The sequence below is a fragment of the Natrix helvetica genome, assembly GCF_964273705.1.
Source record: "Natrix helvetica genome assembly, chromosome: Z".
Lineage (NCBI taxonomy): Eukaryota > Metazoa > Chordata > Lepidosauria > Squamata > Natricidae > Natrix > Natrix helvetica.
In genome coordinates this window covers 40,958,408-41,102,586 of record NC_138554.1, presented here as the reverse complement: position 1 = coordinate 41,102,586, position 144,179 = coordinate 40,958,408, and the positions used below count along the sequence as shown (strand labels likewise).

General features: G+C 40.7%; 1 protein-coding gene across 3 annotated transcripts; it reads left to right on the top strand.

Moving 5' to 3' along the window:
- Positions 1–42,498: 42,498 nt before the first annotated feature.
- On the top strand, positions 42,499–123,605 carry NGFR (nerve growth factor receptor). Of its 3 annotated transcripts, none has more exons than XM_081971387.1 (9): positions 42,499–42,644; positions 66,204–66,342; positions 94,365–94,721; positions 102,738–102,830; positions 103,862–103,954; positions 105,103–105,322; positions 108,267–108,427; positions 114,313–114,745; positions 122,617–123,605. In XM_081971387.1, the coding sequence occupies exons 1-8, from the start codon at positions 42,597–42,599 to the stop codon at positions 114,612–114,614; spliced, it is 1,413 nt and encodes a 470-aa protein (XP_081827513.1). In that variant the 5' UTR covers positions 42,499–42,596; the 3' UTR covers positions 114,615–114,745; positions 122,617–123,605. The 3 variants fall into 3 exon arrangements, with proteins under 3 accessions (XP_081827513.1, XP_081827512.1, XP_081827514.1); XM_081971386.1 differs by having other exon boundaries at positions 114,313–115,708; XM_081971388.1 differs by lacking the exon at positions 103,862–103,954 and having other exon boundaries at positions 114,313–115,708.
- Positions 123,606–144,179: the final 20,574 nt, after the last annotated feature.

Sequence of the window (144,179 nt, the reverse complement as noted above, 5' to 3'; positions counted from 1 at the left end):
GAGAGGAATCTTTCTCTCTACCAAATTCCACTGGGACAAAATCATTTACACTTCTGTAACACCTAGATCAGGGGTGTCAAACCCTCATTGTCATGTCATTATCAAATGACGTATCACAACTTTTTCCCCCTTCGCAAAACCGGGAGTGGCCAGTGCATGACGAATCTGGTCCATGGGCCATGTGTTTGACAACCCTGACTTAGACTGCATGGTACAAAATATATTTGAAAAGTATCCAGAGGATACAGTAGAGCAACATTTCAGAGGACTAAATCTTTGGTCACCCTCTTTCATCTCAAAGAGTAGCATTAGCTTTTTACCCATGGGCCCATTTGTGGTTGCCACCCTATTTGACAAGCAGGTGCAACCCATCTTACTTCAGCCATCAAGTATTGTAGGAAAGAATGGTTAAAAACACAGACTATATCTCAGCAGTGAAGTTTTGCTAGAAAAGCTGTATACCTGAGAGTCAGTCAGAGACCATCCTGAGTTCTTCTTAATACTAGTTTATCTACTCTCAGCACTTAAGAAATACTTGTCCTTTTTAACTTACGCAATAAATAATGGGTCTTTACAAAACAAAGGTAAGGAATTATTTGTGGCCAGCAACCGTACTTCAAAGCCCTTCCGATAATATACAACAGTGATGGCTGTGATGCCAACCGGAAGTTCGGAAACTTTCCGAACTTCTGGTTGACTTGTTGGGCCTGTTTTTCGCCCTCTCTAGGCTCTGGAGGCTTTCTTAAAGCCTGGGAAAGGCAAAAATGGCCTTCCCTGCCCCCCCCCCAGCACATGCACGTGCACTGGAGCTGAGGGCTGCTATGCTGGCAAATATGGCTCCGTGTGCCACCTGTGCATGTGCCATAGGTTCACCATCACGTACATAGAACATCTTGGTCAGTGGTGGGTTCCTGCCGGATCGCACCGGATCGCGCACGCTCCCTTTCAGCGCTCCACCTGGCTCGCGCGCTCCCTTTGTGAAAGACTTTTCAGGCGCTCCGCTCCGCTGAGGAAACATCTCCGTTCCCAGCCGAGCTGGTGGAGCGCAGGCAGGCGTCGTCGCTTCGCCAGGGGCGGGCAAGACCGTACTTCCGGTTTTAGCGCCGGAAGGGAGCGCACGAGCCAGGTGTAGCGCTGAAAGGGAGCGCGCGAGCCAGGTGGAGCGCTGAAAGGGAGCGCGCGCGAGCCAGGTGGATCCGGCAGGAACCCACCACTGATCTTGGTTCACATTACAGCTTTCTGACACAACATACTAAATAATTCTGCTTACTTTTGGAGGTAGGATTTTAGGATATTTTATATAAGAGAGCCTTTCTGAAGATTTAACCCTACTTTCATTCTCTAGAAATCAGCATATCCATTAGCATAACCCATTTACCCATTTACAATAGTTATTAGAAAAAAGGGAAAATGGGTGATCTTGGAGGCTATAAAAAAGGTCTTAGTTAAACCAATTCAAAGACAAGACACTGAAACTCTGACTCTCCAAAGTGCAATACCATCATCCCTAATTTGATTATGCTATGTGGAATTGATGAAAGTAGCAATCAAGAAACATCTGGCAGGTCAGGACTGAATTCCACATCTGTATGTCTATGTCATGCTGTAGGAAGTTAAAACCCATCCCTCTCCCAGAAAAATGAAATATCCTAGGAAATATTGAAAAGGCAGAATATTTCTCTGGATGTAAAAAGGAAGAAACATGTTTTAAATTGGGAGTAGCTCCCTGTAGCTTCCTGCGTCCACCCACTTTGTCAATGGGCCATTAAGAAACCTAAGCCAGTCCCTTTACATAATAAAGAGTTCTCCCCTTCAGTTCCAGGGGGGTGGGATTAAGGCATGATAATATTGGCCCTTTACCCAACTCACCACATGACATCTGAGAACTCAACCAAACCTGGATTCAAAACGCAGCCTAGAGAGTTGCCCCTGCATGGCCCCTTGGGAGTCTGACAACCAATCAGAATACAAGATCAAGATCAAAGGCCAGAGATGGCATAAAACCAGGGACTCAGCATCTCTTCTCTCCTTCTTTTTTTCTCCACCAACATTGAAGCATGTGATCAACTTTTCTGTTCAGGACTCAAGCCATGTGGTCTTGTCCACCATTAAAGCCATCTTTCCAAGCAGCCTCCATGTCTCCAGTGTCTTTTCCCCCACTTGGAGCTGAACCCAGAAGGACATTTCTTTCAACAATGCTATGCCCTGAAGAAATAAAAATGGATTTTACTGATGAGTCTAATATAAAAAGAGGATGCAATAGCATGAAACACTGCAGCTGTAGTGACTCAAGAGTTCCCCTTCCTAGTCCTTCAAAGCATATTCCCCTGTCAGAACAGAAGGAAGTGCTTGCTTTATGACTTCAACCTGAATAGTCCTTACTGAACTCCAAACTTAGAGAGCACCTGGAATCAGGATGATCAACAGACATCATAGGACTCAACTACATGTTTGCCTTGACCTTTTAACATTTCCCCAAATTTTCACAGTTCCTGCCCATGTCAGAAATGCCATTTTATGTTTTTCATAAAGGAAATTAAACTTGATTTAAGGACCAAGGACCAAAGGCCACTGACCCCAAATTCAAGATGATGGATGAACAACACTGTGTCTATCTCAATGAATCTTGTGGACTAGACACACTAGTAGTTGCTGGAGGTATTCCAGCAACAGACGGTAAGCACGTGGATTGACACAGCTGCCCTAAGAAGGGAAGGTCACCTATGATTTAACAAAGCTTAGAATTAAGGTTCCAGGAACAGGATTCCCATTCACAATAGGAACCTGAGCAATTTCCTATGTGCTGAAGAACTCAGAATAAGCCTGATCTTAGCTATTTTGCAGTGGTTTTATAGTAACACCTGGAAAATCAATTGACTCCAACAAAATCTCTTGTTTGTTCAGAAAACAGGAAAAGTAAGCAGGACACAGTTGATATAAAATCACTGGTTTTAGAACAGGTTTGTGGGTGGGCTAGGCTCGAACTCTGCATTAATGGAAGAGGAAAAAATTGGAAGGAGTTTTTCTAAGTAGGCCTGCATCTTGTATTTTTGTTAGCTCTTTTCCTTCATGTTTGCTCAGAATACATCTTTGATGGCTCCTTTGTTTCCTCCATTGAGACACAAAACAGATTTGCGTTGTGCCATTTAATCCTTAAGCAGATCATTGATTCTGTATTTGGCAGGAGGGCAGATGACTGGATAAGATTTACATATTTCCCAATTCTAGGATTTCCATTGGCCTGGACTATACTACTTCAAAGTAGATTGTATGAGAACAGTTTTTTTTTTATTTAGTTTAGCAAACAATAAATAACATGGAACTGAAGTAAATGAACTGGCAGAATGGCAATAAGACATAGAATAACTACAGGCATTGGAGATTGAAGCTGAGTGTATCTGGTCAATCTTGATTGATCTCAGCAAAGCTAAGCAGGATCAGATTTGGCTACAATTTAGATGGGAGACTACTGAGGGCTGACTGAGAGAAAATGAGCTGGAAGAAAGCAATAGCAAACTATTTCATCATTACAGCCAAGAAAAGAGCACAGGCATATTCCTGTAGGTAATTACCGGCTGTTGAATGACATTTGAACAAGGCTTTATTTGCATTACTTTGTGAAAAAGCTGCTGAATTAAAATATGAAAGATTGCCAAATATATGTTTGGTTTGGAGTTGAATCTTAATTTTAATACTCCACTCCAACAATATTCACCTTTTCAATTTTAAAGATCTTTTTATTATCTTAGTAAGTGGATGAGTTGTTTTATTCTTTTCCAAAGTTCAGCAAAGTCAGGGTCAAACCCTTCTGGCATTCCTTTAAAAGGGGGGGGGGGATAATCATAGAAAGCTACAGTAAGCATCTCCTTTTTCCTTCATTCTTGTCTTATAAACCCTAAAGCAAGGTTGTCTGCATACCCCTCCATTTCTCTTTTCCCTTCCCTTCATAGTGTTTGAAGTTCATTTGCTTTGAACAATAGAAATCCTATTCTCTCAACAGCATAAGCAGATCAATCAGCTCCTAAAATCCTGGCTTGTGAGAAGAAATGCAGCCAGGCCTTTGCATGTGGAATTCATCAATATTTTAAAGACAAAAATATTGATAACGCAATCCACAAGCAGTTTGAGACCTATTTATACGCTTTCTTATTTTGAACCCAAGAAGCTTCATTTGTTCAAAACATCTTCCTCAATGTATTAGATGCATCACTAAGCCTAGTTTGAATTTTTCCACAATATATCCTACATGCAAAGATGCTTGCGTAGTACATTTTTCTCTAATTCAGTATACTTTTGCTGTCTTTCTATCCTTTTGATGGATCACGTTTTATAAGTGTTGTTGCTTTGGATTGTGTTGGCTCCTTGTAGAAAATCAAAATTATGGCACGTTTATTGCTCCTTTGGTCTGTCATTCTTCAGACTGAGTTATCCCATTGAAAGGACACTGTGTATAAAAAAATTTTTTTTAAAAGCAAGGGAGGAAACCTTTAACCAAAAAAGGATTAACAAGTGAAATGGGAGGTGGTTAGGGGGACATTAGCAGAAATTATAGGGTTGAGAATCAAGGGCTGTAATAGAAACCAGAGTGGATTCTTTGACATTAATAGAAGTCAGACATTCTGCAAGGTTTGGGGGAGGGGAGAGAAATGTTCTGCCCCATTTACCTCATTCAGAATTAAGAGGATCAGGATGACAATTGCTAATGCATTTTTTAAAATATCTGCTTGTGTTGGAATGAAAGACTATATAGTTTCTGAACACGGGTGCAAGATAGAATTACTCACATCTTGCAAAATTTCACTAAAAGCATAAAATTATGTCTCCCCCCCCTCCCCCAAAGCAATGGCTAGAGGAAATAGTGTTAAGCTGTTAAGGGAAAATCAATTTTAAAAAAGAGAAATATTGATGTATTCCAACTTGCAAACCTGATTCCAAAATGTATTGTTTGTCATCATAACATCAATAGTTGAAGCCCTTCCTTCCTTCCTTCCTTCCTTCCTTCCTTCCTTCCTTCCTTCCTTCCTTCCTTCCTTCCTTCCTTCTTTCCTTCGAGCCTTGTAACTCTTCTCATAAGGTCAGTTCATGAAATAGCAAAAACAGATAACCTAGCAATGTCAAGCTGAATTATGGAGTAAAATGCACGTGGGTTTGTTACAGAATCTCCATGCTTTTGCTATTAATGTTTTAAATTGGTTTATGGCTGCACATATTGTCAGAATTCAGGGCAGGAAGGGTAATAAATCTCTTTCCTTCCAGAAACTCAATCCCATGGTTAGATAACAGCAGAAACCTCAAGGCCTTGATATTACTCAATAAATTGTTTTATTGCAGAGTAGAAGGCAGATCTTCCAGATATAGCATCCAGAAATCAAATTGTGTGATTTTGTCTGTGTGTGTGTGTGTGTGTGAATTCTGGGAGTTGAAGTCCATAAGTCTTAAAGTTGCCAAGTTTGGACACCCCTGAGCTAGGGTAATTGTGAAGTTGAGTCCCTACATCAGGAAATCCTCTTTCACAAGACTTGTTGAAAGGAGATTGATTAACAAGCAATTTATTTAAGTCAAATTCAGGATTTGTTTGTGAGAATTTATATATATGCAATAGGGCAAGATTACAAAAAAATAGATTGTAAATTCACAAACAATTTAAAATGGATTTCCAGAAATCAATAGGAATCTTATCTAAATATACTAAAGTCAAATTATTTTGGAAAGAAATTGTAAGTAATGTTTAAATTTGAATTACTGAACAGTTCAAATTTTATGGATTAAATTGTCTCCGTTTTTAACATATCAATCAGAAATTGATCAATGAAATGTAAAACTGTTGGAGATAAATTCTTAGATTTCTTTTTCTATAACCCTTGTGTCTAATTCCTACCTATTGATTTATTTCATGTTTACATTTTAGCCATTTTAGCAGCAAATAAATGGTATAGCTCCAATCTGTTACAGATTTCTGAAGAAGTGAGCACCTCCAAAAACATTGCATTTTACATTCCAAAAACATGCACAAACTTGTTCAATTACTACCAATATACTGAGAAGCAAGTCCTATGTTTTGGGAGTGGGAAGTGAAGGGGTGGGGTACTAGCAACACAATTGCAATCCCAGTGGAATATGCATTAGCCAAAACAACTGATTGTCATTCCATCTTCATTTCAAATACAAATAAATGTTAAATATTGTTCAGTATACATATGGTGGGGGAAAAGCTTTTTGACCTAGGCAAGCATGTAAGTCTGATTGTTTCCTGAAAAACAGAGGCCTTGCCTGGCCTTTCAATGTGGGACAGGACTCAAGGGTACATTTTTCCTCCCCAGTACAAATAAAAGTCATAGCCCTTTACTACAGTTTTCTCTTGCTGGTTCTAAAAACTTCCTCCCAGGAGAAGCACATCTGGCCTGCTCTATTGCAAGCTTTACAAGATTTGCCAAGTCTTTCCTTTTCAAAAAGCCTTTGATTTGCTGGAATGAAATAAGGTCATTATTTGAAAGCTTTCGTGGACAAACTCTTCCTGATTGTCAATTTCTTGGTTAAATAGATTGCATCCTTTTAATTTTGCAAGCTATCTTAATTGGTTTTCTTTTATGAGAGGTGGAGCATAGGAGAGCTAGCTATACTTTAAAAAAATAATCATATTAGTCTATAAGGAAAAAAAGTCCAGACACAACTGGATAATGCTTTATAATAAAGGTAAATTTATTTAATAAAGTTCAATTTACAGGGTTATAACCATGTGTTTTTCTTTCTTACAATATTGTAGAAGCAAAGCAGAAACATTTTAAATAAAATTTCCTAATCAGAAAAGGGGCAACCAGACTTGTCAGTTACAGTATTAAAGTTTTTTTCATTGTCTTCTACCAGATAGTTTTTTTCAACATCTCAGTTTTGCATATAATTTTAGGACTGTAAGAATTTTTTAAAAAAATCAGGATAGAGTTGTGATACATCAGCATTGTTATTGTTGTTATTTAAATGTGTATTATATGTATATGCTCTGTATATGTTATTTATATGTATATGCTCTCCAAGTTGTCTGGTATTAACTTTCCTGACTTTCAATTTTATCACTGGAGGTATTCAAGTTCAAGTGCTCTGTTGAATACGTGATCATGTGTGTGTGGGGGTGTCTGTGGGCAGAATTAGAAACCTATAATATGAGCCTTTCAACATTATTATATTATTACAGGAGCTTGAATACCATTTTTAAACAATGCTCCATCATACTTCCTATAATAATGTGGAAAGACATATTGTAATGTTGAGTGAAAACTAAAATTCTGATACCTATTGACACAACAAAACTTGGATTATTCTGGTTTGAACATTGAAGTGTCCTCTCCCTCTCCTTTTTCCTTCCCCCTCTGTGGTGTGTGTGTGCGTGTGTGTGTGTGTATAAGGACATGAACAACTAAGTGTATTACTGTATTTTTTGGACTGTAAGACACACCGGAGTATAAGATGCACCATGATTTTGAAGAGGTAAATTTAAAAAAAAAAAAGTTTTTGCACTCTGCAGGCCTCCCAAACCTTCCTCTGTATGCCTCGTTTTCCCCCCCCAAAAAAGTGGGGGAGCATGCAGAGCTTTGGGAGGCTTGTAGAGTGCTCCTGGATAACAAATTAAGTTCTTATCTTCAAGCAAGAGAAAAAGGACCTCGGAAATTACATGCAGTCCATACTGAGCAAGCTGCTTGTGCAGATTATTAAACAGCATGTTTATCAGCCTTTGAATAGGAATAAAAATCAACAAAAGCCAGCATGAATTTGTCACAAATAAGCCATGCTAGGCTACCTTTATTCCAGTGGTGGGTTTCCATTTTTTTTACTATCGGTTTGCTCGTGCATGCACACTCGCTTCAGCAGAAGCGTCCAGGCGGGTGGATGGAGCCTCCCGCCGCCACCACTACGTACACTCGATTCGGGCTGAACCGGGAGCAACCGACCTGTGCTTTATTCACTCCAAATATTTTTTGGGGTTTGAACAAATATATTAGTTTAATAGGTTGGGGAAGTGCTTTGGACATAATGTCTGCTTAGACAGTAATATGATGCAATAGGGGTCTATTTTGGGCCCTATTCTTTTCAATATTTTCTTAATTATCTTGATGAAGGGGGTTGAGAGGATGATTAATAAATATGCAGAAGGTACAAAACTAAGATGCATGGCTAACACTAAACAGTCTTGAATAATGTGCTGAAACAAACAGTGAACTTTGACAGGTATTGCAAAGTCTGAGAGAGAGAGAAAATGAAAGGCAATAATATAGGATTGGGGAGACAAGTAATAGAGTAATACATTACTGTATTAGTAATTTCAGTAGTATCTGTGAAAGGATTTAAATGTTCAAGCAGATCACAAGTTGAAAATAAACTAGCAAAATGATGCTGAAAAGACAAATGCTCTTTAAGAATGTGTTAACAGGAGCACGGAATCCAGAGATTGGAAAATAATTATCCCATCCTATCTTGTTCAGGCCCCACTTAGGACAGTATGGACACTACAATTCCAAAAGAACATCAATAAATTAGAGCAAATCCAAAGGAAGGCTACCAAGATGTGAAGGACCTGAAAAATAAGTCCGATGAGGAAACAATTAAAACAACTGGTATGTTTAATCCACACCACAGTAGACTGAGAAAACATAACAACTCCTTTCAAGTTATCTAAAATGGCTCTTACACAAAAGAAAGAGTGGATTTCTCATTTATCAAGGTTATGGTTGTACCAAAGGTGCTTTTCCAAAAGGCAACTTGACTTTGTTTTTCCAAGTTCAATTTCCTTTTGAAAAAGCACCTTTGGGACAAAGAGTGGACTTGTTCTCTATTGCCCCAGAGGAGAAACCAGAACCAATGGGATGATACTATAAGAAAGTAGATTCGGGTAGCTATTATGAGGAATGACCAGATACTAAGAGCTTTCAACCACAGAAATAGGTTGTTTCATGAAGTCATATATTCCTCCTCACTGGAGGTCTTCTGAGAGAGACTGAATCTGTTCAAAATTCTGCAATGAGCATGTAGTTTTTCTCCCTCCCCTCCTACTAGGGCATAAGAAAGCAAAGGTACATGGGAAGGACTCAGATGGACAAAGATGCTAAATCTAGACTAAACATCTGATTGATTGTGTGACCAACCATGATGGCATAACCTGCTACAATTGAAGCACACAGCTTGTACTTTATAAATACTAAATATTATAATTGTGAGGATTGTACAGTATCATGAGCATACTCTCCAACATCTGTATAATTCATTAATTTGAAGTAAGAGCTTGATTACAAAAATGGTTTAGCAACATTCATCTTTAAGATAGCTAAAATACCAATAGGAGTTTAAGTTTCAATGGCAATTCTTCACCTTCAATTCCTTGTTGACTCCTGATGACAGGTTGGACCAGTTCCTGTAGTTTTCATGGAAAAACTTTCAAAAGTGGTTTGCCATTGCTTTCTTCCTAGGGCTGAGAGAGAGTGACTGGTTCAAAGCCACCAAGCTGATTTAATGGTTAAGGCAAGAGTAGATTTTACAGTCTCCCAGTTTCTTAACCATTACCTCAAACTGGTTCTTTATCTTTTCATTCTGAAAAACTGTTAGTGTTGATCTTCTTGGATGTGCAAAAAGCCTTTGACAATATGAACTGGGAATTTATGACACTACAATTAAAATGTATGGACTTTGGCAAAAACTTCATAAATATGATCTAAGCAATATATTCCAAAAAATGGTGAAAGTATTAATAAATGGTGATATATGTCAGGGGAAATTTCACCCTGAGCTAATGAGGTGTAGACCGTCGGCTTTCCTAAAAAGTATATCTTCAAGAAGCGAAAGTAAGATCCAATAACAAGTTCTAATTAAAACAAACTTTTAATATGAAAATAAGAAAATAAACAAATCTATCTAATTGCTACATTTTGGTAAGAGCAAATTATTGTCCACCTTCTTGGCAGATGAACAAAGATCAAAAGTAAAGAAGTCTCTGGAATGTGTGATGTATTAGAAACGTGTTAAGCATGCTCAGTAAATCATTGCTGATAAGGGCCTATGACCTGCGCAGTAATTATTCAGTTCAGCTAGCAAACAATTAACGCAGTGGCAATATAATAGAAAATTTTAATATAATCAAGGGCACAAGACAAAGATGTCCACTAACCCCTTTATTAATTATATTAACTTTGGAAGTCTTGCTCAGAAAAATCAGTCAAGATCCAGAAATAAAAGATTTGGAAATAAAAAAAGAAAAGTACGAAGTGCATTTGCAGAGGACCTAGTATTTATTTTGGAGGATCCCCTAGAAATGGGACCCAAACTAATAAAAAGAATAGAAGAGTTTGGTGAGGTGGCAGGACTAAAAATAAACAAGGAAAAGACTAAGATGTTGACAAAGAATCTCACAAATAAGCAGAAAAATGAACTGACAAAAATATAGACATGCAGATAACTAAAAATGTTAAATATTTGGGAATCTGGTTAACAGTAAGATATACAACCATAAAAGAAGACAACTACATTAAATTAATACAACAAATAAAGACAACTTGGAAAATGGAGAAATCTACAGTTGTCCTAAAGATATCCTAAACGAACAACGAGACTTAAAATCAAGACAGGAACTAAGGAATCGATTTGGACTGGTGGTTATATATCCAAATACAAATGAGATAAAAGAAAGATGTAGAAATATATGGATTCTACAAAGTACCCCTAGAATTAGGTCCAATATTTCTGGGGACAGATGATAAATTAATAAAGTAAATATATAGTTATCTACTGAATTTTAAAATGGAAGACAAATATGTAAAAGAAACTATGATTGTATGGGCTAAACCTTTTGGCTAACCTTTTTACCATCGCATTCCAAAAGTGGGGGGAGCGCAGGGGAGTTGTGCGCCCGTGTGCCCACACTCATAATTCTGTGCAACCCCCGCTTTCCCCCTTCCTTTTTGCACATGATGGACCAGTTTTTCACTCTCCCCAGGATCCAGAGGTTTTCTAGGAGCTTGGGGAGGGTGAAAACCGCCTCCCTCCCCAAGGCCCTCCGGAGGCTTCAGGTGGCTTCCTTGAAGCCTCTGGAGGGTGAAAAAGAGTCCTATGGGCAACCCGGGAAGCCTCTTGAAGGTGAAAAACAGCCCAACAGGTAAACTGGAAGTTTGGGAAAGGACTTCCATGTTGCCCATAGAGCCGTTTTTCACCCTCCGGAGGCTTCAGGAGGCGTCCCTGAAGCCTCTGAAGGGCAAAAATTGGCCAAAAATAAAGTCTGAAGTCAGTTGGCCAACCCGCGCATGTAAGCTGGAGCTGAGAGGGTAACACCTCGCGTTCCCTAACAAATGGCTATGCGTGCCACCTGTGGCACGTGTGCCAAAGGTTTGCCATCATGTTACTATAGAATTAGATAATTGGCAACAACTATCGGAAAGAAACTACAAACTAATGATGTCAACAACATATAAAGAAAATCTCCACAAAATATTCTACAAATGGCATTTGTCACCAGCAAGAATGGCAAAGATGTTGTAAAACATATTGCAAGAGTGCTGGAAATGTAAACAGATACTAGGTTCCTATTACCATATGTGGTGGACCTGTCCGATGGTGAAAAAATATTGGTTACAGATAAAAAAGTGGTTAGAAGAAATGACAACATAGCAAATAGATCTAAAACCAGAATTGTTTTTACTTGGTATATTATGGGGAAAATACAATAAAAGAATTACATATTTAATATTACATGTGATGGCAGCGAGAATTATGTATGCAAAAAATTAGGAAAATGGAAATATACCAATAGATGAAAATGTAATAAAGAAAATATTATACTGTGCCAAAATGGACAGGTTAATGATGAAAATTAAGGATAAAGAGGAAACAGAATACTATTTAACTTGGGACCAATTTTATAAATGGTTAGAAGATAGAAACAAAAGTTAGCAATTTATAATTAAGGATAATAATATCTTAAGTAATATTACCACTGGATTATATTTGATTATATATTAAATTGTATAGGGTGATTAGAAGGGAAGATTACATTGTAAGTATTATGAGAATAATGGTTATAATTATGGTGTGTATAAAATTATATGTATTTAAAAGAGAGTTGCAAAAATTGAAATATTATGTATAACAAAGAAAAATGTATAATAAAAATATTTTTTAAAAAACTGGCTCTTTAAAGCTCTCATAAATAATACAAATACATTGAAATATAATACCTATCCTTAAAGTGCTGGAATTGTGTGTAATTCACAGGTTACATATTCCTGAAATAAACCAAAAGCAGGAAGATATAGATGCAAACATCTGAACTTTGCTTACACTAGCATGGTTCCTTGGATGATACTATAGCTGATCATCTAAGTGATGGCAGGCTACATATAGGACAATGTGAAGTATAAAATACATTTGTGTTTTTAGCTGAAATGATTTCCTATATTGAACAATGATCAAAACACCAGCCTGGAAGTCTCTGGGATAAGGTACCAATTCTACAGAATTGCCAGATTTAGTGTTAGATACTCCCTCCCCCCCTGGTGTTGCTGCAAGACAATAGTAGTTTCCACTTAGGTCCCCTCTTTTGTATGGGAACAGAGAGGCCCCTGATTGGCTGGAGCGCTGGACAGCTCCCCTTTAAAAAGGGAGCTGCCCGACCATGCATTCAGTGGATGCCTGTCCTTATACCAATAAAGAGCTGTTGTTATTGTTAGCCTTTTGTGCCTTTCATTACCCGATCTAACACTGGCGACGAAGGTGGGTTTGGAAGGCAATTAGCAGACAAAAGAGCGAAACTCACTGACAAAAGAGCTTGATCACAAGGCAGCATTCCACCCGGAGTGCAGGAAGGCAACAGGAGGGCCATTACGAACCCAGAGAGAATCACAATGGCCACCTACACCCATCCTCCTCCATTCAACCCAGCACGGACAATTGGGACACGTATCTACTGCGTTTTGAGGTCTTCCTGGAGGCAAACGATCTCGGCAGCGTCCCGGAGGCCCGGAAAAAGAACCTATTCCTGGGTTACTGCGGCCCCAAAGTTTTGGAGACCGCCAAAAACCTCTCCGAGCCGCTGCTGCTGCATGCCATCTGCTGGTCCGCATTGCAACAGACATTGAAGACCCACTACACCCCGAAGCTGTCCAAGTACGTTCGGCGATACCACTTCAACATGCGGAACCAGATGGAAGGCAAGTTGATAAATGAGTACATAGCAGCACTCTGGAAAGCCGCAGCCTATTGCAAATTCCGTGAGCTGGATGATGTTCCCTTAGATCAAATCATAATGGGAGTCTGAGACCGGGCTCTACCGGCGAGGCTGCTGGCAAGGTCCAACCTTTCCCTCCAGATCGCTCTTGACGAGGCGAGGGTAGCCAAGTCAGCGAACAAGTCTGTGGAGACCCTCCAACGCCTCCACGCACCCACAGAGGCACCCAAGAGCGCCTGTGTCCACCGTGAGGCCATTGAGTCCGAGAGCTCCAAGAGCTCCGAGGAAAGCAGTTACCGCATGCGCAGTAGCCGTGAAACACTGGCGCAGAAATTCAAGTCACCGGGCCTGCCCTGTGCCAGCTGCGGAGGCGATCATGCTAGAGCAACCTGCCATTTCTGAGACGCGACGTGCCGGCGGTGCGAGCGAAGGGAACACATCACCAGAGTGTGCCACAGTGAGCTCCCTGCAGCCACTAGTAGCCCCGAAAGAGCAGAGAAGGGACCGAACCGGAGATAGCAACCCAACCAGAGGCCCCCCAGGAGGACAGAGACTGGCAACCAGGTAGCCAACCTCACGGTGATGGCCCAGGGATGCCAGGGTGGCATCAGGAAGCCGAACATCACGGTTCCTGTGCGGCACATCCGAACCAGCCCCCCAAAAAACTAAAGGTCACCGTTTTCCTCGAAGGTGCCCCTTGCGAGATGGAGATCGACACCAGATTGTCTCTGACAATCATCTCATGGTCAGTCCTGAAACAGACGGTCCCGACCATACAGAAGAAGGACCTCAGATGCCCAGATGTCCGCCTGCGGGATTACCAGGGGAACCTGGTTCCCCTCATGGGCCAAGTCAGGTTCCGAGTGTGCTACAATCAGATCACCAAGGAACTACAGGCAATCGTGGTCTGGGACGATCTCCAAAGCCTTTTTGGACTGGACTGGTTTCAGGCATTGGAGATGGTCGTAGCTGAAGTAAACACCTTGAACAAGATGGGAAAAGCACCAGCCACTACTGCCATCGAGAACGCCATGGAAACGATATTTAAGGAGTTCAAGGACATCTTTGCCTCCAGTCTGGGTGAGTACAAGGGGAACCCTATTTCCTTTAGCCTAGACCCAAATGTGGCACCAATTCGGCTAAAGCCTAGGAGAGTGCCTTTTGCCCTCCGACCAAAAATTGATAAAGAAATTGATAAACTGGTGAGCCAGGGAATCCTTGAACCAGTCGATCAGGCCCGCTGGGAAACGCCGATCGTGACCCCGATTAAGCCCAATGGGTCTATCAGATTGTGCGCTGACTATAAATGCACAATCAACAAGGGGTTACAACAAAGCGCATACCCCGTACCTGTAGTCCAGCATTTGTTTCATTCCCTCGGCCCGGGAAAAATATTAGCAAAACTGGACTTGGCGAAGACGTACCAGCAGCTGCCAGTAGATGGCACCACTGCGGAGGCCCAAACAATCATGATGCACAGGGGGGCGTTCAAATGTAACCGCCTGCAATTCGGCGTTAGTATCGCCCCTGGGCTGTTCCAAAGTATTATGGAGCGACTTTTGCAGGGGATACCAGGAGTCATCCCCTATTTTGATGACATATTGGTATCCGCCGCAAACGAAGCGCAACTTTTAAAACGAGTTCATGCTGTACTAGACAGAATCAGTAACAAGGGCCTCCGCCTAAAAAAGGAAAAGTGCAGAATAAATGTACCCAGGGTAGAATTTCTGGGCTACATGATCGATGGCTCCGGGATCCACCCAACTAACCAGAAAATCAGAGCTATTAGGGAAGCCCTTACTCCGAGGAATCAGACCGAACTCCAGGCGTTCCTAGGGCTCCTTAACTTCTATAGCGTGTTCCTCAAACAGAAAGCGACGATTGCTGAACCACTCCACCACCTGCTAGCGAAGAATGCGAAGTGGACATGGGGAAGGACCTAGGCCAAGCATTCGCCACCGTGAAGGGACTGTTATCGGCGGACTCTTTCTTGGTGCAATACAGCCAGACCCTGTCCCTGGTGCTGACCTGCGATGCCTCCCCTTTCGGCGTCGGCGCAGTCCTGAGCCACTGGATGCCAAATGGCACAGAAGCCCCCATCGCATTTTACTCGAGGACATTGTCTGCTGCCGAACGGAACTACAGCCAGTTGGACCATGAAGCCCTGGCTCCAGTGGCAGGTGTCAAGCGGTTCCACGAGTACTTGTACAGCAGGGATTTTGAATTGGTGACCGACCACAAGCCCCTGTTGGGACTATTGGCTGGGGACCACCCGACACCAGTGTCACTTTTCCCCCACATGACCCGATGGACTATCTTCCTGGCAGCATATTCCTACTGGCTCATCCACCGTCTAGGCACCACACTGGGACACACCAATGCACTAAGCCAATGCCCACGACCAGACCTGCTCGCCGATCCCACCCCTGAGGCCATGGTACTCCTGCTCGACTGCCTAGACTCGGGCCCCATCTCCTCCAGCGACGTCGCACGCCACTCCTCAAAGGACCCCATCGTCAAACAAACGTTGAACTGGGTGTGGAGGGGGTGGCCCAAGGGGCCAGTTGGAGCTGAATTCAAACTGTATTTTGCAAAGCGGGACAAACTGTCAGCCATCAGAGGTTGTCTACTGTGGGGGGACAGGGTAGTCATTTCCAAGCAACAATGAGTAGCCATGTTAGAGGCTCTGCACATGGGTCACCTGGGAATTGTGAGGATGAAAGCATTGGCAAGGAGTTATGTGTGGTGGCCCAATTTGGACAGTGACATACAGGAGTGGGTAGCCACATGCACACCCTGCCAAGAGTCCAGACCAGCTCCCCCAGAGGCGCCTGCAAAAGAATGGGAGCAACCCCAAACACTGTGGTCCAGGGTCCACATAGATTTCGCTGGCCCAGTTCACGGTCAGACATTCTTCATAATTGTGGACGCTTTCTCAAAGTGGCTGGAGGTAGCCCTGATGACATCCACCACCACAGATGCAGTCATCAAGACACTACGCAGGCTATTTGCGACCCACAGATTTCCCGATGTGCTGGTATCAGATAACGCCCCACATTTCACGGCCAAGTCATTTGAAGAATTCTTAGTGGCACAGGGAATCCGACATGCCCTAGTCGCTCCATTCCATCCAGCGTCAAATGGCCAGGCGGAATGGATGGTAAGGTCTACCAAGGAAGCCCTAAACAGAATGGGTCCGGGCGACTGGCAAATGCGAATAAACCACTACCTGCTTATACAGCACATCACACCCAGCACCACCACCGGCAGAAGGCCAGCCGAACTCCTCATGGGGCGCCAGCTCAGGTCTCACCTAGACCGGCTACACCCCAACTACTCATCGGAGATGCCCCCTGATTCCACGAGCAAAATTCGGACTTTCAACATAGGCGACCCGGTCTATGCCCATAATTACATGGAGGGGACTCTGTGGATACATGCAACCATCGTCAGGTTTCAGGCCCACGGTTCTACTCCGTCTGGCTTGAGGATGGACGACATTAGAGGAGGCACATCGAACCAACTCCGGGGACAAGTAGAAAACTCCCCACTTCGGCAAACGCCAATGACACCACTGCAAACTGAGCCACACCAACCCCAGACCGAGCAGGAAACGTCGGGGGGCTTATCTGATTCTGACGGGGCTCAGGAAGATCCACCTCCGGAAGTTCCAGCTGAGGCCTCCGAAAGTTTCCAGAGGGTTCCACCGGATGGGTTCGGAGGGGCAGCAGGTCCGACCCATCAGCGCGAGGGGAACCAACCAACTGAACTGCGCAGGTCCAGCAGGATGACACAAAGACCCGCCTATCTGCGTGACTATGTCACCCTTTAGAATGTTCCATCCTAGAGGGGAGGGGGTGTTAGATACTTCCTCCCCCCGGTGTTGCAGCAAGACAATAGTAGTTTCCACTCAGGTCCTCTCTTTTCGACAGGAACAGAGAGGCCCCTGATTGGCTGGAGCGCTGGACAGCTCCCCTTTAAAAAGGGAGCTGCCCGACCATGCATTCAGTGGATGCCTGTCCTTATACCAATAAAGAGCTGTTGTTATCGCTAGCCTTTTGTGCCTTTCATTACCCGATCTAACAATTAGTAAAAAATACTCTCATTATACAGTAAGAAGACAAAATGCCAATTAGTTTAGCCATGAAATGGGCACTGTGGAAAATTATGGCCGTGACCTGGGGACGTGGCCACGCACGCTCCAGCCAAGTGGGAGTGGCGCTGGCCAGGGCAGGACATTAGGCGGCTGTTGATTGGCTGCCCCGCTTGACAGCATGCATAAAAATAGCTGTCAAGCGGGGAACTGTCGTTTTGCCTTGGTTCTGAAGTTGTTGTCAGTTGGAAATAAATGGTTGGTTTAAACTGCTGCCTCGCCTCAGTCAATACTCCTCTGAAGATTTAATATTGGTGACGAGGGTGGGATTGACTGAGGAATAAGAAGATCGAAACACAGTAAAACTGAATTTTGTCTTTCCCTCTCCTCGCTGGCTGACTACTCCTGAGGCAATTTCCTCAGACACGTCCACATGAGAATGGCAACTTTAAATAACTTCAAGGTTTTCTCACCGGCATCGGAGTCCTGGGAGGCATACATAGAATGGTTTGAGTGCTTCCTTGAAGCAAATAGCCTCACTGATCTACCAAGTAGTACGAACAGGACTCAGTTCCTGAGTGTCTGTGAATGCGAAATGTTTGGAACGGCCTGGGCTTTAGCTGCCCCACAGCCGGTTCAATCCCTATCCTGGGAAGTTCTACTGCAGAGGTTACAGAAACATTATGCTCCAGCACCGTTGCACATTCGAGGCGCTATGCTTTCAGGCAAAGACTGCACAAGGAAGGCGAGTCTATAAATCATTACATGGCCGCCTTCCGCTCTGCCACATTGCATTGTGACTTCCCTAACCTAAATGACTCCTCGTTAGAGCAACTTGTGTGTGGAGTGAATGATGTGAGACTCCAGTGCCGGTTGCTAGCCCGTCAGGACATCAGCCTCCAGTCAGCGTTAGATGAGGCTTGAGCTTCTGAAATGTCAAATGAATCCTTTGCTGAGATTCAGAAGTTCCAAACAGCAATGCCACCTCCTAAGACTGTGCAAGTACATCAGAAAGAGGTGGTTGAACACTTTTTGTCTGATCCTGACAAGGCTGGCATCAGCTGCCTTAAAGCCACTGGGGTTAGAGCAGGGCGCCCAAGGAAGGAGTTAACCAAGCCAATGATCATCCAGCCTATTGTATGCCAGCCGCCAAAACACATCAGATTGCTGAAGATTGTTTTGCAATCTTTTGTGACCAGTGGCGTTCACCTGATGCTAGTTGTCAAGCCAACGCGATGTCAGGCAGCAAAATCTACTTCGACATCCACATTGAAGGCAACCCCTGTCGCATGGAAGTGGACACCAGCTCATCCAGATCCCTATTGTCCTGGTCTACCTTGAAGCATCGGTGCCGTCCCTTTCAAAGAAGCTCCTATTCCCTTGCTCCCTCAAATTGTGGGACTACCAAGGGAATAATATCCCAATTGTGGGAAAGTGGTAAATTTAAAGTGAAATTTTCAGGATACCTGCCACTCATCGCGGTCCAGGGCACTCTTTCCAGTCTATTGGGTTTAGACTGGTTCGACGCCCTGGGCTTCAGCATTGCTGGCTTACATACCACTAGTGGCAGTGACAAGTGGGCCATCCTGAAGGATGAGTTTGCCACCATCTTTGATGGGTCTCTAGGTAATTATAGGGGAACCCCCATTAGTTTTAACCTTCAGGTACCACCCATCCGCCTTAAACCTAGAAGGGTGCCTCTGGCTTTGCGTCCAAAGATGAACACTGCGTTAGATAAATTAATAGCCCAGGATGTATTAGAGCCAGTGGATTATGCTAAGTGGGAGACCCCTATTGTTATACCTTTGAAGTCAGATGGTTCTATCAGATTGTGCACGGATTACCGGTTCATGATAAATAAAGGGCTTCAGGCTAATCCTTACCCTGTCCCTGTGGTCCACGAATTGCTTCACACGTTGGGGCAGAGCTCCATCTTCGCCAAATTGGACCTTGCCCAGGTGTATCAACAGCTCCCTGTGGACGATGAGACTGTTGAAGCGCAGACCATCATTACCCACAGAGGAGCTTTTAAGTGCTGGAGGCTCCAGTTTGGTGTAAGTGTCGCCCCGGGCATCTTTCAGGGTCTTATGGAGCGGTTGCTCCATGGTATTCTGGAGTCGTCCCTTATTTTAACGATGTGTTCATCTCTGCCAGGGATAACACTGATCTCCTTGTAAAGTGCGAGTAGTTTTGTCAAAGTTCCACGAAGTGGGATTAAAACTCAAACCTTCCAAATGCTAAATTGGGGTTTCTGAAGTTGAATTTTTAGGGTACTTGATTGATGCCAAAGGCATCCATCCAACCCCCTTGAAGTTGGCAGCCATTAAACAGGCGCCAGTGCCTACTAGTAAGGCACAGTTACAAGCTTTCCTGGGGCTTTTAAATTTTTATGCTGTGTTTTTGCCCCATAAGGCATCAGTGGCAAAGCCACTGCATTGGCTCCTAGATGCCAAAGCTGTATGGAAGTGGGGTCACAAGGAGGCAGCAGCATTCGCAGCTGTGAAAGATTTTTTGACTTCCAATGCTGTTCTTATCCAATACAGTGAACACCTTCCCCTGACTCTAACTTGCAACACTTCCCCTTATGGGGTGGGCACTGTCCTTAGTCATAGGTTACCTAATGGGCTTGAAGCACCTTTGGCCTATTTCTCTAGAACTCTCTCCTCTACAGAGAGAAATTATAGTCAATTAGACAAAGAGGCCCTAGCCACAGTAGCTGGTATCAAGCGTTTTCATAATTACCTCTATGGGTGTTTTTTTTAATTGATACAACTAACAATAAGCCATTAATCGGTCTTTTGGCAGGTGATAAAAAGCCCGCATCCATCTTGTCACCCCTGGACAAGTGTTCTTGGCTACATATAATTATAAACTGGTCCACCGCTCTGGGAAACAGATAGGGCATGCAGACGCATTGAGCCGCTGCCCTCTCCCTGGTGTAGGGTCTGATCCTGTCCCTGACTCTAATGTCCTGTTGATAGAGGAACTTACAGTCCCTCTTTCAACCACCGATGTTGCCCTCTGTTCTGACAAAGATCCTACCATAGCTCAAGTTATCGCCTGGGTCAAGAGGGGCTGGCCACAGGTGCAGGTTTCCTCCCAATTTCTTCCATTCAAGCACAGACAGGTGTTTACTGTGGGACCATAGAGTGGTAGTGCCCCTGCAGATAAGGAAATCCATTCTCCGTTGTTTGCATGAAGGCCATCCTGGCATAGTCCGGATGAAGGCTTTAGGGAGAAGTTATGTGTGGTGGCCGGGGTTAGATCATGACATTACCTGTTGGGTAGAGGGCTGTCAGGCTGCCAGCAAACCAGGCCTGCCCCCCCCCCCGTCGCACCGCCATGAAAATGGAAGTGCCAAAGGGCCCATGGTCGCAGATCCATTTGTATTCATGGACAGATGTTCTTGGTAGTGGTCGATGCATATTCTAAGTGGGTGGAGGTCGTTCTAATGCCATTGACCACTACTGAGACTCTCATAGGGGCATTGCAACGACTGTTCGTGACCCACGGGTGTCTGGACATTGTGGTGTCTGATAATGGGGTCTACTTAACGGCTACCCCTTTCCAGATGTTCTTGGCTGAGCATGGCATTCGTCACACCCTGGTGGCTCCTTACCACCCCACGAGTAACGGTATGGCAGAGCGAACGGTACAATCTGTTAAGGAATCCCTAGCGAGGTTAGGCCCAGGGGATTGGCAAGCCCGGGTGAATAACTACCATTTAGTACAGCACACTGTACCCTGCCCATTGACTAACTGTAGCCCCGCAGAGTTGTTAATGGGTTGCCGCCTCCGAACCAACCTTGATCGGCTTCACCCAAGTTACTGTGCAGATAAATCACTGGACATCGCTGGCCGCGCCCAGTCATTTCAAGTGGGCAACCTAATATTTGCGCGCAACTATGGGGATGAGCTGAAATGTTTACTGGGACATATTTTGCAACTAACCGGACCCTGCTCTTACAGGGTCGATTTGAGCGACGGGTGCATTTGGCGCCGCCGCATTGATCAGCTGCGAGGGTGGCAGGCCTCAATGCAGATGCAAGCTGATCCACCACCAGTTGACCCCGTTGAATCCCTGGGTGTTTCAGTTGGCCCCGCAGCCAAGTCACATCCTCCTTCCAGTCGTCCCGCCGTTCTGGTACCGGTTTACCTATGGGAGCAGATTCTGCATCGGGTTTGTCAAATGAGGGGTTGGTGCAGTCTCCAGTAGTTCCTCATAAGGATCAGCCTCCGGCAGCTGCCACAGAAGTAAAAAGATCTGGCAGGGTGCACAGGCGGCCTGCATACTTGCAGGATTATGCATGTGCCAGGCATAAAAAGAGCTGTCAAAGGGGGAACTGTCATTTTGCCTTGGTTCTGAAGTTGTTGTCAGTTGGAAATAAACGGTTGGTTTAAACTGCTGCCTCACCTCAGTCAATACCCCTCTGAGGATTTAATAATCTAAGTGATGGCAGGCTACATATAGGACAATGTTAAGTATAAAATACATTTGTGTTTTCAGCTGAAATGATTTCCTATATTGAACAATGATCAAAACACCACCCTGGACATCTCTGGGATAAGGTAGCAATTCTACAGAATTGCCAGAATTCTACAAATAATACTTCTAGTATGATTAGTTTAAAACCCTCTCATTATACAGAAAGAAGCCAAAATGCCAATTATTTTAGCCATGAAACGGGCACTGTGGAAAATTAACAATTCCCAACATTTCAACATCACTAGGCCCAATCAGAAATGGATCATATGTCTTTAAAATGACTGAAACATTATTTGAAAAGATTTTAAATTGTTGACAAAGGGAATTTTGTTGTTACGGTTGGTTTTGTTGATGGTTTTGTGTACCATCTTGTTATAGAAAATTGATCTTTTTCTTAAGACTTGTGGTTACTAGCCTGAACTGCTATCATGTGATTATTGTTACTGTTGCTGAAGGTATTGTTTTAATCTGATCAAATCTCTAGCACAGCTTTGTGCGTTTTGATCAGAGTGTATATTTCCTCTCTGCTCCTCAAACAGAGATCTGGTTAGTGAACAATCTGATGGAACTCTTCCTTCAAACCCAAAAAACCAGTTCTTCTACCCAAGCTCGTCATTCTGTCAGCTGGAAATAAATCTTGCTTTCACAAGTCCAGTGAGCAGTTCCAGATTGTCAGTAAGGCTATAAACATGGTAGATGTTCATCCAAATATTTGTGCATCTGTTCAGTCAGGTCTGCTATTTCATGCTCAGGTGTGTTGAACAACCCATTTCTGCTGTTAGTTTCAATTAGTATAATTTAAACCATCTACTCATTCCTCCCACTCTCCCATAGCTTAGACTCGGAAGATACCAGTTCTAGCTTTGATAGATAAATTGGGTAGCTATGTCAGTTCATGATTTATACTGCCTCACTTCCTCAGCTATAAAAAGCAGTCGAGTGGTGACAAGCTTTGAAGCACACAGAGGCAATTCCCGAATAGCATGCCTCCAAAGCAATACATTACAACAGCCCCATTTGTAATTTTGAGAACATATATTTTAACAAAATAGTTCACAAAATAGAATATCAGAGTTGACAGTTCATAAAATGGCTGCCATTATGGATATGCCCAGTCAGAAAAATATCTATTTATCAAAATGTAAAGCGGGCAGCTGAAAATGAAAATGATGTCAAGGAATTTGCATATAAAGTAGAGGTAAACCTGACCTTCAAACAGTAAATGAACTTAAAGTTTTCTATTTTCCCTTTTTGATACAATTTTCATGGAACGCAAACTTATGAGGTTCAAAGGCAAACACTTTTTCTGTGGAATTTGAGCCCGGGGAAAGAATGGGAAAATGTTAACGTGGAAGAGAGTCTACTAATATTTTCATTTCTCTCATAGAAATATATAGAAAAAGGCACTGAAAAGCAGTATGCTGCTTAACGTTTTCATGCAAGTGGTACAAGTGTGTTTAAGAAGAAAATTAATATAGTAATAGCACTTAAACATATACCACTTCATAGTGTTTTACAGCCTTCTCTAAGTGGTTTACAGAGTCATCATATTAATAATAATAATAATAATAATAATAATAATAATTTATTAAATTTCTAGACCGCCCCCTCTCCCCGGAGGGACTCGTGGCGATGTACAGGAATAAATTTAAAACATACAATTAATCATACACATAGGTAAAAATCAAATTAAACAACCCCTGTACAATTTATAAAAATTAAAAAACAGACCTTAAAACCAATCTTAAAAATTTAGAAATAGAACTGAGGTGGGATAGGTGGAATTAGGCGAAGCCGGCTAGCTGGAATAGGTGGGTTTTAAGTTTCTGATGGAAGGAGCGGATTGCCCCCAACAACCTGGGTTCTCATTTTACCCACCTCGGAAGGATGGGAGGCTGAGTCAACCTTGAGCCGGTCAGGATCGAAGGAATTGAACTGCTGGCAGTATGAGCATAGTTAGCCTGTAATACTGCACTCTAACTGTTCAATACTCAGAACAAGTGTGGGTGTCTCAAACAGGCAGACAGTTATCTCTGCAATAACCTTGATTCACAACTGCAACAATATAACTAACATGGTGCCTTGACTCAATGCTAACAGTAATGGGATTAACTGCCTCCGTCTTGACAGCTCCCCTTTTATAGCCTGCTGTGAGACAGTCAGCCAATCAGGAGCCGGCCCCGTCCAAACGGCAGGAATGAACCTGGCTGGCTTCAGTATGCAGCACTAACCACTGCGACACCACGGCTCTATATCAGGGCAACTTGCATTTTAAAAGCTAGTACCCATACATGTCAAATGGGATGATTTGTATGTTTGAAAAGAACTGTTCTTGGACAATGAACATGGATAGTTACACAAAATAATGCAAAGAAAGTCGTATTTCTTAGGCATTAAAAACAGGTCATGAAATTTTCTCCATTGTTTTAATCCATAGAAAAAATGGTGGGTTGGAGTACTGCTCTATAGGTATAAAGCCCCATATATCAGCAGTAGACCTTTTACAAGATCATGGGTCCTTATTAGTGATAAAGATGCTATGGGAATTCCCAAACGGAGCTGACTAACCTATCCAGTTAACCCTGAAGAGGTTGAATTTAACTCCAAACTCATGTTTCTTTGAGGCCAATGTAACTACAGTAACTCCTTCATGCAGCTACTTATCAAAGACTAATTGTCCCTTTTGACATCTGTCATTGAGAAAAAGTTCCAGAGGGATCCTGCTTCTCTGAATAGTCATAAGTACCTGGAATGAATAAGATACTCACTGGGATATCGATTAATCGGGACACTGATGAGCCATGCACCAGCATAAAAGCAGTTCTTTGAATTTGCTCCATTATAGAAATGCTTTACTTAAAATGGGCAGACTTTAATCCAGTCCTTCTTCCGTACTTTTGAAAGATATTGACTCAGTAACATCAAGTATTCTGTGTGTGTTTCTGCTGAAACATGTTTAATCCATACATTTTTATATAGAGAAATCCCAGAATCCTATGTAATGACAGTCATATTCCTATGATTGACATAGATATTTGCATGACTTAATAAAAACATTTCACAATTAGACATTCATACCTTTTATACTGCAGCTGAAAATTTGCTTTTCTTCCTTGCCATGCTTTAATACAGCAGAGCCCACATTTATGTACCCTGCTACTCCAACTTCTGAAAAATCTTGTCTTCTCTTGGTTTTATTTATGCGGAGGTATTTATAACAGTCCCCTAAGGGTAGCCATCTTTGTCAAAGTAAAGTAATTGCTTGTGGGTTTTTTTTTAACAAAATCAATAGAAAGTTTAGATAGGTGCAAATAGACTCATACAATATTTAACTTGGCCTGTTGCTGGTGGATGAGGCATTGCACTGATGCACAGTGCCATACTCTGGAAGAAGGAGATAACACAGTTCCAAATAGGTCTGGGACAGGGATTGGCATTACAGCAAGAGTACCTTTCTCAGGCCAACTGAAAAGTTACAAAATTGCATGCAAGCTTTCAAGTTCTTCAGAATGTCACTCTATAAATAATGCAAAAGTGGGAGAAGACACAAACCATGTTGGCATCTCTATATGTGAACCAACTGATAACTAAAATTGACTCCAGAATACATGATTCTATTTGCAACCCTCGTGATTGCATCCTAAACCCAGTAGCTGCATGTTGATAGCTGAAATATGTGATCGATGCTAGTCCTTTTCTAGAGGATATTTATATAAACTGTTTTACATATGAACTGTCCTTTAGAGACCTTGGGTTCGGAATGTAGGAGTGGTTGGCATATGTATTTGCTGATGGTCAGCGATTTAAATTTTTTTAAAAAAACAGGCCCAGAAGAAGAAAAATCACCTTTAGTATAAAAGAAAGCTAAATAATAAATAAATAATAATATTGTCCTCAACTATTCAAAGAGGGGCTATCTGAAAACATTAAAAGCCCATTGGGATGAGTCATAGATTATGTATGTACACCAAATGAGAAGTGGTGCCAACATCTAAAATATAGGACATAAAGAAACTGAAACAAAATATGAGGCAAACCATACAGAGAGAGGAGGGAAAAGTCAGTTATACCCTAGATCATGGGTCTCAAATTCAAGGCCTGGGGGAGGATCTGGCCCACAGGCTGCTTAGATCTGGTCCGGAAGGGGGGGCGCACTAGAAATAGTGAAGGACTGGCCCGCAGTGCCTCTGCCAGTGAAAATGAAGTTTGGGTGGGCCACGGGCAGCTCTCCCAAGCTCTGTTTTTCTGCAGAGGGTTGCAGGAGGCCGTTGCTGCCGAAAACGGAACTCAGGAGCCTGTTTTTGCTGGCAGAGCATTCAGGCCACCACAGACACCCCCCCCCAACATGAGCGTCATTGAGCTTGCCACACCTACCCTGGTCCCCCCCCCCGAAGTCAAACACAACCCTGATGTGGCCCTCAATAAAATCGAGTTTGACACCCCTGCCCTGGATACTTAAAAAGAAATAATAATAGCCCCTGAAAGGTCAAAATGGGGGGGGGGGATTGACTACAGTCCCTTTTTGTTGTTGTTGTTGTTGTTTATTCTTTATCACCAAACAAAAGAAAAAGAAAACAAACTGACAGGCATCCAATGCCACCAACAACAAAAAAACAATGTATACAAAAAATAAGTCAATGCATTATTGACAACCAACATTGTGTTCAATGTTAGTTATTAATGATGTGTTAGTTGCCAATAGATCACTAATGGTATATTCAATGAAATCCACAAAAAGTATAACGGGACATTCAGAGTTGATTTCCTTGACCAGCTGGCCCTAGTTTGACTACAAGCCACTGATTATTTTTGGAGAGTAGAAACATATGGCATTATCCTCTACTTGCCCCCGACCCACTAGGCAGGAACCTCTGCTCAACTTTTCCTGTTAGGCTTCAAAAGGATTGTTTTCTGACTTGCACCAGCTCAGACAGAGCCGTCCAGTTCGCTTGATGCATATTATTTTATTGTAGGGAACCACTCTGGATCCAATCAGCTACAATGTACTTTGGCAGGAATCCTCCCTCACTGATGGCTAGCCAGGGGTTTGGTTGTTTGTTTTTGGTTTTTTTGGTTCCAGGATGGGGAAAAAAAACTTGTCACTACATTAAGAAATATTGGACTTGCTTTAGTTTCTTACAAATTCACTGATGAAACAATGAAAAGTGGTGGCTGCCTATTAAACACACACACACACACACACACACTTTATTGATCAAACAATGGACAAAAGATACTATTCATCTTACCTCGCCAACCCATCTTTAGATGAAATTGACAAAAGTTATGTCACTTTTCTTTTCTGTCCCAATTGCAAGAAAAATGGCTAAAACCAGCCTTACCTTTTCCCTTCTCCCAGTCCAGGAAAGGTAAAGAAGCAAAAATATCGGAATATCAACAGGGTCAAAGTGGAGGAAAAGATTGAAATCTGGGAAGGGATTTTTTTTTAAAGACAGCTTTGTTTCCAGCCAGTTTACATTCAGGTGCATCTGCTGTGCAGACAGATGCTGAGCCCTCACAATTCCATCTGCTATATTAATATGGGACAGACTGTTGCCCTGCCATTTATTTCTGAACTGTGCATGAGTGTTTGTGGCTGTTAGTTGACTTAGTCCAAAGAAAAGGTGAGAGGCAGAACTTTAGAAAATGAAGCAAAAAGATCAAGAAAATAGACTGTACTGAACATTTAACGAAAACAGTGTATTTTAGTCATTTGGCTTTAGAAATGGCTTGCCACTACTGTGCTGAACTGAAAATTGTCAAAAGACATCACTTTTTTCTTTCTTTCTCTTTACAACACCCCCCCCCCCCACTTCTTGGTTTTCTATTTTTTTTATCTTATAAAATTTAATATTCAGAAATGAAGTTCAGCTATGGGACAACAATAAAAGCAGAGGGAGAAGCATGAGCAAATGCCAGTATTATCAGCCACTCCCCAACTGCACATTTATGGAGTGTGACTTCAGTCTTTGGCCATGCTTATCAGAAATGTTGGGTGATGCAGTTTGAGAACATCTGGGCCAAATGCCAGGCTGGAAAAGGCTTAGCAGGTAGATTTTTGGCACCAAGTTAAAAACAGGTGAAAAGGGGGAATTCCAAGCTTGGAAAAACTGAGGTGCCAACTTATCAGGTTCCCATTATGGAATGGGAGGTGCCATCTGCCAACATGATGCTTGAGAGCTGCCAAAGTTAACACATTAACTTTGCATTCTTTGTAAAGGGTGTTTTTTTTTTATTGGAGGAAAGTAAATGACAGGAAATACTTAGTCGAGTACCTTTGCTCATCAGAAGCCTAAAAGATTTGGTGCTCCAATGTATCTCTAAACTCCCAAATTAATGGGGAAAAGTTGTCAAATGATTACAGAGCATGAAGGAAAAGCATGCACCTATATTAAAGAATCAAAGTTGTTGGAAAGAATTAATTTTCCCATGATTATATGAGTTGCACCTTAAAGATACAGATATTAGAAACAATTGTGGTTATTCACCCTTCAGCAATATAGATAGAAAGTGCACCATATACATGATCAAATTCATAAATTGTCCTATCTAATTTGTGTGTGTGTGTGTGTGTGTGTGTTCAGCTTTAGATGGGTGATGGGTCTAAAGATGGTACAAGGGAATGATCTTTTCAAGCATGGTCCATAGCCAGACCAATTTCTAGTAGAATTGATTCACATAGCAAGAAGGAAAATTCAGGCAAACAGATTATAACCTAAACATCTGGATTCCATGTTATGGCAAATGTTTTAAAAACATGTTTTGTGGAATGAGCCATGAATAGCAGGCTTCTCTATTGGACTCATGAAGTGACTACCTATATGATAAGGCAGTGGCGCCTCATTCCATACTTAACTGCATTTCTTGAAATTTAGCAGACTGGGTTTTCAAAAATGTATCATTGAATGATACATTGTTCAAAATACAAATATATCTTTTCTTCCTTCATTGTAGTAAATTCAGATATATTACTGTTTACTAGACAAGTATCTTGGAATGAGGTTTATTTAGTATTTCAGTTTTTAATGGATATTAGCAACAATCTGAGTCTATTGAGTCTGTAAATGTTTGCTTTGTGTTGCATTGTAAACAGGTGTTTGTACTTACTTGTTATCTGTTGCTTTCATTTTTGTATTGATTTTTAACTTGATTTTTCAATTTGTACACACACACACACACACACACACACGGAGGGGGGAGGGAAGGAGAGATATATTATGTATTTAAGATGGACAGGTATATTTAACCTTGTTAAATAAGTAGATTGTTATTTTTTTATGACTTGCAGAAGTCAGCTACTAGACAAATCTTTTTACTGTCCTATTTTGATTCAATTGTGTAGATGTCCTGCTTTTAACTTTGATCAGTTATATAGTTTGTGTTTTTTGATCTTTTACTGTAAAACTTTTGCACGTCTAATGTTTATATCCATTTCTATAGATTGTTTCTCAGCATTTTTTGCTAAGATCGAGTATGGTGTCTGTATGTGATTTTTTATCCAGGCTTTGGTTATGTGGATAAATTGTTTTGTTTTTGTTAGTTGAGGCTGGACCCACAATAAATCCATGGTATGGATTTTTTAAAAAAAATCACTGACTATTCTTCCCAGAGCTCTCACAAATTTTAAAAATAGTTGGCAATAACATCACAGCAGCAGATGCTGCCTATAGCTGCCAAATCCTCCTTCCTAATTGGAGGCAATAAGCAGCCCACTTGCTGGCACAGCTGTTCTTATATCAGGACTCAGGGAGAGAAGAGGAAGCCACTTTACTTCCCTGCCCACTTTCTGCTGCTTAAGAAGAAGGTGAAGTGAGCTCTTTTTCATTGTGAATCAAAAGACGGAAGCACATGATCAGTGTGAAACAGTGGTTTTATTTATTGTAGCCCTTGTTTAGTGACCGCCTCATTTGGTGACTGTTCAGAGTTAGGATGAAGATATAACTTTAGGGCCAATCCTTGCATTTACGACCTCTCCAAGTTTGTAAAGCCCAGAAAAGCGAAAGTAAGATCAGAGGCACAGTCACAGGTTTACTTAGTGACTGCTTCACTTAATGACTGAGTTGTCAGTCCCAGTGGTGGTTGCTAAATGAGGACTTTTGTTGTTAGTTGCGAAGTCATGTCCGACCTATCGTGACCCCATGGACAACATTCCTCCAGGCCTTCCTGTCCTCTGCCATCTTCTGGAGTTCATTTAAGCTCATGCCTACTGCTTCGGTGACTCCATCCAGCCACCTCATTCTCTGTCGTCACCTTCTTCTTTTGCCCTCAATCTTTCCCAGCATCTGGCTCTTCTCCAAGGAGTCCTTCCTTCTCATTAGGTGGCCAAAGTATTTGAGTTTCAGCTTCAGGAACTGGCCTTCTAAAGAAGGGTTGATCTCCTCTAGGACCGACCGGTTTGATCTCCTTGCAGTCCAAGGGATTTGCAGGAGTCTTCTTCAGCCCCATGGTTCAAAGGCCTCAATTCTTTGGTGTTCAGCCTTTCTTGTGGTCCAACTTTCACAGCCATACATTGCAACTGGGAAAACCCAGTTGAGGACTATCTCCACCCATTTACAGGAAATTACAAGCATTCGTTCAGTGGCTAATCAAAAGTTACAGTGATGCTGAATTAAGGGACTTGTGACTGGTCCCCAGAGTTATGGCACCCCATGTTCACATGATCAAAATCTGGGCACTTGGCAGCTCCCCACACTTACAATTGCAGGGGCATTTCAACTCCTCTGCCCACCTATCTCCTATGCCCTTTTGAGCCACCTGCATTCTGTCCTAATAGGCCTTTCTGTCTTCTTTCTGTTGCTGCTGGTCAAGCATACCAGGTTTGGCCTTTCATGAGGCAGTTGCTGGCTGTACAAAACTGGTTATGCATGGTGGTTCCTTTGCGAGACATGGTGAAAATGGCCTCATAATGGCTGCATTAAGGAGAGCCAAGCTGGGCAAGCCTTGTCAGCAGTAGGAAGCAGTGAAGTTCATCTGGGGTGGGGTGGGGAGAGCGCATGGTGGCTGTGGCCTGAGAGTGAAGGGTGGCTGGAACTGGGCTCAGGCAGCTGTAGCTTCCCAGGGCAGCAAGGGCTGGGCTTTGTGCTGCACCATAACTCAAGGACGTCTTCTAGCCCCAGTGCGCCAGGGTTTTTGATGCAGCTTTCCAGGACATTGTAGTTCAGTGATGGCTAACCTTTTTCTAAAGGTGTGCCAAAACTGTATGTGCAGACGCTATTGCGCATGCATGCCCACCCATGCGCGAGCGACCCACTTGTGCATGCGCAAGCGACCCCCACTGTGCATGTGAGAACGACCCCAATGTTTGGGGGAGGGGAATTTTCGCCCTTCCCCAGGCTGTGGAGGTTTTCCTGAAGCTCGGGGAGGGCGAAAATCAGCCCAACCAGAAGTTCGAGAATTAACTTCTGGTTGGGCAGTTGGATCTGTGTTTCACCCTCTCTAGGCTCCAGAGGCTTTCCTGAAGCCTGGGGAGGGTGAAAACGTCCTCCCCCAGCCCTCTGGAAGGCAGAAAGTCAGTTGGCCAGTGCGCTAGAGCAGAGGGCTGCCATGCTGGCAAATATGGCTCCATGTGCCTCCTGTGGCATGCGTTCCATAGATTCGCCATCATGGCTGTATTTTGTGCTACACTCATGGGCAGGACTGGGGCAACTAAGGCTTCCAGGGATGGCTGTAACTTTGTGCTGTGCCGCAAATGAGGGGCTTCTTGAAGCCCAGAGCTGCAGCAGACCAAGAAGCCCCTGAGCTGCAGCGTATTCTTTCCCTAGCCTCCGTGATTGACACATGCATGCAAAAAACCTGCACCCTCTGTCCGCCACCTTCCTGAGCTCATGCCACATTGAAGCGCCCACTTTGTGCATGGTATGCACTGGATTTGCCAGGATCTCTCCCCCACCCCATTCCTTACCTTGCTTCATGCTCAGCAACTCCTGCCTGAAGTTACGGGACTGCTGTCACTAAACAATGTCGTCACATGGCCTCATGCTTTATGACTGCATTGCTCATTGATGAAAATCCTGGCCCCAATTCTGGTTGTAAGTCAAAGATTACTTGTAGTATACTTGTATAATACTTCCCAGTATTATAATCCTGCAGCAGTTCCAGCTGTTCAAATATATAAGTTTTAAAACGTATGCATCGATTTTGTTTTACCCAATTCTTTACTTTTTGATGTGTGATTCCTGGGGCCCTGTTCAAAGGCTGATTGATGATAAAAGTGAAAGGAAAGGACACGCATAAAAATCGTGCCTTGAGTTTATTGGGTACATAAGATATAAATTAAAGAGTTAACACACCAGCATTCTGTTTGCTGGATATTACTGTAGTTATAAAGCACCAGTGGGCACTCCTGTCTGTTGGAATGGGGGGGGGGAGCTATTTGTCATGATTCATTAAATACCACTGCCCTGTTGTCTTCTAAGGAGGAGGGAGCAGCCCTTCACCCTGCCTTTTTAATTAAAGTAGAGGCATTCTGATATTTAAAACCAGGAGCATCTGGAGAGGAGGGGAAAAGTTATCAACTGCAATCTCAATGAGACAGATGGAGATCTTGTGTCAAGCATGTAGATAATACTAAGGGCTAAAAAAAAGTTGTGGGTAAACGTACGATAGGGAGCAGCGGTTTTCACTTACCTAGGCTGGCTATCAGCCCACTTTGCAGATGTGACCCATTTGATTCAGCGTTGTGCTTTCCCTTTTCTGTTTCATGTTGCTATAATTGTATGTGTCTGTATATTATATTTATATTTACAAACCATGTACTCCTGGGACAAGCTGTCCTGCAAGCCATTGGCAAAATGCTGCTCTGACACTGAAATATCTGGAGATTCATAATCCCTGGAATGTGCTGTACAGAGAAGCCTCATGAGCTCAGAAGGGACTTAGGCTTTTCACTGAATTTAAATTTAAAAATTCAGTGGAAAAGTGTGGCTTAATCACAAACTTTTCAAAGGCAACGACTGTCAACTTGGACTGTGTTAACTAATACTACCGTGTTTCCCTGAAAATAAGACAGGGTCTTATTTTCTTTTGACCCACAAAATATAGCTTGGGCCTTATTATCAGGGGAGGGTTTATTGTTTTTGGTTGCTGGAAGGCTGCTCTCTTGCAAGCGGGCTCCCAAAGAGCCGGGCACAGCCTCAGGGTCTGTGGGCGGGCTGCTGGCAGAGCGTACAACCATAGAGCGTACTCCCAGAGCGGCAACTGCCGGAAGACTCGGCATCCTATCTTTGTGCTTTGGAAGCCACATAAAAAGCCATGTGGTGGGTGGCGGCAGCAGTGAAGATGCCCTGGCTCTGCAGGGAGAGTTAGGCAAGGGCATCGTGAGCCTGGGAGTCGCGCAAGCAGGGAGCGTAAAAGCCGCTTGCGCAACTCCCCTCTCCAGCCATGCAGAGCCACATTCCCTGACCTAGGGACATTCCGAAGGCTCCGAGCCATGGGAGCCGGAAGGCTGCAAACAGGCACTCCCATGGCTTGGTGATACCCCTAGGTCAGTGAATGGCACTGTGCCCGGCTGGAAAGAGGGGTTGCCGAGCAGCTGCTCATGAGCGTGGTCACCTCATGGCTGCTGTGTTGCTGCTGCAATAGCGCAACACAGCTGTTCGACCCTGAGGCTGTGCCCGGCTCTTCGGGAGCCCACTCGCAAGAGAGCAGCTGCCCAGCAACCCCCCTCTCCAGCTGGGCACAGCGCTGCTGACTGACCTAACGGTATCCCGAAGGCGCCAAGCAATGTGAGCAGCTTTGCCCCCACCTCGTACCTGTGGCTTGGTGCCTTTGGGATACCGCTAGGTCTGCGAGTGGTGCTCTGCCTGGTTGGAGGGGGGAGTTGTCCAGGGGGCTTATTTGGGGGGGGTTATATTTTTGCCCACCCGAAAAATGTGGCATGGCCTTAGTTTAGGACATGTCTTATTTTCGGGGAAACAGGGTATGCTACTGGGAAGAGCCAGAGAGAGAGAGAGAAAAGGCTCAGTGACACAAGCTCTGGCATCAAGATGATCTGAACATTGACTGAAAATATTCCAAACTAATTTTAATTACAATAGAAACATTTTATTGTTTGCAGGTGGAGTTTTGCCTGTATTGTCCTTGTATTCCACGAAAAGCTGCTTTGCAATTGTTATAATACACGATAGTACTTAAACAACAGATAAAAGACAGTAAAATAATATTCTTCACATTTACAAACCAAAAATAATACAGAAAAAATCCACAGTTTTTCTAAGGGCTTACTTACTTACTAACTCTTATTGAAACATTTGAAAATATCAAACAAAAACTGGAAGCCAGATAAAGTAGATATACTTCCCCATTGATGATTGAAATAAAGCACTAGAAGTTACTCATAGAAAAATTAGTTTTGTTATCTGAAAGGTTGCTGGGCAGTGGTGAATTGCCAATTTTTTTACTACCGGTTCAGGTGCGCTCCTGCACATGTGATGCTTCTGCGCAGAAGCTTCCAGGCGGGTGGGCAGAGCCTCCCACTGCCACTACTACCGGTTTGCCTGAACTGGGCTGAACCGGGAGCAATCCACCTCTGTTGCTGGGTGACAGAGGCAATTTGGAGCAGGGAAAAGACAATATTAAGTTTGTCATTTTGCTCAGAATAGTTTCCAATAATGAGACTCACAAATCACCATGCATTGAGATCCAGAGGCACTACCCAGTGCCTAAAAATGGGAAACATAAATGGCCTACAAATAGCATATAAAAAGCAACATATAGATATGCGTAACTGATTATTATAGTTTTTACAGTCAAAAATAATTATGAATGCAAAGATTGGCTTCAATCAACAGAAAGGTATGAAACTCTCCTCAGTGTTGGGGGGGGGGCAGCAAATATATATAGAATCATATCTCAGGGCTGATCCCCCTCTCATTCTGTATATATTGGGCTGTACTAATAGACAGGTGTGATTGAACCAGTGGTGGGTTGCAGGTGGTGCGCCCTGGTACGGGCGTACCGGATCCTGCCCAGAGTACCTGGTACTGTTCCGGTACGGTGCTCTGGAGGGCCCACCTGCCCGCCCATGCTCCTTATCTGTGCTTTAAGCTTTTGGTGCTTCCGCGCATGCACATGGTACGTATGGCGCCTGTGCGATGCTCCGACAAACAGCTGGAGCATCGCGGAGGTTTGCGGAAGGGTCATTTGATGCTACAATGCACATGCACATCGCGCACATGTGGGTGACTCGGGGGCCGTTCCAACCGGGGGGGGGATCTACCCCATATTCTGGGATTCATACATTGCAGAAATATAGATTCATTGTGGAATGAAGAAAAGGGTGGGATTAGTTCAATAATGGATTTCCCTTGCCTCCACTGCCTGGAAAACCCCATTTGGACAGATAGAGAAGGATCGTGCATTTTTGTAGAACTAAATACAGATTTACAAGATTCTTTGCTGGCCCCTATTCAGACAAATGATGTAAGCTAACAGCCTCCAAGCCATATCCCAACAAGGCACTGCCATGTGGGCTACACATGTATTTGTAGCTCATGAGTGCTTATGGCTGCTGCTCCCTCTTTAAGAGCCTTTTAGTTGTTACTTCGTTCTATTGAAATCCATATTAGATGTCCTGATACTGATAGGTATGAGGGAGCCAGTGATGCCTGCATTCAAGACCCACTAGGGTGAATCAGTGAGGGGCTTTTATCCTGGCTTGTCTAGAGAATACCACATTGGAGATAGTTGACCAAGAATATATTCTGGTATCATTTAGTTTATCCTGGTTGACAAATCATAAAGACTGTGTTCACACAACACGGTAAATTGCAAAGTCTTTGGTTTATTTTGAGCTTAGTATGTTGTACACTAAACTGATGGATAGAGAGAAAGATGTAAGCTGACAAATTCAGTTTGCCGGATGCCACATTCACTGGGGAAGCAGGCTGTGATTCCTGTCTCCGGCAACAACTTTCTTTAATGTGCTCTACTTTTAAACTCTAAGCACAACAGCAGCTTTGTTACTGAGGCAGAATGAGAATTAGGCTGTTGGGGCAATAATTTCATTCAAGGTCTTATGGATTATACTTTACCATAGTAATCTAGATTCTTTGCCTCCATAGAATGGAATGACTAGGGCAACTTTCCACAAACCTTCCCCAAACCCTCCAGACATGTTCAGATTGCTTTCTCAGAACTCCTAAGTAGCATGACCTAGCTTGGAGTTCTGAAAGTTGCAATTCCCAATACCTCTGGAGTATATCACACTGGGAAATGGCAGAGCTAAGGGACCTGAGAAGAACAGTGAGCTGATTGCCATTGTCATTATCTACCTCTGACACTGGAGGCTTTTGTATGCTGTCTAATGACAGAACTGGTTCCATCATCCCTACTCAGAATGCAACATAGTTTTTACAAGTGGCCCAGGTAAAGCATTAGCTCCACCTGGGCCCAGACAGAGAAAAGCCACTTGAGGAGGTGAGTAGAGCAAGAAAATATCAAGTAAAGAAAAGGCTGCAAAAGCAGGCATGGACGAGCCAAACACTGCTGCATCCTTTTCTACAGATGGGAGGTTGGTGAGAAAACTTTGGCCAACTTGCCTGATTTGGAAGAAGCAGTTGGGAGGGGAGAATAGCAGTGATGCTAAGCCCAAAACCAAAAAGAAACATCTCACAGGGAAACTTTCACCATTCTTATGCCAGAAAGTTGAGATGGAGGAATTGGGGGAGTGGAGTTTGATTGAATATGTTTTCCTTAAGAAATACAAACAGAAAGCACAACAAAGGGGACTTGCTAGCAGTCCACAGATAGGGATTAGGAATTGTGGGCCTATTTGCTAAATGTAGCAACCAAATGGCTGCCACCTGTCCTGAAAACTAAGAAACAATGGTAGAAGCCCTTGAATTGTTAAGGCAAGCTCTACAACTGCAGTCAGCTTCTGAGCGGGGCAAGAAGGCAGCAGAAGAAGCTTGCTGAGGGATTCCTGGGCCCCTGAGAAAAAGGAATAACTTCAAAGAAAAACAACCTCAATTTCAGAAAGCAAATCCTTTCAAGGAAAATGAGCCAGGGGGAAAAGATTTCAGAGAGAATTAAAAAAAAAAGACACTACAAAAATGTCTGTTGTATTTGGAATAATACATGACCTTAGGCTAAAGCCTGGCCCAAGAACACATCAAAACCCACAACTTTAACTCTTTAAGACAGTTTCTAGTAGAAAGTGGGAATGGTGCTCATAGAAGTCAATTGCCAGGAGGTAGAAGGCCTTTTGGACAATGGCAATGGGGGAAACCTATCAGAAATGGCCACAGAATACTTAGTGTCTTTGGGATAACCAGTCCTACTGATTGAAGCCTGGATCATCATCTCAGACAACAAGCATTATGAAGTGGCTGCATATGAAGTAATGACAAACACTGACTTGCCAATCTGTAATAATATTACATTGCGACTCCATGGGAAGGAAAAGGTAGCATGAATCACAACCAGGATTCAAGGAAAGCTTACAAAAGCGAAGGGAAGAAAGTGAGGCAGAAAAAAAAAAGTTCTACAATTTTGTCTTCCCACCCAAATTCCATTCTTCCTGGGAAACAACCACATAAAGGGAAAACTGTTAGTTGGGCTGGTAAAGCCAGCGGCTAGCTTTAGAGTACAAATGGATGCATGCAATGACACTTCAAGTGCAAGGTATTTTTAAAAACAACCCTATAGCAAGGCAGCAGTGACAAAGCATTGTAGGTGATTAAATAATTACGTTTTGTTAACAAAAAAACACCAAGAGGAAATCTTATTTTAAGTTGTAGGGGACCCAGGGAGGATAGAAAAGGTGGGGTAGGTAAGTTTCACAAATGTTTGGAGCAGACTTACTGAAACTTGTCCATCCACATGCTTTAGCAGGCATAGGAACAAGGAAAAAAAAAACTAATGAAGTCTTAAAACAGAATATTTTGGCTAGAAAGAACCAAGGAGAAATAACCAGTGGAAGCCCACTGTCAATCCTCTCCAGACGGGAAACAGGACAGAGCAGCCATGTCAAGGATAAAACTGACAACGGTTCCATTTTCAGGAATTGTTATAGTGAATCCTTGCCAAAGTTAGCTAAAGAAAATCAGTACAGTTTGCTTATATGTTATTATGCCAACAGACACCCCGAGGCAATATCTTTGTACACAATAATATCTAACATAATTGGGCAAACATGAAGTACTATTTTTTTAAAAAAATATTTCTTCTTAACTCCCTTTTCAATTTGCTTGAAAGATTGCATGCATGCTTGAATTAATGTGGCCCTAATAAGGGTATACTCACATGATGTATCAACTTTGAGGGTTTTTTCCTCATAGACCGGTACTGTAAAGCCAACATTGCTTTTTCTGCTCATTTTTAACACATCCCCTCTAAATTAGCAACAAAATTAGAAGGCCAGGCTAAAATTGTGGAAGATAATATTATTTAGGAAGTAAATAAAATCTGTTACATATTTCTAACATAGTTAGAAGGAGGATTTAAAAAAAATTAACTTTGTACCTTATAGAATTTTATACAATCAAAAATCTGGACTTTCCTCTATTCTTATATTTATCGAAAGAATATAAAAATGTTGACAGATCAGAATAATAATCAGCTGTGACACTGTTTAAATCTTTCCACATATTTATAACAACAAGAGATGTGACTTTAAGTGCAACAAAGCACCTTGCACTCCATGTAGGTATGGAAGTGACATTTTCTTTCTATATTGGGTCATGTCTATGGTGCAATGATTCAACAATACAAACATTGATTTATGTCCCACACTGAGCTCAGTACTGAGAGCAAGTGTAGAATTTACATTTACATTTTGATTTCATTTGATGCAACTTTTTCATCATTATTTGTAGAGCAACACGAAAACACTGCTTTCCGAATTACGTGTTTATTTAATTGGTCAAAAAGTTCTTAAGATATCCATCCATCCATCAACTCAAAAAAGCCATGGCATACATATCTAATTTTACAGCTTAATTAAAAGCTGCTGTACTTCTACCATACAAAAGGAGATTAAACAATATGCTCCAATTCTGAGAAACGGGATCACTTAAAACCCAGATAGGCCTCCTGTAGCTGCCAATCAGAGCAGACAGCTCGACCAAAGCAATGACACCCACCCCCAATCTATTTAGGAGAATAGTTCTTATATTTGAGAGAATCTGAAGCAATTATGTGATTTGTTTCTGCGCAAAAGCCCTATTGCACAGAAAATCCTAACTTTGGCCAGAGGATATTGAAACTGCCCATGGCTATTCCATCATCTCATAAATGAATTTATGGTAAGAAGAACTATATACATGTGGATAGTCAGCCTGGTGTATTGACTCCTGGAAACAGTTTTTTTTCCCCTTTCCCTTCCTTTTTCTTGCCTTCTTTATCAAAGTGAAGGTTGAAAGACTATATTGCTTTGCTGGCAACAAAGCCTAAGTGGTAATGAAGGTTATAAAAAGTGATTTTACGATCAGCATCTGAAAAAACATGTCCTTACCTTTCACACTATTGCAGTTGGTTGGAACCATTCATTACGGGGAGGATATTGGCAAGCTGGAGAGAGTTAAAAGGAAAGATTATCAAAGAAAAACCAGAGAGGGGAAAGAAAGGACAGTGCTGCGAAGACAACTACAAATAAAAGATTCTAGGAAAGGAAGTAGAACACAATTATATCTTATGATGTACTCAAGTTTGAATAATGTTTCTGATTCAATTTTGAACCAGCCTTTTGCTCTTTTGTTGCTCATGTCCCTCTAAAATCCAGTCCCAAATGCCAATTTCAAATCTTTTTATTCATCCTGGCCAGATGCTCACATCAAGACGCAAACAAATAAAATTTGCTTCTTCACATATTACACTGATGTACTTCCCAATCTGCAGGGAGAGAGGAGGTCTCCTCAGCATGTGATGTGAAGACTTCCTCTGATGTGGCTGAGAGTAATAAGGCATTAAAGATATTTTAAACAAGCAACTAAGCCATCATGCAATTATAAGACTCATAGGATGGGACAGTCAGCATCTCCCAATTTAATCTTCTGCCCAGGATGGTATAAAGGATAAAATAGGAATAAACTATTTTTCGAGGAAAGGAAAAGGTTGAGCAAAATGTAATGAATAAATAAATATGTGAGTCAGTTCAAGAACTATTTCTAAAAGAGTTTATAAATAAGATGGCTCCTGCTTCTAGACCAGGCGTATCAACCTTGCAGCGTCACATGACGTATCAGGACTCCTCCCCCCTTTGCTAAACTGGGCGTGGGTGTGGGCGTGGCAGCCTGTGACGCATCTGGCCTCTGAGCCGCAACTTTGACAGCCCTGTTCTAGAACATCCTGCAGAAAATTCCCAATGCTGTCTCTATCAGTAGGCCCAATAAAACAATTTCCAGGGCAAGTGATCTTCAAGGGATTTTTATTGTCAAGAAAGAGGAAAAGACTTGATAGATTCCCCATCCTACCCCAACTACATAAATAACATGATTTTGCATGAACTTGGAGATGGGGAGGAAATAATTTACAAAACGTCTTGGACTGGTCCTTAAACTCAACAGAGGCACCAGATGTTTGCACTGAGCATACCACATATTTAAAGTGAAAGGGTTAGGGGTTTTGAGCATCCAGTGCTCAAATTAGAGCCATCTGAACCTACAAATGCCACCTGAACCCCGCCTCCCCATAATTCACCCTCTAAGTACCATATTATATATAATCTCAAACTCCTCCCTGCAGATTCACATTCTTCAAATAGTGATAGGTGCACCCCTGGAACAAGTCAGATACTCAGCAATCCATCTCCTCTTTTACAAAAAAAAAGGTCTGGGCTCCATTCTGAATATCTGATTCAGAGAGAGCACTTATCAAGGAAGCAGAAAGGATCCTGGCTAAACTTTTAACATGGCATTCATTATTAAAGCCACAACTGAAACCGTAAAATGTCTGATGAGCAACTAGAAGATCTATTCAAACTAACTCATGCTGTTGCTGCACTATATCCAGAGCTGATTTATTGAGCAGAGAAAGAGTTGTGGCATTCTGAAATGCTGGTTCTTAACCAAGTAAGCAATTTAGTTACTCTTAAGTCAGGCAAGTTGGGGATGAGAGGGCAATGGCATGAAACACAAAGCAAGACCGGCCAGATACAGGAAGCTCTGAGTCTGCGCACAAAGATAGCCAATTTCGTTGAGTCAGACAATTGGATCCTTGTTTCTGTTACAATTGATCTAATAGGGGATGTGGAAAGCAGTTGTCTGAGATGAGAGAAGTGAAATGCATTGCAATATGTTGGGAGAAAGGGGGCGGGGAGGGAGGGAGGGAGGGAGGGAGGAAGGAAGGAAGGAAGGAAGGAAGGAAGGAAGGAAGGAAGGAAGGAAGACAGACTTAAAGTAAAGCTACTCTCCCTATGAAATAGTATAAATATTCAAATTTATAGATCTGTGACAACAAGCCATAGATTCCAAGAGACTTTCCAGGAAGAAAGTCCACTTTGATTCCCCATATGCATAATTTAAATTATAAATGAACTCCACTTGCTAGCAGTTTTAGTTTAGCTGCAGCGCATAAGCAGGGCTTTCCTTGCTTATATCTTGTCATGATTACCTTTATTATTTTCTTTGATATGATGTAGGGTGCATATTTTGTCAGTGTGTATGTGCATGCACGCGCACACATAAATGTATATATGAAGTGTATATATGAAGATATATATATCAGCTGATAATCTATTCCATGAGCACATGTGTTCAACCCATATGTTGAAAAAAAATGGAAAATTTTATAGGCTGTACAGAAAGTGAAGTGTGTCTTAAACATCAGATTTGATTGTATTCCATTTTGCCCTGAAGTGTCAATCTCATTTTGTTTCTTGTCAACATATCTAGCCAGATATCAGCCTAGCCCAACGTGACTACTCCAGATAGATTACAGCTAGCATGGCCAATCCATCTGGAGGCCAAGAGTTTTGCAAGGCTGGGGCATAACATTAAAAATAATGGCTCTGTATAATTTGTGGCCATCTGGATGACTTCTGAGGGGTACATATCCCACACTACATTTGACTCCTGGTTAGTTGGCCAGCTTACCTTCTTCCGGGTTAGATTTATTCTAATCCCTCTCTGCTTGTATTTCTCTCTTCAGCCCAGTGGAATCCGATTAGAAAAAAGATAAAAGAAATGCAAGATTGCATGTTGGCATTGGGTGCTTCCAAAGAGAGAGCACCATTCTCCAAATCCATGGCCAAATTTTATGATTAAGTGGATTTTACAAGGGAAGAAAGGAAAAGAAAAAAGAAAGAAAGAAAGAAAAGAAAGAAAGAAAGAAGCAAAAATGCAGCAAGAACCCAAAAGTTGCCCTTGGACCCCACCTGTATTTTCATTCACTGGTGGAGTCCCTAGAAGTTATTCAAAATAGTTTCTTCACCTCTGAGGATTTTAGTACCTTTCCTCAACATCTTTTCTCAACTTTCAGGAGAATTTTTTTTTTTAAAAAAAAGTTTTATGGGTGTGAAAGATGTAATGAACCAAGTGATTTTCTTTGATATGCTCTTCCCGGGGGCCTGAAAGAAGGAGGGGTTGTCATGTCTTGGTTATTTGTGCGCTCCTTAAACCACCCAACCAGTGGGAGGAGAACATCGATCGCTTTAATACTAATTTAAAAAAAGGGGGCCGAGCTTACCAGTTACAGAAAGCAGGTGCTGTCCAACTCCCTCAGTTACTAGCGCTGCCTCCGTCGCCACCGACGCTCTTCTCCTCTCCCTCCCGCGCCCATCCCGAGACGCCTCTTGGGGAGGGAATGCTTAAGAAGCCTCCTGCCTCCCCTCATCTCCCGACCGGCATCTTCCTTTCCTGCGCCCTGTTTTACCTCAGACGACCATGCAGAAAACGACGATCTTGCTATGGGGCTTGCTGCTGCTTTCCGGGGTGAGTGGACGGTGCCACTAAGGAACCGGCCGGGGACCGACGGAGCGAGACACGCTGGGAGGCATGAGGGAACGGGTGGGAGAATGGAGAGCCACGCATCTCCACTCTTCCGCGACAGGCGCCGCTCCATCCCAGAGAGGGCAAAATTGGGATGGGGTCAAGTTCGCGGCTTTTTTCTTTTATCCGGAGTGGGTGGGTGGGTGGAGAGGGCGAGGAAAACCTGGGCCGGTGAGTATCCCATGATTTGGGATGGAAGAGGGTGTTTAGGGCGCAGAAAAGGGGGGCCGCGGCGGTCACGGCTGTCCACAGGGTGGCAAGTGAACCCCGTGAGCTTCGCCGCTCCGGCGTGGGAAGGTTGGGATGCGCTCGCGTACGTCACGTGTGAACCTTCGCGAGAGCAGAAGGTATCGGTCGAGGCATCAGCCTGGCAAGGGGAGAAGGGCTGGTTGGAGTGAACTTTTGATGTGCTCCACTCCGATATAATGGTGACAGGGCAATGATGGTGTTGTATTACTGAATAACAAATACAAACTGTGCAGACTGCAGACCTAGTGGGAAATTCTTAAAGCTATATAAGGGACAACGCCGGAGCTCTCGCTCTCGCCCTCTCCGCCTACCACGCCTTACTTCTGATGGTTGGGATTCCCCCAGAACAGAAATCCATCCCGCGGAGGAAGACATGAAGAAAGGAATCTGGGGACCTCGATTAGAGTCTTGAGTGGGGGGGGGGCGGGGGCGGCGGGATGTGGCAAAAGGCTTCTCCGGTCCGGAAAGCGGGTGCGGCGCTTCTGCCAGTGGGTTCCCGGAGAAGGACTCTTCTTCCCATCCAGCTCCTTTCTTTGTGGCGGCTCAGAGGAAGGGGGGCGGAAGCGCGCCGGCTGGAAGCGAAAGAGTTGATTTGGGCTTCTGGGACTTGATTTCACTTTCCTTCTTCCGAATTCTCAGAAGAGTAAAGAGACAGAGGATAATAAAGGAGGAATATTTTCAGGAGGAGGAACATATTCACATGGCTTCAGAAATGATTGGTTGCTTACTCTCAGTGTAGAGTAAGCATTTTAGCACTTTCGCATATATCCTATTGCAGAAGAACGGGGTGCGGGTGGATGAAGGGGCGGGTATCCAGATCAGCACAAAGTAATTCAGCAGCAAAACTTCAGAAGGCTACCAGATTCCCACTTACTTTTCCTCCCAGAAAGCGTGGGTGGGGAGAAGAGGGTCGTCTTCGTTTCACATCTCTTCTGCGAAGGAAATTAGGCTGAAAGATAAAGATTCGTTGAAGGATGTCCGCTCTTTTTAAGTGCTAATATAACCTGCGGGGACACATTTTTATATTGAAAACGAGCTCCTTGAAAACATTTGTCCTTCATAATTATTTTTTATTGGCTAACTTTCTCTCTCCCTAGATATTCATTCCTGGCAATAAATATTTCCGCCCAAGAAATAACAGCTTTGATTCTATGGATATGTAATTTGATACTATAGCTTTGAAAGATAGTCTAGAAAAGGAACCAAGCCCCTTTGATTTTGCAGCAGAGGGGAGACTCATTTGAGGCGTCTTCTTCAACAGGAAAACCATGCAGCTGCAAAGAGAACCACTGAGCATGCAAAGAGGGCATAAAGAAGGTTCTCATTTATCCTTTAATCATTTGTTCAAGGGGAAGTCCTTTGAGTGAAAGCCTTCTAGTAACTATGATTTACAGATATGATTTATACATCATGTCGAGAGATCAATACACCCCAAAACACTTTGCAGGTTTAGTGGAAAAATAATTCAGAATTCTACCCCAAAGAACCTTCTAATGTTTGACAGCAGGGAGAGAGAGAGAAGGTGGAAAGGTTTCATGGCATGGACATGGGGAACAAGTGATACCTGTAATGGAATCTAGGGAGTTGTGTTTAGGTCCTGTAATTGAAAGCATAGCTGTGCAAGGATTATGCATGGCTCTATAGAAAAAGATATGGGCAATGAGTCACTCAGAGAGGACAAGTCATGTCCTCAAGATCATGAGTTTGCCCTGAAGGTTACAGTCCTCAAACACAGTAGACATCTACCACATTTGCTGTAAGGCTTGTATTGATACAATGCTTTTAATGTGCCATTCATAAAACACATCAAAGCAGAAATGTTCTGGGTTTGTCAATCATGCTTATGTGCAAAACAACTCCAGGTTCAAACTGACTATGATTTGCAAGTGCTTGGCCTTAAGCTTTCATGGCCTACAGAGTGTCCAAGCACAACTTGGTTTGAAGTTAGGGAAAGGGAAAAGTGTTATGAGCACAGTAAACCCTGTGTTTAAACCGTATATGAAAAGTGGATAGCAAGAGAGGTGGAGAGCCTCAGGCATAAAAGCGAGGAAAGGAGGGTGTGGTTTCCCAGCCCTAGCAACCCAGTTTTTTAAAATGACTCTGCATCTCTTCTACCTGTTTCCTCAGGCAATTTCCAACAGAGGAGTATGCTCCTTTCAGTGCTGAGCATAATCTTTGAAAGTGTCCTTCTGCCTGTTTGTGAATGTGAATGTGGAGGGGGGGGAATGGGGGAAGAGTTCTTCCATAACTGGTATTGCAACATCAGTCCTTGGGATCCTGGAGCCTCACAAGATTCCAGAATCACTGCCATGCTGTTTTGTTTTCTTTTAGTCAGCAGAATACTTCCTTCCCTCTCTCTTTCCTCCCTTCCTTCCCTCCCTCCCTCTTCTCTCCTTCCTTCTCCTTCCTTCCTTCCTTCTCTCCTTCCTTCCCTCTCTCCTCTTCCTTCTTTCCCTCCCTCCTTCTTTCCCTCCCTCCCTCTCTCCTTCCTTCTCTCCTCTCTTCCTTCCTTTCTTCCCTTTCTCCTTCCTTTTCTCCCTTCCTCCCTTCCTCCCTCCCTTCCTCCTGCCCTACTTCCTTCCTTCCTTCCCTCCCTCCCTTCTCCCTCCCTCCTCCTCCTCCCACCCTTCTCTCCTTCCTTCCTTCCTTCCTTCCTTCCTTCCTTCCTTCCTTCTTTCCTTCCTTCCTTCTGAAACTGCCAAAAGTACCTGTAATTCTTATTTGTGGAGCAGGTAATCTTCTTTATAAGTAGAAGAAAATAAAATGTGCCTTATTTGGAGGAGCAATGGAAATGAAAGAGAAGATTCAAAGGGGGAAATTGGAAAGTAAACCCCCTCCCCAGTAATGAGTATATTCTTACTTCTGGCAGGGCTTCTGTATAGCAGAGTCAATAAAATGTGTGTCCGCTTAGGGATGGTTCTGCAATTAGAAGGATGAGTCGGCTGCCTGAAGTAGATGCCGAAGGGCAAGGAGTGGTGGTAAAGGTTTGAAAACACAGCTGTGTGTGCTGCAATCACTGCCCTCAACTTGGTAAACCATCTGGCTCTTTTAGGTGTCATGGAAGATGCTGTCCCGTTGCCCACCTCAAATAAGATTTGACTGCGAAACCAATTGGTTCTTGATGTGGAGAGGGGGAGTGCTCTGTAGACTTGCAATAATGCCCAAAAGACTGAGAGAAGAGAGAGAGAGAGAGTAAAAAAAAGAGGGTTAGAAAATAAAAAGCAAATGTTCTAAGACTGAAAACACTCCAAGCATCAAACATACAGACCAAGCAATTCAATTAAAACATTCCAAAACATGTTTATTCCTAAGTTTGATGAAGCGAAGAGAAGGAGGAAATCTGATGTGCATAGTTTCCAGAAAACGCCTTCTGCCAGAGGGGGCTTGGGTCTTATTGTGTTGCTAAAAAGAGAAACAGAAAAACTGGGTAGTGATTATTAGGTCATCTGGCTTTTCAAAGGGGCAAGGAGGCCTCAGTGTTATTCAGGCCACTGCTTGAGAGTTACTGTGCATTGTTCTCTGAACAGAAACTGGGTGGGGCACAGGGTGTAGAATATATAAGGTCCCAATTAAAGAGATGTTATAACCTGGTGAAGATGAAGAACAAGGTGGGAAAGAAATTGGTTACTGCCATGGAATAGGTACTTACCTCAGACACCCATGAAGCTGTGAAAAAGGCCATACATAATTCAGTAGTACAGGTCATGTTTTGCATTTAAAAGATCTCATATTTAATACCTGGCTTGAATGATGAGTTAGCAGAGAATATGAAACCTTCTGGTCTGAGATCCTGCAGGGCTAAATCTTATTAGGATAGGTCAGAGATTAAAAACATTGGCTGGATGGTCCCCTAGTATTTTGTGGCAAGAAACACACTCAAAATGAAACTTATATTTTGCCTTTACTTTTTTAAAAATTAATTTTTGTTGAACGTTTTTCAAAAACAATACATATTGTAAGAAAAAGAAAAGTAATAGGTAACTAAGAAAAATACAGAAAAGGTTAAAAAAGGTGTAAAGGAGCAGCTTCTGATCTTTTTTACAGCAATGATATATGCATTTATATTTTATCCTCTCTCTAAGATTGTATCATGGCACCTTTCTTTCTATGTTTTACTCTTCGTTAGTCTCAAACTCGTAAATCACTAGTTTACTTTTTCTATTTTCACAATGAATCCACAATGAGTTTCTGGTCACTGAAAATAGTGGGTTTTTTTTGTCTTTTTCCTAATTAAACAAGTCAATTATGCCATCTCTATGAACGCTGTCATTTTTATCAACTATTCCTCTGTTTTGAGTACTTCAGAGTTTTTCAATCTTTATGCGTATAATAAATTTACTGCAGTTACCATGTGCCAAAACAATACGTCTTTTCTAGTTGTCTGTCCATTAATCCCAGCAAAATGTTATAGTTCATTAAGATTTGGGTCTGTCCAGGTGTGTCACACACTTTTCCATTTTTACCCAATTTTTTTGATGCTCTGAACTTTTTACAAATATGCTAGGTGGCCACCAGAATGCAGTCCTAACTGGGATCAAAACTAAAAGGGAACTGTGTTGGCCATATGAAAGAAAATTTAAAATATCCTTTAGAAAATCATATACCCTGGTATATTTATTAAGCCAATGCAAACATCATTCTTTGTAAACAATTAAGTCTTATTTTTGTGTTCTCTGAATTAAACTAATAAACAGTCAACATTAGAATCTTAACCAGATCTTGCCATCCACTGGAATCAAAAGCAACCCTTTCTGAGGAAGCATTTTATAAGGGGATCAATATGCCCACATGTCTAAAGAGATTGCCTGCTGTCTGGTTAGTGGGAATCTTCTAGGGCTGTAGTTGAGATTGGAAAGCCGAAAAATGGTTTTGGAAGAAAGCAGCGGCAAACCACTTACATACCAAGCATGTCTATGCCAATGTATAGTTTCTAGAAACCAAGCACTGCTTGAAGACAGTTTCCCTTTATAACATATAGCAAGTCTGACTATTGATCTATCTGGTCTGCTACAATCAATTTAACCTCTGTCCTGCTAACATTACCTTAACCTATAAACTGTGTTTCAAGTGCTCCAACAGGTGATCTGTCCAGCTTGCTCATATTGATTTTGAGAGAGCCCCCTGTGCATTTCCAAATAAAAAGATGAGGGCACTGTTTGGCACAGCATGTACATATGCTAATTTTATACTTAGCTGCAGAATAATTTAGATATAGAAATTATATCTATAGTTTGACTAGACAAGCAATGTATCTTACTAAAGTAGGAAAGGCCATTACTAGATGTCAGATGAAGGATTAGATCCAAAGGGCCATATGAAAGAAAGTTGAAAAGCTCATTAGAAAGTTATGCAGCATATTTATTAAGCCAACACAGAAGACATTTTTTTTAAAAATAACAATAGCCTAGCCTAGCCTAGCCTAGATTTCATTATTGGCCAAGTTTGATTGGACACACAAGGAATTTGTCTCCGGTGCAGAAATTCTCAGTGTACATACAAGTAACAAGTGGTAAATCATGATCATAATCTATAGCAATAGCATTTGCTATAGCACTGCTTCATAGTGCTTTAAATTCCTCTCCAAGTGTTTTACATATTGGTTTACATATTGCCCCAGCAATCTTACTCCCCATTTTATCGATCTCGGAAAGATGGGAGGCTAAGTCCAACCTTGAACTGGTTAGAATCAAACTGCTGGCAGTTGGCAGAATTAGGCTGCAATACTGCATTCTCAAAGTGTGCCACCACAGCTCCTGTTACATGCCTGTCCTCTGGGGACTAACCTCTTAGATGCATTTTAAAGTCAATTTTAAGATCACTTTAAAAATGACCTGCAGGTTGAAATATTCTTAGAATAGAACATACCCACAAATGGAAGCCAGTCCTTTGGTAGCAGCGTATGTGTCCTATATGTAGGACTCATAGGCCCTTTGCTTTCAAGATCTTTGCCCATGGTTTAAGCCAGGGTGTTTTCTTACTCAAGTGCTGAGGATCAAGCCTGTGAGTTCTTGCATTCAAGGCCCCAAACCTTTGCTGCCACATAGTCTCATCCCCACCTTGTCCTCTCAAAGGCTATGAGATAGGTTAGCCTGGGATCAGTGCAGCAGTGGGTTCTGGCAGGCACTACTGCCAGCTTGCTTGTGGGCGCACTGCGCATGCATGCACGGTGCAATAAAAATTGTTCTACGCATGCACAGAAGCAAAAAATAAGATGATGGTGCCTATGGCGCTGCTCGAGAACCAGTTCAGGGGCATGGCAGGCCTGGGTCACCACTGATTCCAGTGACCCAGGCTGCCAAACCACTACCAGTTCGGCCAAACTGGTCCAAACTGGTAGGAACCCACCACTGGATCAGTGAGTTCTGTAGCTGAATGAGAACCAACAAGTTCTCCCCAGCCTTAGTCTGGTAATTCAGTCTTTCTAGCCTAGCCCTGTCCAGATGCTCTCTGAGAATTTTGCAAGGTGTAGATCAGGGGTGGGCTCCTACCAGTTCTAACCTCTTCTATAGGTTCCACAAATCTACCGTGCCGTTTAGAACCGGTTCCAGCTCCCTCCCCCCCGCCCATCCTCACATCATCAAGATGAAGAGCGAGAGGAAGAATTGTGGGAGTTGAAGTCCACAAGTCTTAAAGCTGCCGAGTTTGAACACCCCTGGGTTTTTTTCTAAAGGGTTAGGGGTACAAGGGTCTTGTAACTTGACAGCTTTAAGACTTGTGTGTTTCAAATGCCAGAATTTCTGAGCCAACATTTTGGTTGCTAAGCAAGAGCGTTGTTAAGTGAGTTTCACCACATTTTACAAGTTGGCCATGCCCACCAGTCACATGACTGCCAAGCCACTCCCACCCAGTCACATGGCTGGCAAGCCACTCCCACCTGGTCACAAGGCTGGCAAGCCACTCCCACAAAGCAGGCCACACCTACAGAAGAGGTTCTAAAAAAATTTGAAACCCACCACTGGTATAGATAATCCAAAACAACTTGGAAGAAAGATCTTTCTTTTACACAATGTTAAACACTGGCTCTCATTAAAGTAACTGTCTGGTGCCTACTTGCTCTCACTTTTACATGGCAGGATTGCCAACCTTGATAATGTGATGTTGCATCAATCCCCCAAAAGAAACAGCTCACAGAGATCCTGGATTAATTGATGGTACCTTGGAGGCTTATTGGTTAAATGTGCCAAGAAGAGCTTATTTCACTGTGTCAGGCATTGAACCGGTTTTGTGTCCCTATAATTTCCAGGACCTGCAATCATTAGATGGAGAAAGAACCAAACTAACAATTCAGATTTACTAGTTACACTCTTGGAGCTGCCTAATGCATAATTTAAATTATTCACCAGGGCAGAGAAGCGAAAAAGCCAACAATAACAAAATGGTGGGATCAATTTGGGCAAGGAAAAGGACTGTGATCAAACCAGGAAACTCCTATCATCCCTCAAGATACTTATTATAGCTGTCCAAGTGCATTTTTGTGGTATGAGTACAGTGACCCGGAAATCAGAAAACTGTATCCCCCTCCATACAAACAAAAGATGAAGAATCAATAAAGTTTGCTCTGCCATTAAGGATGAAGAGGATGAAAAATCACAGCAGCTGTAATATTTCAACAAATTGTTTTTAAAGAATCAATAAAGAATAAATTGACCTACAAGACTTTACCGGCTTGCAAATCTACTTTGAGGGGAGTAGGAGAAGTTAAAATGAGAAATAGAGACAAATGGCTTTCCAAATTTGCTGGCAAAGAAATTGGCTGAATGAATTTCTCCAAAGGATAGAGGCAATTTTCCAACCATTTCTCAAGTTTAGTATTTCCCATTAATGGCAGGAGTACTGCTAGTGAAGTAGCCTCATGGGGCATTGCTTTGCATTGTGTGTATATCTGTGTATATGATTTAATGGAATCAGAGAGGCTGTGAACATCTGGAGAGAGGGGCACACAATGAAATACAAAATATTCATATACTGTACATCCTTTGGCTATCTTGTCGCTAAGCAAATGTAACATCACACCCCACCCATAAGGATGTCTTTGGAATTCTTTTGTCCTTTGAAGTATTTACTGTGGCAAATTCTCTTTCATCAAATTTGAATGGGAATTTAAAATTTCTCCATGTGGCATTCATTAAATTCCCCCTCCATACAACAGCTCAAATAGCTTTTGTTTATGCTTATTACTCACAGAGCACATTTAATAATTTGCTCTTGTGGTATATTTTCACAATCTGTGTTCAGGATAAATTTTTATCAAGCAAGGTCATGCCTGTATCCACTTTACAGATAAGGAAATTGAAGATCAAAGAGGAAGTCCTACAATAAATTGGTATTATAGGTAGGACTTTTTTCATTGCCTGAGAAATCGAACCGGGCAAATTATTATTCTGCTTATTCCAAATGAGTCATCACAAGACCAGATTTGTGAGTAAGGAATCTATTTGGTATTTGTATGGCATGTATGAATGGAAACATCAAAACAACATAAGGGCATCATATACATTGAAGTGAGCCCTCTGCACAGCCTATTTTATATTCATACTGCCAATGTACCTTGCACGGTCCCACCAATCAGTCTAAACCTGAATTTCCAGGTTGCTTGTAATCTATGAACTGTAACTCCTTTGCATAACTTCCAATTACACAAGTATCATACCATTCCAGTATTCAGTGCCCAATTTTTTTCTGCAGGTATAAGATCAAGGAGTTTTATTTCTGTCTTCTTGCTACTAAAATTAATATTCAAAACAATTAATACTCTAGTAAGAAAATGCATACAAAATGCAGCACTAAGAACAAACCAATAAAATAGTAATAGCAACCCCAATAATCTGGGTCCTCATTTTACTGACCATGGGAGGATAGAAGGCTGAGTCAACCTTCAGCCAGTCAGCATCAAACTCCTGGCTTGCAGTTAGCCTGAAATACTGCCCTAAATATCCCAAAATATATTTCAGTTAAATGTTTTTTTTCCAATGAGACCAGTCTATCAGAGCAAAATGTGGTCTACCCAACTATGGGATGGAACATACAGCTTCCACTTTTGCCTTTCAGCCCCAATCTAGGAGCCTTTGCAAGCAGTCACTTTCATGATAAACTATATTTGTGTTAAATTTATATTTACTGACAAATTTAACCCCCCCCTTTTGTTTCTTTGTCGGTAAATGTAAATTTAACATTTCAATCAAACATGTTTACATGTACAAACAATTAATTCAGGGTCCCACACACGAGGGAGGCCACACACTGGATCTTGTTTTTGTCTCTGACCAGTGGACGAGTGATCTGGGAATTGGGGACTTAGCTATTACTCCCCTGTCATGGTCAGATCACTCACTTCTCCGACTTGACTTCCCTGGTGCTACCCCCCGCCACGGGGAAGCGGAACCGGAATATCCTAGATGGTTCCGCCCCAGGCGCCTGATGGAACCGGATAGGTTCCAGACGGAGCTTGGGCCACCTCCTGTAGACCTGACCCGCCCCCGGATAGAGGACCCAGTAGCCTCCTGGAATAATGCGGCCGCCGGGGCCTTAGACCGGGTGGCACCTTTGCGGCCTCTCCTACGGCAACGAACCACCCTGGCCCCTTGGTCTACCGAGGAGCTAAGGGTGATGAAACGCCACAAGAGACGCCTAGAGAGCCGATGGAGATCCTCCCGTTCCGAACTTGACCGAACACAGGTACGAACCTACTTAAGGACATACCTTGTGGCAATAAGAGCGGCCAAATGTCGACATTGTGCCGCCCTTATTGCGTCCGCAGATAACCGCCCTACCGCCCTGTTTCGGGTGACCTGCTCTCTTCTATCGCAGAGGCCGCGGGAAGCCCCTCTACAGGGCAGGGCAGAGGAATTTGGGAAATATCTGCAGGATAAAATCGCTCAAATCCGGAGGGAATGAGTCCCCCTCAGTGGGCTAGGAGGGACGCCCGAGGCAAGTCTTGAGAGACCATTCTGGGAAGAGTTTGACTCTGTTGCCATCGAAGATTTGGACAGGTTACGTGGGCGACTACGAGCTACCACATGTTCATTGGACCCGTGTCCCTCCTGGCTTGTACTGGCATCCTGGGAGGTTACACGAGACTGGCTCTTGGGACTAGTGAATGCTTCATTGGGTGAGGGGTCCTTACCGGCCACTTTGAAAGAGGCGGTTGTGAGACCCTTACTCAAGAAGCCTTCCCTGGACCCAACGGAGCTAGCCAATTATCGTCCTGTCTCCAACCTTCCCTTTTTAGCCAACGTTGTAGAGAGTGTGGTGGCCCAACAGTTCCCACGTCACCTGGAGGAAAATGATTATCTAGACCCGCGCCAGTCCGGCTTCCAACCCGGGCACAGCACAGAGACGGCCTTGGTCGCGTTGGTAGATGATCTCTGGAGGGCCAGGGATAGGGGTTGTTCCTCTATCCTGGTCCTATTAGATCTCTCAGCGGCTTTTGATACCATCGACCATGGTATCCTACTGCACCGGCTGGAGGGGCTGGGAGTAAGGGGCACCGTTTTACGGTGGTTCTGCTCCTACCTCTCCGACCGGATGCAACGTGTGTTGGCAGGGGAGCAGAGGTCGACCCTGAGGCCTCTCACTTGTGGGGTGCCGCAGGGGTCGGTCCTCTCGCCTCTCCTGTTCAACACATATATGAAGCCGCTGGGTGGGATCATTCGTGGTTTTGGGGTGGGATATCATCTGTACGCTGATGATACGCAGCTGTACATCTCCACCCCGAACCACCCCAACGAGGCCGTCGAAATGATGTCCCGGTGTTTGGAAGCAGTACGGGTCTGGATGGGTGACAACAGACTCAAGCTCAACCCCTCCAAGACGGAGTGGCTGTGGCTTCCGCCCCCCCGATTCAACCAGATGATCCCATCTCTGGCCATTGGGGGCGAGCAACTGGCCCCCATGGAGCGGGCGCGCAATTTGGGCATCCTCCTGGATGCCCGGCTGTCCATGGATGACCATGTGGCAGCCGTGGCAAGGGGGGCGTTCCACCAGGTTCGCCTGGTGTGCCAAATGTGCCCCCTATTGGACCGGGATGCCCTTCGCACAGTCACTCACGCGCTGGTGACGTCCCGCCTAGACTACTGTAATGCTCTCTACATGGGGCTCCCCTTGAGATGCACCCGAAGACTACAGTTGGTCCAGAATGCGGCCGCGCGGGTGATTATGGGGAGTACTAGATACTCCCATATAATACCTCTCCTGCGTGAGCTGCGGTCTATCGGGTGGGTTTCAAGGTGTTGATTACCATCTTCAAAGCGCTCCATGGCACAGGACCTAGCTACTTGCGGGATCGCATCCTGCCCCATACATCCCTACGACCAATTCGCTCTCACAGAGAGGGACTTCTCCGGGTGCCGTCCACTAAGCAGTGCCAGAGAGCGGCGCCCAGGAGCAGGGCCTTCTCTGTGATGGGCCCAGCCCTCTGGAATGACCTCCCCCCCGACATTAGGATTACTACCAACCTCTGCTCCTTCCGTTCAAAACTCAAGACCCACCTGTTCCAACTAGCCGGCCTGGCTTAACTATAGCTCTATCTTTATCCTCCTGGCAATCTTTTAAATTTGTAATATTATATTGGGGTATTTTAATTTTATTATGACTATTCCTATGTATTGCACTATGCGATTTTGACACCTCCTCCGTGAAATGTTTTAATTGTATAATATGTGCTTTTATTTATTGTAGGCCGCCCCGAGTCCCTTTGTGGAGAGGGAGCGGCTAACAAATCTAATAAATTCAAATTCAAATTCAAATTCATATTCACACCACTGTAGCTCTAAAGAAAAAATCCTACCAAGAAGTTATTTTCCTACTGATGGAAAAGCCTACTGTGGTATGGAGTTCTCTAGTTTTGGGTCTCAATGCTTTGGTTGGAGAAGGATTAGAGGAATATACTTATTCTAAGGATCTGCTGATCCAGGCAGTTTTATATGGGACAATGTGATCTGCCTTCCAGAGGAATTGTTCCTCTTCTAAATATCTATTATTTGTGTATAGTTCCCTGGACAGCGTATTAAAACTACAATACAAAATAAAATATTAGAAATGGAAGCATAGGATGAAAAACAGCATAACAACCATTAATCATAACAACAAATGCAAAATATAACATCTATAAAACTAGGAGCAAAACCACTTCCATGACTCCAAAATGGTTTTATTGACATTTCCACTTTATTCTTATTTAAATATTTATATTATCTAAGGATTACACTTATATTTTTATGCATATTAATTCATCCAATGAGACCTGCTGAGAAGGACACTTCTTAAAATGAATGTTAGCATTGAGAAAGGAAAAAAAACCTGTCTCCTGCAGTTATTTGACTTTTCTTTAGGTGGGAGAACCTGGAAAGGCCTCAGGTAAGAGATAAAATAGGAGCTGCTTCTTCAAGTAAGCAGGTAATATTGCAAATATCATGTGGCCTCAGTATTTACTCCTCTGGAGTGGTTTATCATATCATTTCTTCATCATGAAATAGATCTTTTCATTTTCTTCAATAATCATAAAATTGAATTGTTCTGTAATTTAACTGTTTTTGAAAGAATACATTTTAGAGGCAATTACTCAAAACTGAATTGTTCTGTAACCTAACAATTTTTGAAATAATACTCTTTTAAAGGCAACTACTCAGTGCAGGATCCACAGTGAACAAACAAAAACACCTTTATTAACCAGTTAGCCTCTACATACAGGTAATCCTTGCTTAGTGACTGCTTTATTAAAGGCATTTTATTAAAAGGCAAAAACCTTTGTGAATTGAGTTCATTTTGTCAAATATACAGTGGCTTGATTGATTACAGAGCTACAAACTGGTTTAATTGGAAAAAGGTGCATCCAGATATCTTCTGGTGTTTAGGACTGTATGTTTTATGGGGGTGGGGGGGTGGGAGGAAATACCATTCCTACAAGGGGAATTCCAATTGCGACGGTCGTAGGGAGGGGCGGGCGCGAGGACACTAGAAGAACATACAGTCGGTTGGGAGACCGGGGCCGCTGGATACGCCCGGTCGCTTGTACCAACCCCCGCAGGCTAGGTGGACAGGATCGGCAGAGCCTGGGCCTTAGGCTGATGTTATGTAATGCGAGGTCCATGATTAATAAGGCCCCCCTCATCAGTGACTTGATCACAGAGGGGGAGCCGGACCTCGCAGGAATAACGGAAACCTGGCTGGGCCCGGAGGGGGGGTTGCCCCTCAGGAAAATGTGCCCTCCAGGTTACTGTGTATTCCACCAGCCACGGGCCCAAGGTAGGGGTGGTGGGGTAGCGATAATCATCCGGGAAGATTTGGCACCGAGAGAATTCACTGTGTCGCAGATATCTGGTTGTGAGTCTCTGGGCGTGAAATGGGGCCCAGGGAGTCAGCTGGGCCTGTTGATAGTATACCTGGCTCCCCGCCATACATCAATGGCCCTGCCCGGGCTCCTCGAGCGGATTGCGGAGATGGCGGTTGAAACCCCCAAGCTATTAGTGATGGGGGATTTCAACCTGCCATCGACGGGAGAGGCATCCGGGGCAGCCCGGGAATTCATGGCTTCCATGACAGCCATGGATCTGACTCAAGTAGTTCAGGACCCCACGCACGAGGGAGGCCACATACTGGATCTTGTGTTTGTCTCCGACCAGTGGACGAGTGATCTGGGAAGAGGGAATTTAGTCATCACGCCCCTGTCATGGTCAGATCACTCACTTCTCCAGCTGGACTTCCCTGGCGCTGCTCCCCACCGCGGGGAGGCGGAACCAGACTATCCCAGATGGTTCCGCCCCAGGCGTCTGATGGAACCAGATAGGTTCCAGGCGGAGCTTGGGCCACCTCCTGCAGACCTGCCCCGCCCCCGGGCAGAGGACCTGGTAGCCGCGTGGAATAATGCGGCCGCCGGTGCCTTGGACCGGGTGGCGCCTTTGCGGCCTCTCCGACGGCCACGATCGACCCGGGCCCCCTGGTTTAACGGGGAGCTAAGGGCGATGAAACGCCTTAGGAGACGCCTAGAGAGCAAGTGGAGGTCCTCCCGCTCCGAATCCGACCGAGCACAGGTAAGAGCCTATGTAAGGACTTACCTTGTGGCAATAAGAGTGGCCAAACGTCAGTATTGTGCCACCCTTATAGCGTCCGCAGAGAACCGCCCTGCCGCCCTGTTTCGGGTGACCCGCTCCCTTTTGTCACAGGGGCAGCGGGACCCCCCATTGCTGGGCCGGGCAGAGGAATTTGGAGAGTTCCTGCAGGATAAAATCGATCGGATCCGAAGGGGATGGACCCACCTCAGTGCTCCAGTGGGGACGTCCGAGGCTAGTCTTGAGAGACCATGCTGGGAGGAGTTTGACCCTGTTGTCACCGAAGATTTGGACAGGTTGCGCGGGCGACTGCGAGCCACCACATGTTTATTGGACCCGTGTCCCTCCTGGTTGGTACTGGCCTCCTGGGAGGGCTCACGAGGCTGGCTACTGGGGCTGGTGAACGCTTCGCTGGGTGAGGGCCTTTTACCAACCGCCTTGAAAGAGGCGATGGTGAGGCCCCTGCTCAAGAAGCCTTCTCTGGACCCAACGGAGCTAGCAAATTACCGTCCTGTCTCCAACCTTCCTTTCTTAGCGAAGGTTGTTGAGAGTGTGGTGGCTCAGCAGTTTCCGCGCCACCTGGAGGAAGCTGATTATCTAGACCCGCGCCAGTCCGGCTTCCGACCCGGTCACAGCACGGAGACAGCCTTGGTCGCGTTGGTGGATGATCTCTGGAGGGCAAAGGATGGGGGTTGTTCCTCCATCCTTGTCCTATTAGACCTCTCGGCGGCCTTCGATACCATCGACCATGGTATCCTATTGCGCCGTCTGGAGGGGTTGGGGGTCGGGGGCACCGTATTACGATGGTTCCGCTCCTACCTCTCTGGCCGGACGCAATGTGTGTTGGCAGGAGAGGAGAGGTCGACCGCGAGGCCCCTTATCTGTGGGGTCCCACAGGGGTCGATCCTCTCGCCTCTCCTGTTCAACATATATATGAAGCCGCTGGGCGAGATCATCCGTGGTTTTGGGGTGGGATACCATCTGTACACTGATGACACTCAGCTGTACATTTCCACCCCAAACCACCCCAACGAGGCTGTTGAAGTGATGTCCCGGTGTCTGGAAGCCGTACGGGTCTGGATGGATGACAACAGGCTCAGGCTCAACCCCTCCAAGACAGAGTGGCTGTGGCTTCCGGCTTCCCGGTTCAACCAGCATATGCCATCACTGGCCATCGGGGACGATCAATTAGCCCCAGTGGAAGGGGCGCGCAATTTGGGCGTCCTCCTTGATGCCCGGCTGTCTATGGAAGATCACGTGGCAGCCGTGGCGAGGGGAGCGTTCCACCAGGTTCGCCTGGTGCGCCAATTGCGGCCCCTTTTGGACCGGGAGGCCTTGCGCACAGTCACTCACGCGCTGGTGACGTCTTGCCTGGACTACTGTAACGCTCTCTACATGGGGCTCCCCTTGAGGTGCACCCGGAGACTGCAGTTGGTCCAGAATGCAGCCGCGCGGGTAATTATGGGGAGATCGAGGTTCTCCCATATAACACCCATCCTGCGCAAGCTGCACTGGCTTCCTGTGGCCTACCGGGTGCGCTTCAAGGTGCTGGTTACCACCTTCAAAGCGCTCCATGGCACAGGGCCTAGTTACCTGCGGGATCGCGTCCTGCCCCATACATCCCTGCGACCCGTCCGCTCACACAGAGAGGGACTACTCTGGGTGCCGTCCTCCAGAGAGTGCCAGAGGGCGACGCCCAGGAGTAGGGCCTTCTCTATAGTGGGCCCCACCCTTTGGAATGACCTCCCCCCAGACATCAGGACAACAACCGACCTTCGCTCCTTCCGTATGAAGCTGAAAACCTACCTGTTTCGACTAGCTGACCTGGCATAATACTACAACCTTTCCAGCCCAGGGCATTTTTAATTGGTAATTTTAGTTTTTAAGGGTTAATTTCACTGGGGTTTTAACTTTTTTAGGTATTGTAACTTATTTATTTATTCTTACCTCCTCTGTACGCTATATAATACTTTTGTACGTCGCCCCGAGTCCCTGTGGGGAGAGGGGGCGACTAATAAGTTCAAGTAATAAATAATAAATAAATAAATTTATAAATTAAGATTCCAGTCCAACCCATTCACCATACTTCACATTTAGCTCAGGTATCTTGCTGCTGTCTAGTTTAGTCAGTGATAAGAGGCACTCTATTGTCACAAACTGTAGTAAAAGTGATGTTAAGAAGTATGGGCAGAATGTCCTGTCCTATTGAATAAATCATCTTCAAAATTGACACAGCAAACAAGTTACAAAGCTTTATTCTTGCAATCTCAACAACAAACAATGCTGTTGATTGATATCAGTCAAATCAAGATAAATAAAAGAGAAAATTTACCTCATATGAAGCAAATCTCAGTTCCTTTCTTTAAGCAGTCCCTTAAGCAACCTGGGTTCTCCAGTGCCTAGTATCCCTAATCAGTATGGTGATTGTGTGTAGTGTAGTGTATAGTGACAAACAATGGGATTTTTATACCAAAGTCATTTGTCAGGGTACCCAGTATCCCTTTTTCCAGAAATGAGAACATTTCTAATTCAAAATAAAGCAGTTTGGAAATTTAACTTTATCTCCCCAGTTCCTTGTATTCCATTCCATGCACATACAAACAAAACATGAATCCAACTTAAAAGCAATTAAAGGGTCTTCAAATGTTTCATTCTTCCGACTTCCTTTTGTTCCACCTGTCAGAATGTTTTATGAGGCTAATACCTATGTCAACAAGAGCCATGTTAATAGTAAACACATTCGGATGAATCTAATGAAGAACATGTGCCTTTACCCAACAATATCAATCTGGGGACAGAAAAGGAGGAAATTCTGCTGTTTCTGGAAAACACAGGTGAAGTGTAATGCAAGATGCCAGATTCAACTTCTCCTTCTCTCATTACTATTATTATTAATATTTTAAAATGAACATGGAGGTTAAATTTTCCACATCACTGAAAATGTGGATATTCATTTTTGAATATGTCATGCTTGGGGTAGTCTTGGCATTAACACAGTCAGCTATGCTTCTAGAATTTAACCAGTAGGAATATGTTGGAGCCTTTTTTTCAGTGGAAGAAAACAATCCTGAAAAAACGTGGAAACATTAGTATGTCTTTACTTGTTATTAAAAAATCCAATAACTGACCTTTTATAACACAAGATCCTATAGAATCACATTTTTTAAAAAAATCCAAATAACTGGCGTTTTATAACAAAAGTTCCTATGGAATCACATTTTTTAAAAAAAAATCAATGCACAATTAACTATTAAAGTAGCAAAAGAAATATGCTATAAAGGACTGAATGAGAGATCAAATTCAATCATATGGAGTTGGAATAAAATCAATAGAATGAGTTAATATGTTTTTTAAAAAACCATTATTTCAGAAACCTTTTTGCTCAAAATATAAAAACATGGATCCATTAAGACTTTTTTTTTCCACAGTGGACCTTCATTATATTTTTGGTTACAGAATCATCTACACACTTTGGCTGACATGTTCAAATTGAGGATCTGCCTGTCATTCTTGGCTCAGAGGACCAACATAGATGTCACATCACTTCTAACATGCTTGAAGTATATTGACTGGTAAAGTGATTGTTTGCAACTGTTCCTCCATGTTATTCCACAACCAGACAAGGGTTTATGTTGAGTGATAGTATCTCCTATCACAATGTGAAGGATGGAAAACATGCGGGCAAGCTCTGTCCTTCAGCTGCAGATCTATGCAGGTGAGGAGCCTGCAAAGAGCCATTGACAGATTTCATGCAGCAACAGTCCGACTAACAGGAATATGTGTTTCTTTAATGGGGGATGGGGGAGCGTTGCATGTTTTAGACCTTCAGAATTTCAATTCAGAATTTAAGGTCTGGAGAGCTCCAGCAGACAATTCTCCTCAATCTGATGCCATCCAAATATACTGAGACAGCAACTCCCAGAATTTCCAAACAACAACAATATTACAGGTATTAGTTGGGATATCAAGAGATGCTAGCCAAGAGATACCTGCAACAACTCTGTGAATTCATATTCCAGGTATCAGCTACACAAGCAATAAATGATAGCTTTGGGGCAGGATTTATTTTCACCAATAATAAAAGATTATATTGTAAGGCAACAGTCTGCCCACATGACAGGTGCTGTGATAGCTATCTACAAGTATCAGCTCCTGTCAGATGAAGATGAAGCAGGATTTGCTTTCTTGTTCTAAAGAGCAAAATGAGAAGTAATGGATGGAAATTGTCATGAAAGCAGATTTTACAATGTATTCGGAGAAGTTTCCTAGGTATAAGAGATTTTTAACCGTGGAAGAGCTTTTTAGCAGAATATTATAAGTTCTTCGGCATTTGAATTTAAACAGGGATTATACCATTGTTGCATTTTCCACTGAACAATGGAATAATAGAACCACATTATTGGAAGAGGCCACTGAAAGATAGAACCTTCCATTTTCATTTTGAGTATAGAAGGTTAACAGTACTTGGATCATGATAAAGTACTTCTTCAAAGAAAGCATAATTGTAACTCTAACATAGCTAAGGAAGGCATATTTTCAATTGTATAGTGGCAGAGCTGTAATTCATGAGAAATATCCTAAGGAAACTTTCCACGTTTTGCCCAGCAATGAATAATGTCAAGGAAGCAAGGAACATACTGCAGTTTGAGAAATCAATACACTGTCAGTTTCAACACCTACCAAAAGAAAGTAGCTAATTCTGCCACATCTGTAGTTCAAGCCAGATTTATGAGCTTTCCCTGTAGTTAAATCTGGCATTTATAACAGTTACTTCCCCAGCTCTGTGCACACAGAAGTACCTCTAGGTTAAAAAAAAAAGATCTTACTACACTGCTCAAAATAAATTACAAAAATAATTAAGAGAGCTTTCTCTGTGCTGATTTTCTGCTCTGATTTTATCAATATCTGATGAACTCTCATCTTCGTTAGCTTTTATTGGGATGTTACTGGGTAATTTGGTCTTTCTTAATAGGGCTGTGAATGTGTCTAAAGTGCTGAAACACAGCACCTCCCTAATATTCATTAAAATTTTACACTTTTTAGGTTTCATCTGGGGGGGGGGAAGCAGAGGTGGGTTGCTCCCGGTTCGGCCTGGATCGGGCGAACCAGTAGTAGCGGCGGCAGGAGGCTCCACCCATCCACCCGGACGCTTCTGTGCATGTGCACATTCACGAGTGAACTGGTAGAAGAAAAATTGGCAACCTGCCTCTGGGGAAAAGGTAGCAGGTGCTTTAAGAATCTCATTAACTTTAATGTCAGCTGAAAAATAGTAAGGGTGCTTTAGCAAATAGCAGGTAGTGCTATGTTTGTGTGAGGTCCGGTGCACTTTTTTCTAATAATTTCCAAAGTAAACCTTTAATTCTTCATGCATTTCTTGTTCTTCTCCAATTAAGTTGCAAGCCCAGTTCATTTGCATGCATCTGGAAGGGAAGACCTTTTGCCTCTTCCCAACTTCTACTAATATCAAATTTTCTAATATTCAGACTTCTGTTGTGGTAATTTAGTCGCCTTTTTGGGCTTCTTTACTGCCCTGTTGTTTCTTGTGTCGTCAGATGAATCAAAGGCTCTTGGTTACATCAGTTCTTGTTTTTTATTGCATGTTGTGCTTAAATAGGGATTGTTAATATTGATAAATTTTCTATCAACTTTAGAAAAAGTTGCCATTGTTCAGCTTTAAATCTCTTTTTTTTCTTGGTAGTTGGAAGCAAATGCCTGACTTTGACTGATCTTAACATGAAAATGCTATGCAAATTGGACCTGGCATGAACTTGAGAAGCCTGTAGGCTAGATTGGGATGTTTAAAATATATTTGTAAATATCATCGGTGAAGAAAGACTCACGTCTTTACTAGAAAAAACATGTATGTATTCATGTAACAATCAGACATCTAAATCAATTCCAGAGGAGCTTTACTAAAGATACATATCCTCCTTTTCAGCAGGAGCCTTATAGCCTTCTGGCTTTTACTGAATTTTTGCTGGTGCATATGTGCTCTCCATTTTCCATCCATTTTATTGGGCAAAAGGATGTGAACAGTGGTTGTGGAACTATATTGCATGCTAGAATTTTCTAAGGCAAGAATTCTGATATTAACAGCCTGCTATCATCTAGCATTATGCCTGGGGAATGTAAAGCAAAGTATCTAAGATTTATTTCATTTATCTCATTTCATTCCCTGTCAAACTTTACCTTCTGCTCCAGGGAATCCAAAATTTGTTCATTGAATCTATTTCTGTCTGTGAAGGAGTTGTTCAAGGTGGATTCATTTTGTTCCCTCACTGCAAAAGAATGGTTTGAGAATTTGATTCACTGTAAGGCTACTTCCTAGAAAGCCGTAAGTGATGTGCACACATTTCACATTTTTTATTAAATCCACCTGAAGCACCTCTGTAAACTATATGGTTGGCTACATGAGAAAGTTGGCAGAGATTCTAATTCCAAGCAAGGAGACTTGGTGTAGGATACAAGCAGAATTTTAGGTGAATAAGGAAGGAGCTGCAGGGATAGATCTATTGCTTTTCAGCTCTGACACTGGGAAATTGTAACTTTTTCTAGAAAGAGAAAAGGAGCATCTCACTAGCTTCTGCAAAAGGTGGGTCTTCTGTGATAGAAACCAAAAAGGGAAAGGGGCAATGCCACCCATTCCTGATCCTTTTATTCTGGAGGCCTTCTGCAATGGCAACAGGGAACATGAAAGGAAACACATTTTCTTTCTGCCTCTCTGAATCGGGGAATGAGGAATAGTTCTTGATCCTTCCAGATGCTTTTAAGAGGAAGGGGTATAAAAGATGCAAAGGAGTATGTTGAGAATTCATATTTCTCAAGGCAGGAATGTCTTGTTATGTCAATGTTAAATTGTCACCTAATATTAAGCGTGAGAAATGCAAAGCAAAATATCTGTTAAGTCATGGGAAGGGCAGGAAAAAGAATTAGCCAGCCTAAATTGCAAGGGTATAAGGGAAATATGCCCTCAAGCTGGCAAATGGCAATTGACTCCCTACAGTGGCATCATTTTGGAATGCAGTAAAAAATGCATTTAGCCATACAGTTTCAAGTGTTTCTGCTGAATTCAAGACAGGAGATCTGACAGTGATGTTGCCATGGATGAAAGTTTTCTGAAATGGTCCCTTTGGGTTGTTCCCAGTTCCCCCCCTCAACTGGTTCTTTCTTCACATTCCTTCTTTGGCTGTTTTGTATAACAGCTGGTGATGTTTTTCTAATGTCCGGAGGTTATTGGGGCTTGGATTAGAAGAAAAAGGGTGAAGTTGAACCCAAAAAGACAGGACTATTGTTTGCTGATCAAGGCTCTCCATCTGCTTCTGTGTGGTCTTTTGAGGGAGTGGCATTGCCCCTGAAGCAGCAGGTTTGTAACTTGGGGGGTCCTCTTGGACTAATAGCTATTGCTATATGGGCAGGTGGAAGGTATCTAGGAAATCATTTGCCTGGCTCAAAATGGGACACCTGTTGAGCCTTTCCTGCACTCAGAGGGTTTTGAAACTCATAGCATTTTTGCAATGCATCCTCATGGGGCTGCCTTTAATGATCTACCAGATATCACAGTTTAGGCAAAATGAATACCTAGTCATTTGTAGTCTATTTACCAATTGATATTAGGTGCCAGAATCATATTTACTCTGCTTTAGCTGCCAGTAGACTTCCAAATGTGATTTAGATTGTGATGATATAGACATTTAACAAATAAAGAAATAGTTTATTATACCTGTGTTAATATGTCAACATTTATAGTTTAATGGCAACTTGGGGATGAGCTTCTGGACACTGAATGTGAACCTGAAGCTTTAAGGTTATGCTCTTGATTATTCAGATAAAAATGACAAGTTTACATTGTTACTCTGAAGTTGGTGATTATATCATGCACTAAAATCTTCCTGTTTAATATGGAAATTGTAAATGGAAATGATGCAGATGATGCACAGAATTTAAACATTAGGTTTGAAATCTTGCTCTTCAAAATATTCAAGGCTGTCTACTTGTACTTTCCAGATCACCATCTGACCAATGGCTATGACTGGTCACTCTTTAAAATGGTCTAGTTCAGTGATAGTCAACCTGGTCCCTACCGCACACTAGTGGGTGTTCCAGCTTTCATGGTGGGTGGTAGGGGTTTGCTGTAACTCTGCTTTATAAATTTTATAAAGTAAAGTTACTTCCCTACTTTATAAAACACCATGACTGTGGAACCGGTGGGCGGTTAGAAAATTTTACTACTAACAGAGATACAAAAGTGGGCGGTAGGTATAAAAAGGTTGACTATCCCTGGTCTAGTTCATCTAAAGGACTAAAGCAGATTTCCCCAGATGGATGCTTTCCAGATATGCTTTAGTACAATTGCTATAGGCCACAGTTCACAGAAGACTTTGGCTTGACTGTACTGGGAAGTGTGAAAATTGTAGGGCAGCACATCCAGATTGTTGAAGATTGTAGACTTTCAGTTGGGTTTCTGTTTGCTTCTAATGTAGGACTGTCAACTGAGATAAACTTAATATCTGATTAAAATGATCGTACATTAGGTCAAACTATTAGGGCTTCTCACCAAGTCACCACAACTTTCCAACAAAACAATTCTAAACAGAAATTTTGTGGCACTTCACTCAAACTAAATGTTGCCTATGTAATTATGTTCTCACCCTGATATGTACAGCATGAATTTGCAGCTTTATCACTGTCTAAGAAATGTCTAAAATATAATGAATGTATTTAATAGATTGCAACTCTGAGAATAGAGATGAAAGGTCATGCTACTTTCTGAACTTGGTTGTTTTCTTACAAATGTTTCATTACCCAAACTAGGTAACATAATCAATGCTCTGAGGATGTTATCCAGATGTTACCTAGTTCAGATGATGAAACATCTGCAAGAGAACAATCAAGCTCAGAGAGCACTAAGGACCCCTCATTGAGCTACAAATATCCTCCTTTACTGACAGCATAGAGTTTGAGAAATTTCCCTTTTGGGCAGTTGGGATGCATGAAGCCCATTAGAGGGGGAGGGGATCTTCAGTTAAGTCCATTTCCTTGATTCCACACCAACGATCTAATGCATAAAATTGTTTGTTTTTTATTTGCCAATCTTCTTGGCCAAGTCCTTGAGCTTGCCTGTAGCAAAAAGCAGTGTCTTTGGGAGTATCTTTGTGTCCAGGTTTAGAAGTGGTTTTACCCTTTGTGTTCTGCTTTTTCTTTTGCCCAGGGTTCAGCAGAGACCAAGGAACAGTGCTCCACAGGGAAATTTACTATCAGTGGGGAATGCTGCCAAGCCTGTAACTCTGGGGAAGGAGTTGCCCAACCTTGTGGAGTAAATCAAACTGTTTGTGAGCCTTGCCTGGACAGTAAGTAACATATTATTAATATTGCAGTAAGTACACTGCACTTATATCCCCCTTTTTTTCTTTCAGTACTGACTCAGCACCAACAAGGTTTCTCTTCATTATACTCCTCCATAGGGACAGTTTTCTTGCATAGGCTGAACTTGGAAAAACAGACTGGTAGTGAGCTCCATGCCTGAAATTTATGCAACTTTTTTTGATCAATTGATTAACCCAGTATTTGAAGGATCACTCGGGTCAAAGAAGAATCCCTTTAAAGGCAGAGTGGATGCTTAGTAATGATCAGTGATCTACTGGACCATGTGGGTAGGGGAGGAATTAGGGATACCCCTTCAAGTGGTAGTTCCAGTTGGTAGTGGGGAAGGAGAGGTCCCCACTCACCACTAAAAAGGTCATCAGCATGATACCATAATCAAAGGTATCAAAGACCACCGAGAAACCTTAAGGGTTTTAGTGCCTTGGGAACATATGAACATTGTCCTGAACATCCCTAAGAGAACTATTCTCCTTTATACTCAGAAGAAGTTTAAAATTGCATGTCCATTTGGGTATGAACCCATTATTAAGCATGTTTTTTGAAGGCAAAGGGGAAGCCCAACAAGTAATAATTTTCTTAAAAAACCTTTAATTTTTCAAGGCTAATGCTTTCCATCTACTTTATCTGTTAAACTGATTTATATTCTACTTTCTATTTAATCAGGTAGAAAAGTTACCTGCTTAACAAATTATATAATAGAAAATACAGAGTAAAGTTTTTAAACATAACATAAAGCTAATAGTAAAATAAGTTTGGAGTCAAAAGCATCCTGTGGAGCTACAATCCATATCATGCTAAGGTTTCATGCTCCTTAGCACTTTGGCTGGACATAATCACAGAGTAACCCACTCATTTTACAAGGTGCCTTTTTGGGGAGCTCTGCTTAAATTGTTCAGGCAAGGTTGCAGATATACTGATTTTGGCTTTGTCGGTGAATTTTACTTTGTGACAATTGGGTAGAGTTTAATTAAACAGTGAAAAACAATATCCATTCTTTCCTTAATTTAAGGTCCTTTTTTTAAGAGGAGGGAAATGTAAGAAGTTTCTATGAAAATTGAAGTAATGAGCTGCTTTTCAATATATTTTCTATTGTATGTACATGTCTTAGGCCAAATGTCACTAATTTTCCTGTATGCTTTAATTACAAAATTACTTTTACTAATATTTCCATAGAATTTGTAGATAAACTGCTTTCCTGCATAAATCTATTTATTATGAATCAAGTATTGATTGCTTTAAGACTTCAGAAATTGTGATCATGTGACCATGGCTCATTCTGGGATGTTATAATTGGAGGTAGCTAAGTACCAGTGACCATAGGGATGCTGTGATGGCCAGAACTTTGAGGACTACCACTTGTTCAACATCATTGTAGGTTTGAATGGTCACTGAATAAATGATCATAATCTAGAGCCACTGTATACCCAAGTACAGTAGCAAATAGCAAAGCAAATTGTTCCTTCTTAACCAAAGCAGTAATTGCTCTCATTGCAGTTAGTTTTTAATTGTACATTCAAATAATATCATATTTACTTCTCCAGTAAACTTAGATAAATAATGGCATGCAAGATGTTTATATTTTGGTTATATTGTTGGTCATTCCAATACAATTTGTTTGCCTATAAATAATATTAACACATATTCACTAAGCAACCAAACAGACCAAAAAGGACATCAAATAAGTTATTTTTTAATACAAATTTATCCTGAGCAAGGAGGTTGTATCACTACAACCAGTATCCTGCAAATAAAGATTATTTAATATAGACAAATTTGGAAAAATCTATACAAGTAGCCCTCAACGCACAACCACAATGGAGCCCCAAATCTCTGTTGCTAAGCGAGACGTTTATTAAGTAAGTTTCACCCAATTTTACAACCTTTCTTGCCACAGTTGTTAAACAAATTACTGCAGCTGTGATGTTAATAACACAATTGTTAAGTGAATCTGGCTTCCCCCATTGACTTTACTTGTCAGAAGTCACAAAGCGGGAATCATATTGATCCCGGGACACTGCAACTGTCATAAGTATGAGTCAGTTGCCAAGTGTTAAATTTTGGTCCCATGATCATGGGGATGCTACATGGTTGTTATTGTGAAAAAAGGTCATAAGTTACTTTTTTCCTGGCTGTTTGAATGGTCACTAAATGAACTTTTGTAAGTTAAGGACTACCCGTACATTCCTAAATGTCACAAATCAGCATTTTGATAGGGCAATATTTTTCCAGGATACTTTCACAATGCTAGAACTATTCCTTTAGAAGACTCCATAGGATAGGACACATGATAATAATAAAGCAACAAACAAACAAAATTTGGTCTCTGTGTTAAAGGAGAATAGAATAGAATAACTTTAACTTTATTGTCATTTTGAATGTACACTAATCGATACATATTAAAATGAAATTTTGCTGCACACAGTTCTCAAAGGGTCTCCACCTCTAATATACACCACATAAACATAACTAACTAAATAAATAAATAAAAAGTATGCATATACCCACATATATGACATGGAGAAACAACATAATCTAGTTTGGATGTAAACATGTACATGATGAGAGAAACGAATCTTGTGAGTGTCAGACGGATGGCATAGGGAACAAAGTAGTTACAGAATCTGGTACTCCTGCTGGAAACACTTCAAAATCTCCTCCCAGAGGGAAGCAACAGAAAGAGACTGTGAAATGGGTGTGTGGGTTCTCTGACAATTCTTTGAATTCTAAGCACATAGCGCTTATAAGCAGTATTTTGAATGACAGGAAACAAGCTTCTTAAAATCTTCTCAGCTGTCCTTACCACTCTCTGTATGGACTTTCTCCCTGAGGCACTGCTGCCACCAAACCAAACAGCGATGCAGTTTGTTAAAACATTCTCAATAGTTCCTCTATAAAAAGTGGCCAGGACAGAAGGAGAAACATGTTCTCTCCTCATCTGAACACAGGAAATACTGTTTTGCACCTTTACTAAGGATGACTTGTGGAGAGACCAGTTCAGATTGTTAGTTTCTGCACCCCCAGATATTTAATATTGTTGACCTGACAGTGGTGGGATTCAATTTCTTTTACTACCAGTTCTGTGGGCATGGTGTGGCTTGGTGGGTGTGGCTTGGTGGGCATGGCAGGGGAAGGATACTGCAAAATCTCCATTTCCACCCCACTCCAGGGCAAGGGTACTGTAAAATCCCCATTCCCTCCCCACCCACTAACCTGCTTTCCAGCTCCTTTCTCCTATGCAAGGCAACAGAAGAAGACCCAGCCTGTCAGCTGGGACTTGGGAGGCAGCAGAGCCAGCCAGAGGTGGTATTTGCCAGTTCTCCGAACTACTCAAAATTTATACTAATGGTTTGCTAGAACCGGTTAGAACTGGCTTGAATACCACCTCTGGTTGACCACCTGTACAGATGCCTCTGTAATACTGCCAGTTCTTTCTAAAATCTACGATAATCTCCTTAGTTTTATTAACATTTAGAACCAGGTTACTTGTATTGCATCAGTCCACCAGAGCCTTCACAAAAAGTATCATTCCTTCTAACAGAGGAATCTTGCTTTGATGGTGATGGAACAGCAGTCTCCTAATTTAGAAAGCCAGAGCTGATCGCCTCGAATACATGGGTCTTAAAGGCTGCTGCTGCTGCTGCTGCTCTTTCATCTTCTTGGCAATCTCCTTGAGAGGATTGCCTAACTTTGCCTAATGTTATAGCCAGGATTCTTGCCGGTCAATATTAAGCACCTTTGAGGAACCAACCTGACATATTAGCAGAGTTAAATACATTTAAACTGTGCTCTTTTTAGCCTCTAAATCTACATTTATCGCGTTTAGCAATCATGCATTTTGCTCCTTCAGGATTTTCTCAGCACAAAGCTGAATCTGTGTTTGATTACCCGCAGATACCTCTGATGTCTTCAATTTTCTTGGTAACTGAGCTATTCCATAACTGCTATGAAAATTCTTTGAATGTATACGTTTATGATTCCCATCACGTTCAGGATGGATCTTCTGAGTAATTCATTTCCATTTCATTCTCAGGAAGTCATTTTCCTCCCCAAAATATCAAAAAGCTGGTCATGTTTTGTTAAAAAAAAAAGACATTCCAAATATTTCAGCTCCCTTTTCTCTATAAGGTTTTCATCTAAACTCTTTATTAGGTTGTACTTTGTGTTATTGTTTTAGAAATACCATTTACCACAGTGTGTCCCTGTCCCTATAACATATTTAAATCTCTTTCTGCTTCAGTTTCTTTTTAAAAATATAATCTGTTACACACTCTATACTATATTTGCAGTACTATATATCTGAAACCAAGAACATGATGTTGCGGTAACCACTAGTAAAACATGTTCCAAGGTTATTTCTGTTCTCCTCTACAATATCCCATTCTTAGTGTCTTGAATCAAGAAACCTAGGTTCAAATGTCAACTAGGATTGTATATGCCCTGCTTTCATTCACTTCAGCTTTCTTGTGGAGTTTCTGCCAGAGTAAAATGCTACTCCAAACTCCTTCTATGGACTATAAGATAGGAGTCAAATAAATCAATGAAAACGCATTTAAAACGTTCTCTTAGGCCCAGAATAGTAATCCATTCAGGAAAATGTATATTAATGCTTCTTGAGGATGCTTAGTTTTAGGCTTTGGAGGTTCTCCAAGAGTAGTAGGAATAATTATAGTGTTAATGTGGTTATTGCTTTATGTTGCCTTTCATTTTCTGGGTGGGATACTGTGAAACTTATTAAAGTACATACCACTCCAAAACAGTTATATATTTCTGTTTATGTCTTAGAATTAATATTAACTGTGCTTCAGAGGCTGAAATAAAAATAAGGTATTTAATACTCCCTCCTTCTGTTTGCTCCGCAAACAGCAACTCATTGGGTAGCTTGGGGTCTATTTAATATTTTTTTCTGGAAGAGTGCTAAACTGGTACTAAGAGCAGCTTCAACAGTTGGCAGCAGTGGTTGGATTCAATTTTTTTTACTACCGGTTCTGTGGGTGTGTCTTGGTGGGCGTGACTTAGTGGGGGTGGCAGGGGAAGATTACTGCAAAATCCCCATTCCCTCCCGATCAGCTGGAACTTGGGAGACAGAGAATAGATGGGGGCAGGGCCAGTTAGAGGTATTTACCGGTTCTCCAAACTACTCAAAGTTTCCGCTACCGGGTCTCCAGAACTGGTCAGAACTGGCTGAATATCATCTCTGGCTGGCAGGAAGGGAAAGCGCATAAGTACCTCCTCTCTCTGGTACTTCATTGTGCAATCCCACATCCAACTCCCCAGTTATTGTTTAGGCTGCTTTTTGAACAAAGTTTAATGCTGCACTCCAAGTAGCACCTAGAAAGCACCCTGAATGGGGCCAGAGTTATCCCATAAAGCAGCGGAGACAGAAAAGCCACCTCATTCTGTCCTATTCCAGCATGTATCATCTTCTCCGCCCACCACCCACCTGCTTCCGTTCAGATTGATCTAGGTTTGTATACCTGTGTATAAAGGGAGACAGCCAAGTTTGAACCATGGAGGAAAGTGCCCAGAAACCAAAGCATACCACAACCAGTCAAAAATGGCCAGTCTATGCAGATACCTTCCCCCTAAGGATCACCCTAAGGATCACCCGACAGTGCTGTAAACAAAATGGTAAATTTTGTTGAACTCTAACATGGTAAAAGTGCCACAACATATTGGCTCATTAAAGGAAGATACCCTATTTCAACATTGGAATAGCTAAATTGGTGGCTTTAGGCTGCCTTAAATATGCATTGGGAACAAGATGAAAAGTTTTGGGAGAAAGCATTAATGGTCACCTGAGCAGGCACTATGGTTAGATGCAAGCAGGAAAGGGCTTTTAGACTTGATCCTGGTGCAGTAGCTCAACTAATGTCCTCCTGTGATGGATCTCTTTTATATCCTGATATTGCTCCACTTGCATCAATTATTTAAAAAAAGGATCAGAAGTTATTTTCTTTCCCCCAGAATCAGCATATTGGAGACTCCAGGACACATGTAGAAATTGAGCAATTGATTCTGTTTGTTTTGGGGTTCTCTTTGAAGCTTATCTCTAAATATGAGCAAGTCTTTTTCTGCAAAACTCTAGGAAATCTCATCCTGGACCATGCAGCCTCTGCTTCACACCTTCAAATGCACAGGGAGGACTCTGGCAATGAGAGGGCTGGGTGAAGCAAATCTAAAGTCTCTTCTGCTCTTCACAGCATTTGTTAAAATAGCTAAAAATAACCTTCTTGTACAAAATCAATGGCTGCTACTGCTACTTAATCTCAACATGGAAGGGCAGCAGAGATGCAGGATATCAAATACCAACCAAGAATCTGACCTTGGAAGAGTTGCTGTATTGGCATTTGACAGTGCAAGGGAAAAAATAGAGAAGCTAGTGGCCATGTTTTGCAAGACAGGGGGGGGGGGGGGCGGAAAGAAATACAAAGCAAATTGGTTTTATGTCTCAGGTTCTTGTCAAATCTCAGAGGGCTCAGATACCCATTTAGCACTTTTCTAGAAAAGCACATAGCTGTATCAAAAAACAGTTTCTTGAGCTGGGTGATTCATTTAATCTGCTCAAAAAGTGGCCTGCCATCATTTCAAAACATCATCTATGTCTCATTTAAAATTAATTTTAAAATTGAGGGGAGGGGAGAGACAGAGACAGAGACAGAGACAGAGAGACACAGAGAGAGAGAGAGAGAGAGAGAGAGAGAGAGAGAGAGAGAGAGAGAGAGAGAGAGAGAGAGAGAGAGAGAGAGAGAGAGAGAGAGAGATTCAGCCTGGGCAGCATACATGAAGTATGTGAACAATAACTATCATTGTATTACTAAATATAAAGAAAACAGTATAAATAATTAAAACAAAGTAACACAGTACTGCAGAAATCATATACCACTGTGCGAATACCACTAAGAGAAATTGGATTTCCTCTCTCATAATTTTCCGAAGCGTCAGGCAGCAATGAGTTAGGACATTTTACACTTGGGATTTAATGGTTCCATCACTCCTCATATTTATTTAGTTAATTAATTATTTCAATGCATATAGCCAGCCACATCAAACCTCAAATGTATGGTTGGGTAATTAAAAAACTGAAAAAATAGCAAAATGCAACTTTAAACATACAAAAAAATAGTAAACCGTATAAAATCTATGGAAGAGAATAATTGACAGTCAACACAGTCACTGCATAGGTTTTATTGCACATCAGATTCCCAAGCCCGATGGCAGCCCACCCATAGGTTTGAGGCCTTACAGAAGCCAATTGGGGTGGGGCCAGTCTAACCTCTGGATGGATGATGTTCCAAAAGGTGGATGCTGCGACATAAAAGGCTGTCTTCATGTGTCCCACCAAATGATTTTTTCTAGCAGGTAGGAGCCAAAGCAATGCTGGGCCTACTGGGGGGCGGGGGGGGGGGGAAATATAACGGGAGAGAGTCAATTTTTCAGATAATCGGGTCCTATGCCACTAGGGGTTTTATTGGTCACCGTCAGCACCTTGAATCTGGAAACATATTGGCAACCAGTGCAGTCTACCGAACATGACCTGGACAACTGAAAATCTCCTTAGACATTATGGAGCAGATGTATAATCCTTTGAGGAGCATACATAAATACTTGTACGGCCTCATTTTGCTATAGTTTCCAGATGCTGGTCAATGGCAGCCCCAACCACTGCACTTGGCTAGGTTTTATGAGTACAGATTAAGTCAGTAGTTTAACCCCTACTGAGTTAAGGAGAACTCATTCCTTCTTTTTGTTATTCATCTTAGCATCAAATTCCAGAATGTTACTGGATGGCAATGTTTCCTGCCTCATATGGGAGAGCTATTTGAGAATATGGGTGGGAAGAAAGCTTATTATTAACATATTAATTATTTGTCTACCACATTGGAACTCCAGATTTATGTCTACCACACGAGAACTCCCACATTTGTCTACCACATTGAATGCTGCACAATAATGTGTGTGGGTGGTGGTGGGGACAAACACATATGCTTCTGTTTCATGTTAGCATTGCATACAGCTGACCTTTGTGTTGTCCTTGTGGTTCTGAGATGTTCATAAGTTTTGCAAAATGGGAATCTCTGGCTTGGAATCCATGGACCCAAGGGGAATATTATCAAGACAGGGGGGAAAAGGAGAATAAGTAACAAATGAAAGATAAATGAATAAACCATTCTAAGGGTTTCCTCCCAAGTAATGAAAAATGATGAAGCTTGTTAGAAAGGATTCCGGGGGGGGGGGGAGGAGTTGCTTTTTGACCATAAAAAAAAGCAAAATTCATAGTTGGGAAATATGTTTATTACAATTACCAAAATGCCAGAGAATAGTGAGATGAATTGAGTTTTCCAGAACCCTGAAAAACGAGAGATCGGTTTACAAAGTCTGTTCCAAGGCTGAAATACAAGTCAGCTAGATTTTATTTTTATTTTTGATTCTTACCTGCAGATTGATTTCTGCTCAGAAGTTGGTGCCATTAGATAGATGGCAATTTACCTCCAAGTAAATTCATGTAAGAATGCAGTTAAGAGTTGATTAGGCCTGCACATTTATCTGACAATATTTTAAGAATCATAATTTAAGAATTATGTTTAGTTTAATAATTGCATTAATAATTCCACTTCATTCAGAGACGAGAGAAGATTTCAGCAGATTAGAAGAACATGGAGATCTCTTATGCCATTTTGGTAAAAAGTAGGGATACCATGATGGTTTCTGACCGGAGTGGTGGTAGATATCATGATACACAACTATGCCTTTCAATAGCCTTTGATGAGATCTCCTAGAGTCCTTCCAAGAGCAGTTGCAGTTTTGACTCTGGAAGAAGGAGAACCAAAATACAAAAAGCAAGTGTTCATAATAATCACATTTCATTAATTTAATTGAAACTAAACCATCTTGTGTTCTTGTCTTGCCTTTGCTAACTTTTTTACTTTGGCCATGTCCACTGAGAGGGACCCTGGATTTGCCAATTCAAGACAAGAAGTATCTCAAAACCCTTAGTGCTCTTTTGAAATACATTAGCAATGAATTCAGTTGGCTAACTGCAAGAGACGAGCATCCTAATATTCAAGCTATCTCAAGATTTGCAGGAGTTCTAAGAGTGAGAGTGTGTGCAACAGAATGGAATGTTTTGTAAGAGGTTACAACTGCCCAGCTGGTAACTGTTCTATAGTTTTGGAAGAGGCTTTGGTGTTCAGGAAGATCAGTTGTGACTTTCTTCTTGCAAATGTGCTGGGTGCTAATATTTATATTATTTCCAAACTGGGGAGGGTAGTATAATGTATACCAATGGCAATTTGAGAACTGCAGCTTTTCCAAATCATTTTCAGATCTTTTAGAAATAAATGTCTTTCTCCAGTTCAAAGTTAGGTGTTCTCGACGTGAGACATAAAATTAGCAGAGAGCACTACTCCCAAATTTTCCTCTGGTGTGAATTCAGAAGGATTTGCTAGACTTCCTCTGCATGTCAGTTAAGGGCACAGCTAATAAAGAGAAGAGCTTGCTAATAAGAAATTTAGAAATGTATAATGATTGTTCTTCAGATTTGCATGTATTATTATAACTGACATGAATGCAAACTATGAAACTCCTTAATTATATTTCCTGTGATTTCCCATATTTATGTTTATTATTTTAATGATGGAGAAGGACATGGAAGTTCAGAAGCAGAGATTGCAATGACAGGAAAACCTCTCAGGTTGACGAGTGTTCAATTGGAGAAAGATGAGGAAGGGGAAGAAGAGGAGAAAGAAGAGGAAAAGGATATTCTATTCTATTCCATTCCACTCCACTGCACTCCACTCTACTCTATTCTGTGAATATAAAAGTTAGAAGAAGGATGTTCATGGATAAGGGATGAGCCTTAGAACTGCTATTGCAGTGGAGTAGGATGGTAGCCAAGTGGAGCCATTCTTTTACAGAAGATATGTGGCTAAGAAGAGCCCTGGTGGTGCAGTGATAAAAGTGCAATATTGCAGGCAAATTCTGCACACAGCTTGCAGTTCGATCCTGATGGGGCTCAAGATTGACTGAGCTTATCATCATTCTGGAGTCAGTAAAATGAGGAGCCAGATGGTTGGGGACAATATGCAAGTAATGCTTCTACACTGTAAACCACTCAGAGAATGCTGTAAAGTGCTATGTGGTGGACTATAAGTCTAAATGCTATTGGTAAAGAAACAATGATAAGATACAAGTGAAACAAATCTGTTTTTTGGAACTAACCCGAAAGCACAAACACTCCCCAGATCCCTAAAGTATTACATCAGCCTAATTTTTTCTTTTTAATTCTAGGATTAATTCCTTTTTAATTCCAGGATGCGATTTCTGGTAACATTCCCAAGTGCAAGGTAATATTTGGAATATCAGACAGTGATTTTAAGGACAATCAATTAGGACTTCCTGTCACCTTGTTACCCTTTTGGTCGTGCAGTCTTTAGAGCTTTGGAGGTTTTTATTGATTATGGGTCATTATGTTGGTGTTGACTCTTAGCAACCACATAGATAGATTTTCTTCATGATGAACTATCCTCAATCTGGTCCTTTTCCTCTTCCAAACATGCATTAATCACCATTGATTGATTAATTGTATCCATCCACCTTGCTACTGGTCGTCTTTGTCTTCTCTTTCTTTCCACCTTTCTTAGCACAAAAGACTTTTCCAGAGAAATAGGTTTTTGGATAATGTGTTTGAAGCACGATAATTTGAGCCAAGATTTTTTGTGCCGCAAGTAATACCTCTAGTTTGTATGATGATCCATTTGTTTGTTTTATTGATGGCTAAAGTATTCTCAAGAGTCTTCTGTAACACGAAAGTTCAAAAGTGTCAATGCCATTCTATTCTGCTTCTTCAAAGTTCAATTTGTATTTTTATCGATAGAGTTTGAAGATCCTTTGAATTTTTGCTACTGGAGATGTGTATTGAACTTCCTTCCTCTCGTTTTGAAACCATACTTGTTTTTTTCCAATCCAACTTTACTGCTTCCCACCTTCTCCCTCCCTCTCTCCCTCCCTCCCTCCCTCTCTCTCTCCCCCCTCTCTCTCACACACACCATGTAGATTGAATAAATAAGAAGAGTATCTTAGTCTAAAGTTCTGGTCTGTATATAGTTTTGTATGAGGACAATGAAGTGTTCTTTGATTCCTATTTTTCTAAACAACTTGAAGAGGTTCATGTAATTGAAACAAATATTTTTCTGTAATCAATAAGGCACATATTGACTTCCTTCGTGCATTCTTTGCTTTCTCAATTATCACCATGCATCAGCAATAATATCTTGTGTTCTGGAGGCTTTTCTAAAGTCAAGATGAACATCTGGCATCACTTTTTCCATGTAAGGCTCTAACATGCATTGTATGATCCTAAGCACTATTTTAATAGCATGAAGTTAAGCACACTGTATGACAATTTGCACACTTTGTTAAATCTTCATTTTTTATTATTGGAATGTGGATTGAGTGATACCCCTCCCCCCCAGTTATTATTCTTCAGAATTGTTGGCAAACCTTGGTTAGAACTTTTACTGATTCTTATTCTGGGTATTCCATCAATACCTATAGTCTTCTGACTTAGTAATGGCAGATTGCTGATGCAACATCTTCTAAAGTTTCTTGAAAGACTGTAGAAAGACTGACATAAATATGTAATAATGTCTAAAGTATTTGGATGTTGGCATCTCTACTGTATCGTATTTCAATATACTCCTTCCATTTTTCTCTGATCTTTTTGAATTAGTTACTATCTGTCCATTGTTATCTTTCATTTTGAGAATGGAACCTGCTTCTGAGTTCAGAGATCTTTTGGAAGATATTCCAAGTTTTTTCATGTCTGTTTCCACCAACAGTTGTAATTTCTTGTTTCTTGTCTCTTTTCACAGCTCTCTGAAATTCTTTCTGTAGATGTTTGCCTTTCTTGGCTTTGGCTTCTCTTTCCACAGTTTATTTTTATATTTAGTTTGTCTTCACATGTAATTTGTTTTCTTCATCATCTTTGGTGGGTATCTTTTCACATTTACTTTTGGTAGAACCACTTTCAGATCTAATGTCAAGAGATAGATCTGTGCATATGCTTTTTGGAACCTTATTTGTGTTTTGCTCTCAACACTGTAGAATAACAACAACAGCAACAATTACCTTTCTCCAACTTTGTTATGTGAAGTAAAAGAAGAAATAGTATCCATCACAGGATGTGATTGATTCAGGAGAGATCTTGAAGTCCTAGTTAAGGCATTAAAGCAGGGGTGTCCAAACTTGGGAACTTTAAGACTTGTGGACTTCAACTCCCAGAATTCTGGGAATTCTGGGAGTTGAAGTCCACAAGTCTTAAAGTTCCCAAGTTTGGACACCCCTGCATTAAAGGAAGGTATTTCTTACTTCAATCTGATCTATAGGAATTCTTCATCTTACTATTTTGAACTCAGTTTCCTTGATACAATTATTCAATTTGAAATAATTTGTGATGACCAATTGCTTGATTGGAATTGTACTTAATTTTTTTTAATGAACCAAAGGCTCCAGTGGGCAGAATGATAATGTTCACTAGGAACTAGCAGATATTATAGTTCAAATAGTTGCAAGGAGTCAACAATGACCCAAAGGCACATGCAGACATACACAGACACAAATACAAGGAAATGAATACCTTATTTTGTTTTGGCTCTTCCCACTACTTCTTTGTAGAACACAGCAGTGAAAAACTGTTATCTTCACCCCAGAGAAACCTTTGTACCCCTGCTTTAAAGGAAGAGTGCAAATATTATATTGGGGCATTCATACAAAGCATGTGTTCAGTCACTAAGTTATTGCACTTCCCCTATCACAGAAGTCTTTCATGGTGCTCTTAGTATCTCCTAATGGTTTCAAAAAAAATTCTTCCAGCTGTTTAATGTTCCTTTCTTGCGATTTAGGATTCATTACTCCTTTCCCAAGAATTAACAAGGGGGGATTTGAGAGAGACTACTGACGAGGGCAGGGACAAAGGCCCTGGTCTCATTGATAGTGACAGCAAAGGGCAAGTTTAAATGAGCACCCAGCATGTTGTGATGGAAGCATTCAATCTGTAGAGTGACTTCTGCATCCTGCTATTCAGAAGAAAAATGGCTATTTCCCAAGAATGTCCTCAGGAGATCAGAGAGCTCATTAAGGCTAATGTGGTACATTAAAAGGGAGAGCAAAATGGGGGTGAGTAGGCAGGGTCTTAGACTGGTCTGAAAGCAAGAAGGAAGGAGACAGATCAGTGGTAAATTAAAGCTGAACCCTTTAACACCCATGGGAAAAGTGGATCGATCCCTTCACTCCGTATGGTGGGCTGATGAAAGAAGAGCAAAGAAAAATGCATGGCACAATCATTGTCCATACTGAATCCAAAATGCTCCATATTTATTTGCCACCGTAATTTTTCAATTGTCAATTGTGGTTTCAGAAATAGGGCTGGACACATTTTGAAAACTATTCAGAAGTGCCTCAGACTTTATCTTGCTAAAAGCTCTTCTCTGCTATGTATTAACACAGCCTGAGTTTCCACATGTGCCTGGAAAAGAAAGTTGTGGCTGCTTTAAGTGGTGCATGATCCCTCAGAATAGCCACAGCTATTTTTCAGGCTCGTGCAGGAGTCTGAAAAGAGTTTAATGGCTTGAATAAATAATAGAAAGTGCTGTGCTCGTGAGAGGTTCCAAGTGCTTATTTTGAATACTGTTGGAACTGTGCCCATTCTGAAAGTGTTCCCCCCCCCAAGATGTTTGTATAAGTGTGCATATACATATACATATATGCATGCACTATAGCTGCCCAAATAGCACAAACATCTTCTAGCCAAGTAATTTTTCTGTGGGTTGGATTTTACTCAAATTGTGCTTAGAGTCACATGACACGTTTAGCTTTGTTAGTAAAACTCAATTTATAATCTTAAGTGGGCTGGGTTTGCACAAAAAAAACTAACCAAGGATAAAACTAACCAGCTTACAGGTTGTAGATATAACTGTATTGTCTGATTAAGCAAATTTTGCCCTCTTCATCTGGGAGCTTCTAATTTGCAGAAGCAACAACAGGTCCTCTATGCAAGAGAGAAAAGGCATGTCCTTGGAGCCTGGGGAATGTGTGCTAACAATATAACTGCTCTGGAAGACTTACCTGTTTACAAAATGCCTCCCATGGTAGGCATCATCAATCCCAAGTTCACATTTACTGGGAGATGAATGAAACCTTGCAAAAATGGTTTCTATACAATCTTTTGGGGATTTTTGTGAGAATCACAGGTATTCCAATAAATAAGTAAATATGTTGCTAGAAGCTGGAGTTTTGCTTTTATTTTTTAAATATTAATATTAATATTGAAATAATTATTATTTTATTTAGCAGCTAGGGCATCAAGTTCCCTGACTCTCATGTTGCCTACATCTTTTAGGAAGGGCACTGTACCTTTAAGGATTACTCACTTAATTGAGTTCAGAAATTAGGGCACTGGAGTGCAGCAATGGCAATAGATAGGTCTGCACCAGATAAATATTTTATTTTAAGTGCGACATATTTGTGAGAAATTAAAATAAATAAATTAGGAATAAGTAGTTTCATTTCAAAACCTTTTGATAAACCCTTACTCCAACCAGCACAGATTCTGTTAAAAATGTTTTACATGATTAGTTTGTGTAATCCATAAAAGTTTATAATGACCACGTAATTCTCCACATTAGAAAGAACTTGGAAATTGGCAGGAGAAAGCAAAAGGGTAGGTTCCTGAAGGGAAAGTAAATGATGGAAATGGATTCTCTCTTTTATATATAGTTTAGGATCAAAAGAAATCAGTGGGTATTTTTCTGTTCCTATTCTTCATTCAAATCAGAGGCCACAGGGAGGCTTCGAAGGCGAGGTACTTGTGTTGTAAATAATCAGCCTGGATATCAATAAATACTTATGTTCTGATTTCCTCACATCAAAGGCCAATTCTTTTGAGCTAGCTAGTGACTGTGTTCCTAAAACCTTTAAAACAACTGTTCCTTCTTCAGACCTTTTTGGGGAATGATGGCATGGGGAATTCTGTAGAAAAAAATGAGACAAAGAAGTTGGAGATGTGGGACAGGTCAAGGAAAGATTGCTTTACATTCAAAACTAAATTCCCTGCAGAGAGCAACTGAAACCCAAGACACAGGAACAAAGCGGCAGGTCAGCAGAAAGTCAGCAATTTTGGCACTCTAATCTAATGTTTACATTGGACACCACCATATTAAATCTTTCCCATAACTAATGGACGGAAAACAGATGCAAGTCAGAGCATGATCAAACACGATCCTCCCGACTACCACCCGCACATAATATGGAGCAAAGGTGGTGATGGTGGAAGGCTGCCAGATTGATGTTATTTATTTATTTCCATCTTTCCTTAGTTAACAGTTTTATAAGCATTGTTAAAAAGGAAGAACTGTATCAAATTCAGAGAGTAAAAATAGGCTTAATGCTAAACCTCTTCAAAAGGCACCCAAAACGAAGACTACTTGATCTTCAACTTATTCAAATGAATCAAAAGTTGGTCCATTCCTTCTAAGATGCCATGTATACTTGGGGAGCCAACAATGAAACAAACATTGAAGCTACTAAGATAGCTAGACATATGATATATATAAATAGATGATAGATAGGAGAGAGAGACAGTGAGAGAGAGAGAGAGAGAGAGAGAGAGAGAGAGAGAGATATTAGATGATAGGATTGATAGATGATAGATAGATAGATGATAGATGATAGATGGATGGATGGATGGATGGATGGATGGATGGATAGATAGATAGATAGATAGATAGATAGATAGATAATAGATAATAGATAGATGGATGGATGATAGAGATAAATGATAGGTAGATAGACAGACAGACATCTTAGTGGCTTCTATGTTTCAGTGTTGGCTCCACATATATGCATGGCAGCTTAGAAGGAATGGTACCAACTTTTAATTCATTTGAATAAATTCAAATCAAGGCTTTGTTTTGGGTGTCTTTTGAAGAGGTTTAGGATTAAGCCTATTTTTACTCTTTGAGATTTGAGTGGGTTCTTTTTTAACAAGGCTTCTAAAATGTTAATTAAGGAAATTACACACAGACACATCATACTTACATATACATAATCACAACTGAATAGATCAGCCTGTTCATGGTTCACCACCTGAACAACTCTGAACAACTGAGTTTCAGTTTCCTTGTTACTGTCTGTGAACAATTCATTGTGTCATTTTGGTCCAAGTAAGTAATCCAGTAGGTTTGAGAAGACACCTTTTATTATATGCATACAAAGTTTATTTTTGTGGTAAAGTGAGTACCAAACAAATTTAATAAATCATAAAAATAAACCAATTATCTAGTTGGAATTGGTGGAAGTTGAAGCTTAAAGAATCTGGAGAGCTCTAGATTCTGGGAATCCCGAGCCAGAATGTTGACTTTATAAGTAAGAAATAAAAAAGGATGGCGAATTCCCAATGATAGAACGATGCAATCTGAAGCTCACATATCTTAAAGTTGTCAAGGCTGAGAAATACTACTCTAGCTGTTCTCCCACACATTTGCTGCATATTTAAGAGTTTGAAAATGAGTAGAATAGCAGAGACAAACCTGTTGGTCTCTTTACTGCCCTTGTGGTCCAAGCACCTTGCCCTTCAGTCTCCACACATTCATCTGAAAGTTCTAAGGAGAGTTAAAAATGAGTACAATGCACTACACAATTTTGTTTTATTAAAAGTCTTAATTGTGTGAGAGCATGTTAGGAAAGATATGGGGTGCCAAGGTACAGTGTATTATAAGCCTTTATGTCTTCAAGCTAATGTCTGAACATGTTAGGATTTTTCGGTTTACTCCCATTCCCTCACATCTTGTTATCTTAGCCATTTGGTCTCTTGCTTAAGAATCCTATCTGGCATTCCTTTGACATTATTAAAATTGGCTTTCCTAGAATTTGAGGTACCCAAGGATTCCAGCATTGCATCGTTACGTCCCCACAAATGTCTCTGAAACAAATCATTATGCAGCCAACATGTACAAAAACACATGTCGCCACACAGTGCTGTAAATATTAAACTATTAAACATGATGTATGGAACTGATATGGATTGTTGTAATTTTAGATGAATTTTGCTACAGTTGTAAATAAACGTATAAAGCAATAGGCATATGTACCAAAGTTTTAGATTTTTGCGGCAGAAAAATATCACTTCGCGTCACTGATGATGCAACTAGACTGGTTTTCATTGGGTAATTTGCATTGGAAAGCTTTTCCATGACACTTGAAAAAAAAAGCACATTATCCTATTAGGCACATTTAATAAGAAAACATTTATTCTCACTCAGAAAAGCTGCATATTAGAATCCAATTACTCGTTTCAAATATCTGTAATTTGTCTCAGGAAAGTGTTGCTGGAACCTTTTCTTTGATTTGTAGAGTCCACGCAAGTGTTGTTTTCATGCCTTTTTTCCTGTTTATTTGTTTTTATATCCCACCTTTCCTTCTTCCCCCTATTTTCACTACCATCACCACAAACCTGTGAAACAGATTGAACTAAGAGAGAATGACTGTCCCAAAGTCACCCACTTGGCATCTGCATTCTGTTAAATGCTCTCCATTTTGCTCACTTGTTTGGATTTTCTCAATGTGCATATTTCTAACATTAAAATTACCCGTATTTTTCAGAGTATACGATGCACCTTTTTTCCTCAAAAAAGAGGCTGAAAATCTGGGTGTGTCTTATACATTGAATAAAGCATTTTTTTTGCCTTCCAAAGCCCCACCCCTTCACCAAAATGGCTGTGCAGAGCCTTAGGGAGGCTTTCAGAGAGCTCCTGGGGGTTGGGGAGGGCAGGAATGAGCAAACAATGGGCTGCTTTTTTGCCCCCCAGCCCCCAGAAGCACTCTATAAACCTCCATAAGGCTATTCATGGAATTTTTTGCACAAAAAATGGACCTGTTTTTTTTTTGCACAAAAAATGGACCTGTTTTTGCTAAAAATTGGCCTTTTTTGCTCGTTTTTGTCCTTCAGGAGCACTCTGCAAGCCCCCCCCCAAGGTTTTTTTATATTGTATGTATATTGTATGTGTTTTATTGTACGCCGCCCCGAGTCCTTTCGGAGAGGGTGCGGCTAACAAATTAAATTTCATTTCATTTCATTTTCTTTTTTTAAAAAGAAAACGGGGCGTTTTTGGGAGGTTTTTCAGAGTGCAAAACCTTTTTTTTTTCCTTTTGGAAATGTCTTTAACTCATTGATGAGAATTACATTGATCAAGTGTTGTGCTAGCAGAAACAAAGTCTTAGGTGCTGCAGATTGTCAGTGATTTCCTTCTCCAGCACATGGATAAATACACCTGGAAACATCTATCTACCTACCTACCTACTCTCTTCCTACCTACCTACTGTATTTCTCTCTCTCTCTCTCCCTCTCTCCCTCCCTCTCTCTTTTCCTCTACCTACCTACCTACCTACCTACCTACCTACCTACCTACCTACCTACCTACCTACCTATCTACCTACCTATCCTCTCTCTCCACCTACCTATCTACTGTATTTCCCTCTCTCTATCTCCCCCTCTATCTAGCTATGTACCTACCTACTCTCTCTCTCTCTCTCTCTTTCCCTACCTACCTACTGTATTTCTCTCTCTTTCTCTCCCTCTATCCCTCTATCTACCTACCTACTTTTAAAAACAATTGCCTCTTCAAAACTGCTATATACTGGGCTCTGAGGGAAGGCATGGAGACCGATTGCTTGAACAACTGCTTTTATTTCAAGAACTAACAGTGAAACAAGAAACAATTTAACCTGACAGCTCTTATATAGCCTAGCTGTCAAAACAGTTAACCAATGGGAAGCCTGGAATCTTCCCGCCAGACTGCAGTTGCGTCTGGACCAATCAGCGCTTGCCAATTACATGATTGACATTCCCGGCCATAGTCATGGCGACGTAACAAAAACCTTGGTGCATCTTATACTCTGGTGCGTCTTATACCCTGAGAAATATGTTACTTCATCCTTTTTCTGAGTCATCCCTTTGATGTGCCCTTATATGGCAACATTACAATCATGGGAGTCATCCTACCATGTCTCAGTTACACCTATAATCTCTTTGTCCTCCCCATCTCCCATTCTTCACCTCTACCGTACATGCACCACGTTTGTTTTGTCCGAGCTTGAAAACTCAGAAGATCTGGTTAAAAACTGGATTGTAGAACACCCAAGAATTCCAGGACTCTAGGCTACATTGGGAAGTCAAATGCATCAGAAAAAAAGACAACAGTCAACCGTTGCTGTTGAAATAAAAACCGTATGAACTTGTTCATGAAGTCTTCAAGTATCAGGCTTAATTGGAAGGAGACATTACCATTTCAAAATCACCTTGTTAATTTCTCATATCTTGTACTGTGCATAAATGGAATATAGAGTTACTGAAGACCTTGAATATTTAACTCCAGCTATTTAATTATGAGGTTTTTTGGACTCCTCATAATTTCTCTACTTTTACCACAGGACCTCCTCTTAAGCTACTCTCTCCATCCTGCTCTGGTTTAAATTTAAAGGTTGTTTTTTTTTTAGGTCAGGTGGACTTTGCCTCCAACAAATTATTTTTTCCCAGTCCTTGTCCATCTTTTATTGACCACATATATAAATTTATTATTCCTTAATAACATAGCTGGCAAAAGAAAACCTTGAAATAGCTTAGCAAGAACTGAGTTGCTTCATCAAATCCATAAATATTTTTCACAGAAAGTTTCTTTAGCTGAAGTTCTTTCTTAACCTTCTGTGGGCTGATTTGTTTGCTTAGATGGGAAGAAGAGAAACATTTTGCATAGATTAAGGTCCATTGCAACTCAAATGGATGTAAATTGTGAACACAGAAGTGGCTGGGATGGGCAGTCAGAATTCGATTCAAATAATATTGTATTGAATCTGTACTGAAATTTCTCTTGTTTTTTCTTTGCATGAAAGAGGCTCCTATTTTTCTTATTCTTACAGGGCTTCAAAATTTATTTTGAATTTCTTCTAGTGCTATTTTATTGTTGGAAATGGTGAATGTCACTACTGTGGATACTATTTTGGGGGGTTAAAAAAATTCCATCTTTTCCTTCTTCCTCAATGTGAAAGAAACCAGTGAGAGGATTTGCCTTAGGAGGTCTTTCTTTAAGACTTATTAGAAATGTGAGAATTCAGGAAGAGATCTGCAGACCATTGAAGAGATTTCACTGCAACCTCTAATCAACCACCAGGCTTCCACTCTTCAGAACCTTTGGATCCAAATGCAACTGGTAAATGTGAGACCTATGATATATGATTAAGGAAACTAAAACAGGATTAATCCTATTAAAATTCATCAGCTATTTTTATCCTGTAATTAAAGAAATCCATAACATCTGATATATCTGATGTATCATATATTAAGAAATAGTTTAGAAATAATACTAGAGGGGGGAAAATTAATGTGAGCCCAAATGAGAATATGCTTGTAATGAAAACTGTCTGAAAAAAGACAAAAGATCAAGCCACATGGTTATTCTCCTGCCTCTTCTGAAAAGAATCATTGTTCCAGCTCCCCTCACATCTCCTGGGTCTTTCTTGCCTTGTATAAGACAAATAGAGATACAAAAAAATGTCCCGCAGATACTCAAATTCATTTCCAAGTTTATGTTTGAACATTCACTGGTAGACCCTCGGGCTTCTTCCAAACAAATAAATGCAACAATGTTTTACTCATGATGAGAATTTCAGACAAACCATCCTTTTCTTTGAAAGAAACATTGGAAGTGATTTGTCTAATTCTTCAACTGAATTAGAGCTGAAGGAAAAATATCAGAAGAACGTTTCTGCATGGACCTCTTTTCAACTGAATACTCCTCAGAAGCTATTGAGACTAAGGACCAAATTCTCTGATCAATCTATGCAGTTGCAATCAAAAAGTATCTCTTGGTAGCGTTGTTCCTTTTGTGGCATCAAAATTATACAGGGTTCTTTAGCGGTCTCATCCTAGCAATAGACATTTAGTGCTGCCCAACCTCCAGCTCTTCGCACCTGTGAAATTGGAGAGCTTCTGCTCTTGTTTTCTATGTAGGCAGGCACGCTGGAGCCAAAGCAAAATCATAATGCATTGTTTAACCTTGTCAGCTTGTGTGCTGAGCTCCTTCTCCTGGTATAACTCCCCATTAAATCATAATATATGGCTTCTTTAGGCAGTAAAATGCACTTTTATAATACTCAGTGGTGTATGATTCATCCTATGAGATCTTTGTGAAGGAATTGGGTCAGTTTTATTGATATGAACAGATGATAACTGCAGCAATTAATAGCAAGTGAATTTTGCTTTCCAAACATAGTTACACAAAGTCCAACCTATCTCCCCCCCACTCTCCTTCAGAACTCATGAGTTACTGCTTACAGTATTCCATTCATTGTTTCTTGTTTTGCCTTCTGGTGCTTTGGAAAATAGGTTGATTCCCTCTTCTTTGTGGCAGTCCTTCAAATATTGGAATATTGCTATCATGTTGCCATCAGTTAGAGTTGTCTTATCCTTATTTAGCATGATAATACTGGATAGTTTGAAAAGAGTATAAAATAATGTCTCAAGCAGTAATCTGTTGATTCTAATTTACAATGTGGACATTTATTTAAATGCATTGATCTGGTAATGATTTATTATGACTGAACAATTGTCATAAATCAAGGATCCTACCACTTAGAGGGTCTGAATTGTAGACATCTTTAATTTAAAAAAGCAACATATGAGAACATGTCCCAGCGTCCCACCCTCTCATTCAAATCTACTGGTTGGCTGCCTAGATTTCTTTTTCTCACCCTGTTCTTCTTCTTCTTCTTCTTAAAAGAAGGGCTGACAGAGTAAGTGGAAAGAATTGTCTGAAATCCATGGATATCTCTCAGACTTGAAAATACCACTGAGTGATGATTATTCCAAGTTAATGCTGTGGACTGAAAATGGTGCAAAAAAAAATCTAGCAAAAATAATTAGGATTGGAAATTTTGAATGTAAGGCAATGTTTAGGTTTTGCAGTTTAAGAAAAAAAGGATTAGTTAATTGTGATCTCAAAAGCATCTAACTTTTTTCGTAAAGACACATGAGAATTCTATGGATAATCAAGAACAAACAAATCAACCTGGAATTCTCCCTTCAAAGGACAAATAATCAGGTTCAAATTATCATATTTTGGATACATGAAGACCTAACCTTTTTGAAAGTCTATAATTCTGGGAAAGGTGGAAGGAACAACAGGATGGCCAGAAGTATGATGGATGGACTCAATTACAGTAATAAGAGATCCATTATTAGAAGATCTGCAGGACCAAGTTGGAAACAGGTTATATTAGGGAAAATCTATGTGGTCACTAAGAGCCAGCTGTCTTGATGGCACATAATCAATCATTCATACAACAGTAAACTTTTAGGAATAATTAGCACTTAATAGCAAGTAAGTAAGTATGGAATTCCATTTCCAATTTCTGGAAACAAATTTATTAAATTTTATGGGAATTGCTATTGCACTGTAATAGCCAATGTGCATATAAAATTAAAGATCTTGATTAAGATTTAGGGGATTTTAGCTTAAGGAAAGAGAAGTTGAATAAAGGATAGCCTGATATAATTGTATATAATACATTACACATGTGAACAAAATGGATGTGATTCATATTAGAGGTCAACCCAATGAAATTGAATATTGGGAGATTTAGGACAGATTTAAAAAAAATATTCTTGAAGTAATGCACAGCCAAATTGTGGAATTCATTACCATGAGACGTAATGATGCAAACATAGAAGATTAGACCAGTTTATGGCTGCTAAATTTATTAATGCTTGTTAGTCATGTTTTCTTCATATTATATCCTGTTTTTGGAGAGTTAGCTTATAATACCAGTTATTGGAAAATGCAAGATCCCATTATGTCTTGCTTGAAGTCTTCCTATGGGCATCTGGCTTTCTTTGTGACATCTTTTTCTTCAGTCCAAAATGTTTTTATGTCCTCATAATGTTCAGGGTAGAGCATGGAATATGCCACTGAATACTTCATTACTCTAAAGTAAGTGCAACCTGGTGTCAGGTTGGAGTCAGAGCAAGACCATGGCATTGAGAAGAGATAGGATTTAACCTTTTTACTCCCATACGTTCCTATAACTGTTTCTATTTATGAAAGTGGGAACACCAAATACCAATTACTAAATTTCTATAGCACGTTTAGTTTGGTTCCACTGCTTTGGGGGAAAGTACCTTTAACTATCATTTTCTCTTTTTAGAAACCATATAAAATAATTTTGCTAAAGCATGGACTGTTCAAGGACTGGAAGTTATGTATGGTGTGGAAAATGAGAAATGTATCCCATAATCTGGAATTCAAGTTTTACAATAACATTGATTGACAGAGTCAGAAATTTCAAAAGACAATACAGGTAGTTCTCGACTTATGACAGTTGAGACCAGAATTGTCATTGCTAAGCAAGGCGGTTGTTAAGAGAGTCCTGCCTAACTTTATGAACATTTTTACCACGGTTGTCAAGTAAAACACCGCCATTGTTAAGAGAATCACATGGTTATTAATTAAAACCAAGTTCCGCTGGGTTTCATTGCTTATCAAAAACCAATTGGGAAGGTCACGTATGGTGATCAACTGACCCTGTGAGGCAAATAAATATATATTTATATATATTATAAATATATGTCAGTTACTCCTGGGATGCTGAGATAGTAATTAGTGTAAGAATCGGTCATATTTTTTTTTCCCAGTAGGCTTTTAACTTTAAACAGTCACTAAATGAATGGTTGTAAGATGAGGAATACTTCATACAAACTCTAATTAATTCATGCAATTCATACCAAAAGAGGTGATGGTGACCATTGGCCTCAATGATTTAAGGTTTGTGTGGGGGGAGTAGGGATGGGGAGATATTAGGTTTTATATTTAAATAGAATTTTTGTATTAGTACAACCTTTTTTACTACTTTTTTCTGTGGGTTGAGACTAAGGTACTTTCAAAGATATTCTGAGAATAAAAACTAAACAATAGGGATGGAGAAATGCTTTGGTCTGGGAAAATTAAAATCCTACTACTTTTCGTTTTACCCCAAAAGGCCAAAAAGAGATTAGGAGCATTAAAGTACAGGAGGTCTGTGGTTCCTTCAATTAAACATGATTGCATTATTAAGAAAAACAAAAAGTTGTTTGAATTAACCTACCAGGGTCTTGCTGTTTGAGGTGAAAAAATGGGAAGGAAAGGCAAACATTTTCCACTGAACTGATTACCTGTTATTATTATTTTGTCAACAAAACATTTCTGAACTTTGATTTAAATAAGTCTAAACAGTTTGCAACATGTAGCTTCCTGTTTTGCAATCTTCAGGTCCCAGAGATCAAACTGCCAAATTTCTATGAGGAAAAAAGTGGCAAGGAAGAGGAGTGAAAGTTTAACGCTACTTTTCTGTATGGAAAAAAAAATACATAACTGAAGTTGCTTTCTCTAAGTCTCACAAAACCAAGCCGCTCTTCAGTGTCGGGCCTACAAAACCCCCAGAAATACTAACCAGTCAAGCTTCAGTGATTTCACGGAATACCTGCATCTACTCTAGCCTCCCTCAAATAAAAGACTTGCTTGCTTAACCTCAGCCTCAATCTTGAACTACGGAGCAGTTGCTTGCTCTGTAAGCAAACAGAGCAAATCTTTGGGAATAAGAGACTTTGTGCTAACATTGCTAATTATACAGCCCTGTCAACTTGTCTTAGCCCAGACAAAATTATAGTGGATCTCTTCTTCCTTTTCTCTAGCCATAAAGCTTTTCCTCAGAGTGCATTTTCATCCAGTTCTTAAACAGGCAAAAATAGTTTCATAATTGGTGTTACTTTCATAGATAAACTCTAATCTGTGTCTACAGAACAAAAGAGGTTGATGATTAAATCTATCGTTATATACCCCTTACATCTGTGGGACAACTTAAGGGCAATAGTTGGTGGATTTCTCTGTGTTTATTTCTGTCCACTTACATGGTGGGCAGAAATGGTGGGGTAGGCTTGGGGAAGACGGGCAGCATAGGATGGATGACAGATAAGAGAGAGGGAGGGAGGGAGAGAGAGGGGGAGGGAGGATAGATGGATGGATGGATGGATGGATATTGAAAAGGGTGGAGGAGTATCAGAGATGAAACAGCAAGTTGCTAATGTACAGGTGCTTCATCAAAATAATCTGCTTATGGCTGCCACAGAATACAGACCTACTGGTCTTCTGGAAGAAGGATTTGTGAGGAGCATTAAGTGTACTCCTGCCATCCCATTTCCTCCAACTCTAACTATAATAATACAATACAATAGTAGAGTTGGAGGGTACCTTGGAAGTCTTCTAGTCCAAACCCCTGCCTAGGCAGGAAACCCTATATCGTTTCAGACAAATGGCTATCCAACATCTTCTTAAAAATTTCCAGTGTTGGGGCATTCACGACTTCTGGAGGCAAGCTGTTCCACTGATTAATTGTTCTAACTGTCAGGAAATTTCTCCTCAGTTCTAAATTGCTTCTCTCCTTGATTAGTTTTCACCCATTGCTTCTTATTCTACTCTCAGGTACCTTGGAGAATAGTTTGACTCCCTCTTCTTTGTGGCAACCCCTGAGATATTGGAACACTGCTATCGTGTCTCCCCTAGTCCTTCTTTTCATTAAACTAGACATAGTTTAGTTCCTGCAACCATTCTTCATATTTTTAGCCTCCAGTCCCCTAATCATCTTTGTTGCTCTTCTCTGCACTCTTTCTAGAGTCTCCACATCTTTTCTACATCGTGGCGACCAAAACTGAATGCAGTATTCCAAGTGTGCCCTTACCAAGATATTATAAAGTAGTATTAACACTTCACATGATCTTGATTCTATCCCTCTGTTTATGTAGCCTCGACCTGTGTTGGCTTTTTGGCAGCTGCTGCACACTGCTGGCTCATATTTAAATGGTTGTCCACTAGGACTCCAAGATCCCTCTCACAGTTACTACTATTGAACAAGGTACCACCTATACTGTATCTGTTCATTTCATTTTTCTTACCTAAATTTAGAACCTTACTCTTTTCACCATTGAATTTCATTTTATTAGATAGTGCCCAATGTTCACGTTTGTCAAGATCCTTCTGTATGTTAAGTCTGTCTTCTGGAGTGTTGGCTATTCCTGCCAGCTTGGTGTCATCTGCAAATTTGATGAGTTCCTCATTTATTCCCTCATCCAAATCATTGATGAAGATGTTGAAGAGTACTGGCCTAAAACAGAGCCTTGGAGTACTCCACTGCATACTTCCCTCCATGAAGATGCAGTTCCATTGAGGACTACATGTTGAGTGCAGTTGGTCAGCCAGTTACGAATCCATCTGGTGGTGATGCTGTCCAACCCACATTCTTCTACTTTATCTAGTAGTAGGTTATGGTCTACCTTATCAAATACCTTACTGAAATCTAAGTAAACTATATCAACGACATTCCTCTGGTCCACTAATTTTATCACTTTGTCAAAGAATGCAATAAGATCAGTCTGGCATGATTTGTTTTTGATAAACCCATGTTGGCTTTTGGCAATTACTTTGGTTATTTCTAGGTGTTCACTAATTCGTTACTTGATTAGCTTTTCCAGAATCTTTCCTGGCATTGAGGTCAGGCTGATAAGTCTATAGTTTCCTGGATCTATTTTTTCCCTTTTTTGAAGATGGGAACCACATCAGCTCTTTTCCAGTCCTCTGGCAGTTCTCTAGTGCTTCGGGATCTCTGAAAGATATAGTTCAGTGGTTCTGAGATCTCGTCTGCCAGTTCCTTCAGAACCCTGGGGTGTAATCCATCTGGTCCTGGTGATTTGAACTCGTCTAGGGTAGACAGGTTCTCAGTTACCATTTTCTTCCCTATTTCAACTTGTGTTCTTAATCTGATTTTTGTGGTGCTGTTTTTGATAGGTTGGACTGTTTTATCCCTTTGTGTAAAGACAGATGCAAAAAAAAAAAATGGGTTAAATAGTTCTGCTTTCTCCCTGTTGCTTGTCACCTTCTTGCCACTTTCTCCCAGCAATGGACCAATTGTTTCCTTAACTCTTTTCTTGTTTTTAACATGTTGGAAGAAGCTTTTTTTTGTTGTTATTTTTTTCCTTTTGTGGCAAGCCTTTCTTCAGGCTCAGGCTATTTGCTGATATTCTACCTTAGTTATAACTGTAACCCATCACTTGGGCCAGACACCTAACCAAACTCTTGTCAATTTCTCTTCAGCCCTCAATTGCCTCAAATGCTAGGCACAATGAGGAACCAAGGGCTCCCTGTGGTACTTATGGAAAATTGGATAGTGAAAGCAGCACTCCTTCCCCATGATAAAAATAGTAAAAAGACATATATTTTTCTTGTAAGAAGCAGCAGCAGAAAATTGGAATGTACTCATTTGGAATGAGTACATATGTGATGGATGCAGAATGACTACTCTCACCGTTTGGAAAGCCAAAGCGATGATGTTAGAGAAATAGTTACAAAGAAGTAAAATTTAATAAAATATAGTTTCAGGCAAACTTGTTGCATCTGTTTCCTGGCCTTGCCTACCGCAAAAGTCTGACGAATCACGAAATACCCATTTATAGAATGTGAACTTGTTCCCAAGTACAAATGCTATCATTCTCAAGGATTTTTAGAAGTTCATTTTGACAGACATTGCGAGAAGTGTCTACATTGCCCAAGGGATCCACATTACTTCCTTGGACATAAGCCCAAAAGAAAACAAACATCTTCCCCAATTTTGCATATGCAGTTTTGACACCTATATGACGGAATCATGATTGGTGTCACTGTCCCATCCATTTCAGCCTTTCACTTCCCCATAACCATTGTGCACTACTATGCAGGCTTCCAGCTTCCCCGGGGTTGCCTATATCTGGGTGAAAGGAGCCCACTGTGGTCAAATGGGGAGTGGTGGTGGTGGTGTTCAACTCAGTCATTTGATAACTCACTTCTCAGTTTACTTGCTTCGACCTTCCAATGTTTTACAGGCATCAGCTATTCAGACACGGTGAGTGCCACTGAGCCCTGCAAGCCCTGCAAGGAGTGTGTGGGCCTGGAGAGCATGTTGGCTCCTTGTGTGGAATCGGACAACACCATCTGCAAATGCATCTATGGCTTCTATCTGGATGAGAACAATAAATGTAAAAACTGCAGCATCTGTGAAATAGGCTATGGGCTTGTCTATCCTTGTGGGGAAAATCAGAACACGTTGTGTGAGAAATGCCCGGCGGGGACGTATTCTGATGAAGCCAACCATGTGGACCCCTGCTTCCCTTGCACAGTATGTGAGGAGGATGAAATCATTGAGAAGAACTGTACTCCAACTTCAGATGCCAAGTGCAGAGGTAATTATACGTTTCTAAAATGGCGGCGGTGGGGAGAAGATGGCGCTAAACAATGTGCATAATCTTGCTATGGAGCAGCAGAGATCCTGCCTCTTCCTAGCAGATATTCAAAAATAGGCAACTAGCATTAGTGCTTCAAGAAATGAAGTATGGATGGGGGTTCAGCAAAATGTCCTTTGGATAATGTTCTTGGTGTCGTCCCCCCCCCCCCCCAAGGCTATCCTGTTTTTCTCTCAGTGTAGTCCTGAGTTGTTGGGGTTTTTTCCCCCTCCATCACTCTTTACGTGTGTGTTATGCAGTGGTGGGTTGCTCCCGGTTTGGCCTGGTTCAGCCGAACCGCTAGTGGTGGCAGCAGGAGGCCCCGCCCTTCCACCAAAATGCTTCTGTGCATGCAGACGTTTAAGGAAAGGAATATGCTGGTTTGTTTTTTTCTTTTTCTTGCTGTTTGAACGTCCAAATAACAAAACAAATGGTAGAGCCATTTGGAATGATCAGCTACAAGGAAATTCTGATGGTCCCCAATGGGAGGATGGTGCTGTCCAGTGGGCGAGCACACATTAAAAATGAAATTCTGTTGCCTGCTCTCAAATGTGTATACAAACATAACACACATATACACATGCTATATACACACACAGATACAGAAACAAACAAACAAACACACACACAACACACACACACACATACACACATACATATCTCACTATCCTTCTTGCATACATATCAGAAAGAGGAAGTTTGGGAATTCACAAGGTTGATACTCTATGGATACTATATATACATATATACATATATACATACATACATACATACATACATACATACATACATACATACATACAGCCCATCCTGACAGCTCAACTTTTTTTGTACATTTAAAAGGTTTAGAAAGGGATGCTTGTAACCATAAAAATGAAACTGAAGATGATTTATGTAATTATTAAACTTTTTAAACCTGCCTTTACTATTTTTAGAAATAATTCAAAGTGGTAAACATACCTAATAATCCTTCTTCCTCCTATTTTCCCCACAACTTCCTTTTATGCGAAAGGTGGGACTGGAACTCACAGTCTCCTGGTTTCTAAGCCAGCATCTTAACTAGTACAACAAATACCAGAATTCCTGAGCACATGAGATATTGACATGCATGTGCACATAAAGAAGATTGAGAATGGTGCTGTAAAGTGAAATAGCTTAAGGACCACACACTATTGAGCAACTCAAACCTTCCTCCATATACACAGGACAATATTTGCAAGGAACTTCATAGTGAGATCATTAATTTCACTCAACATTGTACTAATATTTCTCCCTAGTGGAGTGCAAAGGAAGTTAACAGTCCCCAATGTCTTTTGTTCCTGATTCTTCAAAAATTCACTCTCAAGTTTATGTTTCGACTGGATAAACAAATCAAATCAGAAGTGGAAACATATTGTGTAGTTGCATAAATATGCACAAAGATATATAGCCAATGACATGCCCAATTCAACCTCCACTGATGAGAGGTGGCTATGATTACAATTTTCCATTTTCCATTTTAATTTTTTTAATACGTTCATGAAGCTAAAGCATATCCACCCCCACGCCCAGTCCCTCCTTCCCACATATTATCACTCTCCCAGCACTATCTTTCTTTTCCTGAAATATATGAAATAAATGAAAACAAAATCACCCAAGATGCATTCCTCTTTTGGGGGACTTCCCAAATAGTTGTATGTGAACTATCAGAAGAGGAATGTGGTGGCTTGCATGGTTAGGATGCTTGCGTTGGAGAACCGACTGCTTCTGTGGGGCAGGGTTGAACTCTCATCCTTCACTCCAAGTTCTCCAAACATGAATGGAGGCCCCCAACTAGGCATCCCGCTGGCAATGATGATGTCACCAGCTATTTCTTTCACCCTGGAAGCTTTTCGGTGCTTCTGACATGAGTGCAAACTCTCGGAATTGTTCTCCCCTGGGCAGAAGCTGAAGTCCATCTTTTGACATAAACATAGAAGCAGATTTGTTTTGCTTAATCCACAGAGGGATGAGTTTTTCCCGTGACTGATAACACACAAACAGAAATCAACCTGCCTTCTTCTTGCTTCCTAAGTATGTCTTGACTTGCTTCAGGGGAAATGGCAAACTACTGTAATAATAGGGTGCAATTCTGAACTTAGCAACCAATGCCAACATTAGAATTGGAGGACTATTTGGAAACATATTCTTAAAGACATTCCTCTTTTGATTGGGCTTGCTGTCATCACTACTGTATACATGACCTCTCCTTGTTGGTCCAATCTCTGTCATTGTTTGAATGATAGGATAAGGCTAATAGACACTTGTCTGCCTCCTCCTCTTCCTCCTGGAGGTTAAAACATATGATGAACGGTTGCAGGAACTGGGCACGGCTAGTCTAGTGAAGAGAAGGACCAGGAGAGACATGATAGTAGAGTTCCAATATTTGAAGAGCTGCACAGAGAGGAGAAGGTCAACCTATTTTCCAAAGCACCTGAAGGCCAGACAAAGAATAATGGATGGAAACTGAACAAGGAGAGATTTAACGTAGAAATAAAGGAAATTTTTCTGACAGTGAGAACAATCAACTAATGGAGCAACTTGCCTTCAGAAGTTGTGGGAGCTTCACCACCCGAAGCTTTCAAGAAGAGACTGGACTGCCATCTGTCAGAAATGGTGTAGGTAGGGTTTCCTGCTTGGGTGGGGAGTTGGAGGTGACCTATAAGGTCCCTTCTAACTCTGTTATTCTGTTATTCACCCTACCGCCCATTTGGCTATGTGCTTGGCTTTGTCTAGCAAACAGCTGATAATAGCATGGAGAAGATTTGGGCTAGATCAATAGTGGATTCTCTTCTGAAATGTGGGTGTGGGTTCTGGCATGGAAATGACTGTACAGTTTTTGGTGCTGGTCCTCTTGGCAGATCCCACTTTCCCCTTTTTTTCTCAACCATTGAAAAAGAGACTATATATTAAATGTGCCATTATATCCATCTTCTGTGTAATCTTAGCTATGCCCAATTATCTAATGCTTGCTTATTAGGTCATTAGAATATTTATTGGGATTCTCAGAATCCCACCAATTATTTGATGTGTTGTATTTCTCATAGTGCAAAGCAAATATTTGACAGTATAATGCAGAGCATGGAAACCAATCTTTTTGCTTGGCAACATTTCTATTAAAAAGATAGGAATTCCAATATGAGATTGATTTCATGTCATCCCAAGCCTTCATGCATGGCCCACTTTGCAGAATAGTAGCAAGCAGAGTTATTATCAAAATACAGATATCTACATATTTATTTATGGAAGAAAGAGCAATGGGAAATGGGTAGATAACAAGGAGAAATGGCTCTTCAAGGTATCCCACTCTTCAGCTTTATTTTGAGGCTGTAGAAGTTGAAAAACAGTCACAAGACAAACAAACAGAAGATAAAGATAATCATCTACTACGTTCACACTTTTGCTAAGCTATAGTATGGTTTAACTGTTTGTAATTTGTAATTCGGTGTCTGAACACAGCCATTGTGGTTTTGATATCCAGGCTTAGTGTGAACGAGCCAAGTGTGGTCTCTCCATAAAGCATGGTTAAACAGAAGAGTTTTGACTTTGAGCCACGGGGGGAAATCAAAGCTGACTTAAACAAAATTACAGTTCTATGCCCACTACTGTATCTGAGAATAAAACAATTGTGTTTATACGATAAATGCCAGAACTGATGTGGTTTGATTTGCAAGCTGGTTTTGATCCCAGCTGAGCAAGGGAGTTCCTGGGCAGTCTTCAACAAACTTAACCTTCCCAGTGTTTGTTATGCTGATCTTTTTTTCAAGATCGCTATGAAGGTTTCTGGCACTCCAATTTCACTGATTCAGATGCAACAACTCCAATCTGAGAAACAGTGATACTACAGACAGATATAAATCTTGTCCCTGCTCACTTTCTCTTTCCCCTTCTCTTCCTTCATGGCTGGTATTGACAGTATGACTCCTCAGGTTAGCACTCAGGGTAACAGTGGGATCCGAACATATTAAAAGTATTATTTTTTTTAAAAAAGAAGGCCAAAATCTTTTTATATAATGATTTTGAGTTAAGCGAATGAACAAAAAGAAAATATAAATACAATATCATTATTTGTGAAACTTCAAAAATAAGAATGAAAAAGGAGGAAGAAGAAAAACAGTGAGGCTAGAAAAATAAGTTGTAAATAGAACAACTCCAAAAACTGACCATTTTTCTCAAAAGTCTTCTCTTTGGATATAGCTAAGAGAACAAATGGATTTTTAGCATACCATTTGTTTACTTATTTATCTATTGCATTCTTATTTCATTTTCATTTTGACTTATGTTGACTTTCAGCAGCCAGAACATCTACGGTAAATATAACAGTAATGCAGAGTGACTTGTTCAATTCTTGTTGTTACAGTTCCAAATGCAGCAATATTAGGATAGAATAAAATAATATGAATTGTTTTTCTAACTTTTGAATTACATCTCCAAGAGTAAGGTGATTTTAACTATGCTTTATTGAAAAAATTCTGAGGTGTCCTGTATCCTCAAATATTTTTGTTGTTTTAACATTTTAAGATGATAAAATATTAATTTCACATTATTTACAGTGATCTTCTATGAATTTACAGAAATGGGACATTATGTCTGTTATTTATGTACATAAATAAAATAAATATCAATGTCATCATTTTTCTTCAGCTTTTTTATAAAAATGAGGTTTTGGCTTAGGAGCCACTATTAATTTTTCCAAAACCTCTAATTACTGTATAATTTCTGAGGCAGTGATAGCATCTGGATTAAATAAACCAAATAACAAATGATTAAACTGAATATATTTCCAAGAACATTCAATAAAACTTTTTTAAATTTTATGTTAAAACAGTTTCCTTGATCCTAATTAATTATGTTGTGACAAAGCTGGTTTATCACAAGCATTGTTTAAAATGCTTAATTTAAGTTTCTGAGGGGTAACAAGTCAACATAATGTTTGTAACTAGGTAATTTTCATCTATGCTTAGATCGGGTAATGGAAAGGCACACTCAGGCTAAAGGCAACAACAGCTCTTTATTGTAACAGAACAAGTATGTACAATCCAGCGAAGGTTCAGCCTGACAGCAGCCCTTTTATAGGGAGCTGTCAGACCCTTCGACCAATGAGATTGAATCTCTGTTCCCGCTGGAACAGAGGACCTTGGTGGAAACCATTATAACAGTTGCTAATATCTAACACTTTGCAACACTAAATGTAGATATTGAAGATATTAAATGTGGATATTGAAATAAAATATAAACAAGGTTCTCGGTGTAGTATTGGCCAGAATTCAATGGGTTCAAGTAATAAATCTTGGTTGAACTAAAGAAGACTTGAATATTGAAGTTCCTACAGCCAAAACCCAAAGCTGGATTAAATGCTAATGATAATATTGAAAGTACAGAGAATTAAATCTATCTTTTACTTTGTTTGGTTGCATCCTTCCTTTATTATTTTTACAAACATCTCAAAATGGCAAACAGATTTAATGCAACTGATAGTTGTCATTTGTGAAACGAAGACTCTTCAAAAATATCTATTTGGTATTCTTCATTTAAAATAATGGAATGGAATAAATGTAAATCAACCCCAAAGGCTAAACTCTGGCAGGCACTTTATGTTCTTACTCAGATTCACAGGAAATTTCAAAACTTTTTTCATTTTAATTTTTTTTTCATGCCTCCAGTTTCTTAAAATCAGTATGTTATATTATGCTTTCTACAAAAGCCCTTAAAGTGTAGTTTCCAGGGGTGAAATCAATTTACCTTTGCTACTGATTTGCAAATGTGAGAGCACCTGCCACTTCTGCACATATACAGGACCTTCTGTGCATGCGCAGATCATCAAAAATGGGGTGTAATGAGGTCCGGGCGGATCCTTCTGCTGCCACTGCTACCTGTTCGCCCAAACCACATAGAGCCAGCTGAATTGCCCCAGTAGTTTCCCAGTTTAGATATCATAGGATACTCAGGCAACATTAAGTACTGTACTTTCTGAAATTGATTATAAAGAGATAATGCCCACAAGACTGGACAGTTTCTTCTAGATTTTTTATAAGGAGAAAGGATTTCCTCAAAATATATTGAGCTTAGCATTCAGAACAGTTTTACAAAGTACTTGAAGTTTCTTCTTTTCATTCCCATATTATTACTTTGGTTTTTCTTTTCTTTTTGTGAGCTAGCAAGGGAAGCACTCTTGTTTATTTCCTTTTCCTTTTTAGATCTTTATAAATCCTGCCTTTATTATTTTTATAAATAACTCAGGCTAGCAAACGTACATGATCCTCCTTTCTCCTCTTTCCCCCCACTACAACAACTCTGTTAAGTGAGTTGGGCTGAGAGAGAATGACTGGCCCAAAGTCACCTAGCAGCTTTCATGCTTAAGGTGGGACTAGAATTCACGGTCTCCTGGCTTGTAGCCTAGTTTCTTAATTACTAGAACGAACTGGCTCTCTTTGAACTAGGATTGTTGCAACAGAGCCAGCATTATGTTATTAATTTGACTTTCCATAGAAATCATGCTCTCACAAGGTTTGAAGATGGAGATTTGTTTGTTTGTTTGTTTGTTTGTTTGTTTGTTTGTTTGTTTGTTTGGTTGGTTAGTTAGTATATAGCAATAAAAGTGGAGGATTTGCAAAAATAACTGGAATAGTATCTTTGGTCATATGTAGCCAAGCAGGGCAGAATTGTAGAAAATTGGAGCAAAGAACTTCCAAAGATACCACAATCAAGTCAGTGGCACCAAATGTAACTTTCAAATAAAAAAATGGACATTCTTTACCTTTTAAGAGAAGAGAACAAAATGCTAATTTCTAGCCAGTGGAATGCTAATTCCTATCCATTGGCTAGAATGGATTTCTATCCATTGGCTGGAACATTACCTTTCTGAAGATGAGTCAGGAATCAGTATTGCTTTGACGTCACTCTTTCCAGGGGGAGAAAAATTGTGCAGGCTGCAGGGCAAAAGGTTCAACCGTTCAGGCATGGCCAAATTTCATAAAAGCCACTCAAGGAAAAGGAGCGGCAGCCTGCAGTTGAATAGGAAACTCTTCTCTCTGTGTGGCATTTGGGTTTCTTCTTTGGAATGAAACAATCAAAAGGCAGAGCTTGCTCCACCCAGACACCCACATAATGTTAGATGGACAAAAGGTGCCAGAAAGGATATTTATTATGGAACAAGTTTTTTTTTCTTTTCCAAAACCTCGATCACATTTAGAGCCATTATAGCAGAGTTTCTCCATTTTGGCAACTTTAAGATAGGTGGACTTCGGCTCAGAATTCCCAGCCACGAAAGTCGCCACGGTTGAGAAACCCTATGTTACAGATTATCTTGAAAAGAAGGAACACATTTCTCAAGATATTGTGTGGGATTTCTGACTTTCTAAAGACCACCTATCTTGTTTTGAATCTGATTTACCAGCAAGGTTTTCACAGGGACTAAGATCAGAAATGTTGAGAAAGAGCTTTCTGCTTCCTCCAGAACTATGATTGCTTACCTTTCTCTTTAAAAAAAACAAGCACATCTTGACCTTTAAAATTGCTCCTGTATTTTTTTGGTGTAATGGTTTTTGAATAGTTTCACTCTGTGATTTGATTGCTATCTTATTTTAATTTGTTTTGGTTCTGAGCAGGAAACATTATATATACGTATATTTTGTTAGCAAAATGATTTATTACTATAGGGGAGGGGGAAGTGATCTGTTCCGGATTGTTCGAATATCCCTAATGTGGCAGTCTGTATTTATTACAGATTAGCTTAAATGGCAGGACATCAATTTACTTAAGGCAATAAAGCAAACTGTGTAGCAAGATGAGAATCCTTCACATCTGCCACTTCTGCCTGCCTTCTGAAACGGTGTCACATCTCTGACCTTCTCATCTACTTTTTGTTGCAAGAAGTTAATTGTGATTCATTTCTAAACTTCCCAATTGCCACAATTTCTCATTCTCTTTTTGCTAAGTTATTCCTGGTTTTCTTGGCAGCAATTAATCCAAGATTTGCGATGACAACCAAAGTCCCGATGGATCCCTATACCAGTGATAAAAATGCAGATGCAAATACAGATGTAATCGTAGGTATGGAACACGGTACCTTATTTTCCTTTTCTTATAGTTCTTCATTTGCTCAATTGATCTAACACTCATGAGGACTTTATTTGACTTCATTAAATAAATAAAACCACAAACTAAAACAACATTTTGGAACCACTCATGGCAGTATTGTTCCAAAAATTTTCTGGAGAGAAGCCATAGATGTAAATTTACTAATAAAGACCAGAGTTAGATTTATCACTTTATGGTGACTTCTTTCCTTTCTTTAGTATTTCCAACTGGTAGTCATAGGAAGGAAGTGTTTAAGCTCACTGGTACTAGCAGGTCTCACAGACCTCAAGAGTTCTCTCTTATGTTACTTAACAGAGCCCTCCCCTATTGTATTGTCAAGTTGTTGCCTTGACCACTATTGTAGTAGGCTTCTGGTCCAATTATAAAAGTGCTGGTTATTACATTTAATAGATGTAACACAGGGACATATCAGGCAACATCTTGTCGCTCTTGAATCTGTCTGTCTGGTCCTTACATCAAGAGTGGATCATTGAGAGTTCCCTTTCTCAAGAGGTACATAAATCATGGGACAGGTGGCAAACCTTCTTGGTAGTGGCTTGCATTTTTGAATCTCACTTTTCCTGAAGTTACATATGATCCCTACTGTTCTTATATTTCATAAGCAAGTAAAACCAACCTATCTTCCAAAAACCTTTGGCCCTGGTTGACTGTGGGTATCTACCATAGGAACTTTGGTTAATGATTACATTGAATTAATGATTACATTGTCTTGATGTTTTCTTTTCTTTTCTTTCATTTTTGATTCTATTATCAGTGGTTCATTCTCCAGAGTCCCTCCAGATTGGAGCAGCTATAAGCCTTGTTAAATAAACAAGCAAAATCCTTTGAGGGAATTACATTGTTTCAGCAAAAATGGGGTGGGAACTTTTGATCATGTTCACACTCGCTTAATTACTGAAATGTTAATTAAGTGATACATTCCTAATTGTCTCACAGTTTTTCACTCTCTTTTGTTAAGTTCTTCCTCCTTGTTTCCTTGGCAGCAACCAATCCACAATTTGCAGTGGCAACGAAGACCCCGATGGATTCCAATACCAGTGATGCAGACCCAAATGCATACATAGATATAGAACATGGTATCTTGTTGTCTTTTCCTTACACTGCTGAAACAGTTCCTGATTTCCTTAGTTGGTCTCACTCCAACAAGGATCCTACAGAAATGCTTGACTGCATAAAATAGTTAAGACCACAGATTAAAACAACGTTTCTGAGCCCTGTGGGAATTATTATTCCTAAGCATTTTGGAGGAAAGCCATATAAGTGAAAAGTATAACTAACCGTTATAGTTTTATTTGCAGCTAATATGGTATGATGTGATTGCAAGTACTAATAGAACCAGTGATCTCATTCGGAGCCAAAAAGATAGCTTCCTTTAATTCCCAGTATAGAAATGTTCCTCCAGCTTTATTTCATTCTAGAATTTTAGAATGCTTGCGATAAATATGGATGTATTCTATTACCCATATGGATATAAGAATGTTTAAGAAATTTTGACATGAATTAGATCAATAACTATTTGCATCTATATTAGTAAAAAAACATTTGCATATTTCTATTTCATAAAAATGGTGTTTAAGCCCCAAGGGAATTTTACATTTTCAGAAAGCCAAACACTTTGATGCATGAACTGCCCTGGTGATAAAATCAATCAACAAACGATTTTTCAACTTTAACTCAAAGATGGGGAATGTGAAGTGACCTAATTATCCAGCATTATTCCAGAGTGATTGAAGCTACATTCCAATACTTACTTACTAGTGATTAAACCTCGTAAAACCCAAAGGACTTTCTTATTAGAAGACATTATATGAATGCACGATCTAATAAATAGTTGCATATTGTTGTACAAAGCTCTGATTTTCTATAGAGACCTGAATCTGTATTGCTGTTGTGTTTGTTTAGATCATTATCTACCACCCAAATTCAGGAGCTTAAGTAGTAAACATTTCCTTCTCTCTCTTTTCTCTACCACAAACCTGTGTGATAGGCTGGATAGTAAAATATCCAAAGTCACCCAGCAAGATTCTATGGCTAAGTGTAAACTTGAATCTGAGTAGATTTGAATCTGGATTCCCCAGCACTAGCCAACATCTGAACTATTGGCTTTTGGATCATTAATATTATATGTACAACATATATGCAAAGGAAAACAGATTAACCTAAATGCAGCCTCATTTTTCCATATCGTTTCCACAATTATTCTTCTGTTTCTTTACCTTTCCAGATTTTTACCCAGGGACTCCCAAAAGTCCGTTTCCTATTACTAATTTTTCAGAGACTCTGGATATTTCAGAGACCACTGTAATGAGCACCACAATGACCACTGTTATGGGCAGCTCCCAGCCTGTCATTAGAAGTGGGACAGCCGATAACCTCATCCCTGTCTACTGCTCCATTTTGGCAGCTGTGGTGGTGGGTCTGGTGGCATATATTGCCTTCAAGAGGTAAGTAGCAGAGACGGTCCACAAGACTAGTGTGCAGGAGAAATGTTGTGATGGAAGAGCAGTGACAGGCAGTGTCTAAAGTTGATCTCGCTCACTGATTAGATGTCCTTCAGTTGTTTAAACTACTTCCTGTACCTGTTCTAATGATGCAATTTTGGTTGACCATAGCGAAACACATTCATGACTAGCACATTTTGCAGTTAAAACTATAAACTCCAGCATTACCAATGACAATATGATGATTTGCATCCAACTCTCATTTTCCTTTCAAGGAAATAGTGTGTAAAATGTCATATCATTGACTATGCTTGAACAGTCCTCTAGAACCTAAATACTGTTGCCTTCCTGCAACCCCACATAATTTGCAAGCAGGGGAGGCTAAGAGGCAAAGGAGAAAAAGGTAGCAGTGGAAGAGGAAGCCACTTTGTGAGCATGTGCTTACAACAGATGCACATTTTTCATACAGTACTTCAAGCATATTTGACCTTTAAATATAATTCCTGGGACACTCAAGAAAGTAGATGGGGATAGGATGCAAATTAATTTGATTTATTTTCATGTGATGATTATTTTTCATATTTTAATAATTTCTAATAAGAATCTTTTGGTGAAGCTCAGGGGCCATGTCTCTGGCGTGAACTAGAGAAGAATGTAACCATTCTTTGTTCCCATCCTCCTCCTACCCATATTTTACATCCTTCCCTTAAGTGATAGACATCTTTATAAAGACAAATGGATGTACTTCATTCATTTCAGAAGTGGCCACATGCAATTATCCTTGAATGGCAAGGATGAATATCCTCTAGAAATAACTATTCAGGGTTGAAATTTCTAAGTAGCTGTTATTAGAAATTAGATCCTTCTCAGTGCCAATCCAGAAACATCTTGCCTCTAAGATTGCCAATTTTTAAGTGGCTACTCTACACATATGGCCATAAAAGAATGGGAAGATAATAATGATTATATCCATGCTATGAATCCCTGGCTGACTCCTATAGCTCAAGTGATTGATAAAGGCATAGAAGCAAGCCAAACGTAAGTTGGTTTTTTTTTTTTCCCTATGATTGATAGACATTACTCATATTTTGCATGACATGAATGCTGATTTCTATTATAAGATAAAATCTATTATTTTATATCTCAAGCTTTAATCTATCTATCTATCTATCTATCTATCTATCTATCTATCTATCTATCTATCTATCTACCTACCTACCTACCTACCTACCTACCTACCTACCTACCTACCTACCTATGTGAAATACCACTGATGCATCATCATGACATCTCCCGTACCGTAAAGCCTACAAACTTGAAATTTGACATGTATGTTCCTCTTGACTTCTAGGTGCTTGCTAAGAAAGGATTTTTGAAATGACCATCGGATTATCAGTATTCCTTATACAGTATTATATTAACACGTGTTGGAGTCAGATGTTCTACTCCTCCTCTCTCTCGCTAGACCAGGCATAGGCGTGGCCAGCTCATGACTCATCTGGCTTGCAGGCCTTACGTGTCAATTTATCAAGCTTGATCACATAGTTTTATAGCGAAGCACGGGTTGTCCAGCTAGTCACTAAATATAACATATTCTGCTTTTAGAAAGCCAGCTGTCTTGGATTACATTGGGAAGCATTTCTTAAAGTGTAACCCAAAGATCCCACACTCCTGCCTCTTCTCCTTTCTATTGATGCCTACTGGACTTCCTTCTCCAAGAATGAGAGTCAAAAATAATAAGAATAATATGATTGCTTTACCTTGTAATCAGCAACATATGAATTGGCCTAGGAAACGAATAAGAAAAAACAAATAGGAAATAAGAAAGTAGATCATTTATGGATCCAAGTCCATCCTTTCCTCCATCCTCCAGTTTAAATATCTTGAACCATCAATGTTAGATGACATCATTACCATATGTGTACATATACCTGAATCACTTTATTTAGGAGCTCTCTTAGAAAGAGACAACTGAATTTTCTGGATTTTTTTTTTTCTTTGAAGATGTTTTGCTTCTCATCCAAGAAGCTTCTTCAGGTTTGACTGGATGGTGGGCAATGGAAGGATTTATACTCCTTGCAGATGAGTTGCTAAACTCACCTAGAGATTTATCTGTGTCATTAGGGTCACCTAAGTGGAGCAAATGGCCCTGATGACACAGATAAATCTCCAAGTGACTTTAAGGACTCGCTAAAAAAAATGCAAATGTCCAGCTGTATGCAAGGAGTATAAATTCTTCCATTCCCCCTCATTTAATCAGAGCTGAAGAACCTCCTTGGATGAGAAGCGAAACGTCTTCAAAGAAAAACCAGAAAGTCCAGTTGCCTCTTGAAAAAGCACCTTTGGGATAACCTGTCACCCACTAGTTATGACCCGGAGGACTGAGAATCTCCATAGATATTTAGGAGCTCATTGACCCATCTCCAAGCTCTTATAAAAGTGGCTTCTTGGTCTCTTGGTTCATCATGATTGTGCCCAGATGAACCTGCTTCTAAGAAAGCAGCTTAATATGGATGGATCCTCCAGATTTTGATGGGTTACAAATCCCGTGATTCCTTACCACTTCTCACGTTGGTCAGGGCAGATGAGATTTGCAGTACAGTAATGCCTGGAAGGTCTCACTTTGTCCCTATCCTAGCCATAAACAAATGCTTTTCCTTTTGTATGAAGAAAGAGAGCTAACCCTACAAATTCTGTGTTGGCAATTGCAGTGACTTTCAGGAGCCAGTATAAACAAAAGCATCCTTATCTGGATTGGCAAATTAATCTGTACAGTGAGAGTTCTGTCTGGGCAAGCCTTGAAAAGATAGCATTCACCACGCCCCAGACTTCATGAAAGGAAAGAAAGGAATTAATTCTCTGTGGGCCTGCCAATATTGTAGTGTACTGTGGGTCAGAAGAAAGAACAGGTATCCTTGTGTCAACTGTCAAACATTTTCACCTCTAGGTGGAACAGCTGCAAACAGAACAAACAAGGTGCCAACAACCGTCCTGTCAACCAGACACCTTCCCCAGAAGGAGAGAAACTTCATAGTGACAGCGGCATCTCAGTTGATAGCCAAAGTCTCCACGATCAACAGCCACCAACACAAACAGCATCTCTACAAGGCAAGAGGAGGGGTCAAACTGAAGCTGGGAGGGGAAGAAACCAAAGAGCATGCATGCAATTCAGAAAGACAGGAAACCACTAATTACCAAAAGATACTATAGCCTTGGCAGACACCAAGAGGACAGTTAATCCAAGAACCATCTACTTTCTAGATCACATCCCTCTTGTTGCTTGTCCTGTAAATCAACCAATGAAATCCCAACTATAGTTTGCCCTGGGCAGATAGCAAGTATACACAGGTTTTTGTTGATGCAACTGTAACTAACAAACCAATTAAAATTACAATGGGGAAATAAGCAAGGTGGGGCAAATAGCTGTATTCCTCTGCCTCCACATTTCACATTTTTCCAGAAATATCAGATTTAGTGTTTTTTTCTTTCACTTCTTTTGATACATATCTCAAATTAAATTTATTGCTGTGGAAATTCTATGTTTTACTTTGTACTAAAATTTGTGTGCATTGTGGTACACATTGCTCTAAACTTTTTTTGTTATCTATTTTACTTACATACACTGTTTTCACCAATAATTATCTAATATAGTACACACACACACACACACACACACACATTATATATATATATATATATATATATATATATATATATATATATATATATATATATATATATATATATATATATATATATATATATATATATATATATATATATATATATATATATATATATATATATATATTTGTTTTCATAGATTTTCACGGGTGTAGGTATGCTGGTTTTGTTGTATTCGGGTCTTTTCCCGTGTAAGGTTGAGATTGTCTTTGCAACGTTTCGGCAGGATCTCACCTGCCATCTTCAAGCGTGAATATATATATATATATTTGTAATAAAAAAGCCCAAGCCTTTTTAAGCCCAAGCCTGAAGATGGCAAGTGAGATCTTGCCGAAATGTTGCAAAGACAATCTCAAAAAGACTCGAATACAACAAAACCAGCATACCTACACCCATGAAAATCTACAAAAACATTATATATATGTTCAATGATCAATATATGCATTTGGGTTAGACTTTTCTCTAATATATAGTATCTCTTTTAATTGTTGGGGAGCCGCAGTGCAGATTTTAAAATTGGGGGGTATCTTAGTTTTGATCTATGCTTTATTTAAAAATGCAAAATATGGCCAAGTTGCTGTCAAAGATAAAGTTAAACATAGTCTTCTCCCATTCCTGGGAAGAAGGCTGGTCTTCACTATTTTACAGGTGCCAATACTAATCGAAAGTGTGGGAAATTATTAGTTTCTCAAGAAATGCTATAGAACAGTGTTTACTTAATATTGAATTTAGACTCAGATTTCAGTTCTAGGACATAGTTTGGAAAATCCATTGTTGTTGTTTTAGTGCTTTCAAGTCAGTGTTGATTCCTGGAAACTGCTGGGACAAGTTCTTGCAGTCTTTTGGGAGGTTTTTCAGAGGTTTTGCCAGTGGTTCCTTCCTAGAATTGAGAAAGAATGACTGACCCACCGTCACCCACTGGCTTTATACCTAAGGTAGGACTAGAACTCATGGTCTCCCAGGTTCTGTCCTGATGCCTTAATCACTACACTAAACTCGGGCTCTTGCCACTTTTCTACCATGCTTCAAATTATTTATGCTAGAAGGTTAAGTCCAGATGAAATACAAATATTTGCAGAATAAAAACAACAGCTCTCAAAACTATACTTTTTTTGCTTCCTATACTAAAAGTTGAGATCAATTTTCACTCTAGATGGATGAATTTATGTACAATTGGCATGAAAGCTAGTTTACTTCTATTAGGCAAATAGATATGGTCATTAAAACCATATTTTGCCTAGTAACTGGGAGACATTTTTATACCTAAGGACATAAATTATTCTTCCAAAAATTATGTCAACTCTCACTCTACCATGTAGATTATTTTGGGTTAAATTTAGAATTTTTTGAAAAGATCAATCCAAGGATTTCACTTCAGGTTTAGGATTAGGAGCATAACCCATTGAGATCATACTTAAAAAACACACAATTTAGGAAAAATAAGGCATTTGTTAAATAAACAGCAGGAGCCCTGGTGGTGCAGTACTTACAATGCAGTACTGCAGGCAAACTCAGTCCATAGCTTGAAGTTCGATCATGACCAGCTCATGGGTTCCATTCAGCCTTCCATCTCCCGCGGTCAGTAAAATGAGGACCCAGACTCTTGGTGGCAATATTTTAGCATTGTAAATCTCTCAGAGAGTGCTATAAAGCACTGTAAAGTGGTATGTACAGTAAGTCTAGATGCTGTTGCTAGTGCAATTGCTATACAAGATTTTCAATAACTCATAGTAGATTAGAAAGAATCATTTTAGATTCTGACTGGTGCTGTTTTATCAAATTATATTGCCTACCATTGCAACTCTGTCACCCACTAGTTATACTCACTCTATGAGCCCATTTCTTCCCCAAAAGACTTTACCAGGTTGATATCAACCTATGGCATGAGGTTTACATTTGAGAGAGTGGGCATTTATTGCTTTTTGATGCTTAGATCTTCTGCTATGTCCACTTCATAATTTCTATCTCTGTGCTCTTTGCAAACAAATAATTAGTGAATAGTATTACTTGTCATGATAAACACTAGTTAATTTAGTCATAATGTATGCAATAAATCATAACTACCAGTGTCAGCAAACAAAGTAATAGCCAAAAGTAAACATGGATTTGTCAAAAACAGATCATGCCAGACTAATCTTATTGCATTCTTTGATAATGTGACAAAATTAGTGGACCAGAAGAATGCCGTTGATATAGTTTACTTGGACTTCAGTAAGGCTTTTGATAAGGTAGACCATAACCTACTACTAGATAAAGTAGAAGAATGTGGGTTAGACAGCATCACCACCAGATGGATTCGTAACTGGCTGACCAACCGCACTCAACGTGTAGTCCTCAATGGAACTGCATCTACATGGAGGGAAGTATGCAGTGGAGTACCCCAAGGCTCTGTTTTAGGCCCAGTACTCTTCAACATCTTCATCAATGATTTGGATGAGGGAATAAATGGGGAACTCATCAAATTTGCAGATGACACCAAGCTGGCAGGAATAGCCAACACTCCAGAAGACAGGCTTAAGATACAGAAGGATCTTGACAAACTTGAACATTGGGCACTATCTAATAAAATGAAATTCAATGGTGAAAAGAGTAAGATTCTACATTTAGGCAACAAAAACGGAATGCACAGGTACAGTATAGGTGGTACCGTGCTCAATAGTAGTAACTGTGAGAGGGATCTTGGAGTTCTAGTGGACAACCATTTAAATATGAGCCAGCAGTGTGCAGCAGCTGCCAAAAAAGCCAACACAGTTCTAGGCTGCATCAACAGAGGGATAGAATCAAGATCACGTGAAGTGTTAATACCACTTTATAATGCCTTGGTAAGGCCACACTTGGAATACTGCATTCAGTTCTGGTCGCCACGATGTAAAAAAGATGTGGAGACTCTAGAAAGAGTGCAGAGAAGAGCAACAAAGATGATTAGGGGACTGGAGACTAAAACATATGAAGAACGGTTGCAGGAACTAGGTATGTCTAGCTTAAGAGAAAGAAGGACTAGGGGAGGCATGATAGCAGTGTTCCAATATCTCAGGGGTTGCCACAAAGAAGAGGGAGTCAAACTATTCTCCAAGGCACCTGAGGGTAGAACAAGAAGCAATGGGTGGAAACTAATCAAGGAGAGAAGCAACTTAGAACTGAGGAGAAACTTCCTGACAGTTAGAACAATTAATCAGTGGAACAGCTTGCCTCCAGAAGTTGTGAATGCCCCAACACTGGAAGTCTTTAAGAAGATGTTGGATAGCCATTTGTCTGGAACGGTATAGGGTTTCCTGCCTAGGCAGGGGGTTGGACTAGAAGACCTCCAAGGTCCCTTCCAACTCTACTATTGTATGTATGTATGAAAACCTAATAAGCCATATTATAAGTTACAGTGTCTGAGTACATGGGTCATACTAAGCCAAAAAGAACTAACCACATTTTCCTTAAAACCAGTAAATGGAGCAAAGAGTAAATAAGAAAAGATACTCTTTTTCTATTTCAGGAAGTCCACGCCAACTGGACTGTTATGAATAAATGTTAATATGAAGGAGAAGAAGGAAAAAGTCTCCCTCAATATCATATGCACGTGAAAGAGCAGTGCATTATCTCCCACTAACCTTTGTGTGTCTTTGGTTTGGTTTGGTTTGGTTTGGTTTGGTTTAGTTTGGTTTGAATGTCACTCCCACTCCTGGCAGTTTACAATAGTAAACAGTGTAATAAAAACTGCATGAAGACTTGAACCAAACTGGGCTTAAGGGGCCTTTCAAAATTCTCCAACATATTCATGAATGGAAGAACTGGATAGACCATTTCTTTGACTTTCCCTAAGTGAACAAAGAACTCTCCTACAAAGGATAGGACTTCCATTCTGTGGAGACACGAACGTCACTCCTGAAAAAGCCACATGAGAAGAATTTTGGCTGAGGTTTTCCCTTGAGGTTGGTTTGAGGTATCAGAAGCCAAGGAGGCTGGAGAAACGCAGCCCTCTGTCACTTCTTAACTAAGGAAGCTCAAGAAGGCCACAATCTTTTCTTCTTTGAGCTTCTTCTGCCTGATTCTGGGTTTTCACAGGCAACCCTGTCCTCTTTTTCTGCTCTCCACATGTTCAGCTGGGAGGCCTGAAGATAAGTTGAACAAGGATTATTTTAAATGTCATAGCTCTCCATGCCATCTGGAGTCCCAGAACACCCAGCACGCTGCACTGTATTCCACAGAAGCTAAATGCTTGGTGCTTAGAAAGAGCTGTATGGAAAGGGTGAATGAGTAGTCTTGTCCTTTACTCATTTTTAAGCCCACTGGGGCTCAGATGACAATTTCTCAAAATTTGGAGCCACTACTCTTTCTTTCTACAAATGCATTGGGATTGTACCAAATGAGAAATCCTGGAACTAAAATGAATATTTATACATTTTTAATTTGAGAGATGTTCAGAATGGAGTGGTTACAACATTAATTGTAGTACAGACAAAGAAAGGAATATCAGGATATTAATGTTTATGCCTATGTGAAAATAATGGTGCTTATAATCTTATCTGGATTATTTATAATAATTCATATTCTGCCTTACCCAGTGAAGTTCATGAAATTATCCAGAAAAACCTTCATCCAAACCTTGAATATTATTTATCTTTGAAAGCATATTGATCTGTTTCTATTTCTTATAAATCACAGAACACAAACATCAATAATTCCATGCTTTTCAGAATGTTCTAATGCTATTTTAAAAAGATACTACAATATGTGCTAAAAAGAATATTTCATCAAAGGAATTTTACATGAAATGCAAACCTAGATATTTTATTGTGAAATGCATCTACAACATTTTTGTGCCAATCTCTGTGTGTGTGGGTGAGAGAGAGAGGGGGTGAGGGAGGGAGGGAGATAATACAGAAATAGGATGGAATAAATTCACATGAAACTGACTTGGACCAAAAAGAGTCTGAACCAAATGCTGGGTCTCCACAGTAAATGATTATCTATGGCTCTCATAATAATAGCTGATAATTTCCCCTTTCCCTCCTGGGCTTTCCCCTTGGATCATACACAATTGCTGAGGATTGTTGTGGACAGCTAAAACCTTAATGGTGTAGGGTCTGCTTGGGTGGGGAATTGGACTAGATGACCTACAAGGTCCCTTCCAATTCTATTAATCTGTACCATCTGTATTCATTTTAAATTTGTCACATTGTTCTGGGGCTATGTGTGGAATTGCCCCAATTGCTAAAACCAACTTTGGGAACATGGAATAGGTAAGTGAGTGAGTGACTCGCATGCAGTTATGATCTTTTTTAAAAAACCTTTATCTCAAACTCATTCCTCAATTTCAGGTTTTAAAGGAGATGGGAATCTTTACACTAGCCTGCCCCCTAACAAACGCGAGGAGGTTGAAAAGCTGTTGAACGGTTCCACAGAGGAGACATGGCGTCACCTGGCTGGAGAACTAGGCTACAAGGAAGATCATATAGACTCCTTTACACAAGAGGAATACCCTGTTCGTGCGCTGCTCTCTGATTGGTCCAGCAAGGACAGTTCCACCATGGATGCCCTTTATTCAGCCTTGCGCAAGATTCAAAGGGGGGACATTGTGGAAAGCCTTTACAGTGAATCCACTGCTAGCTCTCCAGTGTGAAGGAGGAAGAGGGGGCAGAGGCTAGCTCTCAATTAGCTTCTCATTTCCCCTGCCCCACTGGTGCCTCTTGGAAGAAGAACACGTGAAGGAAAAATAGAGCTCATTCTTTCCGGGGACACTGGAACAATCTTGTAAGCACTGATTGTTATTTAGTTATTTTTCCCCTCTCTGCCCTACCGTCCTGGTATTTTCGTCCAATAGCTCCTGCTAGTAACAGATAATAAGGTGGCAAAAGCAAATGAAAGAAGGGAAAGGAAATGGATGTTTATACTCTATGTGCTCCTTAAAATCTCCTGGACTGATAGCGGACTGTTGATTCTGAACTGAGACAAGAATGAAGAAAGACATCTGTCCAAAGCCACTTGCTGACTTCTCTTTCAGGTGCCTCTGACATTCATCCCATGTGCTTCTCTCGTGATCCCATCGACATTAGTTCTCTTTCTTCTCTTGCACATCTTCTTCCCTTCAGTCACCAGTTCACCCTATTCAAGCACATCTGAAATCAGGGGGGAAAAAACCCAAGGAGACCAGCCAGATATGCTACAGAGTGATGAAGGATTCAAAGAAGGCGGAGAGGGCAGGAATGCTGGGCCTGAAACTTGGAGACATATGGTGTTTAGAGGACAAAGTGAACATTTGTTTTGAGGCAACCTCCTGGAGGGTCTCTGAGTGGGGAGAAAAGAAATGTGGACCAGGTTTCTAGCTATCAAAACTGACAATATGAAGATCAAAGTGAGAAGTTAAGGGATGAAACCCAAAGAGAAAATAACCACATTTCCATCCAAGTATTGGTGACCACATCAAGACTATATTTGATCCTGCCCTTGTTTTCTTGCTCAGATTCATTGTTCCTAGCTAATAAGGATTTTTAAAAAAACCCTTTTCCATTTTTCTCTTTCTGGGTCTGACTCAAACCAGTTTAAAGTCATATAAACCCTTGTTTAAAGGAGCCAGATAGTGGTTGCCTTGCATCGCCATGTGCAAATAGGTGGCAATATAAATTTCCTAAATAAATAAAATAAGCCACACTGATGAGTGGACCTAATCAGAAGCAAACAAGGCAAGTGGTCAGACATATTCATTCATTTTCCAAGGTATGCTGCTTTGATGAAGCCACAACCTCTATGTTCTTCTTCAAACTGGTAAACCAATCACTGTGTGTTAAGAAGCTGTTATCTCTATTGTATTATAAGGGGAAGCAAGCAAAAAAAATCCTTTAGTTGCCTTACTGCACAAAGTAGGGAGCAATCTATATGAAAGTGTAGCAAGCTACACTCAGAGGTAGAATTTTGCTGAATGTTATTCCTGTGTGAAGCCACCAAAGCAACCTGGTATTTTCTGTTTTCAAATATTAGAGGGATATGACAGTACTATAGGGATAGGATGGTGGGGAAATATTCTACAAGCTAACAAGAATCACCAAGAGAGAGAGAGAGAGAGAGAGAGAGAGAGAGAGAGGGAGGGAGGGAGGGAGGGAGGGAGGGAGGGAGGAGAGAGAGAGAGAGAGAGAGAGAGAGAGAGAGAGAGAGAGAGAGAGAGAGAGAGAGAGAGAGAGAACTGGAACTAAACAATTCCCTCCCTCTGTATCTGCATTACAAGATTAATGTTGGTATTTTTTTTATTCTTATTTTGATGATATTCATATAGACCAGATGAAAAGAAATGGTGGCATTTGAAAGCTGATAGGGTTTTAAACAGTTGACTGGGTTGTTCATGGGAATTTTTAGCTGCTCATCTTGTTTCTCTGATTTAAAACCATGGAGAAGAAATCTCTCCATCATATGTATGCACGCACACGTATATATAAATATATACATAGAAAGTAATGGAAATACTTCCTGGGGAATGTTAGTTAGGAATGCTAATTAATTTCCTTTCTCAACCAAGAGATGATTAAGAAAGCTTGGCAGGCTGCACAAAGTGTTGCTATTCTGATCATTTTTCTGTCATCATACCAGTTTTAATGGTTTGCCTCACCAGAAAACTTTTATTTTAACCTTGACATTTTTGCTGTCAACAAAACTTAGTAGCAATTTTAAATAGGATGGTACAAACAGATTGAGAAAAGTTAATTACATTTTTGCTTTCTATTTAAAAACTTTTTACAGAACAACTAGAATTATGTCTTTATTCATAGAATGTTGCTATTACGTAACAATGATAATAAAGAAAACAGAGGAAGAGCTAATAATATATCTAATGGACTCTTAAATTGTTTAGAAGGAAAATATGAAGATACATGGAGCTACTTGTGGCCTTGCTGATTTTGGGTCTAACTACTGGCCCACCTAGCTTAACATTCTTTAATCTGGAAGCAATCTTCATTTATTCAGACAGAAGCCTTTTCATGTCAATTCTGAAACCCAAGATCCCTTTTTATGGCATGAAGGGCAAAATGCTTGTGAAGACACACAAGCAGGCACTTTACCTCAGAAGTCCAACTCACAATCTAGTTCAACCTCCTCTTGGTATACAATTTGGAGATAACTCCAATGGCCCTTTTCTCTTCTTGTAGAGATATGTGTCTTGTGTTCAGTGATTATACCAAAGAAGCAAAACAGAGTGCCAAATGGTTTTGCTTTTCTTGAACATGCAGTTAAACAACTCTGCCTTTTAAGATCTACATTAAGCCTGTCAATTTTTCTTTGGGAACAACCAAATCTATACAGATTAAGAGATATAGGCAAGATAGAAACCCCACTGGAATTTCAGATTATACCAAACAGCTATAGCAAAATTTAGCAGGTAAATTTTGGCACATGACACATATGATTTGGAGCTTTTCTGCAAAAGAGAGAAAGCCCTTCTTCTAAATACTATTCCTTATTGTTCTGAAGACAGAGTAGGAACAAGAAAACCAATAAATATAAAAGACTGAATGATTAGTATTCCTGAATAATAAAACTATGAGGTATAAATTGTCATATTTTAACTGTGTTATGCAACAGCTACATCTCTTCCCAAAATCATGTTTCCAACTGCATGATCCTAGGAAAAGATGGGACTATTTTAAAATGTTGCAGAGACATCGTATGTTTGTCCTTCAAAGCTTGGTTTTGGAATGAAATCAGAAATGTGGTACAGTTGTGTTGAATATCATAATCATGTGATTGATTGGTGCTGTTAGTACTTGCATATGAAGACCCCTCCTCATATATGACTAAGAAGGACACAGTGTCAATGAATTATAGTGCCTTTGGAGTACAACTTTTTCTTTTAACCCAGGAAATTAAAGGTTGCTGAGTTCTTATGTTAGCAACCCATAAAAACAGAGGGAAATATGATATGGCAAAGAAAGGCAGAGCTTAGTTGAAAATTGGCCTATTTTACTTGGAGTAAAATAGAGTATATCTCCATAGCAGAGCCATGCTTAGTTGTAAAGATGCAGGTATAGAAGAGAATAAAATGAGAAGATAACATGTTATTATAAATCATTGTGGTATATTCACTGCATTGAGCACAGTAAATCTGTGGCTTTTCTTTGTGGGTTCAGATGCCAGACTATCCAAAAAGCTCGATAGTTCCTGCTAGTCTCCTGCTAGAAGATTGAAGGAGAATAATTGGTTATTTTCTCAGGGCTACTTAAAATGTGTATGAAAGAGTGTGTATATACGCAATACATACAGTTCCAGGTTAGAATCCATGTTACTAAGAGTTGGCAATTGGATTTCCAGATTTGGTGGATCCAGGAAAACCCCTCCTCCATTCCATTGGAGAAAGGAAGTTTCCAAAGTTGAATTCCTTCCTTGAAAATTAGAACTTTTTCTCCAAAAAAGTTGGTTGAACAACAATTTATAGTTCAAACCGTTTAATGTCTTCATTTGTTTATGTGGGGGTTTTATATCGTATCCCCAAATCCTGAATAAATATTTTTCTTGACAGAAGCATTGGACTGGTTAGTAGGTTTCACTGTGGCTAGCTAGTAAGTTTCAATAAGATAGACTGGAGATCTACTCCCTTCACTTCTATGTTGGCAAGGGTGGGTGACATAAAAGTGATTCTGAGGAGAAAAAGGTCACATCTGTAATGTAAATGTAAATGATTTTGTAACAGCGGCATGGTCATGTACATGTGTACTGTGCAAATATGAATAAGCAGGCATAGTTGTGTCCACAACCTTATGGATGTATTACAAAAATCAGACAAGGAAAAGGTACACTATATTAAGTGTTCAGTTGAGATTTTCCCCCACTAGATGCAATTCTTGCATTTCAAGAGGTTTGGATTTCTCTGCCATCATTCTTCCCTATTCCCTGAACCAAATTGACATCACAAAATATCCCCTAAATTTTGCAGCTCCTCCAAGTTTACTTTACTGAGCAGATTTAGATAAACATATCTAATGGGCCTACAGCTGTTCCAGACATTTCAGTACAGACACAGATGTTAGCTTTTAATGATAAATGTCCTGGAGTCCGTGGCTGATGTTAAACTGTTATATGTGTTTGAGTTCATTTCAACTAAGTGATGAATTATAATTAGCAACTAATCAGTTTTGGTGATTAGTCAAGACTGCTGCGTGGCTAGCTAGCAGCAAACCACTTTGAAGGGCAGACCTTTGTAGAGTTATCATTCAAAAAAAAATCATTTAGTTTTATGTGTTGTATCCTTCTTCTTTTTCACAATAGCATGGGCTATTTAGTATCTGGGTGGTCTCCCGTCCAATTGCTGCTCAGATCCAAACCTGTTTACCTTTAGAAGCTCAGTTGAAGTAAGGGTACTTTCGTAAACATTGATTATAGCACTAGTAGAACATGTTTCTTCATCTGCACACTATAAAAAAGTGAAACTGTAATTGAATTTCCATACCATTAAGGGACACTGTGGCTTTTCCATGCATTCATCCCATTGTATTATTCCATTCCCAAGTCCTTGGCACTATTCTTTTATCTTTTTAAAAGATGTAGCTTTGACATAGTCAGGAACATAATGCAGCTAAACCTAACCTAGACAACCCCTTAATATCAATTTTTTGGGTGATGTGGTTCTATTTTTAAATTTACTTTTAAATAGGACCAAAATATCTTCCCAACTTTAGCTCTGTTACAGCAAACATTGCTTATATTGAACTTTCTGAAGAGTTCTATCCCTTTGATGTCATAATGCAAAATGTTTCTAGATATAACTATTTTAACAAGTAGTCAGTGGTAAGGACTAGAACAATATTTTTTAAAAAAATTGTTAGCATAGCTTAGTTTTAATGTAATACTTAAGCACTAGAGGGTTAATTTTTTTAAAAAATTGAAAACCTACTATTGGTCATACTGTTAAGCTATGACTGCAAAGAATATTCTTTCATTAGTAACACACTTTCATTTATACAGAATTTTACTTCTACTTTATTTTAGACTGTGTGTGTGTGTGTGAGAGAGAAAGACAGACAGACAGACAGACAGACAGACAGACAGACAGACAGATAAACAGAATCAGAGAAAGCAATTAGAAAAGCAATTAAAATGGATGATGATTAAAAGGGCATCTGGTTAAATTGCAGGCATGATGATGAACTAAATCTTTTGGTCTCCCCAATCTTTTTTTAATATAGTTTTTATTAATTTATAATATAAAATACAAAAATATGAAAGCAAATAGTAGGAAAAATAAGAGAGGGGAAGTGAAGGAGAAGTGTAGAAAAGAAGGGGGGAAAGGAAAAAAGGTATTAATAATAATAATAATAATTTTATTTGATTAGCCGCAACCCTCTCCCGGAGGACTCGGGGCGGCGTACAATCAAAGCAAATAAAATACAGGTAAAGAAACACATACATACATAAAAACAAGGACATATACATGTGCATGGAGGAGGTAGACTAATGAGTGAAGACAATTAAAAAAACATAATTTAAAATCCCATTAAATAAAATTACCGAATTAAAAAACCCGTCAGGAGCGTTATAAAGTAACGTAATATAAAGTAATATAAAGTATTATATACTTTATACTGTATAAAGTATTATATACTTTATACTGTATAATATAAAGTAATATAAAGTATTGACTTCCGACTCCCTCTGGTGCAATAGAATAAAACAGTAACATCAAACTTCAACTTTTTACTTTTACATAATACCATAAACTATCCATTTCAATAACAAGAAAATCTATCTAATCAGTAAAATCCAAAAATCAAACTTTCACTTTTTCCCACCTCAAGCACAAAATCCAGAAGTTTCCAAGTAGAAACAAAAGTAATTATGTTTTTTTTCTTTTATCAAAGCAGTCAATTTAGCCATCTCTGCTAGCTCCATCAATTTTTGCAGCCAATGTGTCCATTGTGGGGATCAAAGTGTCCTTGAATTTCTATGCATAAAGTAGTCTTGCTGCCATCAACATATATAACATCAAAGTTCAAAATTTTTCCCCCAAGTCTTTTTTCCATTAAACCAATGTAATGCCATACTTTCATAAAAGCAAAAGAAAAGTGCTAAAGGCATTTTACACTTGAGTAACTTTGTTATTCCTCCTTCACCACATCAGCCATGGAAAACACCACCTACAAAATTCAAGATAATTATAAATGAGAGGTAGTACTGTGCAGACACTATCACATTGGAGTAAATAAATCATGGTTACCGTACCATAAACATTTACTGGAGAACAACCTTGACAGTTCCAGACTGTAATCCAGGTATCATACTGGAAGTAATGTCACAAACAAGATCATGTTCTTTGAAGCTCCAGATTAAAGTAGGAGCCAAATGACTTGGTCCTATGTATTGGCCTGAGCTCAAATTCCTCAACTCAGATCAATCTGGGATTGAGAAGGGCATCTGGTGCATAGGATAAAGAATCAAGGTCCTCTAAAACTAGCCACCCCATTGAAATGTTTAATAAGAGGCAACATGTTAAATGCTCTGAGAGTAGCTACATTTATTTAATCCAATCAGTGCATTTTGTCTTGGGCCCATCCATTTCTTTATCTTTCTGACTTGCCCATTTTTGGGAAACTCTGCTCAACCACCCTTTAAAGGTTACATGTGGTGCTCAGCTTGAAAAGGGTCACACTGCCTATTGTAAGTTGTCTTTTGTCATTTCTTCCTAAGCCTAAATGAATTCACTCACACTGCAATGAAACTAAACTAAATGTTAAAAAGTTATATTTATGTAGTTACTTACCAAGCACATTTAAATTATGTTAAAGTAACCAGAATATCTTTACAACCCCAACTTTTGAGTACCTTTAATGTTTGGAAATCAGGATGTGGTGGCTCAGTGGCTAAGATGCTGAGCTTGTTGATCAGAAAGGTCGGCAGTTTGGCTGTTTGAACCCTTAGTGTCGTGTAATGGAGGTAGATCCTTTTACTTGTCCCAGCTTCTGCCAACTGAGCAGTTCGAAAGCATGTAAAAATGCAAGTAGAAAAACAGGGACTATCTTTGGTGGGAAGGTAAGAGTGTTCCATGCACATTTGGCATTTAGTCATGCTGGCCACATCACCACGGAGATGTCTTCGGACAGAGCTGGCTCTTTGGCTTTGAAACACCACCCTCTAGAGTCCAGAATGACTAGCACATATGTGCAAGGGGAACCTTTACCTTTATCTTCTAAATGTTTGGAAATTGAAAGTTGAAAAATTTGACACGCCTTACCCAGTACTTTAACTAGTGTACTGTTTTTAAGTTTCGCACAGAACTATGAGCTTAATGGGCTGGATCATGCAACAGCATCAGCCCCGAAGAGCAAACTAAGATTATTACCAACCAGGCTTAGGAGTTTGTACAAAGGTAGCCACTAAGTATTCAGCTGGTGAAGCATATAGTCTGAACACAGCCATTTTGGAAGTGATGATTTGCTCATTAAAAACTGAAGGTGTTTAACACATACTAGAAGGTCCTTGCCTCCATTAGAACACAAATGCTTTGAAACTTTTTTATGTGACAAGCACATAAAAAATCAGCACTTCAGTCAAGCTGTTGTGACTGTTAATGGTAATTCTCTTGACACCTCCACCCCTCAAATGCCCCTGCATAACTTTTGGCATTTTTCCCTCTACTATTTACCTAGAAACCACCTAAAAATAACACTCACAATGCCAACAGGTCAAAGAGTGGATGAACCAACTTTCTGACTCCGGAAGAATAAATAATGTTAAGCAACAACTTATTTGAATCCATTTCTATCTAAACTTCAAACCTTTCCCACCGCAGAAGACAATCTAAACGGTAAGTAACAGAACATTGACAGAAGCAGCCAGCACCAAAATGAGGAGAGCTGCCCAGATGTTCCTTATTTTAAAGTCAAGTTTTGTTTTACATCTTGTTTATGTGCTAAGAGATACCCAAGGTTGTTTAATTCTGTGTTATTATCTTGCTCAACCTTTTGTAAGCAGATCTGAAAGTGGAAATCTTTCATAATCTCAACATGAAAAGAGGATTATGTGGTTATTCTCAGGAGACAGGAAAGGCTCTTTTTATAGGCACAGGAACTCATGCTCCACTGTGCCCATGGAAAATGTTTTCCTTTCACCTTTTACTAATTGACAAGCTTCAAATCCTCATCTATCCATCTATCCATCCACCCTATTTCTAAATGATCAAATTTGGCTCAGCGCATGCTGACAGATTAAAAATGAAAGCAGTAAAATTCTGAGTTTCTTATAGGGAAATGATTTTATATAAAAGTGATAAAAGAAAGATAATTGGGTGACACAAAGAGCAACATTAGTTTTTGAGGCAAACCTTTAAGAACACCTTTTGAATCCTTGCACACATGAAATAATGTACAAATGTTTGCCTGCTTGTTTCTATTTTGAGCCTGCTTGAGTCCACAGCAACTCTGCTTCAATGACATTTTTTTAATCAACATATTTCCAAGGAAAAAAGAATCTAGGTGAGAAAGACTTTGGGAGATGGGGTGAAGAGATGCTGGCTAGGGAGTGATGAGATAAGAGAGGGCCTAGCCTGTACTCAAAAGTTTTTCAGGATGTAAAGAAGATGGTGAGAGATTTGTACTTTCAGACTTGCAAGATTCTGTTAATGTAGCCTTACAATAAAGTAGAATTAACTCATCTGGTATGTTCTCTATCTGTTCTATCTTGTAAAACTGACAACAGATGACTAGAAGACAAAACCAAAGGGCTCAACCACCATCCTTATTCAGGGCATAGAAAACAATAAATTCTTTAACAATTTGGGGAAAGCTAAAAGGACAGAAACAGAATAATTCTTGGGGTGGGGGTGGGGGATATCAGTCCTCAGGACAGGAGACATCACTGAGAAGGCACCCTTCCTAAAGTGGGGCTGCTTAATGATAGAATGTGGAGCATGCCTACTTTAGCTGATCTCACTGGATGGGTAGAAACCAGGGGTAGTATTACTTACCTTCCCTACCAGTTCACACGTGGACACTCCACTCATGCGTTCCGCTTTCCACACATGTGCTTTGCCTAAAAAAGGGGGCCTAAATGGGATGCTGTGGAGCCGTGGTGGGTAGATGGGGCCACCTGCAATTTCCGCTACTGGTTCTGGTGAACCAGTCTGAACTGGTAGAATACCACCTCTAGTAGAAACATATGGAGACATGTGGCCCCTCAAGTAAACTGAGTTTTTGTCATGAAGGTCTTCTGTAATGATATGTGAGAATGACCATGGGAGACAGAAGGAAGAGCTGCAGATCAGGAACAGGTCAGATAAGGAATGGGGAAATGGCAAACATCTCAGAGGGGACTTTTCCTAGTTTGCTGGATTGTAAATACAACGGGGAGAGATATACTTTCAGATGGACTTGCAAGATTTTCTTAATGTAATCTTACAATAAAGTTAGAGCTAATAATTCTGAATGTGCTTCTTGTTAGGAAAATTTTGCAGACTGAAAACATCATAGGTGATATTCAGCATTTTAATTGTACCAATTGGCAACCAATGCAGTTCATGAAGCATGTAATTAAATGTAAACATATAATTTGCTCTTACTGTTCAAGGAAATACACTGGGCTGGAGTGTCCACAGGGGAGTCCAAAAAGTTAAGAGGGCAGGCACAGCTACACAATTAATTAATTAATTAATTAATTAACTATACAATCTCTTTTTTTACATGCAACATGATGGTGGTCATTATCTTCACTTTAACAGCATTAAGGATCTGGCACAATTACTTGTTCAAAACAATACACCACCCTATGCATATAGAGTTTTGCCACTGACCATAGGTAAAATATGGGCTAAGTAATTAAAAACCCTTTCTGTCTTCCAAACTTGTGGAAACCTCACTTGGGCATGTGATATATCCTTGTTTTATTGGCAGCACCAATAAACTGTGCCTTAACACTGCATTTTTCTCCTTCCTGATGGTACACAACTATCTTTTTGAAGAGTTTAAAAATCATAGAAAAGGATAGAGACAAAAAGAAGAAGCATGATGGGAGCCAAATAGGGAAAAACAAAAACAGATGAGCTACTCTCACAAGGTGGTCAAATAGGCAGGAATCAGGAGACAAGTATTTCCGCTATCCCCAACAATTTATAGTTATTGCAGGAGGCGAAAATATTATCCATGGAAGATGGAAATGAGCATGAGGCTAATACAGCTTGGAGAAGGGAAAGGAACAAGAAAGGTCAAAGGATTTCCTCTTCTTTGGCAGTTTTATAGCTTCCAAAGGAAAAGTAGAAAAATGGATGAAAGAAAAACATCTTACATCTGGTTTAATTAGACACACGAATTGGGCCAATCTGGTTCTTACTGATGAGCTGGATCACATTTCCCATCATTCCAAGCTGGCATTCCCAATGGTCAAGAAAGCTTTCAAGTGAGGACCAGGATCACAAACAAAAATTAGCTAGTTTTATTCTAATAAACTTCTGTGTTGTTTCCAGTTGGACAACTCCTAGTATTAAAGTCAACAGAATTTGCACAGCCATTCCATTCCATCTTTTGCTCTTTAACAGATTATCATTTTTTTCCTTTGCAATAAGGAAAATAATCTAGGGATGATAGGACCTATCTTGTCCTTTAAACCTCTTGAATGTAATAGAACAATTGCAGAATAAAATCTTTGTTCCAGAGGGTTGATGTCCTCTCACATTTATTAATTCAATCATTCCATGTGAATGAATTGTGCTTTGTAATCCAATGCCACTTCTATTAACTGCAATGCTTCATGTATGCTTAGCCAATCTAGTTCATGTATTACTGGATCATAGTTGAATTACCACAGCACCCAGAGCCAGAACCAAATACATCATGTGATATGTAAAGTGAGTCATTCTCTCTTTCTGTCTCTCAGGATCAATTTGCAAAACTCCTTCTTTAGCATCATAACTGATTTTGAACATCCTGTCCTACCATCTACCCTATTCACTTTATGACAAACTTTTACAAAAATTATTCTTGATTCTCCATCAGCTTCTTGAGGTTCATATTTGTCCTGGAAAGAGAGGAATGGGGCTATATCTATGTAATAATGCATCTATTGAAGTCTTGTATGGACATTTATGAATCCATAAGTCTTGGAGCAGGCATCCTCAGGTGATGTGGAATTCCCCTGCTATGATTTATTTATTTATTTATTTTATTAATCCATTTTATATGCCGCACCCTCTCCACCAAGGGACTCGGGGCGGCGTACAATTTACTACATAACAAATAAATAACAAGGAGGAGATATACAAAAAGCATTATACAACACATAATAAATAAATAATCGATTAATTAAAAACAGCAAAAAGCAATTAAAAAACAATTAAAACACCCAAAGTCAAACCTAATTTAAAGTTTTATCCAGAGGGATTAGAAAATAGCTATATTCTCAATGATTCTCAGCCACTATAGTCAATTTAGCTTTTGTCTTGAATACTATAGTATCGTATACTATAATAAATACTATAAAAGTTGTTGCAAACCAATGCACCTTGGTTGCAACTAGCATTCCACCCAAAGTACAATCCAATATTTGGAATATTTGAATGAATGAAATTCAAATATTATATTCTGAATGAAATACAATATTTCATTCAAGATAGTAGAAAGAGTGAAGCCAAAACAGAATCTTAGTAGAAACATTTCTACATTTTGAGTTTCCTTGCAGATACTTGCTGGGCCAGTAACTTCAGTGAACATAAAGAAAGAAGTAGTGAAAAAAATGGTCATAGAGTGTGACTTAAAGAGAGAAAATGCTCACTGGAGTCTTTTACACTTTGTTCCTCTCCATCTTAATTGGGCTTTAAACACTACTCATTGTTGGGCCTATAATTATCTCAGAAAATTATTCACTGTCAAAAATGAAGGATTCACGTCTTGGTTCCTCCCCCTTCCCTTTCTCCTTTCTCTTATTAGTTTTTGGGATGAAAAGGCAAAGGCAGAGATGGAACTGAGTCAAGGAGTCAGGCAGTGAAGCAGAGTTGCCTGCTTGCCACCCCATGTGCCCCAAGGCACAATCTGTCTCCCAGATGTAGAAGAGAGCAGTCGCATTCCCCAGTAATGTAAAACAGGTTGCTTTTACAAAGCCTATAGAGGCAGCAACATGTCAGCTACATGCCAGACTGCAGGTCAACTTTGCCCCCCAATAGTGCAGCTTCATGTCTTTATAAACAAACACAGGGGCCGCTCAGAGCAAGAAGGGCTTGATGTGGAGAAGATGCAAAGTCCTGGTAAGAAGATCCCTTCTTGCCACTTTTTTCCTAAACTGACAGGAATTTCTGGGTCAGATTAGGAGCGGGTGAAAAATTATTCTTAAATTAAGAATTAGCAAGCATTCATTTACTAGAAAGATGGAAATATGAGATTCTGAAGATTGAATATGTGGGAAAGCAAATGGAAAGCAAATCTATTTGCTTCTACACACACACACACACACTTGCTAGAATCTTTTGGGTTTAAAGCCCTGTATATTCACACACATTTATGGTCTTGAAATAGAATTGCTATTTACACCCCCACAGCCTTGACTTACTCCTCATCTTTAAAGGTACATGGAAGATAAGTATACTTTTAGCCTTTCACAAATAATATCATTTGTTCATTTTTAATAAGAAGTTGTTACAATTCACCAACTTGGTGTGTATATAACTTCATATGTATTAAGTTTTGAATGTGGAAGCAAACAAACTTTAAAGACTAGGCTTAATTTGGAGAACTCAATATCTTTAGGGTTCAGCCCTATAACATGCAAACCAAAGAAAGTGTGAGCAGAACAGGATTAAAAGAGATTAACAGGAAAGGATCCTTAACCACCACGCTTTATTATTCCTAGTAGAGAAGCCATGTTAGTTAGTTTGTTTTTATTCCACCTTTATTATTTTACAAATAAATGAAGGCAGCAAATATATCCAACACATCTTCCTCCTCCTATTTTCCCCACAACAGGTGGGTTGAGAGAGACAGAGATTAGCAGGAGCAATGCCCACACCAAAATATAAGGAGATGAAGTGGTAGTGAGTATCTACAGCAATGCAAGGGGAAGATGAAGGTTGTAGTCCGGTCTATTTTCAGCCCTAGGTTTAGATTGCCATCTGGATGCATTGGCCAAAGTAGCTTTTCAGGAGATCAGGTTGATCTCCTTGAAGCTCATTGGTTAACTGTATCGCTTTACTTCAGACAGAACACTCTTAACTTCATTCTCTTGTAGGGTTTTTGTGAAGAACTGTGTACATATTGCCTTTAGCAAAGTATGAATTCAATAAATATGGAAAATAATAAAACTCACAAAGGAAGTGGGCAAAACAATTTTGCCTTGAATTCTAAAGTGCTGCCTACACAAGTCTGGATGGGAAAAACAAAGTGGATTCCAACTCTTATTATCATGTTAGAAGAGAGAAATTACTTATACAACTTCCAGGATGGAGTCAAATTCTGCTGATGTTGCGGCCAATACAGATGATGGTTCCCCAAATATTTTGGATGCACCTCCCTTTGGGTCTGTTCTGCCACCAAAGTAAATGAGGATTAGAAACTCCCTGTAAGGAAACACTAAAATGTCTTGAGAGTTCCTGGGGTGCCATTTCAAAGAGCCATTGGACAATAGCTTATGCAGATAGCCTGCAGCATGTTCTCTTTGCTGCTTGACTATGCCATGCCAAATTGGTCACTGCAAGAAAATAAACACAATGATGTCAATCCCAAACTTGGGCATGTAAGTTATGTTGTTTGAACACATTCTTACAAAACATTGAGCAAGACATGGCTAGCGTGGGATGATTCCTGCCCTCCTAAGTCCCAAACTACAAATGTTACTCAGTCTGGGCTACCTTATTTATTATACTTCATCATAACACAACAACTCCCCCCCCCCAGGAGCCTCTTGCTTTTGACCTTCAGAAGAAATACCCCCTGCCAACTGGTGAAGGGAGGGAGAGAGGGATATGGAGAGAGAGAGAGGGAGGGAGGGAGGGAGAGAGAGAGAGGGAGAGAGGGAGAGAGAGAGAGAGAGAGAGAGAGAGAGAGAGAGAGAGAGAGAGAGAGAGAATTGGCTCAATTGCAGACAACCCACATTCAACTATGGCTTTGTGCCCTTACTCACCGCTTCTTGACTCACATTCATTTGTACAAATCCCTTTGGGCATTTGGCATTTCTCTACAGGGAGTGGTTGTTTTTCTGCCAGGGAGAGTGGCTATCATTTATAGGATGCTCAGCAAGAGTCTGCAGCTGAAAAAAAAAGCAGAGCAATCTCTTTGTTCCTCTCTGGGCCAAGATTTTATAAAAAGGAGAAATTGTGCCTCAATTTCTTTCCCCTTTCTGGTTAATTGTATTCTGAATATAAGTTGCTCTCTCTAGCCTAGTAGTTTGGTGGCATCTAGAAATCCTGGATTGGCTTGATGAATTTTTTTCTAATGAAATAGCAGGTTATGGAAAATTGGACCGCTCTTAAATCATGCCATTGGATAGCCATTTGTCTGAAACGGTATAGGTTTCCTGCCTAGGCAGGGGGTTGGACTAGAAGACCTCCAAGGTCCCTTCCAACTCTGCTATTGTATTGTATTGTATGCCTACCCGACTTGCAGGGATGCAAGCTTATAATAAACAAAAAACAATAATATCCTTTAACAATTCAAAATGATTTATCCAATGAATAGGAGCTTCTATGATCCCAAGGCCCCAAAGAACATTGTGTTATAGTCCTATTGTAAATCTCATCCTGCTGAAATGTACAATTTTCTTTTTGGCCAAAAACACTGGGAAAAATCCAGAGGCTATCTGAGCCTTTAAAAGTGACACTGTATTTTGAAGGACAAACATGGGCTTGCCTCAGTCTTTACTGGGATTTCTGAAATTTCCTGTTTGTGACATCCAGCCACTTAAAAATAACCTAAACAATTCTGTCCTCCATAAAACGAGGACACAAGGAACATATCACCATTATCACCAATATCATTCTATATTTGAAGTACAAAAAAAAATCTAGAAAATGGTTTAGATTTTTCAGTGAATGGGCTAGGAGGCTGCTACGGAATGCCTAATATAATTTTGGAACATTAATTTGGTCTGAAAGCGACATATGTACAAACACCCATTGCAAACTTAGTTGCCCTGCCACTCAACCAATACCCGTCACCATTCTTGTTGGCAGAAACTAAGTGTTCACTTACATGGTGTATAGCACTGTACAGTGGGGGGGGGGGGAATCCTCCACTTCCATTATTTTTAAATCTCTTCCCTACTTTGGTTGCTTGAAAAGACAAATCATTTTTGTTTACTACAGTTCATTGAATAAGTGTATAGAAACACATACCCAAACATATTATACATGGCATCTCACCTGCTTTTCTTCTTTACACATTCCATGACCTATAGAATATACAGCTTGGATTTTATTTCTCCTTTATTTTATTTTTCCAGCTGGGAAATTGAGGCAGTCTGGGAATTTTATTCCCAGCACAAATGAAAAGAATGGGCTGAAAAGGAGATGAGGATGTATCCAATTCACAGCTCTGTGGTAGATATTTGTCACGTTTCAATTTTAGCTCCTTCTAGGGAGAAATCTCACTGAAGGAAAATTGTTCACAACGTCAAAACATGATGTGGTTAGAACATCCAAAACCCAGAGATGCAGTTGGTGTCAGTCTCTGTTATAACAGGGATATTCAAGCAAATTAAAAGCTCTTCCAGAAAGCTTAGCTTTTATAGGACATTTTCTCAAAAAATTATCTGAGCACCCATAAGAGACATCACCAAGGGTCAGAACGAAGGCTCTGCCTCATAACTAAATTCAGTAATATCCCCCAATCTTGAGCCAGCAGAGAGGTATGCTCGTATAAAATTGACTCTCCCCTGATTGTTAATTCCTGCTTTGCCATAGCAAATGATGATCTTCCTATTTATTACAGTTAAGTCACCCCCACCCCCTCAAGCATTATCTGTTAGCAGGAAAGCAATGATCAATTGCTCTTTCTAATGTGAAACAGGACAGGTTCTGTTGCAGATGCTTCAAATGGGAAGTTTAGTTCCTGATCAAGTTACCTGATTAATAAATTGCAAGCTCTAACTCTGGGTGTGGACTAAAACAGGTAGGAATGTTTCTGATGGTGCTCTTGGGTGCAAATTTCTGTGATGAGGCCTGAGCTACATCAGATCCAGAGGTGGTTTCAGCAGATTCTGACCAGTTTTGGAGAATTGGTAGCGGAAATTTTGAGTAGTTCAGAGAACCAGTAAATACCACTCTGACTGGCCCTGCCCCCATCTATTCTCTGCCTTCCAAGTCCCAACTGATCGGAAGGAAATGGGGATTTTGCAGTATCCTTCCCCTGGAGTGGGGTGGGAATGGAAATTTTACAGTATCCTTCCCCGCCATGGCCACCAAGCCATGCCATGCCCACAGAATGATAGTAAAAAAAATTGAATCCCACCACTGATCAGATCATGGGCCCAATACTCTTCTGTAATAACATTAAAGCTATCTTTTGTTTTAAACAGCCTAATTGGCAAATAACATACATGGAAAACTGGTATGAAGTATGAGTTATTGATAACAAGTCAGTCCCATCTTGACTATTGCTGCAAAGGAATGGCAGCACTAGCAGAAAGTGTCTGAAAAAATGTATGTTTGATTTTGGGGCCAACAACATCTGGAAGAAGTCATTAGACAGATTTGGAAGATATGTGCACCAGAGCAGATTTCCAAAACTTGCAGTTGTGATTAACTTGATTATTTAAAAATCCATGTTGGAAGAAATTCTAAATAAATATAGTGTTATAATATGCCACAGATTTAGCTCAGCCATTTTGCTGTGAAATATGTTGTATGCAAATGCAGGCAGCACATTTTTAATAATAGAGCATAATTCATCCTTAGAGAATCATAGTGAAGACAACAGTGCCTCTGAAACTGTGCAAAATTATTTCTCTTTCCTGCACATATCTCACCTTCCGTTCTATCACCTTTGTTTAGATTTTAACACAATGCAGTCCCTACCATCAAGGACTAAGACCATCAGCATTTTGTGGTATTATTCCTTAAATCTCTTCCCATATAATTTATGTCACAAATTATTAGTATTATTATTACTATGGTTCATTGCACAATCGAAAAGACTGGATTTGGCATATCCTTCAGGTAAGAAAAAATAACTGATAATCCTCTATGCTAATTCCACCATGTAATTTACAAAAATGTCACACCTGTACAGAGCACTGAAAACCTGGTGAGCATTTGTGTAACATATTAAACTAGATATTAATTTTAGTTAGTTGATTTATGTTTGAGCACAGAAGGAAATTCTAGCTAGTTGGGTATTTTCTCTTCAGTGTATTGTGTATGCCCAGAAAATATGATGATTTAATAATAAGGTTAATAAATGTGCTTCTATTGAACTAGCTGACAAAAGGCAAGTAGGGATCAATCCATAATATTCCTAACTACACAAGATTGTCATCATACGTGACAACCACACCAACCTTCATGTATTATATTTCCCACGCTACTAAATTGATAATAAACGATGTGTCACTCCTCTCTGCCACAAAGGAAATAAGTGGTTGATCACAGAAGCACTAAGGAAGCTAATAGGACTCTGCAGGTTTTGGCAATAATTTGGAAGGAATGCTTCAACCTCAAGTACCTGTCTGTTATTCATCAAAGTAATTGGGCTTTTTTCAGTATCCTGGAAAGAGGTACGGTGGATTATTTAAATATATTGCAGAGAGGTGCTCTACATGTGTGAAACTCTCAGTACTTCCTCCAATAATTTCAAATTGTGCATTGTCCTTATAAGAAGTCAGATAATGCTGTATTGAAATATTTATTCTTCTGCAATCAGAACCGATGTGTGAAACAGGCCAGCATGAGTGAAACAGACCAGCATAAGTGTGTCTGCCATTCAATAGATGCTTCTCAGAGTTCAAATGGTATTTTTGTCAATTTGTTTGATTTCTGAATGTTTTAGGTTTTTTTCTTTAATATATTAGACTAATTTTGCTCATGAAAATAAATATTAGAAGATGGCTCCTAAAATATGCTATGATTTCAAGACTGGAAAATGTTATTATTCACAGTTATTTGCTCTGATTTCCCAAAACTTTCTACTAGAGATAAGAATGCAAGGGAATAGAAATCCCCTCCCCCGCCCCACCCACCCACAATTATGCCTTGTGCGTCAAATCCAAATGAAAATAAAGTTAGCTCATTATAGGTAAAGGTTCCCGTCGCATATATGTGCTAGTCGTTCCCGATTCTAGGGTATAGTGCTCATCTCTGCTTCAAAGCCGAAGAGCCAGTGCTGTCCGAAGATGTCACTATGGTCATGTGACCAGCATCACTAAATGCTGAAGATGCACGGAATGCTGTTACCTTCCCATCAAATGGTTCCTATTTTTCTACTTACATTTTCACATGCTTTCAAACTGCTATGTTGGACCAAGTAACAGGAGCTCACTCCATTATGCGAAGCTAGGGATTCGAACCACTGAACAACTGAATTTCTGATCGACAAGCTCAGCATCTAAGCCACTGAGCCCCCACATCCCATCTAGTTCATTATAGTATATATAAAATTTCATATTAAACCTGACTAGAACTTCTTAGAGATCTTTATTCCAAGCCTCAATTTCTTGCTCTCTTTGATTTGCATTTTATTTCCCTAGATGAATAAGGCAGGAGAGGGCAGGGCAGGGGGATCCACAGGACATGGCTTTTAAAAAAAGTAAGTAGCAGCCACAATGGCATGATTAGTCCTCTAGACTAACAAATGAGCTGCGTTACACGGCCCAGTACAATTTTTCTCTCTGATTGCCTGTGATGATCCAATGAAAAACTCTGATTGGTCTTCTCATTATGCCATTTGTTGGTCATGATTAAGGAGAAACACTATCTTGATTTTTTTTCTGATGCTACTTTGCAGACATCCCAGGATAGAGAATAAACTATGTTGTTAGCAAGAAAGAATCATGGAAGTTGAGAAGCAAATCTGGGAAGAATGATTTAGCCAAGATGCCAAGGCGTTTGTGAAAAAGATTAAAAATGACAAAACACTTCATTCTCCCCATCTCAGGAAAGATGACATGTTTCTGTGCAGACTAGGACTTTGAATCTGAGATAGAACAGAGTTGAAAATGGTGTTTTCAGTGCTTGAGGCCAAATGGAAATATTGTAAAGAAATAATAAAAATGCAATTTTCTCTGTCCATCTGCACCTTCCTTAACTGATCACCAAATAAAAGAGTGTTCTTAATCATGATAACTTTAAAATGTGCGGACTTTAACTCCCGGAATTCCACAGCCAGTTTGGAGAATTCTGGGAGTTGAAGACTACACATCTTAAAGTCATCAAGGTTGAAAAGTACTGAAATAAAGAGTGATACATGTTAGATACTTGTTCTAACTACAGTGGTTTCTACCAAGGTCCTCTGTTCCGGCGGGAACAGAAGTTTAATCCTATTGGTTGAAGGGTCTGACAGCTCCCTATAAAAGGGCTGCTTTCAGACTCAACCTTTGCTGGATTGTTCTCATTTGTTGTACTTAATAAAGAGCTGTTGTTACCGTTAAACCTGTGTGTGCCTATCCATTACCCAATCTAACACTGGCGACGAGGGTGGGATTGGAAGGCAACTAGGTGAACCAAAAGAGCGTAGCAATCCAGCAAGTACATCCAGCATGGCTTCGAGCAGCCATTTTTGAGCGACAAACTCAAAATGCCCTCTGAACACAAAATGGCCATGCATGCCCCACCGACTCTGTATGACCCAGTCACCGAGCACTGGGACTCGTACATGCTATGATTTCACTGCTTCCTCGAGGCAAACAACCTCATGGGTCTTTCTGAAGGCCGCAAGAAGAACATGTTCCTCGGGTACTGTGGCCGGGAAGTGTTCGAGATGGCAAAAGACCTCTCTGAGCCGACACTGCTACAATCAGTCGCCAGGTCCGTGCTTCAGCAGACGCTAAGGACCCACTATGTGCCCAAGCCATCCAAGCAAGTTCACCAGCATGAATTTAATATCAGAAACCAGAAGGAGGGAGAGCCAATTAATGAGTACATTGCGGCGCTCTACAAGGCTCCAGCATACTGCGAATTCCGAGACCTGGACGAGCTGATTCTGGACCACATAATTTGCGGCATATGGGACATTAACCTACAGAGGAGGTTACTCGCTAAATCTAACCTCACTCTGCAGATTGTCTTGGACGAAGCCAGGGCGTCCGAATCAGCCATCAAATCTACTGAGACTCTGCAGCACCAAAGCGCCCCTCAAAACCCATGAAAGAGTACCCCTGTACATCACGAGGCTGCAGAGCCCGAGAGCAAAGAAGGCAAAGAAGATGACAGCTGCCGCATGTGCAGTAGCCGCGCCCAGCCAGCGCGCAAATTCAAACCGCACCTCCCGCTAGCTGCGGAGGAGACCATGCCAGATCAGCTTGCCGTTTCCGCGACGCAATCTGCCAGCGCTGCGAGCAAAAGGGGCACATCACCAAGGTGTGGTGGAGCGAATTCCCTGCCATTGCCTGGCAGCCTAGAAGTGCACCAAACCGCCAACAGAGGCCCAGCCAAGGGCCTGGTGCTCAGAGGGTGACAATAGAGTCACCAAGCACATGTCAATCAGCCAAGTCCGCACCAGGTGGCCAAAAAAGCTGAAGGTCAAAGTCCCCATCGAGGGCTCTCCATGTGAGATGGAGATGGACACTGGGTCATCATTGATCATCATACCATGGTCTACCCTAAAGCAGGCTATCCCTAGCCTAAAGAAGCAGCATCTTCACACCCCTGACATCCCCCTATGCGATTACCAGGGAAACCGGGTCCCCATTGTGGGCCAAGGCACCTTCCAGGTGAAGTTCAAGCAGTTCAGCAGGAAACTCCCCATGACAGTGGTCAGCGGCAATCTGCACAGTCTCCTAGGGCTAGATTGGTTCCAAGCCCTGGGCCTAGAGGTGACCAGTATCAACGCCTTGAAAGACAACGGCGCTGAAGCCATCTTTAAGGAGTTCAAGGACGTCTTCGGCACCAGTCTGGGTAACTCCAATTTCCTTTAGTTTGGACCCCAACATAGCCCAAATAAGGCTAAAACCCAGGAGAGTACCTTTTGCTCTCCGCCCCAAAATTGACAGGGAAATTGACAAGCTCGTAAGCCAGGGAATCCTACAGCCAGTTGATCACGCATGCTGGGAGACCCCTATAGTGATACCTGTCAAATCTGACAGGTCTGTCTGCATCTGCGTGGTCTACAAGCGCACAATAAATAAAGCGCTACAACAAAGCGCCTATCCTGTACCCATTGTGCAACACCTCCTTCATTCATTAGGTCCCGGGGAAAAATTCACTAAATTGGACATGGCGCAGGCATACCAACAATTGCCTCTAGATGGCACTATAGTGGAGTTCCAAACCATTGTGATGCACAGGGGTGCATTCAAATTTCACTGTCTGCAATTCGGCATTAGTATCGCCCCTGGACTGTTCCAAAGCATCATGGAATGGCTTTTGAAGGGGATTCCAGGAGTCGTCCCCTATTTCGATGACATCTTGGTATCGGCTGCAAACGAGGTGCAACTTTTAAAACGTGTACAAACAGTTTTGGTTCAAATTAGAGACAAAGGCCTCCATCTCAAAAAGAGAAATGCCAAATTAATGTGCCAAGGGTTGAATTCTTAGGGTACCTAATCGATGGCTCTGGGATTCACCCGACTACACAAAAAATCAAATTTAGGATGCCCCCACAACACGCAATCAAACCGAGCTGCAGGCGTTCCTCAGGCTCCTTAATTTCTACAGCATCTTTCTTAAACAGAAAGACACCATTGCTGAGCCCTTACACCATCTCCTGGCTAAGAACGCAAAGTGGTCATGGGGCAAAGCCAAGGCAGCCACCTTTGCCATGGCAAAACAACTCTTATCAGTTGATTCCTTCCTGGTATAGTACAGCCAGACCCTGCCATTGGTGCTGACCTGCGATGCTTCCCTGTTCGGCATCGGCACCATCCTCAGCCACCACATGCCCAATGGAGCCGAAGCCCCTATTGCATTTTACTCCAGGACCCTGTCCGCCGAAGAGCAGAACTACAGCTAGCTGGACCATCAGGCTTTGGCTGCAGTGGCTCCATGAGTATCTATATGGCCGGGACTTCGAACTGGTTATGAACCACAAGCCGTTGTTGGGCTTACTGCCTGGGGACAGACCTACCCCAGTGTCATTATCATGCCGCATGACCAGATGGACCATCTTCCTAACTGCCTACTCCTACCGTCTCATCCACCAACCAGGCTACACTTTGGGGCATGCTGCTGCCCACGGCCTGAACTTCTCACTAACCCTACCCCAAAGACCCCAGTCTTTGGACTGCCTGGAGACTGGGCCTGTCTCGTCCAGTGACGTTGCCCATCACTCTGCGAAGATCTCCACCATCAAACCAATTTTGAACTGGGGCTGGGGGTGGGGTGGCCCAAGGGCCCTGTTGGGGCTGATTTCAAAATGTATTTTGCCAAACGCAATGAGTTATCGGTTGTAAATGTCTGTCTACTGTGGGAGTTTATTGTTCCACCCAAACTGTGCATTGCAGTATTAGAGGCTTTACATGTAGGGCATCCTAAAATTGTCAGGATGAAATCTTTGGCTAGGAGTTACTTGTGGTTGCCTAATATGTACAGGGAGATCGAAGAATGGGTGACTACCTGCACACCGTGCCAGGAGTCCAGACCAGCTCCCCCAGAGGTGCCCGCTAAGGAGTTGGAGCGACCTCAAGCACCATGGTCTAGGGTGCACATTGACTTTGCTGGCCCAGTTGATGGCCAGACTTTTCTCGTAGTTGTGGACGCCTTCTCAAAATGGTTAGAGGTAGTCCGGATTACCTCCACTTTGGCAGAAGCGGTCATCAAGGTGCTACAGAGACTTCTCTCCACGCACGGCCTGCCCGACATCTTGATCTCGGACAACGGGCCCCAATTCATGTCCATGCAATTTGAGACCTTCCTAGCAGCTCAGGAAATCAGGTGCGCCATTCCATCCGGCCTCCAATGGTCAGGTGGAGAGAATGGTGAGATCTGCAAAAGAGGCCCTCTCTAGGATGGGCCCGGGAGATTGGCAAACATGGGTTGACCACTATTTGCTAATTCAGCACATCACACCCAGTGCCACTACAGGGAGAAGCCCCTCTGAGCTTCTCATGGGTCGCCGGCTAAGGTCCCACTTAGACCGGCTACACCCCAATTATTCTGTCTCATTGCCCCCAGACTCCACAAGCAAGATTCAGACATTTAGCATAGGGGATTCGGTATACACCTACAACTACACTGGGGGAACTCTGTGGATTTCTGCCACAGTGATAGGCATCACTGGCCCTCGCTCTTACCTCCTAGAGCTCGAGGACGGTAGGAATTGGAGAAGGCATATTGACCAACTCCGTGGCCGCCTCTCCAACTCCACTCTTAGAAAACCAGGGGTAACTCCTGCACGAGTTAGCCAAAGCCCCTCTAATCTCCATTCAAATAGGTTGAACACAAAACTTACAGAGGTCTGCTGCTTTTCTTTTAAGCAATTGAAGAGTTCAGGATGAATTCCCCACCACCAGGATCCAGCCACGCTTCTCCAGGTACATTCTTTGTACTGTCCCTCTCCCCCTCCGCTCCCCAGCTCCTAGACGAAGCTGAAAAGCACCCCCACCGGCTGCCGCCGATTCCGAGGGGCTTCAGAAAGCCACCCTTCATCAGGGGCCCCCTCCAGGGCCCCCTATGCTCCATACGGAGCCAACCAGGGAGACGAGCGGCGGACCACACGTCCGTTGCCAGCAGGAACCGGAAGTTGTCTCCATTTTGATTAGCTTTTAAATACAAATAAAAATAAAATTCTGAGTCAAACTAGCCAGAGTCTGCAAAAATTCTGTAGTTTATTCCACTGGATAGTTGTGAAAACAGGTGAGACACAGAAGTAAGTACAAAAGGTGAAAGGAATGGAGAGATAGGTGGAAGAAGGCAGGACAAATAGTTTGGAAGAATACACATATTCCCAAATTCTTCCCTGAAATTCTTTCCATCATTTCTTCCCATCATTTAAAGCAAAATTTACACAGATCACCTAATGGATTTCAAGGTTGGTAATGCTTGCAAAAATATTAGTATCAGTGATACTAGGTGGAAAGGTGATAGGTGGAAAGAAAGAAAGTTTGCACATTTATAATTTGTGGCTTTTTTATATCAAGGTATGCACAAGAGGATTTTGGAGCAAGTAGAGTCTTATTAAAGGGGTGAGGGTCCTTGGTGCTCTCTGAGCTTGCTTGTTTTTTTGCAGATGCTTCATTACGTAAACTAGGTAGCACCATCAGTATCATCATCTTAATAAGATGACTGACATTTCTTGGATGCATGGTGTTGTGATTTGCATTTCTGATGCCAACAAGTTATGGAAGCCACTTATAGTCAGTGAAATGTTATTTATGTACAACTACTTCCCACCCAGATCAAGTCTCAATTCTGCTCTTCTTCCTTCTAGCTGAACACTACAGATGAAGCTATGGGGAATTTTCCTAAACTTGGACAGTTTTGATTTTTTGTGATTACTGTCACTACACTCAAGCTAAAGAGGCTTCAGATCAATTACACAAAGATCATAAATTGAAGTACAAAAAGGATTAAAAAATGGAAAGAGGGACACCTAAGTATCAACAGATAACCCAAATCTGCAAAGATGAAGTCAGGAAAGCAATGAATCAGAATGAACAAAAATGTGCAACAAAAGTAAAAGATAAAAAAAGTTTCTTTCAACATATAAATAACAAGAAAAAAATCAAGGAAATAGTCGGCCCACTAAAGAGGGAAGACAGCATGGAAGTAACGGGTAGTAAGGAGAAAGCAGAGCTGCTTAACTCATTCTTTGCATACGTTTTCACACAAAAAGAAACTATAGCCCAACCTACCAAAAACATAACTGCAAGACAGACTAGAAGTAAAAATTAAAATAAGCAAGAAAATGGTAAGAAAACACCTATCTTACCTTGATGAATATACTACTGCCAGTTTACTCTTGGGCCCGCTCTGGCGCACGCACACTTGATCCGTGCTATGTGCGCATGCATAGTGCAATATAAATTGTTCTGCTCATGTGCAGAAGCAAAAAACAAGATTGCGGCGCCTACGGAGCCACCTGGAGAACAGTTCGGGGGTGTGGCAGGCCTGGGTTGCTGCCAGTTTCAGATACCCCGGCTGCCAAATCAATACCGGTTGGGCTGAACCGGTCCGAATCAGTAGGAACCCTACATTGGTTCCATCTTAGGCCCAGTACTCTTCAATATCTTCATAAATGACTTAGATGAGGGAATAGAAAGGGAACTCATCAAATTTGCAGATGACATTAAGCTGGCAGGAATAGCTAACACCCCAGAAGGCAAGCTCAGAATCCAAAAAGTTATTGACAGACTTGAACAATGGGTCCTATCCAACAAAATGAAATTTAATGTGGAGAAAAGCGAGGTTTTACACCTGGGCAGGGAAAACCAAAAGTATATATACAAATTAGGTGAAACCTGGCTCAAAAACAGTAATAATGTGAGGGACCTTACAGTCCTAGTGGTCACTTAAACATGAGCCAACAGTGTGCAGCAGCAGCCAAAAAAGCCAATACAATCCTTGGTTCTATCAACAGAGGCATGGAATCAAAAGAGTAATCGTAATGCTTTATAAATCCTTAGAAAGACCACGCCCGGAATACTGCATCCAGTGTTGGTCAAAACATTACAAAAAAGATGTTGAGACTTTGGAAAAAGTGCAAAGAAGAGCAACTAAGATGATTAAAGGCCTAAAACATGTGAAGAACAGTTGGAGGATATGGGCTTGGCTAGTCTGGAGAAAAGAAGGTCTAGAGGGACATGATAGCAGTATTCCAGTATTTGAGATGTTGCCACAAAGAGGAGGGGGATCAACCTATTTTCCAAAGCACCAGAAGGCAAAACAAGAAACAATGGATGGAAACTAATGAAGGAGAGAAGCAACCTGGAATTAAGCAAAAACTTCCTAACAGTGAGGACAATTAACCAGTGGAACAGCTTGCCTTCAGAAGTTGAGGGTGCTTCATCACTGGAGGTTTTTAAGAAGAGATGGACAGTCACTTACCTGAGATGGCATAGTATCTCCTCCTTGAGCAGAAACTAGACCAGAAGACCTCCAAGGTCCCTTCCAGATCTATTCTGATTCTGATTCAGTGGTGTGAAAAGTACACTCTGATGACTACATGTTGCCCCCTAAGCATCCCTTATGTGCCCACTAGCATGGATGAAGCCTGACATTTAGGTCTTCCTCTTGCTTTGCATTTAAGGCTCAAAATGGATATCTCAGACATTGCAAACCATCTATTTTATATCTAAAACGGTAAAGGATCGATTTTTGACTATAATATGGCGTTCAAATCATAACATGATCCTCAGGCCAATAAATGTTTGCTAGATGGAAGATTTAATATAAAAGGAATACGATGGCTCTTTATGGTAGATATCTCTTGACTAGACAGTTCTGCATCCTAGAAATCAAGACATTGTCACATGGCAGGAAGCCAGAGCAGAGGCTATAGCGGCAAGATAGACAACATTCAACAAATATAATGAAGCTAAAATTTTCTGCCAGGTGCTTGAGGAATTGTTCAAGGTAACTTTGTCAAATAGACAAAAAATACCAAAAGTCTTAATTCAAGGGTAGGAAAACTTTTGTTGCTTGCACTAGGCTACAAAAAGAAGTGGGACAAATCAAGCCATGAGTGGATATGATCAGAGCCAAATGTAAGTGGGACCATCCATTTCTTTCAAAAATGCCTTTCTTTCCTGGGCGTAGGGACCATAAATTTGTTGCCAAAGTATTCTCCAGATATTTCCAGGCTTCTGGAAATTTGGCCAAGCCCAACATGCATTCATATGAGGCTTGCAGAATAGTCCCAGATGAGATCCCAGTTTCAGTCTCAGTTACCTGAGACTGATGATGAAACTATGCAGCAAGTTATTATGGATGGATGGAAGTTTCTCTTTTTAATCAGAAAGCCGTTTTAGGCCAAGAATGAAAAAAAATCCCATAGTAATTATCATTACTGCTAGGATTTGTAGTTTAGCAGTATTGGAAAAACACAGATTCTATTGTAGTTTATGTTTTCCTGAAAATATTACCAATGAATTAAAATGATTGATTGCCTATCTATATCTATCAGAGATTGATAAGGGCTAGTTTGAAGGTACTTGTTTTAAATTGATACACTAAATTAATATGGCTAATTCAATTCAAAGGTTCAAATTGGAAAACTGATTTGGTGACATCACCTTACAGCATATATCAGAACAATTTTGTGAGGGCAAGGATGTATAAGAATGCTCTTCTGCCCATTTATGGTTTTCCCAGTTGCAATGTATGTATGTGAAAGTTGGACCATAAGAAAGGCTGAGTGCCAAAGAATTGAGGCCTTTGAACTATGTTGCTGGAGAAGACTCCTGCGAGTCCCTTGGACTGCAAGGTGATAAAACCGATCAGTCCTAGAAGAGGACAGAACCCTGACTGCTCTTTAGAGTCACTGAAGCAGTAGGAAAGAGCTCAAATGGACTCCAGAGGATGGTAGAGGACAGGAAGGCCTGGAGGAACATAGTCCAGATCCTGAAGATGAAACTCAAATACTTTGCCAAGACAAATGTAAATGGAATGTGGTGAGAATAGGACACTAAAGAGGTATGTGTGGTAAAACAAGGAGAGATCAAGAATGGATGAGGCTGAATATTTGTAGATTGGATATAAATGTGACTTACAGAATTGAAGAAGTAAGTTGAGGTGCTCTGGTTATACAGAAAAACAATGAATGGGGATCAAACTGCAAACAAAAGAAGAGTGCATGGTTAGAGGAAGATGTGCTTGGATGGCACAGGTGGCACAGATGACATCCTCAAAAAAGAAAGGTGAAAAATTTAAAAACAAAGGTGACATTCAGTATATGAAGATGGCATTCAGAAGTAATGCAAGCAAAGATAGCAAGGCAAGGAGAACTATAATGAAAAGCATTGGTGTGCTGGTGTAATTTTAGTTTTGTTTCCTTTTTTTCATACTTAGCTCAGCCTTTTATTTCTCTAGCTCAAATAAAATAAGTCTAAGTGCTATTCCTCCCTCCCTCCCTCCCTCCCTCCCTCTGTGTGTGTGTGTGTGTGTGTGTGTGTGTGTTTGTGTTCCAGCATAACTCTGGAATGCCTTGAGCAATTTCAACCAAACTTGGTACACAGATGACTTACTCTCTGGAAAAAAATACTGTGGGGGCAAGACACTCCTAACACATCTCCAGAATGTGTGTTCTGTTAAGATATATCCTGTTGTGCCTTACTGCCGTAAAATGGCTTCTATTGTACAGCGCAGTGGAGATGCCATGGTAACGGCTTCACAATACTCCACAAGGGGGCTCCCTCTGGTAATGGGAAAAATCCAACATTAGAAATTACGTTTGGTCAGGACATTTCCCCCCTGTAAATAAATCCCTGGGCAACTATCTAACTATTGGTTAGTATATAAATAAACCAGCACCTGGATAGAGCTGACTGATGGAAACAAACTAAACATCTATCTATCACAATGGTAGAATGGCACTAAAAATCAAGTCTTTATTTCCTTGAGAAGTGATGCATGAAAATAAGAAGAGAAGGAACTAGGCCAGAACAAAGTATAAGACTCTACAGAGATTTCATGACTGGTATATAAAATAAAAGATGGAATTGTGGCCTTGGAAACCTAAGAATCTCCCACAAAGAGCTCTTTGGACTCTCCCAAGTCCCTTTCATTGGTTTGGCCAGTGGAATAAAATGATACTTGTCCACAGTGTCCACAGAATGTGGTAAAAAAAAATTGTCACAATGTGATCACAACCTTGCAATCAAAGCTCCATGTCTGCTGTTTTCTCTCTACTTTACTTCCTTTCAGAATGCATATTATCTCTGTGTGAATAAATGCGTAGGTGAGCTCAGACAATATGATCTAAAGTAGATCATGTTCTGTTTGGGATTTTAATGTCTTGTTCAAATATTGCCTATAAGATTGTACAGTATATATTTTGTAACTCGTGATGGGTATGTGTATGATTTCCAAAAAATGCAAACACAGGAAACAAATGGGAAAACCATTCTCTCCTTATGATGACCTGGCTGACTTATCAGTAAATTCCATTTTCCCAAACAAATATTATTTCTCTCCCTCTGATTTTCTTTTGCTGCT

Excerpts from the sequence above, each read along its gene's own strand:
- NGFR (XM_081971387.1), top strand. The coding sequence starts at position 42,597 with ATGCAGAAAACGACGATCTTGCTATGGGGCTTGCTGCTGCTTTCCGGG. Across the intron at positions 66,343-94,364 it reads TTGTGAGCCTTGCCTGGACA|GCATCAGCTATTCAGACACG; the intron begins GTAAGTAACATA and ends AATGTTTTACAG. Across the intron at positions 108,428-114,312 it reads ACAAACAGCATCTCTACAAG|GTTTTAAAGGAGATGGGAAT; the intron begins GCAAGAGGAGGG and ends CCTCAATTTCAG.